Consider the following 144,179-nt stretch of genomic DNA (forward strand, 5'->3'; position numbering starts at 1 on the left):
ATTTTCCAAGTGTTCCCCGCTGCTTGGACAATCACAGCGCCCGGGACGCCGCGGCGGGAGAGCGGCCGGGGCTGCGGCAAGGGGCGCGCACGGAGACCCCCCGGCCCCGCTCGCCCGTCACTACGCTGCGGCCGCGGGGACACCGACTACAGCTCCGGCTCCCAGCGGCAGAGCGCGGCCTCCCCTTCCCGGGAGCCGCAAGCGCCCCCCGCCCGTGCCGGCGGGAGCGGGGCTTTCCCACTCCCCATAAGCCCCTCCCGCCGCCCGCGCCTGCCTCGGCCCCAGCCCCCCCGGCAGCGCACGCCGCTTCCCGCTGCCGCCCGCGCCTGCTCCGGGAGGAAGAGGGGCGGCGGCAGCAGCGGGCGGCCGAGAGGGACCCGCCTTTCACCCTCCCCGGCCCGGCCCCCCGGGCCCGCCGCCCACCGCGGGCGCGGCGCAGCGCAGCGCGGCCGCCGCCGCCCCGCCATGAGCCGGAGGTAGCGGCGGCGGCGCCTTCCGCAGCCGCCGCCGCCCGCCCGCCCCGCCGCGGCGGCGGCCGGGCCCGCGATGCCGAACCAGAAGGGCGGCAAGGGCAAGAAGAACAAGCGCGCCAACAGCAGCGGCGACGAGCAGGAGAACGGGGCGGCGGCGGGCGGCGGAACCGCGGCGGCGGCGGGCGGCGGTGCCGCGGGTGGCGGCGGAGCCGGAGCGGCGGCCGCGGGCGGCGGCGGCGGGGCGGGCGGCGGAGCGGGCGGCGCGGCGGCCGCGGGCGGCTCGGCGCCCGGAGACGTCAAGAGCGGTGAGCGGCGGGCCGGGCCCGCGGCCTCCCGCGGTGGCGCAGGCGGCAGCCGGGACCGGAGGGGCGGCGCGGAGGCACCCGCGGGGTGTGGGCGCGCCCGGAGAGCGGGGGTGTGTGTGGGGGTCAGCTGGGCCCTGCTGCCGGCGGCGGGATCTCCCCGAAAAACAGCCGGCGGGGCGGGGGCTGCGCGCAGCGGTGTCCCCGCCCGGTGACCCGGCGGAGGGCAGGCGCCGGCCGGCGGCGGTGCTGAGGGCGGCGGGAGCCCGCGGCAGGAGCCCGGGTGCGGTGGCTGCGGGCGGGCCGGGAGCGCGGTCCGGGGGCTGAGCGCATCCCCGGCGGGCGGGAAGCGCAGCGCTCGCCGGCAGCGGCCGCGGCGCGGCTGACTGGGAGCTCCGTTGAAAAATGCCCGCTTTATTCCGTCACTATTGAAAATGGAGTCCTGCTTTTCGGTCAGTTGTGTTTGCCGCTGTACAGCAGTTGGGTTTGTCGGGGCAACGTGCTCATTTCGCATCAACCATTTTATGCTGCCTTTGCTCGGTGGGTTGGATTTTGGTTCGCAGTGGGTTTGGTGAGGTGGTGCCTTGCATGAACTTGAATTGCTCTTCATGTTTGTTTCGCTGCAGAAGGATGTGTCAGGCTAAAACTAAAGGCAGGCAAAGATTTTATTTCACTTTTGCTAAGCCAAAAACCCCCACCTCTTAGTTCTGCTGCTAGGTTTGCAAACTGCTGTGCAGAGTCCCTATTCCTCACTTTTTTCGTCTCCCAAGTTCGATTTCAGCTTTTTACTCTCCGTGCTTTTCAAAAAGTGGGAGGGTGGCTACAACTGGTATTATGCTTTGTGACAGTAGTTTTGCCTATGGCTGTTAGAAAGGCACTTCCAAGTGTCTTAGTTTGGTTTTCAAGATGTCTGATTCCCATGTATTATTTAATGGAAACTTTTCCTTGGAAGTATTATCAATTAATTACAATTCACTTTAGCAAACAATGTCTTTGCAAGACTGTTTTTGTGAGAGTATTACTCCAGAGAATCATGGAGAATGACTAGAATTTCCTTTTTGGGTTTGTTTCAGGTTTTTTCTTTACTATTTGCTTTAAGTGAATGAACAAGGGGGAAAAAAAAGGGAGGTTAACAGAAGTCAGAATATTGCCAGAGTATTATTATCTTGACTTCAGTATGGGAATGTAATATGTCCAACATCCAGGTAGTGTCTTATGTGTTGGCTTTTCTCTGGATGGGGAGAAGCAATATTTTGAATTTTTGTTTTGCTCAAGCACAGGTGGCAGCAGTGGTGCACTTCTGGTGTGGCTGTATTGCCTGTGGATGATGAGGTGGTGTTCCATCTGCAGGTGCCACAGGAGGTGATGCCAGGGAACGCTGGTGGTGGCACAGCTCGCTAGCCAGACTGGTTATGAGTCTTCTGCTCTGAGGCTGTGTGTCCCACATGCTTGCCATAGCCCTCTCCTGTGCTGGCCAGCTTCCTCAGAAGCTGAGGCTGCCTTTCTCACATCTAACCTGAGGTGCTCCTTTATTCTCTCTCCCTGCTTCCATATCACTTCAGTCAGAAGCATCCCTTGACTCTTTCACCAAATGCCTCACTTCCCTTTTTTTTTACCCTCTTGCTACAGAGGTGCAGTCTTGGCTTCAACATTTGCTGTATGCTGTCTGGTCAGCACACCTGATCTTTGCCTTGACAGGATCATTGCATCTCATCATACCTTTATTTTCAGATAATCATAAAGGCTGGAGGGGTAGATGTGGTTGCTAGCTTTATTTTACACCTGCTCCTGCCCATCAGATAATGCTGAGCTGTAAGTTTCGTAAATTGTATTCTCTCTGGTAAGTGCAAAGCTTTCAACAGTTTTGGTTCAGGTTGTGCTGCAGAATTGGGAATCTGGCTCACATGCAGGGAAAACATTAGGCAATGATAGCAGATTCCTTCAAGTCTTCAAACCCAATGAATCTGAAATGAAGCCCTGTACTGTAGGCACAGCCCTGGAGGCAAGTAGCCCATTGCTAGACTGCAGACATTTGTAGGAGGCTGTGCACCCGAGGGTTGCTTGGTCACTAAGCAGTTTATGGAGGATGTGGCCTGCTGCAGTGCATGGTGTGGTTAATGGAGTTCTGCTGTCAAGTCTTGACTGTTTGTGGGAGACTATCTGGGTTGTGGATTAAGTCTGCAGGGTTGCAGGGAAGCTCCTAGCAGTACTGCTTTTGGGCTGTGCAGCTGCATGCTGTGACTTGTGCTGCCCAGGTCCTGTGAGACCTTGGATTTGCTCTTCTCTTCTCTCTTCTCTCTTCTCTCTTCTCTCTTCTCTCTTCTCTCTTCTCTCTTCTCTCTTCTCTCTTCTCTCTTCTCTCTTCTCTTCTCTCCATTGTCACCACGTGCTGCTCTAGCGTGATTTGTGTGTGTCTGGTGTCACTGCTCTCCTGCTCCACCCGTGCCCTGGGAATGCAGTGCATGATCATAATGACATAACCTGCTTGCTTTCATTAATGTGGCAAGGCAGAAGTAAGCAGAGATGAAAGCAGCAGATTGAGCAGTTGAAAATGTCTGTGCAGACCTTGGCTTTGCATTGTGATGTCAGTATAATGGTCTGATTACACAGTCACATCAGGACCCTACTTTGCTCACGGAGGACAGTGATTCAGATGTGTTTGGTTTTTTTTAAGTCTTCACAGTTCGTTGTGTTGTCCATGTATTGTTTATGCCCCTCATCCATGTGGCATAATGAAATAGAATTTTTAATTTCCTCTGGGCTTCTCTGTGCAGCCCTGACTAGCTGTGCCATGTGATTGGGAACTGCCACTACAGCATCCCTTTATCATGGAAAGTTCTTGTTCACTTCTACATTTTGATAAATTTTGTCTCAATCCCTGCACAATTTTTTCCTTGAAACTATCAGCCAGTTTTTGGCATGATGACTGAGAAATGTCAGCAGACTTTCCTGCTGCCCCAACAGGGCATTTGTTTATGTTTTTTTTGGTGGTTCAATTTTTGTGTGTTCAGGGCTCAGACTGGTCTTGAAGGGTTCCAGACTCCCACAGGGGAAGGCAGGGAGCACAACCACTGACCAGATGTGATGGCTTTTCTTACCTTGCACTCTCAGTTTCTTAGCAGGTATTGGGATGATGCCTACAAGGGGGATTCACATTCTCTGGCTATGTCCTCTGTTTTTATCTCTTCCATCAGACCATATGGTAGATTAATCTTTCTTGACCAAAGTGCATCAGTTTTCTGCACTAAGTGATGTACAGGACACGGAGAGGGAGTTATAGGGTGTGGGTGGACTGATTTAACAGGATCACAGTGCACAGGGAAAGTGAGATGTGATGTCACAGAAAGTCTCATTTCTTAGGTTACCTGTCTTCAGAGTGATTGAATGATGTTTCTAAACAAGATTTTAATTTTCTGATTTTCTAGCTAGTTTTCTGGGTTACTTTGCATAAAATCTGATCTGTGATCATGTAAAATTATCTCAGCAACTGCATGGCATAATTGCCCTTACCCCATTGATGGCAGTGTTCCTCATGGCAGCAGTTGGTTACCTTCATCTGCAGACATAAATGAGTGTGACATTTTGTGGATACTTTGCCCCATCATCAGAAGAGGAAAATCCACAGGGTTCACTTTTAGATCTGAGGCTCTGAGGAACAAATTCTTATTCTGTCTCTGCCTTGCTGAGGCTGGACACTTAAAGCTCTGCTCCAGCTGTTTTACCCCTTTATCCTCTAATTGTCTTGCTCTAGTTTTGACATAGAGTTGTTTCTGACCCTAATATTCCTTGTTCTATCAATTTTCTTTACCTTGTTTCCATTCTTCATCTCATTGTCCAGTAGAGCCAAGTCCTCTTCTTAGGCTTGGTGATCCCTGTCTTAACATCTTGCTGCTTCATCCCTTTGTCATTGTCACTCTGTTCTCTCCAGTGCTGTTGTTGTGGGAAGCCTAGAGAAAAGATAAAGCCGTGTCTCCTTAGCTGTGCTTTTTTCCTTTAACATATAATTCAGTAAAGCCAGCCAAATTAAGCTAAAAATACCCCCACAGCATAACAGTCTCTAAGTCACTGTCCTACTGGCCACCTGTTTTGAGATCTCTTTTTTTTCTCCCCCTGCCATAGGTGAGCCCTTGAGCTGCACAAGTGGCAGGGCTGGTGAGTTGCTTGGTTGGCAGGTGGAGCTGCTGGCTGTCAGATTTGTGTGCTTTTGAACACTTTGCCTGGGTTTCACAAATTTGTAAGACTGATTTACTTTCAAATAAAAATGCTAATGTAGGAAAAGTGTATGGAGAGGGAAATCAGTAAGCACAACAGTGACTAATGTGTTGAACACTGTGACTGGCCAACAATTATGATTTATTAAAAAAAAAATTATATCCTGGATGTAGGATAGTTAAAGACGGACATAAAATTCATCAATGCAATGTTTAATTTAAAAATGTGTTTTCAGAGAATGAATTGTTGTAGTATTTAAGCCTGGATTAATATTTGCTGTCAAATGTTCCCTGCTGCATATAACATCCAGTTCCAGTTTGGCACTCTAGTGATGTTCAGTATTGGCACCTTCTGATTATTTAGCCTGAGGGACTCCCATTGGTATCAGTGAGACCACCTGGAAAATTAAGTTTCTATTCTGTTGCAGTGACTACAGAATTTAATACCTATTAATTTACTAAGGGGAAATAATTTTGCCTTGTAATACCATTGTGTTCTTCTAACTGCAGAAATCAATTGAATGCAAATTTCACTGTCTCTATCAATGCAAATCAGGTTAAAAAGGACTTTCATGTTGGTTTTAGGATTTGAAAACTATGCAATTACATGCTTTGGTAGCAAATGCAGTTCATGTTTTACAAATCTTTGCAAATGGAATCATGTTCATGGTGTTACTGAGTAAAATAAATATTATCCTTTCATGCCAGCAAGTACACACCCATTTAAGTTTGGGTTTTTTAAATTATTTGCTATCAAAATGGTTATCAGTGCCCTGACAGTATTCTGTGTTCATGTGATTAGGTATTGTTCAAGTGTAGTGCTTTCATGAGTAAGGCTTGATGTTTGCTCTGTTTCATACCAGGAAATACAGTTTTTGAACTCATAGCTTTGCTTTGTCTGTACTCATTCCATATCTTACTCACAGTGACCTAACATGTAGTGACAAAATGATTTCTAGCCCTTGGAGACATTTGTAAGTTTCCTTTAGCCTTGCTTACAGCCTTGCATATTGAGACATCCTTTGATATTAAAGTACTGTCATGGCTGGCAGAAGTCCATCCTTCTCTCCTTTTCTTCCTGCAGCATGTGTAAGAAAAAAAAAAAAAAGGAAAACCTTGCATTCAGCTCAGAGTAAAATACTACAGCTAATCTTCAGGGTGTCTAAATTATAACAGGATTAATAGAGCATGGGCTTTCTTTAAACTCTTTTGATAGAAATTCAAATAATTTCAAAGAGGCCTCTTGAAACAGTAATCTAGTTACTGGAGTGGATAATTCCATTTTGAAAGCTTGTGGGATTTTGAGTGGAGCACTGGCATTTCCTGGTAGACTTCAGTGACATTTATCTTGAGAGCATTCCCTTCAACCTTTATGCCTTTCTGTCTGTCTCTGAGCGTCTATCAGTCCTCCTTCCTGGGCTTGAGAGGGATATTGCTGTTGTTCCTGTCTCCCGGGATGCCTGCTGGGAGAGGAGGCGGCTTCTGCTGGAGCCTGGCTGGTGGGTGTGCCTGGTACTCCCCATCTCCCCTTGTGTGCTGCCAATGCCCATTGTGGGAGCAGTGTCCAGCTGAGGTCTCTGTGTGCCACACAGATGCCAGGGATGGTGCATGACAGGGCTGGGAGCCTGCCTGCCATCGTGAGGGAGTTGTCTGGGAACCAACAGCTTCACATCAGGAGCTGCTGCCTTGAAGAGATGCTGGGTACTGCTTCTCCTGTTTCCCAGCTTATTTAGCATGGAAACTAAAATACAGTCTGTGGCACTGAAACTTGGGGAGAATGGACCAATGACACAAATATCCCTAGATCTGAAAATATAAGAGGTGTTGGTACCCCTTTATTCAACCTGCTTTCCTTTCTCTCTTGCCTTCTCGTGCTGTTGGACTGGGTGTGGTGGCTTGCTGGCTCTCGGTCTGAGCGAGTGCAGCCTGCAGTGTTGGCATCTGTGCTTGCCATTAGGGCATCTACTACATGCCACAGTTATCTCTGTTTCCAGCATGAGTTGGAGTTTGCCACTGAAAACTTGCTAAGGCAGGTACAGTAGAATCTGCTTTAGTTATTATTAGAATGACTGTTTCTTGAAGCACCAAGGTTAGTTCTCTGTAGCAGTTCAAGTTATTGAAAGCTCTTGGAAGGCTAAAGTGAGAGGATTTAATGGTTGCAGTGCTTTTCTGTGGGGACAATTCATGTGCAGACTAAGCAACAGCCAGTGTTCAAAACACATTAAGGCCCACCAGTCTTGGGATAGTCATGAATCTCTGCATTCACCATGATACAAGTCATCAGAAAAATCCACATGATGCTGAGGAGCCTTCCTAGCTGGGGCACAATTGCTTATGGCACAGAGAGCCAATTGTCTTCTGACCTGATTAAACCAAATCAGAATTCACATGGGAGTATTGGGGGTGCATAGTTGTCCTGGTACTGGTACAGGTAGAGGCTTAGGTCTGTTCTCTGGGGATATTTCTGCTTGGATTCAGGTGTTACAGCACAAGCTAGGGCAAGATTTCTTCTATACAGAGGGGGTCTATACAGCCCAAGCAAAAGCCAAAGCTTTTGTTTGTGATTGTTTTCTGTATTCAGACAACACATATTAAATGGAAAGAAACTGGCTAAGTTGGCTGATGATAATTGTACAGATGATGGTGATTTCTACAAGACCATATGAATTCTCATGTTGGGTTTCAGCAGCGTAGGCAGTAGGTTCAGCTTGGAGCACAGATGGCTGTGTAAACAAGCTACAAAATTATTGTGCACATGTAAGTGCCTGTCTTCCTTAGTTTGTACAGTTTCAGTTTTGATTTTCTGCCTTACTTTGGTGAGGTGATGGTTGAGCTGGGAGTGGGTGGTTGAATGAGAGCTGCAGATAACTGTATCACATGCTGGCTGCTGATTTCATAAACAGGCATTAGCTCAGACTGTGCTGTTAGTTAGAAGGTGTTAATGTGGCAGGTATGAGTTAAGCCTTCATGATTTCCATGGTATTTTCCTGCTGCTGTGAAGTTGCTAGGTATGTTTTTTTTAAATTTTTTTTGTTTATTGTCAAGAGATTGCCTTGGAGGTCAGATGTGAAGTTAGCACAAGTGAAGTGCATGGAGATGCTTCTAGTAGCTGCTGAGCCCTCTGGGAGTCTCATCACCTAAATTCTCAGCCAGGGTTTAGCAGCTCCAAATTACTGAAAATCTTTTCTAGGCGAAGGTGATCACTTCATGTTACTACTCACTTAATAGAATTAATGACATCTTGCACATGGGGTAAAGCGTGAGGGCTGGGGCTGCTTATGGCTTTGTTCTCTTTAAATCCCCTCTGAGTAGGTGTTGCCTGCAGCTGCGTGGTCCTTGGGGGCAGGACTGAGCTCTGCATTGGCACCTTGTGGCAATGTCAGTATGTAGGTGCATGCATGACAGATGTGAAACTGTCAGCCAGACTGACTGCAGACAGCTCCTCCTTGCAGGGGCACTGCCTCTGGCTGTTGCTTGCTGCAAGTGGACTGCTGGCCTTAGCTTTTCTTTCCGAGAGCATGAACAAGTCTTATGGCACAGAAAAAAGCCTGTGATAAGAGTGGCTTACCAGGTGCTGCTGTCCTGTTTTTTTCCCTTCTCTCATGGAAGCTTTCGTCTTGATCATTCGGCAAAGATTGCTTAAGAAGTTTTGAAGAGATATCAGTCATCATCAGTGAGCGTTACCAGTGTAAGCCCCGAGCTGAGCTGTTTTGAAAGACTTCTCTTTCTGTTTGTCAGCTGTTATTTGTTGTTGCTGCTGCAGTGAAGATCCAAGCCTGCCTTTTGGATCAACTTTTGAAAAGTTTTTTCTTATTGCATTCTTCTGCTGCACTTAGGCTCTTAGGAAAGTGGCCAGGCATTTCTGTATTGCCATATAATTTGTACTATTTAACCAGTTATGAGTATGACAATACCATTTTGTCACATCTTGGTAATCTTTGGAATATTAGATTGTATTACAAAGTTCAACAAAGCAAATACATCAGACGCTTAATTCAAATTTTCTCTTTCTGTCTGTTTTGTTGTGGTGGTTTATTTTCTACAGCTGCATTACAGTATTACTGCAGTAATATTATATGACTTCAATTAAAATAAAGCTATGCTGATGGCAGAGGAAATTCAGAAGATTCGTGCAGATGGTTGGTAGGGAGTGGCCTTCCCCAGGAATGACTCAGCTCTGGTTCAGGCTGGCAGAGTGAACAATTCCTGGCTGTGTAAGGTTGTGAAGAGAACAGTGTTCATGGGAAAGCAGGGTAGAGGTTAAAGTGCTTGGTTTGCAAGGTATGTGTCCCACAGGAGCCCTTCTGGCCTAGGTAATGTGCTGGCAACCAGTGTGTCCTTGGCATAGATGAAGAGACGCTAGAGTAACAGCAGACCAAGAGCAAGCCACTGTAAGTGTTTTGCAATCAATCTGGTGCCAAGACCTTTCTCTTTTTTTGGGGATAATTTCTTTTTGCAGATCCCTAACAACCTGCTGTTGCCTGACAGTTGTTTTAAGATGACAGGAGGGCTGTCTGGTCCAGCCGCCACCGCGCCTCCCTCTCCCTCTGCCCCCAGCCTCACATGTTTAACACCTCCCTGGAGTTCTACCAGAGATGGCAAATCTGTGCAGTGAGCTGAAACCTGTGCCGACGAGTAGGGGAAATAATTATCTGTTTCTGTCCGCTGACTGAAAACTCTGGTGCATAACACAATGGATAATGTGGGAGCGTAGCAGGGGAAGAGTGAATTTTGCTTTAGGCACCTGCATTGAGGGCTTGGAACAAATGAGAGCAGTCACGAAACTGAAGCCATGGAATCATTGCATTTGGCTTGCTGGGTACATCTTTGGTTTTATGATGGGTGTGTAAACAGAAGTAAACAACATTCTCCTTAATATACTTCACCAGAGGGGAGTTCCTCAGGCAGCTGTTGTTCTGCTGCTTTCATTTGGGTCATAAAATGGGAAGGATGGTCTTCATATACTGCCTTTCTGTTTTATTAAGAGGTAGAACCAGTTTGTGTGGGAGGATTTTTTGTTGTTGTTGAAAGAGGTATTTCTCAGATGTTTTATTTCTATTCCTATTCCTGGCTTTTATGGATGTTTATAAACCTGAACAGAAAAAATGAGAAAAAGCCAGAAAAACCAATCCAGGTTCCTTGCAGTCTTCTGTCATATTCTCATTTTTGAAAGAAAAGTTAATTTTATGGTGACTCTGTCAAGCATAAAACACAGCCTTGTTTAAACAGTGAGCTATCTTTGCACAAACGTACGTGTGTTTGGAATGTCGTATGTTATTTCTGTTTTAGAAGACATTTATGTACTGCTCCTTCCAACTATTTTCAAAATCACTGTTCCAAATCACTGCAGAGGAATATGAGAAAACATTTATTTTTTTATGTGGAAACATAATGTATTGAAAGCAGCAGCACGCGCTTGTAGTTGCAACTTGACAGCCTACGTTGAAGCTGTTCTGCTCCACAAAACTGCACGCTGTCTTGTTTTGTTCTCTTAGGCTGTGAAACCCATCTTGAAACTGAGAGTTAAACAGAAATTCTTTTATCATTATTTTGGCATTCTTTTGAAAGGAGCTGCTGGGAGATTGGATGTTGCTCTGATACCGTGTAATCTTTCATTTTCCCTGAAGTTCAGTTTTCATAGCTTTGGAAACCAGAATCTTGTTGAGCTGTTAGCGACTTGGAAGCAAATATATGTAGGTGACAAACCAGCTTGGGGCTGTAGGTGTGGATGGGCAGTTGGGCCATGTAATTTCTGTTTATTTCCCATCATAATCTCTCTTGACAGTAATCATTAACACTGTCATCATAAAACATTAGGCCAATGATTCTAGCTCGGACCTTTTGAAGAATATCTTAAAATTTATTTCTAATTAGGGGAAGTACAAGGGCTTGATAACAAGATTTTTTTAAAGTCTTGTAATACCAAAAAAAGTGTTCTGTCTCATGTATGAAATGGTGATTAAACCCAGACTACTTTTAAGGGTATGAATTGGTGGGACGAGCTCTTCACATTACCTAAAAGGAGGCTCCCATACTGATCTGAATGCTGTCTCTTTTGCTTCTAAGGCATATCTGTTGCCATGAACTGGGAAAATTGCACAAAAATTGCTGTTTTCTGTTTCTCATTTATTCTTTATGGAGGAACATGTGGCATGGTTATGTTTGGCAGGAGACATGGGTACAGAGAAGTCTTCAAGGGATATTTGGTCCTGCACAGTCTGTTTTGTACAGATAATTTGAAATGTGTGGCAAAACCAAATGTTGGCTTGAGGTTTTTTTATGCTTTTCAGGTAGTGGAATTTTCTGCTTTCTTAAATACAGGAAAACTACAGAAAACAACAGAATTTTCTGCTGAGACAACTTAAATTAGCCATGCTGGGCTTCTCAGTTTCTGTTGTGGAAGTCCTGCAGCAGTTTAATCAAGGCCTTCTCCAAACCAGCAGACTTGATAAAAGGCAGTCTGCATCAGTGAAAGCAGGTGCTTTGACTAGCATGGCGTAACCTGTGCTGTGGAGCATGGCAACAGGGCAGAGAGACCTGTTAGCTTTCTGGAGTGTTTCCTATGCAGCTACAGTGGCAGTAGTGAAATGTCAGATGAGTCCCCAGAGGAGGTGAGTAGACACCAGCTTCTCCTCTTAGCAATGATGTTTTCCAAAGCAATCTCATTGCCACCATTTAACAGTTTATTGGGGTCTTTTGCATGATGGAAGGTTTTTGTTAATGCTGTTGCTGTCTTTCAGCTGCTCTAGGCCTGCTTTTGCTGTGGTGATTATGTGACAAGCCAATTCACACTGTGTAGACAGCAGATCAGATGAGGGAATGTGTGAAAACTTTGCAATCATCTAGTTAATTTAAATGTTGAAGAAGACATAGCTGTCCAGAGCTCGAAGCTTTGCCTTTTCTTGCCCATAGTTCTGCTGTGTGGGTAGTTCCTCAGGTAATCTGGTGTCTGTAAATTCTTAAGGAGAAACTGGAGAAGATCTTATTCCACAGTATTTCCATTGACTGACTAGGTAAAGGGGGAAAAAGTCTGTTGAAAGTCGCCTTTATTTTAGCCTCTAGACACCCAGGACATGATCATTATTAAGTAATTGCTGACATAGTCTGTGGTGATGGTTTTTGTATTTCAGTCACTTATTTTATTAATTTCATTTTTTGTCCACATAGTGAGGAAGAGTCTGTAAACTTCTCAGGGGACTAGAGATCATACGTTTTTGCATACAAACTCAGAAACGTTTTCAAAGGGGGATCAAGGATACTTTCCTTTTTTAGTCAGGTAACTCTGCCGGTATGGGTGAACAAGTATAGTGTCTGTATTCAATTCTAGACCTGTCTGTGTAGTACTTTCTCTGCTGTCAGCTATAATTATACCTGCAACTGTTAGAACATTTACTCTCTGAAACACTGTGAGAGCATAAGTGGATTTTTGGCATGTTCTTTTTCTTTTGCTACCTTCTTGTAATGGTGGGAAGGAATATCTACCAAAATAGATGAGTAAAGGAAATGTGTGAGAATTGTTCATACTGGTGCCTCTGGTACCTTGCCTCACATGACTTCTGACAATTTGCCTTTCATGGGTTCAGTTTCACTGGCTTGAGGTCAGTTGCATAAGGATGCTATAATTGTGAACTCTAGTTTCAAACCTTAAATATCATGAAGGAAGGACTGACAATGAAGAAAAGCAGAGATGCTTGCTGGGGTAGTGTGATTTGAATCAAAGTCTGGGGGAATGGGTGGAAAAACTCTCTGATCTGGTAAACTGACGGATTTTGTTTCAGAGCAGGTAAGTTATCACTCACTTCTGCTCTTGGCTAACAATATTATAGTAAATAATAACAACATTATACTTAATAACACTCAGTAAAAGAGTGGAGAAAAATTAGTCACTGGTAGCCAATAAAATTGTTGATTCTCAATGACCTCTCCAAACTTGCACATTCTTAGCAGGCTTTTCAGACACGTGAGACAACCAATAACAAAATATTTGTCACAGTATAGAAGGAACTTCCAAAGAGTCTCTAGGGAAAGCCTCTCTTGTCTCTCTTCTCTACAATTTAGTTATTTGTTTTTAATGACTAAAAAGTCCATATTTTGAAATGAATTTTTTTTTTCCTTATTCTTCTTTGAAGGAAAGCTTTTGGGAATTTGTTTTGCTTGCAATTTATAGGGCACTCTCTGAAGGAAAGGTATTGCAGAAGAGCTCTTCCTGCAAGTATGCCACTTTTAGCGTTAGAAACAGAGATAGAAATTAAGTGAAGGATGTGGCATCTTCCAGGGAATGGCTCAGCAAAGTTTTTCTGTGCAATTTGTACCTCTTCCTTTCATGTAATTAAGTTTTAAGAACTTCAGTAATCTTGACTTTACTGAAGGTTGCTTTGACCATTTTGTTTGTTTATATCCTTTTCCAAAAACTTGCTGGGAAAGGGACCACTAGCACAGCAAAGATCTGTTGTTGCAGAGTATCTCATTTGTGTATTACTGCTGTAGGACAGGTGATGATGGATAGTGTGCCTCATACTGAGAGTTGGAGTCAAAGTACATCTAGGAGCATTCTACTGCAAATTATGTAGTGTTATTTGTGCAAGCAGTAATAAAAATGGGATTAAAAACAATGCAACAGAATGGTGGTTTTTTAACCTGCTCATCAGATAGAAATTTAAAGTCCTAAGGTGAAAAAATTTCAGTCATGGCAGTCTCTCTCCTCAAGGCTCTGTCATAAGTCCTGGGGCTCTGGCTGAGACTTGAGTGGAACTTCAGGAAGCTGATTGCTGTGTTTTAGATAGGGTGAGGCAGCACTTGACCACGGAAGACCTGGAATAAGCCTGCTGATATTTGAAAGCAGGAATACAGAGGTTAAAAGGCAGCCTGACTGCCCTGTTGGAGCAGTACTTTCTGAAGAAGCCAAAGAATAAGGAAGACAGAAATACAGAGAAGAAGTATTTGTCATGCTTGAGTAAGCATCTGTGGTGGGGGTCAACCTGCTACAGCATCTAAAAAGTTCTTACAAGAACTCTAGTAAAAAATTTCCAATCCCTTTTGAGCCTCCCAGCTACAACAGAGCAGCCAGCAATGGGAATCTTGTGTAGTCTCTGGTACTTTGGTGAAGAACTGGAAAACGTTGTTGGTTCATAAATGCAGAAAATTTTTTTGTAGAACATTTTTTTGTGTAGAAGCTGATATTGTTGCTGTGAAATAAGTGAAGTAAACTGCTCTTTGCTCAAGGATATAGCAAAGCTGCTACTTTGCTGATAAAATATCATGTTGTGTTTGGATTTTTTCACCTGTCTGTGCTGCAGAACTGTTTGGTTTGTGAAATTTAGCTATCTAGAAGGTCAGTGGTGGTGATGTAGTCTGTATTTTCCTAAGCCATGTAATGAAGGCCCTCTTTTCTGTACTAGGAACGTAAGCTCTTTGTCGTGCTTTTCAAAGTTCTCTGCTCACTCCTTCTCTCTCTCCCTATCTGTTGTCTCTTGCTCAGTCCCCAAAAAATAAATTTCTTTTCCCTCAGAAAAGATCAATTCCTGCCATTCCATAATTGCAAAGCTGGGTGTACTTGCTTATTTACTTGTATTGCTTACTTGCTTTTCAAACAGGCGTCTCTGTGTGTTCTCCCCATGTTGCCTCTCAGGCTTCAAAGCAGCTCTCCAGAAACATTCACAATGCATCTTAATGCCTTGCAACAGTATCCACAAATGCTTGAGGAGGGCTAATGCTTCTGAGGTGCTTTGGTTTTGAATATTACACAGACTGCAGTGTCATTTTGTTTCTTTATTTGTGCATTTCCTTATCTCCTTTCACATGCTTATCTCTTTTTGGTAAATACTGCTTTTTTGCACTGACCCAGAGCTGGTGCTTTTGGCTCTTTAGTAATACAGGTTGTTAGTAAGAGCTTGGGTGTGTTTGTCACAGTGTTTAAAGAAAGTACTGCAATAAATGGGCCATTAAGTTATTAATGTATCTCTTTTGCCTTCCACAGAAGCCCCTTGTGCTACTCCACTGATCTGTAGCTTTGGGAGGCCCGTGGACCTGGAGAAGGATGACTACCAGAAGGTTATATGCAACAACGAGCACTGTCCCTACAGCACTTGGATGCACCTTCAGTGCTTCTATGAGTGGGAAAGCAGCATCCTCGTCCAGTTCAACTGCATTGGCAGAGCCAGGAGCTGGAACGAAAAGCAGTGTCGCCAAAACATGTGGACCAAGAAGGGATACGACCTGGCTTTTCGGTTTTGCTCCTGTCGCTGTGGGCAGGGTCACTTGAAGAAGGACACGGACTGGTACCAGGTGAAGCGAATGCAGGATGACAAGAAGAAGAAATCCGTGTTGGAGAAGAGTACAGGAAGGTCCGTGACGGAGTCAGCAGAGGAGGCCAAAAAGGGCAGGCTGGCCAACAAGCCGCAGAAGGGCTTGAGTAACGACCTCCAGCGAAGGCACTCCATGGACAGGCAGAACTCCCAGGAGAAGGGGGTCATGGGGGGCAGCTACGCCGTTCGCTCGCCCTGTGTCTCCCCTGGCCAGTCCCCTCCCACCGGCTACTCCATCCTCGCGCCCACGCACTTCAGCGGCCCTCGTTCCTCGCGGTACCTGGGGGAGTTCCTGAAGAATGCCATTCACCTGGAGCCCCACAAGAAGAGCATGGCTGGGGGGGGCATGTACAGGAATGCACATTTTGATTACGGGGCGGCTGGCTTGCAAGCACATAGATCAGGACACTTCGATACCCCAGTGCAGTTCCTGAGAAGGCTCGATCTGTCTGAGCTGCTCACTCACATCCCCAGGCACAAATTGAATACCTTCCATGTGCGGATGGAAGACGACGCCCAGGTGGGCCAAGGGGAGGACCTGCGGAAGTTCATCCTTGCTGCTCTCAGTGCCAGCCACAGGAACGTTGTAAACTGTGCTCTGTGCCACAGGGCGCTGCCAGTGTTTGAACAGTTTCCGCTGGTGGACGGGACCCTGTTCCTTAGCCCATCGCGACACGATGAGATTGAATATGATGTTCCCTGTCACCTTCAAGGTACAGGTTGTCTGTCAGTCATGCTAGGTTTCATTAAATGATGGAACTGCCTTCTGTGCCCTGTCCCTGCCATTACAGATTTTCATCCCGGTTCCACATTTTTAAGCAGTTCTGTAAAGCTTGAAGTAATGTCCAAAATACTCATGTGGATCAGATTGAAACACTTAGAGGGAATTAAAAGAAATGCTGTATAGAAAGATCCATGCCTTGTGTTTGGGCTTACAACTAAACAAGTTCTGATCCGATTTCTAGGTAGACCATGGGAAGGTTTTCCAGCCAATCTGTTCTGGAGCTTATGCATGCTTGTTTATCTCTTGGGATCATTACTCCAGGATGCACGCCACCTTTTCAATTTAAGCATGCTGTGCTGCAGCCTGGCTGAAAGTTGTATTTGTACCACTGATGGGGGTGAGGTACCTCTCATCTGCTTTCAGACTACAGAGTATCAGTTTTGTTTTATAGCAAAGTATTATTTCTTAAATACAGAAAAGTCTGGCCTCTGTTAACACAGGCCTGGAGAAGTTGGATGTAGTAAGAGTAAGCTTTTAATATGGTATGTTAAAGCAGCAGTGTAGCAGTGAAGGTTTTATACTTATTTCCAAACTTGCACATGCTATTGATTATGTCCTAGCTCTCAGATGAGTTGAGACCATAGCACTTGTTTCTTTTTTCCCTCTTAGAGAAACAAATTAATGTAGCCAGCATGAGCTTCAGCTCTTCCTGAAAGCTGGTGCCCAAATGTGAGAGATCAGGGTGGTACATGGCTGGATGTGCCTGTCCTGCAGCGTGCTAGCAGGCAGCGTGGCTGAAGTAAGTCAGAGAAGGTATTCCTCAGCTGGTGGCCAAAAGCACAGAGTTATGTGTTGAAATGTGCATTGCTAAGGGATTAACCAGAGGTATTTTAACATTAAAGTTTCTCACCTTTCAATAAAATACCTTGTATCCCATGTGTGGCCATAATATATGTTATGCAACATACCTTTGCTCAGTAAACTTTGTATTTTATTTTTTTCTTTTCTTAAATCACTATGCACTAAGTCACTAAACTGTATTCACGCTAACATTATTGTTTCTGTCTTGCCTAGTGTACCATAAGGAGAAAAAGCAATAGGCAAATATACAAGCCAGAAAAGTCCTAGGATAAACAGAATATACCTGTGTGAGATAACTATGCTTATTTGCTTTGATGGGGAGTCACACAATGTGCTTGTGATTTTATCAGTACAAAAAGCTGGTTTAGTAAAATAGCGAAACTCACTGTTTGTTAACATTTGCCTCTAAGAATGAAACTGTGAAATTATTTTTTTTTACCTTAATTATTTCTTAACTGTTGGACGATATATCTGAAAGACAAGTTGCTGTGAATAATTAATTGTTAAAATTTTTGCTTCCTTGTCCTGGGTAAGATGGTTTCTTACCAGAAGTATTCTCTGAAATGAAATTAAGCTGTAAGGTGCTATTCCAGGCTGTTATTTTCTTTTCAGTACAGAAAATAATTTCTCATACTTCAGGCATGTTTAAGATACCAGGTGCCATATTTCCAATACAAAAAGTATCCTGAAAATTAAATGGTGGGGGAATGTAGTATTTTAAAGTGCAGCAACGGTGCAGAACTTCAGATGGGGAAAGATATTTATCTTCCTGCTCAACTGCTGTGCATGGAGTTGTTTGAACATCACCAATCTTGAGTGTTCACTTCAGGAACAGAGTTAATTATATATGTTATATGTGTAGTATATACATTTTAGTTTCATCCCATCATGTTTTCTAGAGCTGAACATGACAGTGTAGAATAACTCAATTTTTACCAGCTCACACTAGTAAGTCTGTTTTGTATGTATATTTTAAGAAGAGTCTGTTTTTTCTGGTTTTTCTAAAATAGTTGGCTTAAAAACCAAAACAAGTGAAAACACAGACTATTAATTTTGTAAGTGTCTGGTACAGACTAATCATAAACTATTAATATCTTGGTCCCATTTTTGTAGAAGAGTTACACGATGTGTGTCTGTTGAATTACAGTTGGTGATGTGTTCAGTGCTTTGATGCTAAAGAGCACAAATTGCCATCCAAGGTGAACACATGTTGAACACAGTCCTGTTTTGTGGCTGATCTGTAATGTCACTACTGCTGAGCTCTGTCTTACATAGCTGTGCAAAATCTGGTATGTTACAGGATTAGTACTTGGTGTCAGGCCTCTTCTAATTGCCAACTATTAAATTGCAAATCAATTTAGTCACTAAAAGTCAGGCATAATCTAGGTGCTAGATCTTTATAATTCATGTAGGAATTTTTTTTTGTGAAAGTCGGTCTCAGATTTTGCATTGGTTAGTTCAATCACGTGTGTAGTGAAAATATTTGATTTCTGAGCCACTTGCTTTTTATGGACATAAATGTAACTCAGGTTTTGAAAGTCATCGTGCATACAGAGCCTAAGGTGCTGATAGAGCTCATTATATTCTTAGTTGTGAATGGCATTTTGAAGTCTTTGTATGTGCAATATATAATGTAAATATACTTGTTAATGAACAGTCAGAAGAAAGTACATGAAAAATTTCCTCTTCTGACTGTTGCTTTTTCTCCATGGGGACTATTAGGTTGTTGGTTCCCTCTTTGCTGGAAGATACCAGCAAGTTGTTAAATGAATCTGTACCAAGTTTGCTAATAAACTTCAGCACTTCTCCACTTCTTATGTCAGGTGGGGATGAAGCTAGGGCAGTATTCTGGTTTTGGAAACACAGCAGCTGCTCTTACAGCTTAACCTGACATCTCTTCTTGGAGGTTTAGCAACTCCTTTTGTAAAGTATTCTGCTAAAATCTACCAGCAGATGATGTAAGAGAGAGTAGGCAGGGTGATGACTAATTCCTGAGTTCTGTATAGCTTTACTCAAGCCTGTGTATTTCCTGTAGAGAAGTACTTTTTGCTTTATCATTCACCCTTTATAAAGAAAAAGTGATTTGTATCGCTAAAGGTCAGATACCACATTGCAGAAAATGTCTGCTTTAATCTTCTCTTTTTGGCTCCTTAAGGTGTGTCTTTTCTGTCCACAGGAAGGCTTATGCACCTCTATGCTGTTTGTGTAGACTGCTTAGAAGGGGTTCACAAAATTATCTGCATAAAGTGCAAGTCCCGATGGGATGGAAGCTGGCATCAGCTGGGAACTATGTACACCTATGATATTCTGGCAGCATCTCCCTGTTGTCAGGTCAGTACCATACATAAGTAACGCTCATAAGGTGAAATTCCAACTGATTAGATAAAGTCAAGGTTGTGTGTCTTTTCTTCCTTTCCTCCTTCCATCCTTCTTTTCCAGCCTGTGCCTGTGAGTGCAATACAAGAGGGCTGATGGGTCTGTGTCCCTTTGTTTTCAGAGATACAATGGCCTCTAGCCAGACTAAAGTCATTGCAAGGCTCACTGGTTAATACACTTATGTTTTTAAATAAAGCCTCCTGTAAATGCATTGGGAATTAAATCTGATGCTTCGTCACTAGCATCACGAGAGCCAGGTATAGTTCCACCTTTTGAGCAGACGTTTCATGTTTCCAGGATTTTTTAGTTCATAAATTGTGTTTTATCTTAACTGCAGCAAAAAAGTGCCAAGAGAACAGAAAGGTCCAAAGTGTCTTTGTGCTTGGAGATTACTCAGCTCAACAATCTTTGTTGTGGCTGACCCTGGTGATGACACTCACCCACCTGAAGCAGCCTGAAGTAACTTGGAGTTCATTAAACACTCACCTCATCTGTGCCTTGAGAGAGAGGAAGATCCAAGGCTTGGGGCTACTCCAGAGTGTGTCTGAGACAGCAGGATTGTTTGCATTGCAGAGAATTAATTGTCCATGTGATAGACAGAGCACTTCTGCCGTGCAGGTAGGGGTAGGCAGCTGTGAAAAAAACATCTGTCTGGCAATGAGTCAGTGCTCTGCTGCAGATGCTCAGTCAGACACACAGATCGTGGTAGTAGGTCAGGACAGAAGCCTTGCACAGATACACCCATTCAGACTGGGATCACTTCATGGTAATGTGCATACTTCAAAGCCATCTGAAATACCGGTTTGTCAATATGCAAAATGACAGTTTATTTTAAATTTAATGTATTTAACAAAATGTGTTGCTCAAAAGACAAGTGGTATTGTTGATGCTGGTTAAGGTGACATTGGTAGCAGTTATAACTACAGACTGACACATTACCTCCAAATTTAGTGTGTCTTGAGGCTGTAACTTTTTTTTAAAAATAGGAACTTTTAAAGGTAAGGAAAGCACTGATACAAACTTGCTACCTTTGTAAAAGTCAGCAGCTTCAAATCTGAATTGTTTCTGTTGAAAGAAAAGATTTAAGATCTCATTATACAAGAGCCTTAATTACATGATTAATGGAGAGTGTGACAGTACATGGTCTAAGAACTCACTATAAAAGCATTAGCTGCAGTGACTGTGATTGCCAGATAATAAGCATTATTGTTTCACCATGATTGTTACAGATGATTCTGTGCATACAGAAGAATGAATTTAAATATGGTATATAATAGAATTCCAAATTGCCTTTCTGGATTTATTATGAATAATTTCGTGCCTTACTTCAAAATATTTAATTCTGCATCACAAATTTGCATGTAGAATAACAAACTGCAACCATTGTCAGATTACTGACTCTTAGCTGATGTGCTGGACCTGTAGTAAAGGAGAAAACCCTTTGGTTAAGAGTTCCATAAAAATTCATAACCTAGTAGACTGTATTTCTTAAAATTTCTGCTTTTCCAGCAAAGCAGTGAAGCTGTTGATTTGTTTCTTTTTGAGTCTGGTCTCAACAGGGATAGTACTTTAATAATTTCCTCCTCTCCTCATCCAGGAAAATCCCTTAAATCAAGGTGGCCTAGACAATACTTTTTGTTCTTTTCAGTGGAGAGCTGAAGCTTTCATTAATGTACTGGGCTGTGAGGTTAAACTATGGTGCAGCTCAGACCCTTGCTGCTCATTTGCCATTTTTACTCTTTAACTTCTTTACAGTCTCAAGTCCTTCTGCTTCTCTTGATTATTCCAAAGGGCTTGCTGAGCTTTCATGCTGCCTGTTGCTTTCTTTGTATCAGATGGGCTGTGTTTCTCAGCTAGATTTCTTCTGAAGTCTCACTTCTTTGCAACAGCTGAATATTAATAGCTCTGTCCGTCCTCACCTATGACCTTGAATTATTTCTCATATCCACCCAGTTAATGTTGCTTCTTTCTCAGTTGGATTTTGCAGAATAGTTTGTGTGTTGAAGTGATGTTTAGTTTGTATAACATGATATGTACTATAAATGTTTAAATAGACACTTAAAGTGACACAATACCATGTTGTGCTGATAAAGTAGATCAAGTTATACATTTGTTAAGCCAAAAGATTAAAATGCTGATGTATTTCATAGACAGATGATGTTCAAATGTTAACCTAAATAGTTGAATTACTGTGGCACAAATATGAAATTTCTCTCTTAGCTTTGATGCTTCATTAATGATTTATTGAGACACCACGTCTTGTGCTGGGAAATGAGGAATTGATTCAGAGATTTAGCAGCACAAAATAAACATTGATATTCTCTACCTTCCATCAGTCAGAGTGGGAGGTGACCCACTCCCCAGAATTTGGGGGTGGTCTTTAATGTGAAAGGCATGGTGTGTGCGTGTGGGTTCCCAGTCCAGGTGAGGAATGTCCCTACCAGCACGTCCCACTACTGCCAGTTTCCTGACTGACCCCTTCTCCTGCTGGGGGCACAGGGGGCTGCCTCTGGCACCTTGTTTCCCAGAGGTGAGAAGCTGAGGAGAGTGTGGTTATTTCAATACTTTTTTTTGTTTGTTTCTTTGTTTGTTGCAGGCTCGGCTGAACTGTAAGCACTGTGGGAAGCCAGTAATAGATGTGCGGATTGGCATGCAGTATTTCTCTGAATACAGCAACGTCCAGCAATGTCCTCACTGTGGAAACCTAGACTACCACTTTGTGAAGCCATTTTCTTCATTTAAAGTTTTGGAGGCTTATTGACGAAAGCTTTGCTTTAGTAATAGCTATTTTATGGGTATTTCAACTTTATTACATATCTTTTTATAGGAGTCATTCTGTGATGAAATCTAATTTCTTTTCTAACTGAAAGAGCAGCTTCTTTGTCAGTGTACATATTAATATGTATATATACATGTTGTTAAAAACCAGAATCCTCCTGACAAGATCTCTGTGAAGGTTGGAGGCAAGCCAATTTAATGGCCTTTCAATATATCCCATGTGTGGGGTAAAGTTCAGCTAAAAATGACTTGGGTTTATTTTTTGTACACTTGTAATACAGTTTATAGGAAGGGTGTGGGAAGACATAAAGGACAGAGAAATATGTCCATTTGGAAAATGGGTAATTGCATAGGGTGGTTCCTCCAGCTTGGTGGAAATGGGAAATCCTTGGAAAGAAATGTTTCTGTTCCTGTTGAATTCATTCAGCCTTCTGCATTGGTTCCCGGGGGTGCAGGAGCTGGCCCTCTGCTGCCAGTCCCCTCAGCAGGCTTTCTTTCAGATTTCCCATGGCCAGGGTAAACTGAGGTGTCATGACAAGTGAATGTAAATGTGTGCCAGCAAATGCAATCTTGAATGAATTCTTTTGGCATTGTGTCTTCCTGCTATGTGTGTTTGATGTGCATTGCCCTCACTGAGTTATAGTGCAGGCAGTAGTGCTGCTTCCAACAGGGCTGTCATGTGCCCAGCTGGGTCATCTGCTCGTACCAAAACAAGCTGGAGATCTTAAAATGCTTTATTTAAAGGTGTTTCTTCACAGACATTTTAGGGAAGGAGCTGGCTGAGCTGAGTGGGGATGTGGTTGTATGTGCCTGCTGGGACTGAGGCTTTGCTGTGTGCTGCAGGCTTGTGTGGCTGGTGGGGAAGGAGAACCATGAGTTGGAGTCTGGGCCCTCAGACCTCTGTGGGCTGAGGGGTACTGAGTACAAAACATGTCATCACTTTTTAAAGGAATTAATTGCTGCACCTTTGTCTTTCAAAGTTGTGTTCAGTCTAGGATCTAAAAACAAGGAGATGTTTTAAGAAAGCAAACTTAGTATATTTACTTTCTACATGCCTCTGTGCTGTACATAATAGACTGCATTAAGCAGTGAATTTGTATCAGAGAGCTTGGCCCTGTAGACTCTGCAGTTGTTGTTTCTTGACTCCCATTTTTCCCTTCCTTAAATAAATTTTTCAAAATAGGTCATTAATCTTTTGCTTGGTTTCTCAAATCAGTTGAGATTTAAGGGACATTTGGTTTTTTTGCTTTTCTCGATAGTGTATTTATGAAGTGTTTGTCCACTGGAGAAGTGTGGGGTTTGTTTCTATTTACATGGTGGGATTATTTTTGTTTCTTCTGAAATCTTTTGTTTTTCCAAATTAGAATCTTTTTAGAGTGTATCTGTTGAAATCACAGTCTTGAAAATGGCCCTCATAGTCTGCCACCCTGGGAAAGAAAACAAAAAAGTCAGAAGCCAAAATAGTGTTTTTTCCTATGTTGGACTGAGAGTCACACTTCCTGCTGAATTAAGAAATTATCATGCACATAAAAGTCAAGCTGAATATCCATGTTTCTTTGTGTGTAAAAATGACAAGTTCAGAGTTTTATTTCCTGGCTGTCTCCACTGCAGAATTAGCTCCTTTTAGCATTAGCTACCCTTCAGGTTGTACCCAGGCTGCGCAGAGTGTTGGCACAGTTGGAGTGGCAATGTCCTTGGGGTCCCCCCAGCTCATGTGGTGCAGCTGTGTTAGCAGGCTGTGGTAGCTTCACCACTGGTGCTCCTCTCCTTCTGTGCAAGTTCCTGGGCTTGGGTTTGGGTCTGGGCACATTCCTGGGGTTTTGTGCCATTGTCCTCTTTGCATCAGTTCTGGGAAAACCTGTTTCTTCTTCTGGGAGAATTGTGGGAAAGTCTTTGAGAGCCTTCTAACACTGTCCTTTCATGGCTACCACAAAGTTACACCCAGGCCAGCTGCAGTGGGACCAGCACTGCACCCATTGTCCATAGGAGCAAGACCTGGCCTTGGGCATTCCTGGGCAGGAAGGTTTCTAGAGATAAAACCTAATTAGCTGTGCAATGTAGACTTCCCTTGTGAAGAACAATGGAATTATAATTTGGATTAACTCCTTCAGAAGGATGAGCCTTTCAGCTTTGATGGTGTGTTGAGCAATCTGCTGGAGCTAGGGTGGCTGACAAGGTTGGAGTTGTGTTGCCTGGCAGGACCATGAGAACCAGACCAGACAGAAAGCAGCGGCCTGAAATCACACAGCAAAGACAAAGCTCCTGTAATGAAGCAATTAAAGAGAGCAATTAAAGCATACATCTCCTACTGTAGGTTCAGTCTTCAGTGCCAGTCACACATCATGAGTCTGGGGTGTCAGTTCCCATATAGGATACATGGCATTGTGTGCTGTTTTTTGTGCAGTGTTGGGAGGGTGTCACTGTGCAATGCACATGGTAGGGGAGAAGTGGGATCTGGAGTTGTCCTAGATACTTGTTCACTTGCTTCCCTTAGAGTAGCTTAATTTGTAATTCTGCCCTTTAAGTTCTTGGATGCCTCTCTAGAACTGTATGTGTGATAATCAAAAATGAGTAGACATGGAATAAAAGAAATATGATCAGCTTTAAAATAAGTATTTGAGAGATTGTGTAATATATCCAAGTCAAAACCAGGAATGGAGCAGACTGAGAAAATGGGAAGGGAAAAGCACATTTATAGTCTTAACACTGACAGGGAATTACGTGCAAATCTATCTAAGAAAGCAGTTTAGTTCTTTGCCAGCTTTTCCTTTTAATTCTGCTGTTGAGTCTTACCTACTGCTTGAGGAATGCCTATTTTCTTGTAAAACACATTGCTCAACTGGAGGCTAGCAGCATACATAGCACTGTAAAAATGATCCTCAGTAGAAACCAGCTGAGCTACAGAAAGGTTCTTCTGAACTTTCACTCCAAAGTAAATTATCCCTAATTTGTAAAGGCTTTCCCTGCTTCTTGTTGGTACTGAAAGCTGCTTTTGGGTCACTGGAAAATGCACGATTTTCTCTAACCTGCAGATTCCAGTCAAGCAGTCAGCCCTCACCTTTGGCCAGGAGAGTTTCCTGGGCTTTGCCAAAGTAGAAGTGCAAATGCAACTTCTTTGGGACCTAATGGCTACTTTGGAGCTTAAACTAGACCACAGTTGCTCTGCTTCCTGTCTTGACAAGCGCTGGAAGTAGTCATGAGCTTACAAATGCATCATAAGGGAAATTACCTCCCAAGGTAGGGAGCTGCTTGCTTTGTTTAGTTTATTCTTGGCTAGTTTATTCTTCATTACCTTTCCTTTCTCTGGTGCTGTGTGTTCTTTTTAAGCTGGCCCATGGTCAGATTAAATTTGCCTGCAATATGTTTTGTAAATGAGAATGCGGTCCTCTGGATTTGGAGGTTCATTCTACTCTTAAGTGCACGATACTCCTTGTGATAGTAATAGGAGTTGCATGTGCAAATGCTTTTCTTTCCAGTAGTTAAATCTCCTTTCCATAGGAGAGGCTTGCATTTAGGTAGGCTTCATATTTTGGATGTGTAAAACTGAATTCATCCATCAAGATGTCTACAAATAAACTTTGATAACCATAACTAACAAAATTGACATCTTTTACACACTGATGTGTAATTTGACACCTACCAACATGAACAGCCTGAAATTGTTGTTCCAATGCTGCAGAGTCATTAAAACTACAGTGTTCTATAGCCAGACCATAGACTATCCTATAGTCTATTTACATTAACATCTCCAGAAATGAGCAGTGTATTCATAATGAGTTTAATTGGAAAAATAAGGAATATTCCTACAAGGGAGGCATCTACCCCAATATTTTTCTTTTTTCCTTTTTTTTCCCCCTCCCATGTGTTCCTCATTTTGCTGTACCAAGTAACCAAGGACAAACACATTGTAAGGCCACTGGTGAGAAAACCCCTCAAAAATATACTTGTCCATAAAGGTTTCATGTTGAGACATTCTCGGATTGCACTTTTGCAGATGGAAGAATATGTACATAGCAAATGAATGTTGATGAAATTAAAATAATTGGTTATGATATCATTTATGTGTGTTGTTAGAGAATATTTTGTTGTGAGTTCTCTGTATTAAAAAGTAATAAATACCAGACAGCTAATGGTGTGGGTTCTTCTTTCCCTGTTTCCTGGAGCAGTTTCTTACACCTGCTCTATATAGAATTACTCCAGTTGCCTTAAGTTTAAAGGGCAGGTAAAGCCAGGTTTTTGGTCCCAGTTACAATGGAGCTTCATTGTTGTTGTTTTGAAGAATGTTGTACTACAGGGGTCACGGTGGGGTGTGTGTGATGTGTCACCTTGCCAAACCAAGCTCCTGTTGACTTTGTTGGTGTCAGAAATGCTCCTGCTGTAGCGCAGTCAGTCCTGCAGGAGCAGTTTCAGGATTGCCGGTGTGCTGTGCCAGCTGCTGCCTGTGGGGCTGAATGCAGGACACAGTGCTGATGAATCCTTCACTCCAGGTGCGGGAGTCTGTTAATGGAAAGTACCCTCTGATGCCTGTGAAATATCAGAAGAGCTTCTGGAGGGGAGAACACAACAGGATGGCACCTAGGCAAAAGGATTTCCCACGTTATGATAGGACACTTCATCTCTGAAACCCGGCTGCAAATGTTTGCTTCCTGTCTAAGGTTTCTTAGCAGTCTGTCTAATCATGAAATCATCCATTTTAGCAAACCTTGCACCATGTGCTTTTAGCATGATTTTTCAACCTTTATATATTACCACTGCGAAGTTCAGGAAGGATGCAAATGATCAAGGCTATCTGAACATACAAAAGGTAAAGCAAATATTTCTGGGAGGGAAGGAGTGCCATAGTTTAGGAGGCATGAGGTGGGATTTGGAGATTTGGAAACACTCTCTAAAGACCCCGCTGTAGCTGTGCAGGTTTAATTTTGGAAGCAGATACTGCAGCTGGTTTGAATAACCTTGAAACTGACAACCTGTATGTTAATTGTGAAAAGCCTTCTGGAGAACTGCTGCTTAAAATACGAGTATCTGCTCATGGGATGGGAATGTAAATAAGCTGCCATCAGCTAATTGCAAGTGACTGCAGTGATTCCATATTGATATTTTGCTGAAGAGTCTTAGGTCATGGTTTAAACCTTAAGCCAGTGTGGGAAAACTAAATGAGAGCTAATGTTTTGTAGAGACTGTTTCCCTAGCATAATTACTGCAGTCTTTGGTACTGAGCACTAAACTGCAGAATTTCAGGTTTGATCTGCTGTGTTACTGCGTTGCTAAAAGAAACTGAGTAGCACTGTGAGAATGTAGAGGAAGGAGAAAGTCACGGTAATAAAAAGACTTTCAAGCCAGTACATGATACTGTATGTAGTTAAAATAGGGGTGGTGCAGGCAGATTGGGTTAGGAGCATGCCTGGGCTCATTTTCCTCTTGAAGGCATCCCTGTGTCAGAGGAGGGGAATGAACTATTCAGGCTGCATATGTGTGTGGGTGTGTGCACCTAAAAATACATGCCCAGGTTTCACACAGATACATTTGTATTTGATTTCTATTCTGACAGTATTCTGTGAAGCAATTTCTGTTTGTTCTGAACCTGACCATTTAAAACAAAACAGCTGCTGCTGCAGTATTTCAGGTACATGAATATTTTTTGGCCTTAAATACATCTGTTAATCACTGGGCTTCCTGCATGTTTGCTTTTCTTTCAGTGATGTCCAACCAAGATCAGTGGGATGTGGAGAAAAGCTAAAGCAGCTGGTGTAGCTCCTTAATCCACAGGCCACCTGATCTGAAACTCACATGGCTAGTTTGCAGAGCCAAAGCAGCTGTGGTGGCATCCAGAGGGACTCTCCAGTCATGATTCAAGAAGATATTTTCTCCTTCCTTGCATGAAGAAAATACTTTCCTTCTTGTACCTTTCCTAATGCACCTCCCTGAGGTGCTGTATATTCAGGAGTTTGCATTCAGCTCCATTATAGAATGTAACCCTGGAGCTACTTCCTTTTGTTAAACATGCACTGTACTTGTTTTCTTGTGAGAAAAATGTGTGTGCAGATCACATCCATCTTACAGTTTCTGTGTCCTATTTTCCTGGCTACATTCTCATTTAACAGGCAGCAGAAAAATGTAAAAGGCTATGGCTGAATATTGTCAAAACAAATTCTCCCTGGTTATCCAGATAGAGTTACAGAATAACAAATGAATGCTGCCTTTGTGTGATGCCTGCATGACTTACTAATACAAGAGTCATAACTGTGGAATGGAGTCTGTGGAGATAGAAGATAATCCAGCCATAATATCAAGGGACCTTAATGTATATTGCCAATTGCCAAATACTTCAGCCTTTTCCCTCTAATTTTCTTTCTTTTTTTTTTTTTTTTTTTCAGTGCCTGAGCTTTTAAAGGAGTCTGGCTCCAACTGAAGTAATACTTTGTGTTTGCAATGTGATTAATGTAGGCTCTGTTTAATTGCCTGAGACTTTTTCTGAGAAACATCCCTGCTAGCTGGTTACTTTTATAATGTTTGCAAACCTCCCAATCCCCACATGACAACCTGATCCTTTTGTATTTGTATATTTAGGAGGCATCATTCTGTTGGCACAAGACACAAGTACTAGCTGAGGATACTTGGTGTCTCTGAGCCAAGCTCTTCCTTTTCCATGTATTTTATAAGACCTGGAGGCAGACAGGACCTCTGAGGTCAAAAATGAGGAAGATTGAGAAACTGGATCAGAATCTAAAATCAATATTTTAATAACGAGTGAATATTTTCTTTAAAACTTTGTTTAAGTGACTGCTATGTTTACAAGCCCTTTAACAAGGATATTCCAGTTATACAAATGATTGAATTTAGCCTGCTTTTAAATCTGTTTTCTGCCAAAGAATATATTGAACTGTGTGGAAGTCTTTTCTTGCCATTTGTCAGCCTCTCCATTTGGTGCAGTCATGGCTAGTTTGGCTGCCAGGTTGATGGCAAAAGGGGGTCAGGCTGCACACCTCAGCATACAGCCAGGTGGAGCAGGGAAACTGAATGGTTGGGAGCACAATAACACACGAAGTGTAATCCACTGCTTGAGGCAGTGCAGCAGCCAGGTTGGTTGGAGTAAAAAGTGCAGAGTAAGGGCTATTTCCACACATAAGTTTCATGGCAATTCTTCCTGTTGATTTTGTATTCAGCTCCTCACTTAAAAATTGGCAATGCTTGTGCCTTGTTGAATTTAACTTCCTCTGCCTCGGGCTGGAAGAGCCCCTGTTCCTTACCTCTGCTGGCATTGAAGGGATGCTCACAGCTGGAGCGATCATGGACCTGGCTCCCTGCAGGCCCACTGACCTGGCTCTGTGCACCTTAGTGCTTGCAGGTACAAGATGCAGTGCAGAGAGCTGGGAACCTTGGAGAGGGCCAGCATGGACATGGCTGAGCTGAATTGTTTTGCTTCTGCATTCTGCCTCCGACATCTCTGATGTGCCTGTGATCTTCTGAGAAGTATTTATCTAAGAGTCTGTCATGGAAAAGCAAGGCAAAAAGCAGCAGCACTTAGCCATTCCTGTTGCTACACATCATTGATGTGAGACCTGTTATGCAGGGAACCTAAAGCATCATGAGCCTGCTCAAGTTCCCTGCACCATGTAGGTGGAGGGGGTCTGGAGAGGGTCCTTGCTTGTTAGTTGTGCACTGGAAGATTGGTGGGAGCACATGGCTGTCCCTGCCATGGTGTGTGTGACTGCTTAGTGCTCATGGACAGGGGGCAGCCCAGCTCCGCAGCAGGTGGAGCAGGATTGCCCACCCACCTTTCTGCTCTGTGGGAAGATCCTAATAGAAGGTTTCAGCAGCTGCCTGTTTGTGGCTGGAAAAAGTGAGAAATGAGTAGCTTGCAGCAGATCTAGGAAGCCAAGACAGGATTTTGGCATGTAGTTTTCCTCTGTCTCGTGGAGTCCGTGAAAATGGGGTGGTGCCTGTTTATGCCAGATTTGTACTAGTGCTTTGGATAATTGATGGACGCCAGAACTTCAGAGTGCAGGTATTGCTGAGAACAAGCACTGTACAAATTAGCCTAGTCATGTGTTTGGCAGATCTTTCATTAGCAAGAAATTCTTAATAAGAATTATAGTATTAATGAGGGCTTATCTGCTAAATCCCTTTCACAGGAAGAAACAAATCAGAAATCTGACTCAAACGGTAAGGTGAGGACATCTGGCTGAAGGCATGAAAGAGGTGATGGGAGAATTAACACTGCAGTTCCTCTCTGGATTGTGTACAGCAGAGCAGGGCTGGAGGGAGAGACATTCTGACTCAACAAACTGGGGGAGAGGTGGAATTCACACTTTGGTGAAGAATAAGAGAGCTTCACTCAAGCTGTTTGATGACTCATTTAGTTTATTTGTAATATAAAGTTTAGCTGGTGAGAAACCTCATTCAAATACAAAGGGTCTATCTTGTCATTAAGGTCACTAGAGCTGGGGGCAGTCACCAGCCATAGCAGTGGTCACAGCCTAATGCAAAGACACCGTGGGATGGGGGTTTGTGGGTTGCAGTCAGCTTTTGCTGATGAGGATGGTGTCTGCACACTGGCTCTTGCCTCTGCAGTGTTTGCCTTACTGGAGTTCTGTTATTTGTGTAGATTTTGATGTGCTTCATGTCTGGCCTCTGATGAGAATGTGCTGGCAGGAGAGGAGTGCTGGAGGGCCCAGCCCTGCTCTGCTCCTGGCTTGAGAGCAAGGCTGCCCTGATGTCCCATGACCACTCAGCTGCCACCTCGGCACAAACACACACCTACACGTAAAGCAGCTGGACTTTCTAGTTCAGATTACTGCTGAATCCTCTCTTCCCTCTGTGCTCAGCTGCTGAGTAGTGGAAATGTAATTTTATGAGGTAAGCCAGAGAGAGTACGCCAAATTTTAAACTACATGTGTATAATCTTCAGAAAAAATACTGTGTAACTGTGAACTTTCATTTTCTTCTGATTATTTTGATGGCTGCCAAGGCACAATGAATGGGCATGTGGGAACTTACACTGGCTTGACTGTGCCAATTTGAAAATGTACAGGACCCAGAAATGTCAGTATCATACCTTTGGAAACCTGTAGTGTGGCAGTGAGGTCCCCAAAATAAGTCTGACTTTCCTCAGCAGTACTGTTGCTCCCTCTGACTGCTGCAGGTGCACACTGCAGCAGCACAGGGGATGGTATTTCAGACAGGCTTCTTTCAGTCCTGGAGTCAGTAGTGCTAGGACACAGGCCATGAAAGAGCTTCATCATAGTGACTTAACCTTGCCCCTGTCTTTTGGGACCAAGCTGATGCCTCACAAGTCCTTGCAGTTACGCAGTTCACCAGCCATGACTGTTAGCTAAGTTGTTTCAGCAGTTTTCAAAACAAAAGTAGACATCCAACAGGCTTCAAAAGGGTTATCACACATACATTGTTCAGACTTTGGTGCTTGGAGAACCTCTGGGAGTTGCCCTGTAGGGTATGTTTCTGTTTAATACACTTAAAATGATCTGGATGCAGCAGTTGATGTCCTGTTGGCAGGTTTGCTGATAGCACTCAACTGGGAGGTGCTGATGACTCTGAGGGAGGAGAGGCCTTGCAGAGGGATCTAGATAGATTGGAGTACTGGGCAATGATTCATGGGATGAAATTCAATAAATCCAAATGCCAGATTCTGCACCTGGGACAGAGTAACATCAGGTACCAGTATACATTGGGAGAGGAGAGTCTGGAGAACAGCTGTGCCAAGAGGGATCTGGGGGTGTTGGTGGGCAGCAGCTCAGTGTGGGTGAGCAGTGTGTGCCCAGATAGCCAGGAGGGAAAGCTGTATCCTGGGGTGCATCGGACACGGCATCACCAGCCTCATCCTGAGCACTGTGAGCAGTTCTGGGGCCCACAATTTAAGGAGGATGTGAAGGTCCTTGAGTGCATTCAGAAGAGGGCAACAAAGCCGGTGCAAGGGCTGGAAGGCATGTCCTGTGAGGAGTGGAGGAGGACTTTGGGCTTGTCTAGTTGGGAGAAAAAGAGGCTGAATTTTGATCTTGTTGCTCTCTGTAGCTGCCTGAGGAGGCATGGAGAGGGAGGTGCTGATCTCTTCTCACTGAAATCCAGTGACAGGATGCATAGGAATGGTTCAAAAATGTAACAGGGACTGGGTATTGGAAAGGTTTGGTTTGTTTTTTTTAGCAAGAGGGTGGTCAAACTCTGGAACAAGCTTCCTAGATGAGTGCTTGGTGGCACAAGACTGTCAGTATCTAAGAGGCATTTGGACAGTGCTGTTAACAAAGTGCTTCAATTTTTGGTCATCCCTGAAGTGGTCAGGCAGTTAGGCTAGATGATCATTGTAGGTCCCTTCCAACTGAACTGTTCTATTCTGTGCTACTCCACTCTAGTCTAAAGTGGCTCCTCAGTAATAGGCTGGTGTGACAAGACAAAATATCTTTACAAAATTGACTTAAGCTTCTTAACCTTTAAGGATTAGGAGAGACTTTTGCTTGTTTTACTTTCTCTGTTTGAACATAGCACGTGTGGGTGTGCTTTAACTAAGTTCTTGTGCTGCTGCATTTTTCTTCTTCTTGATCCTTGTAACATTTTCCTTGGCAAGCAGGAACAGTACGTGTGGAAAGTTCATACACCTGTGTAAATGTTATTGTTAAAAATTACTGCTCTGCTGAGGACTCAGAAAGTTTTGACAAAACCTCAGGAGAAAAACTCTATCAAGCACAGGAGCCTGAGCCTGTGGGAATTAGTGCTCAAGAGCTGTTGCTGTGCCACTCATCCTGTGGGAGCTGCAGCCACAGAGGAATGAGGATTTTGCATTCCCAATGGATCTGGATGAACCCACCTGTTGGCCAACAGTTTTTTCTCTGCTCATCCGGCACAGCTGCCTACAAAGTCATCCCCTGAGCAAAGCCAACTCAAAATGATTTGGTTTGCTTGAGCATTTTCATAACAATCTAAAGCTGCCTGAGGCATTTTCAGCAGGTTTGGTTAGAAAATGATCACGTGAGCTGCCATGCTGGAAAAATAGGTGAGGGTTTCCACTGTGGTGGTGAGGTACTGGGAAGACTGGTGGATGAATGGGAAGTGGCGGCTGCTTTACTTGGATAGCAGCAGTGTGAACAGGCAGGGAACACACTGCTGCAGTTAAACATGCATGTGGGTTCTCCTGCTATGAAATGAGAATGTCCCATGTCATCTCAAAGGCTGGTTTTGTCCAGCTTGGAGAAGGCTCAGAGGGAATCTTAAACTAATGATGAGAGGCTATAGAGAAGACAGTGATGCATAATGGCAAGGAGAGAGGCCAAGGACATGGGCTGCACCAAGGAAAATTAGATAGAAAGAAAAAAAAATTCACTGTGAAGAAAAATCAAACATGGGAACAAGTATCCAGAGACATGCAGTCTGTATCCTTGGAAATACTCAGAACTGAGGACCTGAGCAACCTGATGTAGTTTCAATATTGATCCTGCTTCTCTTAGGAAGGGGAGGTGATCTCTAAAGTTCCCTACCAATATAAGATACAACACGATTATAATTTTTAATGGCATCTTAAATTAGATGAAAGCAATTAGTCTTACTGAGGAGTAAATGTTACTTGTACTCAAAATAATTCACAACCACATTCACTACCCATATTTTACAAGCAGCAATATGAGGCAGAAAGGTCATTAATTTGTGTGAGACACAGGGTCTCAAGAGCAGAGATCATAGTGCAAAATTTGCAGGAGTTCCAGGTATACCACCACCACCTGATGTCTGCGTTCTTTGCCTCCCCCTGCTATCCAGTGGTACCTGTGGGTTTCTCCAGGGTACAGCAGGAAACCCAGGTCCTCTCTGGAGCAGAGGGGCACCAAGCAGAGCAGCAGTGTCCCTGCAGCTGTGGTGTTGCAAGGCTTACACCACTGAAATGTCTTACTACAGCTCTGCAGGTCTGTAACAAAACACCTGCACCATTCGATATGTTACATTAATACATGATTAGGATGTCAGTATGGTATCTGTCAATTCACCAGTAACTGTGGCTTAAGTTGGGCTTCATTAAGATTCTTTATTGTTATGTGTGTAACAGAGACATAGAAATAGATAACAGCAAACATAATAAACTAAAGATGGGGTGGGTGGGTTGTCAGCTGCTGTTCTGCAGGCACAAGGTCACTGTGATCTTTTACAGAAGTTCAATCTTCTTTTGTCCTAGCTTTGTCTGGAATAGGGTTAATTTTCTCCCTAGTAGCTGGTACAGTGCTGAGTTTTGGATTCAGTATGAAAATAATGTTGATAATACAACGATGCTTTAGTTTTTGCTCTCTAGTTCTTATTCTAAGTCAAGGAATTCTCAGTTTTCCATGCTCTGTCAGCGAGCAGGTGCACAAGAAGCCAGGAGGGAACATGGCCAGGACAGCTGACAAGAACTGACCAAAGGGTTATTTCACACCACAGAGTGCAGTATATGAACTGTGGGGAGCTGGCCAGGAGCTGCTGATTGCTGCTCAGGGACAGGCTGGGCATCAGTCAGTGGATGGTGAGCAACTGAATTGGGCATCACTTATCTTTCTTCAGTTTTCTTCCTCTCTCTCTCATTCTTTGTTATCTCCTGTTTAATCACTTTTATAATTATTATTTTTATTATTATTGTTATTATTGTTGTTGTATTTTGATCTATCTCAGTTGTTAAACTGTTCTTATCTCAGCCCATGGGTTTTACCTTTTCTGATGTTCCTCTCCATCCCACTGTGGGGATGAGGGTAGTGAAGGGGGGGTTACATGGTATTTAATTGCCAGCTGGGGCTAAACCATGACACCTTTCTGAGGAGCCAGCTGAACGTGCCATGCTGTTGTGAACCATGCTGGTAAACTGCAGTTATTTTCATCTAAAGTGTTATGGGTGTATTTAATGATGCAGGAAATGCCAGGTGAGATAAATGGGTTGACCAAGGCAGGTGAGAGACCTGCTGCTAAGACATCTCTCATGGTGGCAGGTCCATCTCTTTCTGACTGTGTCAAGCCGCTATTTCTGTCATCAAGACTTTTCTGAACAGACTCTCTAGCTGAGCAGAACAGCACCAGTTAAAGGTGTGGGTTTGTGCAATGGTCTGGCAGTCTAGCAATGGTCTAGAAGCACAAACTTAAAATCAAAACTGTCTTCAGTTGATGTAATTCAAATATGACCTTGGATTTCAGGAGGTAACACTGCATTACCAACCCACAAATAGAGGCTGCTTCTACCAAAAATGACATGGACTTCTTCACTGTTTCTCTTCTTTCTGTGAAAAAAGCCTATTTTTTTGACATTACATTCAGCCTTCAGTGTAACAGAAGCAGAGTCTTGTGTTCTGGGATGCTGTGGTCTATAAACTTTGATTTAATAACATTTTGTAAGAAAATAAGAAGAAAAGAGAGGAGAGGAGAGGAGAGGAGAGAAGAGAAGAGAAGAGAAGACAGAAGAGAGAAGGAGAAACTCAGTGCATGCGTATTGTTGAGTCATTTTGCCAATCAGCCTCTACCACAGCAACTGGGACCCGAGACATGATCCCTGAAGTTTGAATGATCACCCTGCTGCTGGCACTTGACCTGTTCTCTTGTTTGAGAAGCCAGGGTGTCTGTATGGGAGTGTGAGAGCTTTCTTTGTGTGCAGAAGATGTAACACACAGTTCCAAAGGCTGCAGCTGGTTGTTACCAATGTGTGTTGGATATTGTTCTTCCCTGTCTTTTGTGTGGGGGTCAGACTGAGATTTAAAATGCAACTTCCCAAATTCTGTATTTGCTCCAGGAGATGTCTGCTAAAATAGTCAATGGAAAGGCTGCCATTAACTCTGAGAACAACATGATCCTCCAGAGTTAACATCCAAAAGTGTGGATTCCTTTATGAGCAAAGGATGGGTGGAGTTCAATTAGCAATTATGGTGACCATAATTGAGGACATGTTTCCCTAGATACCATCAGAACAAAAACCCAGTGGGATCACTGCAATGATCTGAGTTAAAATTAGCTCTTCTTGGTGATTGTGGTGGTGTATTTTTAACCTGAATTGTTTGAGTGACCCAATTCAAATGCAGCCATGCACGCTGGTGAGGGCAGCGGGTGCAGCATCCGAGTGGGAGTGATGCCTTGAATGGGGGCACAGGGGACAAGATGTAACTCACATTTCTGCCAGAGATGGCATTTTATTTTTATTTCTCTGGAAACTGGTGTGAAACACATGGGAAGAGATAGCATAATGACTAGCAGCACTCGACACTTGGGACTTAAGGTTCTTTTCTGTGTGGGATTGGCTGTGACACTGGAGGTGTGTTCAGCTTGCAACTTTGTTTTTCAGAACCTGAACTAGCTGGCAATGTGAGGGCTGAAACTTTCCAGTGTCAGCCATAGGGCACCTGCACCACCTAACCTGAGAAAACAGAAATTCCAGAAACCAAATGAATGTCAGCAGATGCTGATTTAAAAAAAAAAAGCTATTGCTTCTTAGTAAGGAAGAAATAGCTGCCATCACCACCTCTCCTCTCCCCCAAATCTGTGCTTGGAGATAAGGGAATAACTGTGTGAAATAAAAGCAAGACTGAAGGAGGCAACCACAGAACACACCAGGACTGCCAGATTAGAATAATGATGATGACAATGGACACTGGGGAGGCAGGTCTCACTGCCACTTGCTGCCTCCAAATGAGTGTGAAACCCACAGAAGTGTGGGTTTCTGTGCCTTGAGTGCAGAGGCACCTGAGGAAGAGCAGCAGAGCTGTTGGGCAGACTGCCACCCCAAAGGCTTTTCACCAGGATACTGTGCATAGTCAGTTTTATATGGGGTACCAGTGGAAGAAAAGAGCAAGGGAGACCAGGAATTAATTTTGAAGAAGAATGAGAGAATCTAGGTTAGAACACAGAAATCTGTGATGGTGATTTAATCTTCTGGTCTGATGCAGTGGATGATAAAGAGGTGCTTGTTTAAATTTTACAGATTTTCCACTTCTACTGAGGGTACTCCAGCTTTCCACAGCTCTACAGGCCATGAGATTACATAAACCATCTCCATAGTTTGACTAAATACTCTATGGAGCCTGGGATCAGCCAGAATTTTCCCTGCAATTCTCATCTCTTGTAAACACATGAAGCCAAATCCTGAAACTAAAAGATATGGAGGTCACTCTTCTGTGCTTTCAGTATTGTATGTGTGCATACATACTGAAAATGAGGAGGAAACTGCTGGGATAAAATACAGTTGGTACATGACAAAAGAAGAGAAGCAACAGGTATGTGAGAGAAACTCATAGTAATAGGAGCTGCAAGTATTTGAGTGTTAGAATTTTGCAGTGTTAGAATTTCAAGGGCAAAAATGAGGAAGGTGGAAGAGAGTGGGAGTAATTTTCCCAGAAGGCTGTGTATTTATTCATGAGGAATGATGCTGTAAGAATAAATCATAACTATGTAGGAAGTTTTTATCTGCAGGATCCTTGTCTCCCTGCTTGCTGAAGCTGGAAGGTATGAGACATGAATTACATAATTAAAGATGTGACCATAATGATTATGTAAAATGGAACCAACCTAAAGTTGTAAGGCCATTATTATTGCATTAAATATTTGAATGTATAAGAAAACATCAACAACTGAAGGCTATTTGAAGAAAAATAAGGGCATATGTAAAGAAAAAGGAGTTTGTTTCATGCAGGTGGTTACTAAAATGGCAACAGAATCAAACAAGATCAAGAATTAAAACCCCCAACACATTAACAAGTATATAAATTGCATTAATTTTAAAAGTCACCCTGATAACAAACAAAACTTGTAACAGAAACTATATTTCTACCAACTTAAGTCAATGGAAACTAAAAATAAGTGTATCAGGTGAGTATAACTGTTTATCTTAGGATACAGATTTGTTATAGAATAATGTTTTCACAGGCACATAACTGGCTTGGTTTTCAGAGATGGCCATTCACTTAGGGCTTTGAATCTGAATATTTGATGGAATTTATGTTGCCTAATTTAGATACCTAACAATAGACGTATTAAGTTTAAATTAGTTGTCTTAGGCTGGCTCTAGCATCTGAAGAGAAAGATCATCTTCAGAGAGAAAGTAATTCCTTCTGACTTGGATGCCAGTCTTATCATGGGATAACTTGTCCTCAAAAGATGCTTTTCCTTCTCCACTGTTTATAAAAGGAGCTTAAGATAACTAAGACTCAAATTATCTACTTTCACATGATTAAAGACATGAGATAAATCCTGTAGGTCTTGTTATCTAACATAAGGCATTCACAATTGAAAACTGTAGTCATGATAGCTACAGGCCATATCCAAACACACTTATGCAGTTTATGCTCTTGTATACTCCCAGGGTCAGCTCTGTAACCAAGCAGTTCACAGACATATTTAACCAGGGTATGGGCCATGTTGGCAGTAAGCAGAAATTCAAACCCCATTTTTGGAGGGTGGCATGCTGGAAGGACCCTGTGGCCACTATTTCCCAGAGTGTGTCAAAGGTGACATCATTCCTCTTGGTTCACCTGTATTTCAACTTTGGCTTGAACAAGTCGCTTTGTCTTTGGGGTCTTCTCGGGATTTGTCTATAAACATGGGTTTCTTTGATTGTAAGATTTCTCTTTCCAACCTCTAAACATCTTGCTTAATTGCCCTTTCAAATTCTTAAGCTGTCCAGCTAAGACTCTGAAAGGCCTGGGTGGAATTCAGAGGAAAGAGATGAGAAACAAAGAATGTCCCCCAGGATTATTTTAACATCTTTAAGCCTACTTAGGCTTAAAGAAGGTTAAAATAATCCTGGGGGACATTCCTGGGAGACATTTCAACCTTCTAAAAAGCCTACTCAGTCTCCTTGCTTGAGACTGTAGAGCTGTCTGGGTCGGTATCCTCCCTTGGCTCCTTCCTTCATGGCTGTTCTTGGCACCAGAACAAACCAGTTTCGGACAAGGTGGCTGCATTGTTAAGCAATGGCTGTTGGCAGGCAGGTGGGAAGAGCCGGTTAGACAAGAAAGGGGATGGGGATGTAGCCAGCCCCTGGAGGTGTCTGTGAGAGGGATTCCTGCTTTCCTGGTTCCTCTTTGCTTCTGGCTTATTGACTTGTGCTCTGCTTCCAGAATGGGGTGACAGGTGAGTCCTCATCCTTCTCCTGGGAGCATTGGCCCATGCAGCAGTGCCAGGAGGAAGCTGTGGTTCATGTGGCTGTAACTGGGAGCGACAGCACCATCCAGAAGCATGATCTCAGGATTATTCATCTGTATTCTTCTGGAATACATCCTGGTACCAGCTTCTCATCTTCTCACCTCGTTTGTGTGCTGGAAACAGGCATGATCCCCACTGCTGGCCTTGTGATTCCAAGCAGTATGATAATGTAGCAGTTTTCTGTTGGATGTAGAAAGAGAATTGTGACCCCCTACCTTGGGAATCGCCATCAATTTGGAAATTGCTGTTTTCAGTCATTTTATGTGAATCTAGAAAAGATCTTTTCTCTTTCCCTGTAGTTCTGTTGAAAGCAAAACCTATTCTAGAACACTGAGCAGAAAAGACCAATGGAAGGTGAGGCTGAAAGCTTGTGGGGGTTTAGGTTACAGTGCTGAGTGGTCATTTCCTTGCCCAAAAATTCACCTCTGGCTGTTGCACCGCTTCTTGGATATGGCTGACCACATTTATGGTTTCACTATTTTACTTTGTAATTACAGATTCCTTTCACCTCATTTATTAAAATCATAGTGTGTCCAAGTAGGCCACCTTTTATGCAATATCAAAATAAATAGATAGAATTAATTATGAGTCTTTAAATATATGCATGAGAATTGCATTGTTTTTTGAAACATGGAAGTGCAACACTAAAATTATTTTCCTGAATGAGATGACTCATCATGCCTGGGAAAAAGAGATCCTGTGATTTCATTGTATTTCCATGTCATTAAGAAAGTATTATACTTCAAGCAGATGAAGGACTCAAAATTTGCAGACCCATTATTACTGGATAGTGGTAGCAAAGAGAAGTGCATTACATTTGCATACAAATACATGAGTGTATTTTAGGAAACAATTTTTGTTTCTTAAAAAAAAAAAAAAGGTATCAATTTAGAGGATGAAGCAGAGCTCTGGTTTGCAGAAGACAAACCTGGGCACATGGTGTCTTCAATCCACTGCTTCCATGTCTGTGTCCCCTGTTTGCTTCGCAGACTGCCCCTGGACAGATCTATCTGCTGGGCCATCCACACATTCTGCAGCCTTTGGTGGGCCCTGAATGGGTACTGGCATATTCCCAGGGGAGATGGGTGTGCTTTGTGTGGGGGTTGGCATGTTTTCAGGGGTTGCTGGCATGCTTTCAGTGGGCATTGGCATGTTCCCAGTGGGGACAAGCACACTCTCAGGAGGCACTGGCACACTTTCTGTGGGTGTTGGCACCCTGTCTGGAAGTGAGGGCGTGCTTTTGGTGGGCTTTGACCCGTTCTCAGTGGGCACTGTCATACTTTCAGTGGGTGCTGCTGTGTGTTCAGTGGGTGCTGGTGTGCTCGTGCTGGGCTGCTCACAGGTTTTCCCAGACTCTGAATGTGGAGTGAGAGGAGCAGGAGGTTCTGGCACCAGGATGGCATTACATGTTTGAGTGTCACAGGGCTCTGGATTGCTGCTGTTGCTTGAGAGGGACTCCTCTGCCCTGTGGGACACCCTGAAAGCTTCAGCCAGCTGCTTCAGCATCCTCTTGTCACTCTCATGCAGCTCAATGCTCTCCTGCTCAGAGGGGGAAGGCGTTGTTTTAGTATCATCTTCTTCATCATCTTCTTCTTCTTCTTCTTCTAAGATGCCATTTCCATTCACCTCTTCTGGGAACTGTGCTTGCTTTATTTTTTTGTACAATTCATTTCTCTCTTCCTGCAGAGCACGGCAGAGGTTCTCTAGTCTCTGGATTTTCAGCACAAAGCACTCATATTCCTTGGACCTCATGGCTTTCTGTAGTCAAAGACATCAGGCAAAGGTACAGGCTCAGTTTGGGTGCATACAATTCATTAGTGGAACTGGCAATTAGGAAATTATTTGAGCAGCCTTCAGAGGATGCTGCCAGGTGGCTGGCTTTCACCAGCTGCTCTTCAATAACTATGGTGTTTTGGACCGAAGATTCAAGAGGAAATTCATCCCTGTAACTACAATGTATTAAAATTCTGGATACATATTCAGATCAATTTCACTCAAATGTATTTGCAGGAGTACCTGCTGATGCTCTGGAGAAATGGAAAAGCATAGTGGATGTCCATGCAGACAAGCAACCCAAAGCCTGCTTAGACTTTTGGTTGGTGTGGGTGTGAATTTGGAAGCAAATGAGCTGCATTTTTTTTTTGTTTGTTTATCTTGCTTCTGGGCTCTGTAAGAGCAACCTGAATTGGAACATTTTCTACACCCAGTGAGGAAACAAGAGATACAGAAATCCATAAAAATAGAAATAGCAATAGCACAGAGCTACAAAGCTAACCAGAAAGATCTGGTCCCGGTTCAGCTTATGTTTGGGGTGAAACTTCAGGCAGCCTCTTATCTTCTTTGAATGAGTTATGAGTTCCAATGTGCTTATGAACTTCCTTTGCAATGCCCCTGGGACAGCACATTTAAAAGTATGGAGAGACACAGTACTTGCTTTTGACTCTTAGAGTCTGACTACACAGGAAGTTAATGAAAGGCATGATTTTAAAGTTCATTAGCTAGAACACATTAATTCCCTGGGTGGATGCTCTTATGCAGAAAGTAGCATGAAGTGAACTAATGCCAATTTGCTTGTATGGGAGAGCATTGAGAATCACCCATTTTTAGAGCACTTAAAATTCAGAGTTACATAATTCAGTTTCTCATGGATGTAGTGGATGCCTGCACAATCTAAAAGCACTACTAGCTGGGATTGTCTTTTTTCTCTAAAGACATCCAATTATCAAGGTAGCTTGAAAGAAAGACCCTTAGATTCAAGAAGAATTTTTTCACTGATTTCTGGGATTATCTCATCTCCTAATTAAAGTTTTACGTGGGGAAAAGGATGCATCTTGAGATGGGAAAGACTGCTCACCTCTTCAATCATGTCCAGTAATGCTCTGTTACAGTTCTCAAACCTGGATTTCCATGTAGCAGTATCCTTTTCTAACTTCTTCATTTTCTTTGTCATCTGTAGAATCAGGAAGAAAAGCTACATCACAACAGAAATTCCATGCTAAAGATGAAATTAGGGCAGCCCCTTTATTCAAGTCTTTGGCCCTGCTCAGAGCTCTGCTACCAGCAGCTGTAATGTCTGTGCTAAGTAATAATTTATGTTGAGGGATGGATTTCATTTGAAGTAGCTGCTATATCACTTTCAGCCTCTAGTCTGTAGTCCCAACAATAGGACCAGTTGATTAAAGCCAACTTCCAGCATACAAACTACCATGAAAACAAAAGGCAAAGAATTTGGTGGATTCTGTTTGTCTCTTTACCAGACTACAGTGCTAGACTGCTGGGAAGTTAAAGAGGGGCTCTTCTGAGTCCTCAAGGCCAGGGAAATTCCCCCTGGACGACTCACCCCTCTATACTACCTCCAGAACACACCACTAGCTAAATAGCACCACTTTTCCTGATGATTTTCTGCAGGCAGGACTCTCTGTGAAGAGTTATTAGGTGCTGCCTGGATCAGGGTGTGAGGATTTTGAGCCTTGGTGGCAGAGCAGAACATTGTTTATTACAAGTATGTACAAAACGTAGATGTGTTTGGTTTTTAACTCCCATTCATTACAGGAAATAAGAACCCCAGCTGCAAGGAGACAGTCTCTTGGATGGTTTCCACATGGTGTAAAGGGGTTGGTGGGCTTCAGCTCTGCCTACACACTCTAGTAAAAGATGTGTAGCCTATGTCAAACTCTCTGTGCCAGTGTCAGTCACCTAGAAGGTTCTGGGCACTCCCGGGAACATGGTCTGATAAATGTGGCTCCAGACTCCCCCTCTGGGATGTTTCAAGGATCTGTATCTAACCACCACATTATATTTTAAGTAAAATATTTGTTCTTCCAGGCACTTTCAGTTTTAGCTGAAATGGAGAACTTTCTACTCTCCTTTCTGCTGTTCAGCTTGCAAAGCTGAAATCCAACCTGCTGTCAGTCGTGGCTGAGTGTGTCCTAAATCTTATTTGAATGTTGATGAAATTATTCTTCAAAATGTGCAGAGATGGTCCCATCTCAGGTAGAATTATTAGAGTGAGAAATATCAAAATCTAAAAGGAAAGTATCAATTACAGAGTTCAGGCATGAGCTCCTACTCACTTTTTCCATCTCCTGTTTGAATGTGGCAAACACTTCATTGCTTTTGGCCAACGTTTTCTGAAATTCTTCAAATCTTTCAGAGTACAGAGTGATCTGTATTAACAGAGAGAAAAAAAGAACCTCACTAATTTCAGAACATCCAGGATGATGAACTTCTACTTTGGTAGAAGATAATAAAATAAATATTATGTTTGGGCATGGAAATTAGTTTCTGTTTGGAGACCATGAAAGCACAGAAACTCTTTGCAACTTTTTATCGTTGCAAACTATTATGATTCCTCCATTGCAGAAAGATGAGTAAGAATAGAAAGAGTCCGGCAAGTGATTTTAAAAAGACTTTGGAGTTATGGATGCCCTCCTCTCCTGAATGTTGCAGCTGTGGTATCCCTATACAGGGTGTCCAGAAGAAAAGTAATTCTGTAGATATAAGACTTGTGAAAACATTCCCCTTGCTTTGATCCCTGGCCCATCTCCATGGGCAAGGACTAACCTGAGCTGGTCCAAGCACTGATGCTGTGCAGGACCATTCAGTGTGATTAACTCAAGGTGAGAGCCAGCGTGAGCAGGGCTGTGCCTGAGCTCCAAGCCTTGCTTCACCATGCAGATGTCACCAAACCCCAGCTCTAACCTGGGGGTTTCAGCCCTGGCAGAGGAGGTCAATACTGCATGGCTGCCTGGCTGTTCACCGGCCCTGGGGATTTCTCTGAGCACTCTTCCAGCCGGGCTGGGACCCGGGTGCTGCCCTGGCTAGGATGCTTTGGATGTCCAAGTGAGCTGGGGGAGAGGCATCCCCACACCACGCTGCAGTCGTGGTTTCCCTTCTTCCATCTTTCCGCCTGGTGTCTCAGGCTTGGCCAGGAGCTGCACAGGCAGTGCTTGATGTGCTTCACTGCACTCCCCTGTTGGAGAGGAGTGTCACTGCTCACTTTCTGTGTTACCTGGCATGTAAACAAAGCCCACCCTTCACTTTCACACTGCTGTGAATCTGCACTGGATTCCTTCAGGATGCATCCCTGCACCACAGCTTGAGCAAGCTAAGAGGGAACCTTGTCAGCTCTGTTTTGGACTGCAGCTGTAGGCAAGGCCAGCAAAGACAGAGCAAGCCATGCCCAGCCAGCCTCTTCTGCCAGTTTCACTTCACTCTGAGGAGCAGAGCAGAATAAAATTCTCTTGCAATGTGCCAGCATTTCAGACTACCAGGATTCCATATTTTGCTGTCAGTTTATATCTGGCAGCCATGTGAAAGTTTATCTGTGGCTGTATTTTTTCATTATTACAATTTTTTGTATCTAAAATAAGCAGATGGTGTTGGAGGAACAAATGTTCTAAAGATCTGAGGTTAGTGTTTCTGTAAGATTTTCTCATTTTCGGCTTTTCCTGCACTGTTTGGTTTTTGTTGTTGTAGGTTTTTTTTGTTGGTTTTTGTTTGTTTGTTTGTTTGTTTGTCTGTTTGTTTGTTTCCTGGGGTTTTTTTTTTCCCTTTGGAAAAGAAAACCAGCTCCAGCTTGTTCCATTCCTTCTGGTGCCAGAACATCCCTAGAAATATTTAGGTCGTCAGACATTTCATCTGTCCACCCTGGCAGCTCTTAGGAAAAGTGTCACATGGTGTCACATGTGGTGGCTGAGACAGGGTGGCTGCAGAGCACTGGGAGGGTGAAGAGCAGCCTGCAGTATTCCAATGTGTGGGTGGAAGCTGGTTGCCTCTTTCTCCACACCAGCAGGGAGCTGGAAAAAGGATTATCTAGGAAATTTTCTTTAGTGTTGGCTAAATTTTCTTTAGCCAACTCACCCCTGATACTTCTGTGAAGTCACTGAGGGAAAGAAGTTTTAGAAAACGTTGCTAATATTGGGGTGGGTTTCATTCTGATTTTGACATCAAGTACAGTTATGTTATGTATCATGCTTGTTCAAGCTGGTTGTTATGTTATGGTGCCCCTTGCCACAGCCACAAATGCAGGTTTCCAGGCAGGTATAACCTGGGCTGGAAGGGCCTGGGAGGGTGAGAGGAGGGCACAGGCTGCAGCCGTTCCCCACGGAGCTGGGTGAAGATGCGAGATGTTAACCCATACAGAGCACTCCATGGCACCAGTGTCAGAGCTAGCTGACATGAAGCTTGCATGTTTGTGTTTATACAAGGCTGTAGCCAGAGCTGTGACCTAGGCACAAACAAAAACTCAGAGGGATTTGTTTTAGCAGCCCAAGTTCCACAGCCTAGGTGGGACACTGCTACCTGGTGTAGTAGTGGAATGTTGACATTTGGAAAAGATGTCACAGCTCTAAGGAGAAATGCCTGAGCTTCCCAAAGCCAGGTGATGGAGCAGAGGTGGGAGTCAGAGAACTGAGGCTCCTAGCCCAGATCTGTTTTAAGAAAGCTCACCTCAAGTCTGTCTCTGCTTTCCCTTCCAATTTTTGTGTATTGTTTAATTAGGTCAAAAACATTTCACATTTGAACAGGGCAAGCTCTGACCTCAGCTGGGTCCCTGAGGAGCACCACAGCACTAAGAATAGCTTCTGCAATTTAAACTGAATAATAAATGAATGTTTTCACAGTGGCTGGGAACAGGCTGTGAGAGATGTCACTCACTGGGAGCATGCACTTGTGCTCCAAGATCAGGGAGACGAGGATTGCCTTGTTGTATCCAGCCGGACTGTGGGAAGGGAGGGCAGAGGCAGCACTGCTCTGAGTGCAAGGCTTTAGGAAGTGGAGGCTCCTCAGCACTGCCATGGCAAGAGGGTGCTACCATGGGGGCACCCCTTTGGCCTTGTTGTGTTCTTCTTGGTTGCCATGGTTTAGTGGTTGCCCTATGCTGGCTACCAAATATTAAAGGTCTTGGCCAGCCTCTATCTTTTTATTTGGTTTCAATGCATGAAGCCAAAATAATCTGCCTAAGCATCATGCCTGGGGAGAGCATGGAGCATCCTGGGAAGCGCCACCACAGTTTGTGTGTGCCTCCTCAGCTGGTGCCAGACCCCTGTCACCATTTGGAGTGCCGGATTTGGCTGTCTCTGGCACATTGGCCATCCAGAGATCGGCTGGCATGAATATGGTGTCCCCAGCTCCTTCCAACTCAAGGAAGAAGTGGGTGTTCATCACCTCCTCTGAAGCAGAGTGATATCTCACTGTGAAGGTTATATTATGGCTTCTCCCTGTCTCACTGACCCAACATCTTCTCACAAATTTCCATGCAGGTGTTCCTCTGTTAATCTCAGAATCATAGAAAGACTTGTGTTAGAAGGGACCCCAAAGACTGGCAGGGACACCTTCCACTAGACCAGGTTGCTCAAAGTCCCATCCAACCTCTCCTAGAACACTTCCTGGGATAGGGTATAATATCTATTTATTGCTTTGTGTTGTTTGTGTCAAAGAGCTCTTTATGCTCTTTCTGTTCTGCACTTGCACAACACCTTGCATTACAGCATCTGGCCCATGAAGGAGGTCCTTTGGTGCTACCATACTGGAAATAATAAAAATTTTAAAAAATAATATTAATAATGTTATTATTATTCCTGTTAATTCAAAATGAAGGCTGGTAGGTAAGTGACAGAGCTCTCACACCTGAGCAACACACTTAACTGCATATTTCATTTCAGGAAGCAAATCAAATTTTTGTCTGCACAAGCCTGGGAGGAGCACATGTATTCTCAATGCTTTTACAGACTTGACTGGTGTTTTCTAAAAACACCTTTTCTCTTTCAAATGTTCTATTTTTTATCAATAACTCCAGCTTAATAGCTGCCTGCATAATTTTTTTCTTCTGATTGATCATAAAAGTTTAATTAAAACCACTCTGAGAAAATTGGGAGCAGGTTTGCAGACAGGACAGACTCAGTTGGAGGTCTTGGAGGTTTCATTGCAGAACCTGTCAAACTATTGTCAGCAGCAGTTTATATGATGTTCTTTGGTGTGCCACTGGCTTATCTCAGCCTCTGAAAAAACACACTAAAAACTAAACCCCTCTTAGCAGGTGTCCAGGTTATCAGTTTAACACTGAAATTTCTTGATGGCTCAAGAGGCAGCAATTAGACCATCTGCAAGGAAAAAGCTGGGACAACTTGCCTGTATGATTAACTGTGAGCAAGGGCTGGGAGGCACTTCCTGATGGAAGAGGAGATTGGCAGCTGCAAGAGGGGCTTACAGACTGACACCACCCCCCTCAAGGTTCTGCCTGGGGGGAATCTTTCTCACAGACAGGTCAAAGAATCTACATAATTGTTTCTTAAATGTAGAAAAATTTACTGACACTCTCTCTTTTTGATGTCATCTAGTGCTCTCACTCATTGATTCAAGGTCTCACTCAAAAACTCAAGGTGATTATTGCATTGCTCCCAAAGTGTAGTATATTCTGCTTATGGCTTGGTTTTACTGCCTTTTACTCCAGCTTGACTCCTGGTAATGAAGTTAAGCACTGAAATCCTAGAGACCCCTCTTTATAAGCCCTTAGCAAACAGAATTCCTGTTAAAGTTAATGAAAATGCTGCCTTTGCACCCCAGTTCAGAAAAGCATATGGGCACAGCAGCTCCAGTTTGGTAAACTTGTTTCCTGATATGTATGTACTCCAGTGCTTTGCTGTATAAGAAACCTGCCTGAAGGCTAGTTATGGTAAATAATTAAGGCACACACATAGTTCTGTGGTTGAGCACTGTAAATACTCATAAATCAGCACTTTAGAATTATTAGAGTCAGAAGGAACCTTTGAAGATCAGGTAGTCCAATCCTTCTGCCTTAGGCAGGGACACTTCCCACTGACCAGGTTACTTCAAACCCCATCCAGCCAGTCTTGAACACTTCCAGGCACAGGGCACCCACAACTTCTCTGGGCAACCTTTTCCAGTGTCCCACCAGCCCACAGCAAAGCATTTATTCCTCATATGTAAAAGAAGTCTCTCCTCTTTCACTTTAAAACTTTTACTTTTTGTCCTATCACATGCCCTGGCAAAAAAATCTCTTTCCATCTTTGTAAGCCTCTTTTATACCAAAAATTTGCAAAAAGGGCTTCTTCTCTTCTTTAGACTAAACAACCCACATGTCAGAGTGTGATTTGCAGTATGGGCATTACCTTACAGTTGGCTCGAAAATAACCTGCTTCCTTTGCAATAGTCTATGAGATGTAGAATGAGGCTAGAAGGAATACACAGAAAGTAGTTTGGATACTTTACCTGGGCTGTGCCTCATGGGTTAAAAACTGGCAAACAAAGGCACACCATGCAATCACCTCTCCTACGTCACCTGTGCCTGCAGGACAGTCTCTTGCTCCTTTAACATTTTGGCCTGGAGCTTCCATTCTGCAGCTTGGTTCAGGAGCTGTGTTTTGGGCAACAGAGAAAAAATTGTTAGGTCCCTAGATTATCAGTTGGAAAACCTCATGCTCCAGCTCCTCATGTTACTGTGATAAGGAGTGGCCTAACTTTGAGGTGAATATAGTTAGAGCAGTTAGGTAAGGCAGACTATTTAGTGTTATCCTGAGACGTGGGACAGGCTATTTGCATTCCATGGGCATATTTGAATAGGAGTTCAAAACCTACTTGGAATTAAGTGTGCAGTACAGTGGGCTATAAAAACTGTGGTATTTAACCACATCTTCACCAGACTTCTAGAGAATGGTTATGGTACTTTCTGGCGCATTCATTTCAGCACAGCTCCAGCCAAATTCCTGCTCTCCAGTGAATGGCAAACTTCCATTCGCATTAACAACCCTGAGTTAGTATGTGGGGATGGTCACAGTCAGACCTGCAGCAAAAAATCTGGGAGTTTTCAGCAGTCCAGTGCATAGCAAATGTCATACATTTACTGCTGTCTGTTATCTTTGGGCTCTGTTTGCCCTGGCAAGTGGAGAATTCCAGCTCAGGGTGATAAATGTCTCAGGTTAAGTAGGCAGCCCAGGAGGAGCTTGACTGCAATTTCTTCCCTGGCTTCTCCTGGGAAGGTGTGCTTTCCTGCTCCAAGGTGCTTGGCAAAATCACATTCTGATCTGCAGGCTGCAGATAAAACAGGTGGAGGATTGGTCAAGGCTGAACGAACCATAGGAATGAGGTTTGCAGAGACCTTTCCTGGCTACAGTTCTGAGTCAGCACTTCCAGAGTACACAGTAATATTTTAGCAATTGGTTTAATCTAAAAGCAGGAAACATTTACCAGGGTGTTAAAGAAATGTCCCTGTCGTCTACCAAACATTTATAAAGTGTTTTATTAGTCAGGCCAAATATATTTTAGAAAATGAATGCTAATGATAGCTTGAGAAATGAGACATAAAGAAGTTATTTTACCACAGGATTTTGCTCTGTTGGACTAAATTGAACTTAAATTGTACTGTAAATTGTATTTAAAACAGCACAGCTGGGCTCTAAAAATATATTGATAATTAAAAGGACTGTGTATGTCAGGGGATCTTATATTGGAAGTGGAAGGCAAGTAGAAGCACATGCCAAAAATGTATTTGATCCTCAGTAAAAACTTTTATTCTAGCCATTTTATTGGAAATAACACATGTAAACTATGCAAATAGCACCTGGTAAAAGAGCTGAGGATGAACCCTAAAATGCTGATGGTCTCCAGTTGTTTGTGGCACAGAGACTATCTGAATTAGATTTGCTGCATATATAAACATTTGTATATTGGCTCTAGAAAAATATTTCATCAATTCAGCCCTTTAATTTGGACCCACTGAATTTTTAACATCTAAAGTTTCCTAGATAAGAATGTTTTACAGCTCAATTATGAAGAAATTATGTGTTGTACTTATTTTATATCTGCCTCAATATTTATTTTGAGAATTTAATTTGATTCCATGGAGATAAATCAAGTCCTTTAATTCAGGTCTTGTTGATTAAAATTTCAAATAGGATATGCCATGGCCAGTAAAAAGAGTTCGCATGGGTTAAATGAGCATCAGTTTGTGCATTTATTTTCTCAGAAGAGAGTATGCTTTTCATGTACACAAAATTTAATAAATTTTTTTAAAGTCTGGATGAAATTTGGATTTTTAAATTTCACCTTTCTTTGATATCTAATTTTTTAGAATGTCTTTTAAAATTTATAGGGTTTGAATGATTTAATGAAATGTGCTTCAAAACTTTCAGAGCTACCCAGTCCCTAGGCCAGTCATTACTTTCAAGGACTGGACTTTTATTTGAATTGCTTCAATCTCAGCTGGGGTTACCTCCATACCCAATGTGACTGGAATAATGAAAAGGTCCCACCTCCTACACCAGGTCTTTGGCCACAGCACCACAGATGGACAGAGAAGGCAAAGAAAAGTTGCTTCTTTTGCCTCTTAATGAAATCCCTCTTTCTTATTGACCCACATAACTTCTGCAGTCAACAAAAATCCAAGAGTTAATAAACTCTTCTGTAATGGAAGCAAGCCACAGAGAGGCTTGCTCAAATTAGCACATGTTCTTATGCAGCCTGAGGTCATCTGCAAACACCAAGCTGGGAGAAAATGAATCAGAACTGATACATTTATTAATAGACTGTGAAGTGGTAACAAGGAGGCTGAAGTATTAAGAAACGAATAAATATTGCATGTGGTGTTTACAGAGCAGCACTTTAGTGAAGGGTGGTGATGCTACACTCTATTATTAGAGCTATGGTAGCTGCTGGAGGCCCAGACAGTCACAGGGGCTGGTTTAGTGAAAATTAAACTTCTCTTTTTGCTGTCAGACTCTGTAAATTCCAATTATGTCGTGCTGACCAGTTGTGGGATGGTGATAAAATAGCATCCTTAGGTCAAGCTGTCCCTTTGTGGAAACCACACATTAGGAACCACTGCTGCTTCAACAGGGAATTGCATTCTTTGGTGAATGCATAGAGTGAACTGTGCAAGCAGTGAGATGACCTCCTTCTGAGGTGCACACGCTTTGCAAGAGGGAACACCTCTCATTGTCTGAGGTAAAGAGGTTTTGCACAGGGGCAAAGATTCCCACATGGAAGAAGTGCATGGGAAGGCATCAAAGTGAGCCTTCAAAGAGTAATCAAATAGATAAAAGCATACAATAATTTTCATTTAAGAACACTTGCAAAATCGTGCAGCAAAGGTCATACACAGGGATGAGAAAATTCTATGGAGAGAAAGATTCTGAAAGCTGTTCTAACTTTGCACATTACTGAGCTGGAGAGAGTTACAGCTAAGTGAGAGAACTCCATCAAAAGCACCTTGATTTCACACATATATGTATATACATTACTCCCACAGACGCTAGCACAATGGCTGGGTGGGAGGGACTAAGAGCACATCAATAGGATGGAGGTGGGAGCCAAGTGTAAGCCAGCTCTCTGGTGCTGGGCTGCCCGTGATGCATCGTGACATGCCTAATTATGCCTTGACTCATTGCATGGCTTTTGGCCTTCATTTCTGCAGCTAAATCTACCTTGCTTGGAGGTGATGTTAGCCCCACACCACCAGCCTACCTCAGGGACAGGATTTTTAAGAATTCATTTGGACAATGGGAAAAATATTCTTTGTACACTGTGCATGCCATTATACACCCACTGCGTAAAGGTTTTGTAGCTTGTTTTCAAACCTGTTATTTCTTACACACAGCAAAGCCCAAAAGAAAATCTTCCACTCCCAATTGTAGACAGTGATGACTTTCAGTGCTTTAAAAGAAATGAAAATACCAAATCTGTGCATACCAGTTCTGGATAATACATGCAAAGAAGGTTTGGCTAAAACAGGGACAGTCACAGATGACAAGCAGCCCCAAAATTCATGTTCTGAGAGGTGCAGTATGAAAAGTCATTGACACAAGGCTGTATATGCCAGTTTTCCACAGAGCCAATGCTTGGTCTTTTATATCTCTTGTTCTGAGGTTTTTTTCCCCCCTCAGTATTTGAAATCTGGTACTCATTAGCAGAACTCCCAGTGACTTCAGTAAAGTAAGCCCATATTTGCTTTGCCATTATAAGTGATTTCTTGGACATCTGGAGATTTTTGGAGTTTAAATCTGCCAAGAATCGATGGTCATGAATGAAATTGTGGGGTTTGGCTTTATGTAGGTTTCAGAGGGAAGGAGAATAAGTCAGCTGGACTACAGATTGTAATGCAGTGATATGCAGATTTGCACCGAGAAGCCCCAGCTCATTTTCACCCTCACTCTTTAGCAGGGAGTAAAGCTGAACAGGAGTGGGTGTTCCAGCTGAGAGATAAGTTCAGAGAAAGAGGATAAATGCTCTTATGGGCTGTTTTTGGTAAGAGGTGTATGCTGTGTTTCCTTTGTGCCCTAACAACAAGTCTTAGAGCTCCATATTTTCATCTATTTTGAGTATTTTAAGATACCCATTAAAGCCATGCTTGTGCTAATATATCTGTTTCCAGATACGGGGAAGGGATAAATGTCCTCTCTATAGAAATCTCTCATGCTGCTCCTGAGTTAGCTGGAGGACTGGTGAAAACTAAGCCTTTCTTGCAGCTGATGAGAGCCTGTCACTCCCCCTGAGAGCTGCTGCCTCCACTGAGAAGAGGGACCACGTGCCTGCGTTGAACTCCGATCCTTTGTGGATGTGAGGATTGCTGTGAAAATACCAGGCAGTCTGAGAAAATTAATTTTAGTCTGATTGAGTCACAAAATGTGTCAGACTACAGATGGAGGAGTGTCCTCCTTCCATCCCAGCTGTGCCTGCAGAGGACATGTCTCTTACTTTTCCCTATCCCCCTGCTAGAGATGTCCTTGCCTCCAGAAAGGAAGGAAGAGCAGACAAAGCTGCTAGACGGATCCAGACCCTGCCTGCCTGACAGAGGCAAACCAGTATAAGGAGGGAAGCAGTGAAAGGGAGGCTTTGTAAGAGCAAGTGGCTCCTGTGGATTCCTCCAGGGCAAAAGTGGATCCATGGCAGCATGCCTGGAACCTGGAGGAATAGCAGCCTTCAGCCATTTCACTTCAATCGCATGTTCTTGGTCTCCTCTCTGATGGTTTAGCTCTAAAACTGTAAATGACAAAGAAAGCAGCCTTTCAGAGGCTGTTCCTTTGCATTGAGCACTGATGGTAGCTATAAAAACTTCTCTGCTACTGTACCCCAGATTGGACCTGAATATATTCATGAAATAGCATGCAGGGCTTGTTTTGGCCTAAAGCTAGATGAAAGACAGACAAATTAGAAGGATAGGCACATACATATTCCTTCTCTTTCTGGTGTCGCTCCTCGGCTTCCTTCATCATTTCCTGAGACTGTTCCAACTTGGCATCCACCAGTTTTTGTTGAAGTTCTCTGTGCTTAAATATTTTGTCAAGGTGCTGTAAAAAAAAAAAAAAATCTGCTGAATGTGCAGGTTTAATTATCTACACAGACCTTCATGCTTGTACATGTACAGCTATTTACTGGAACACTTAAAAGACAAAATCATTGCAAAACAAGAAGACACTCCTATTGCAATTACTGAAGCGTTACAGCTGTGATAAGAATAAACTGTGTCAGAATTAACATGGGAAGGGAAGCTGGTGTACATTATCAATTTTGATTTATTATATGAAAAAAAAGAAAGCCTTAGCATCTTTGCCAGTTCTATGATCTACATATGCAGTGATCAGTCCAATCTAGTATGATTGAAGATCAAATAATTGCTCACCAATAATAACAGTGCTGAGGACACACTTTTTTTAGCTGTTAAATGGCCACAGTGTGGATGATGGTGTAGACACCTTGCACCTGCAGTACTGGGAGCACATGCACAGCCCATGACAGCCTCTGAGTAAATACAAGCCCAGCACATCCCCTTTGGTCTGGACACACCTGCGCAATGGAGGGCCTGGGTGACAGGACATGAGTGGGGATCTGAGACCAAACAAACCAGAGGCCTCCTCCAGCCTGTAAATTGTCTGCCTCCATGGTGACTTTCAGGAGATAAATGTTGCTGATAGCCTTCTTCACTCTTCATTCACTTAGATAAAATTCATAGGAGCAATTATTCTGTGTGTGTCCCTCTGGTTTACATTTTCTTCTCATAGACACCACAAGAGAGGAGTGTACATTTCCTTCATTCAGTATAGAAATTCATACATGATTCAACAGATTTGGAAAAGCAGGTATTGTATCAGTCATTCCAGATTGTAAAGATAGATAACTTATGTTTTATTCAGTATGATAATGTTGTCTGATTGCACTGAGGCTCACAGTAAATGTATTTAGAAACTATAAAAAGACCCATTGTGATATTTGTTGATGTTTGTCATAAAATAAAAAAAAAAGATAGTTTGGGATTTTACTGGAGGATTTTTTTCTGATGTCAAAATTAAAAAAAAAAAAACAATCTATTTAAATTCAAAGGGTCTCCTTTATCTGTCATCCTAATTTTCTGCTTTTGGGAAAGGGTCAAATAGTTTACATCAGAGCCCTTCTCAGCAACCTGCTTCTGGAGGGAACAAAATATATTTGTTGTCCCCTGAAGAACAGGCTGCTAAAGGAAAGGGAGCTGGGGTGTACCCAGAGAGAGCTTAGTGGGAAGGAGGAAAGGGATGCTGGGGGAGGTCCCCGGGGGTCTGGGGGAGCTGTGACGGGGCTGGGCAGCTCAGCAGACACCTGGCACCCCTGGCTGCTCGGGTGCCTCAGCCCTCTCCCTCACAGCAAGGCAGCCGCGGCTCCACGGGCGGGCGCTGTCCCACGCAGCCCCACACCGCAGAGGCCTTGCTGCAGGCCCGGCGCTGCTCGGAGGGCAAAGCACGGTGGGGCCACCCCGTGAGACAGCCGAACGACGGCCAGGCTGCGGGCAGTGCTTCCTGGTCCCCCGGGACAGCCGGATAGCGTGCTGCCATCCCCGGCAGCGGCCGGGGCACCGCTCACCTCTTCCCGCAGCTCGTACTGGTCTATGATGCTCTTCAGCTTCTCGGCCAGCTCCGTGTTCTCCTGGCAGAGCTTCATGTTCCTCTCACTCTGCTGCTCGATCTGAGCCTGGATTTCACTCAGGGTGCCCTGGAAGTGATTAGTTATTTCTTTCCTCTTCTCATCTTCCTCCCGTGCCCGCTGGATTGTTTCCTCCTGTTGTTAAATGGGAGGGAACACAGTAAGTGAGAGGCATAATAAGCAGTTCCCAAAAAATACTGTTTCAGAGTAGCATAAGGCTTCCCTTTGAAGGATTATACGTGTTTGCATTCCTCTTTGGAGATTTTCTTGCTTTCATCTGCTCCAGCATTAGGCAAGATTCTAAATTTACAGAGCCAATTACACAGCGGCCTTGAAAAAATTAGGGAAGTAAGAATTTGCATTTATAAAGATGGATGTAGAGCAGAGCTTCAGGTCAAAGCAAGCCTGAAGGAGAGGACATACATGCATGTCTTGATTCATGATACTGCATCACACCTTCTTCTTTGGAAAAAGATATTTAGTGGAAACAGTCAAAAGCTTTTTTATCAAAATTGTCTTTGACTGAATTAAAAAATCACCTTTTACAATGCCTCAATTTAACAAGGAATCTTCATATCAAAGTCATGGCCTTTGGGATTTAAATTTTTAAGAGAAATCCATCACTTGCTGAGGAATCCCTTCCAGTCCCCTTCCAATTTTCCTTCCCTAATTTTTTAACTGACATAAATATTTGCACTAATTTACTAGCTAGTGAATTCAAGGAAAGCTTTTAAGTTGTTTCCTACGGAATTAAAGCAGACATTCAGATTTAATTTGTTTCCCTATTATTGAACTTCTGTTTTAGATTTGTTTATATAAAAGGCAATGCAGAAAGGATCTGGATTCATTGCTTTGCATCCAGTAATACCGACTATTTTTATTCCTTCCTCATTTTCTTCCAGGGCAGTCTGCCCTTCTGGGGAAGGTAATCCTGATATAGAATTGCTAGACCATATCTGCTGTAGTTACAAATCAGGCCAGGACCACGCTAAAAACTCACTCCACAGAATGCAAATGCCATACTCTAATAAGGTTTCAACTATCATAGTAATTTGCATAAAAATCTCTGGTAACACTGCATATGGATATTTTCTATAAAAATATTTGAATAAAGCCTTGGCTGACTCTAATAAGGTATAATTTGTATCATGAATGTGACATAGCAGGCGTTGATTTGGGCCCTGCTCATAAAGTAAGGTGAATACCAAATGACCCAATTTCTGCTTAGCATGCACAGCACGAGCCTGATCTAGGACAGCTGCTGTTCAAGGTAGGGCATGTTTGTCCTTTTGCTGTCCAGGGAGCAATAGGGATGCCAACACCTTGGATGATGGGAGGAAAGCAATGGAGCCATTAATGATACCCTAGTGCACGGAGCCCTGCTGTGCTCTGCAGTTCACACAAGAACCTGTGTGTGTATTCATAAATAGTAATACAAAGTGTGGACCCAGAAGGACTCTCTCTGCTAATAGGAAGGAAAAATTTCAAGTGGAACTGGGCAAATGACCTGGGGGTTGGATCTTGGTTCAGTACCTGGCTTGGAAATGAAACATACAGTAAATTTGCATCAAGATGAAAGAGAAGCTCTCCAATTTTTTTTCTCTCAGTTGGTGAGAATTATTTTGAAACATTTTGCTTAACCAGCAATAGAGCTGTTTGTGGGTATTTTTTGTTTAAATCCTTTTAGCAGAAGAATGACCTTCCAAAGCAGAGTTAAAAATGCCGCTCAAAAGATGTTTTAGATCTATTGATTTAGCATTCCCAAAAGGAAACATCTAATTTTCTTTTGAAAGGGCATGTTTACAAACAATGTCAACCTTTTTATTTTTATTTGAAACTTTTTCCAAATTTGACTTGAATTCCTAGGTAGTTTTAATTAAGTTAGAATTCCATTTTATCTCCAATAAACTGTTTAAAAAACTCCTCATGCCTCTTAGTTCTCCATTACATAGGTGCAGCCCTGAGTAGGCAGAAGAGTGCAGGTGCTTCACTTCCAGAAGTCAGAGTGAGAAATTGAACTTGCATGTCTGAAGTTGTCTCTCTGTGGCTTCAAAACATCCTTCCTCAAAAACATTTTATTGTTCTAATGCAGGTAGCCTTATAACATGTCACTGCTGTGATTTAAAGCTCTCCAGAGTAATAAGTCCATATGAATATAAACCAAAAAAGGTGGATTGTGCATATGTCACACCAAACAGTTCTGTTACGAGGTGAAACGAGACATCCTGAGACTACCAATCATGCAAATGTAAAAACCCCAACCCTCTGCATATGTGTTACTCAGAAGATCTTACTTCCTGCTCTTCTGAGGTAGAAAAATGATACAATACAAAGCACAGAGACAATACAAAGATTCATGGTTAAAGACACTGAGCCAGCAAGCATTTATTTGCAGGATGCAGGATTTCTCTGTATCTGTTCTGCTTTGGAGAAAAATATACTTGAGAAGGATATTTGCTTGGGGATGGGGGCTGGTGTGTGTCCTGGGGAGCTCCTCAGAGGCCCTCATTTGTTAAATCCTTGAGATCCCAGTCACAGATTAAAGGGAACTGGCTGAGCAGAAGGACAACAGCGTGGCTACAGCACTGAGCAGAGACCAGCCAGAAACTCTTGTTCTCTTTTCTCTGCCCTTTCTGAACCTTTGCACTCCCTGTTTACCCTTTCAAACATATGTTCTTGTCCTAGTGCCATACTGCTTTTGCTCTCATGTTTTGCTGCCAAGAATGTAAGAATGTAAAACCTTGTTAAAATTAAGGCAGGATATTTTGCAGTTTGGGATTTAGCACAGGAATGTGAGATCATTTGTGAACAGAAGAGTGTGATTGATACTGGAGTTGTTCTCGTGCCTCTCTGGGGCACTATTGGTCTGCTGAAGCCGTATCAGCCAAGATGATATGAGTGAGGAATCCTTTTTTCAATGAACCGTGCTCTTCATTCCCAGGCACCACGGTCTGAGCCAGTTTGGAGCTGAGCCCATAGCTAAAGCTGTTGACTTTTGTGACATTTGTATGAAAGTCATTGCTTAATGCCTGGTGGCAGGGAGGACGAGGGACCTGAGATGTTCATGTCACTACAAGATGCTAAGTAGCTACCAAACTGTCAGATAATTGGCAGAACATGAACTCCATGCAGAGAAATGAGTTGCTGTTGCTCTCAGCAGAGCTGCTCTTTATTGCAGTGGGAACACATTCTGCTATTTCACAAACCTTTATTCTGCTTTTCTTGGAGGGAGAATTAAACATCTGTGTAACTGCAAGGAAATAATCAGAGTAGCTGGACTATATGTAAGTGAGAATTTGAGGCTGGTATCCAATACTAAGCAGAAATTTTCCTTCTCTGATCTGCCCTGTGGATTTTCAATGCAGCTCTGCATTGAATACATATTCATCACCACTTGGCTGCACGGATGTGCAGTTAATGGGAATTCCACACACCAGATGAGTGAAGATGACATTTACATGACATGATGTGCATATAATGTACCACATGGTAAGTCAGAGGGGGTTTCTGATCAGGGCAGGTCAGCTTTCTCCTTTGCTATTGAAATGACACAGCCTCCTAGCTTCTATTTTTCACGTTTTGAAACATAATCAAATTGCTAATCCCAAGCACTAAAAAATTATGAATCTCTGTCCTGCCAAAACCAAAATAAAAATATTTAAGCATAAGATTTTAAAAATACAATTTGATAGATTTTCTGGTTTTGAGCCCTCTCATTACAGTCATGAGTGAAAGAAAATTGCACTCATTTAAATAAATAGAACATGAGTTTCTGGACATTCACAGATATCTAGGAGCTAAAGCATAATGGCAAATATTCCAAGAACTATGCTAAAATTCTTACAGAGACAAAACTGGATAAAGATAACAAATGTTTTTGTTTATTACTTTACTTCTTATGCATTCTACAAGTGTATTTTGTCTTACTGTCTTATTTAATTTGGGGTTTTTTTCTATGCTGATAGCATGGGAACCTGAGGAAAGATAGTATTCTGGGTTTCTTAAAAGGTCTCAAAATTCTTAGAAAGAAGTGATGAAAATACAAACACTTCTTCCTAATACCAGATCACCTCAGGCATATTCCCTGGCTCACCTGGCAAAGATACACCATAAAAATAAGAAATGAGCCTGAAATTGATAGCTTTATTTAGAGAACCTAGTCACAAAGTAAAGCAGTCCAACAGGTAAAAAAATGTTGAAAAGAGACTTTCCTAATTGTAAAGATGAAATGTGCAAAGAAGTATTTGTATACAAAGAAAATGGAAAAATCATGCTTTCTAGTAGGAAGATTAATAAGCATAAAGTAGCTGTGAAACTGTATGAGGAATTCAACAAAATTTGTTCCAAATATGTTTTCCAAATAGAATTAGTTTTTCTAGATGCCCCAGTCTTCACTGATTTGTTCCACTGATAACGATTTGCTTAGGAACATCAGTTAAGGCAATGCAAAACACTGTACACTGTATCCTTAGTTCACTTTAAAACTGGCTTGTATTTCTTTTGAAAGATTTTACCCACAGGTGGCCTGGTAAATCACTGTGGATCAATATTGAGGAATGGCTCAGGTCTAATACAAATGACAGGCACAAATTTAATTTTCACTAGCAGTTCTTTGCGACTATAACTGAGGACAGAGAGATTTGCTTCTAGCTTCCCTATGTGTTAAACTGCTTTTATCCTTCTACTAGGGCACACACTAGTTTGAGTGTATGAGTGACTATTCCCTCTCCCAGTTGTACTCTTACCAGCACACAATGAAAGTCAGAGCAAGACCCTGAAGGCCAACTCCTGAGCCAGTGGAAACGAATGAAAATGCATTACCAGTAACAGAGGTTGTATCAGGTGGAATTCTTGCTGCTGACAACTCCTATGTGTAATTCTATACATAACTGTATTCCCATAAAGAAAGAGCTTGAATAGATCAAAGCAGAGGCTTTTTGTGTACTAATACCAACACTATCACTAACATGCACTCAGAAAAAAAAGTTTAATCACAACAGAAATATTCTTCTTGAACATACTTTTTTTTTCAAGGAGCATAATCATATTATAAATTTCACATTTAAATGGCGTGATGCACCAAGCAATTGGCAGACATGGTGTATGGATCCCAGCATTTTGACATCCCTAAAAATTTTCTCTTTTAACTGATTCTGGTAATCCAAATAACTTCCACAAATAATGTTGGCATTCTTCCTGTCTTGATGTTTTGTGTCTTTAGACAAATGTCCTGAATGACTGATCCTCACAAATCACTTGAGAAAGTCCAAGTGCTTGAATTACATGAAAACACCCACCAGCCTCCTGTGAGTCCACTGGAGCAAAGCTGGTGTTCCTGTGGTTTTGTCCATGCAGGTGCATTTGCATTTGCACTCTGAGGGACATGGTCTGTTAGTCCCACTGCTCTTCTCTGCACTGTGCTCCCTAATAATGCAAGGAGGGCTTAGAGCTAGTGTGGGCAAACCCAGTGTCCAAAAGTGCTGGGATATTTCCAAATGAGAAACAAAGGGATCTTGGTGTAAATGGACCTCAAGATCAGAGTGTATATATAATTATTATATATTGCATGTGCAGATGCAAAAGTGCCTTTGATTTGGTACTAGAGGGAGATGGCAAGGTGTCACCATCATCTTTCCCTCCCTGCTGGGTACTGTGCTCAGGCTCCCGCTCACCTTGAGGTTCTTGTTGTGCCTCTGGAGCTCCCGGCACAGGCTCTCCAGCTTGCTGCGGGCGAGGATGGCTCGGCTGTGCTCACTCTGCAGCTGGTCCTTCTCCTTGGTGATCTGGGCCTGCCTCTTCTGTAGATACTTCAGCTTCTTCTGCTCAGCACGATGTTCTTCAAGCTGGGCAAAATGGGGATTAAAACAGGGAAACATTGATTAAAATGAAACAAGTGGGATGGAAAAGAAAATAGGCTCTTTTGTTCTGGGGAAAGTCTTCAAATTTTTTTGACCTCTTAGGAAATCTTTTGTATTTACCAGCACTAATATGATAGGAGAGAAGAACATGGAGATTCCCAAATCTGCCTGCAGCGACAGTCCCAAGTGCGCTGTACTGTGGTTGGGTGAACATAATTTTTACCCATTTTAGCTCTTCCTTCTTTGGTTTGAATTTCTTTGAAGGACATCTGTGATTTTTTTTTTTTTTGTTTCAACATTTGGAACTAGAGCAGTCAGTAGCGCTTTGTGTGGTGAGATTTCTCCAGATCATGAGGTGATACAGTGGTTGCTAATTCTATTTTATTTTTCAGTTTCCTGAAAAAGAAGCAGTTTCCTAAATATCCAGGAACCTGCTGGACAAAACAACACAAGAATGTTGTTCATGTGGGGGCTTTGTTGCTGATGGAGGAGAATTCTCTTCAGAGAAGAATTTCCCAAAATGACATGTGGCACCTCCTCTTGCCAGGCTCCTCTGGCTCACAGGACCATGTGAGAGTGTCTGTCAGTTGTGTTTCTGAAGGTCCTGCCATCACTGGGGGTGGGTCATGGCGCAAATCTCTTTTGGGCTCTTTGTCTCCGTATAATTCCTGGAGGAAACAGGGACAGTCCCTGCTGTTCCCTTGGGAGCCTGCTGTTCTGTGGGTGCGTGACTCCTGCCTTCCCTGGAAGGCTGGTAGGGAGCAGGGTGGATTTGGAGGGGGCAAAGAGGACTAGCAACATAACTGCTAATAGTAACCCCTGCACAGTCTGGTTATTTCTTTTGATGCATGTCCATCTCTGGATGTTTGGAAAAAAATTACTGTACTGTAAATTAACACCCTAACAGTGAGGTCAAAGAAGTCTTTCACCTCTGAAGCTTTTAATGATTTCATCTCCTGTTCCAACACACAATAACCCTCCTCACTGTATCACAGATGTGCATACATTGCAAGGTATTTCTGAAATCCAGATGTTTTCTGATTGAAAAACAGTAGCACATGAGCTTAAACATATGAACCTTAATAATAACAGTTGCTGTTAGGACTGCATTATCTAATAATATGGTATCACTTGTACTAAGTAACCCCAGTATGACTGGGAAAGTCTGTGAGCACTGGGGAATGATGTGCAGCTCAAACAAGACAGTCAACAGCATCATATTTTACAGTTTCATCTGTTTTCTGTAGATGTTCAGTAATTTATGCTTACAGTAGAGACCTCTATGTATTAATAATCAAATCACAGCTAATTGTACCACAAAACAATGCTCTCACCAGCTTGGAGTATATTTACAGTTTATGTCCAACTTTTAACTATTTTTGCTCCTGTAGATCACAATACAGGCTTTCTTTTGCATCTAGTCAAGCTGCACTAGCTGAAATAATTTTTCTAGTATTGTAGGAAAAGAAATTTATTTTCTGTAATTAAGGCTGAGATTTTTTCCTTCATAAGTTTGTTTTTGTCCCCTTCCCTTTGTGGAGGGATAGAATGTAAGAAAATAAAGATAGTGCAGAAGGTAGTCTCACACCTGAGCAGTGGCAGCTGCACTAATCACCAAAGATTAGGAGCAGGCCTGCCCTTAACAGGCCACAGCTGTGTCCAATAAGAAAAAGAGTGCTACAAAAGAGTGGGTTAGCTGGGTGAGAAGGGAGCTGCAGTTTGTTGGTTGTGCTGTGAAGAAGAAGGAGTCAGTGCTGTGAGGAGTTGACCATGAGCAATCACTGACAAGGTATGGAACTTTTGCAATAAGATGACAACATCCCCTTTCTGCTGAAAAACATAAAAAGCATTCTTTTTACTTCACATTTTGTATGCACAGTCTCTGCTCAGTGGATAGTGATTTATCCAAATTTCATGATTCACTCAAACTGTGCTTGAGGTAGGGGCCTCAGAATAAAGTTGGTATTAATCTTGATATGAGAAGTCTTCCGTGTATTTTTTTTTGCCTTTTTCCCCCCATTAATATTACTTGCACTAGAAGCTTATATCTCCAAGTTCTCAGGAATATCTAAGACATGATGTTACTTTTCCAATGAAAAAGGCAATTCACTGGTAAATAGGAATGCCAAAATGGTCCCCAAAGTTAAGTTTTTATGAATAATTAATGAAATAGAAGTTAAATTAACTGCAAATAGAAGTAATTTTTACTTTTGAAAGCTGTCCTAGAGAAACAGTCAATTTAGGAAAGAAAAGTTTTATCTTGATCCCACTGCAGACAATGTTGGAGCTTGTATTTATTTTTTAGCACATTGTTCTTGCACCCAGCACTTGTGAGACTCGCAGGACCTCTGAAAAGAATCCAGTTATAAACAATTCTGTGACAGCTGTTTGTAAGCTAAAGTTGTTGTAAACCACAGTCTGCTTTGCTGACCCAACACACAGGATTTAGTGAATGAAATGTTCTTTGTTGGCGAGTAGAGGCAGAGCTTGTGCCCAAATGCCTGTCCTGCTTCTCCATCCCCTCTGGCATGGCTTCTACCTTCTCCAGCCCGTGCTCCAGCCTGCAGTGTGCCCTCAGTTGTACAGACTGTGCCAGGGCATGGGCTGGTAGGGACATAACATTGCTGGGTGGCCTCTCCAGCTACAGCCAGTCTCAACACTACGTGGAGTGAGGGAAGCACTGCCAAGCACCCAGCTCCGTCTATCACATGGCTACACCTTCCCCTGAGCTGTGCTGCAACAAGTGCTTGTGTCACCACACGGCTCACCAGACCAGGGAGCTGATCTGGCTGGAAAACAGCTCAGCAAAAGCAAGACATGATCCCAAGTGTGTGATGGGGATGGACAAGAGGGAGCAGGGAGAGCCGTCACAGCTACAGCCAGCTGCTGACAAGCCATTAATCACCACATGCCCCTCAGCCACTTCAAGGGAGCAGGGTGAGCCTGTCTCCAACAAGGTTTTTGTTGTATTTAAGGAATGATTTATTTCAGTGACATTGCACAGTATGTCAGAAACAAGTGTTCAGTACTTTTGTTTTAGCACCTTTCTCCTGAATGGGCTACTGGCAATCCAGCCCCTGTTTTATACAGTGCTGCAATGCCATTTCAATGCAGTGGAGAGTACTTTGTAGAGGAAGAAGACCTATTTCAGTTAATCTGAGAGCATGCAGTCCCTTTAAGCATGAGATAGGCTATAAACAGCCTGAACCCAATTTATGAAATCAGGGGATTTTACATGAAAAATGGAAAGCTAAATTTCACTTCACGTTATTATGAGACATGGACACATCTGTGCATAAAACCAATTAAAAAGTCAATGTTCTACTTCACACATTTTTCAGCACTCCACAAAGTATAAAATGCTGCAGCCTTGTCATTTGTAAGATTTCCACAGCTTATGGTCATGCAGTCCTTTGACTACAAAGGAAAATATCCCTTCATCTGAAAATAACCCATCTTAAGCGTGGAAAGAACAGTCAGGTAGGTGGCATTGTTACAGGAGTGACATTATGGTGGCAGGGGCTTTGACTCTTCATTTCATTGTGCTGTGGCTTCTCTTACAATTAGTCTCAGTTGTCTATTATCTGCTTCCTAATACAGGAAGCTTTATTCTAAATCCTGTATTATTTTCATTTGGATGAAATCACCAATGCATAATTTAAAGCAATACCTGGGACAGAAACATGCAAAACTCCTTGCAGGAGGTGAAGGCAGGAGCCTAGACACCAGTCTCCAGTGTGGGTCAGTTTGGTAGATTTGCTTCTAAGTACAAATATTCTGCGTCATCAACTTTCTGTCCCAAATCTTGTTTTCCTCACTTTTTACTTTTCTTCTCTTTTTTTACCCATAATTATCTGACTATGACAGCTGTATTGGGACTCACTTATGAGTACAGACACTGCTGGTATGTGAGGTTTGACCATGCTGCATGTCATGTATTTTTTATACCTTCTTGTGTAGGCAGATTGTACAGAAAAGAGCCAACACTGTACTCACCAGCTCAGCGTACTTCTTAAACAACAGGTCCAGCTTCTCTTCTGGAGTACTCAGCTTATTCAAACTTTGCATCAGTAGGGTGGCTTCTTTTCCTTAGAAAAAGAGGAAGCAGAGATTTGATGCTATATAGTTTGTAGTTGATGTCCTGTTATGAAATTGGCTGTTTGAAATTGGTTGGGCCTGTAAGAACACAGGCTGAAATGAGGCATTTTGGAAGGAAAGGAACAATTTTTGCTGTAAATTTCTGAGTTTTTCTTTGCCCCATGAGAACAAACATGCTAGGAATTTCCTCCATTTCACACCTCAGTAATGGGCTTTTTTCTAACAAAAACATTGTCTGTGAGATGCTTTTGTCCTGTGTAATCCGATTTCCATTCAATGTCTTTGCAAGATGATTAGGTCAGACAAGTGGTACATTTGACTGGAATAGGACAGAAAGGGCCTGGACCCCAAAGGCTCAGGAACAGCTCTCTTTGTAAGTGAAAATGGATCAAGTCTGGTGTATTCAGCTCCTTTGCTGATAGACCCACACAAGACATCAAGAATATTAAGTCAGATATAGAGACTATGTTGTGGAAGTAAACAATCAGAGGGTGGTAGGTGCTGCCAGCCAGGTCTGGGCTATGTGATACTTGTGTAAATCACTTCACTGACTTGGTGGAGAAAGTTTGTATTCCAGAGGGAGTCTAATAACTCCCTGGGCGTGCAAAGCCAAATCACTGCACAGCCATTCAGGTATTGCTGCTCCTCTGACACTTCTTGGTTTTCATTTCAGCCCCAGGTATGAGCTGGGACTTGAACACTGCTGTCCATGAAATACAAAGTGTCTCTGACATCCCTGGAGATAAGCCTGTGGTCCCAGGGGCTTGGACATGCTTTTCCAAATGCTCTTCCTTCCTGAGACTGTTAGACAAAATCTGCTTTGGGCTGGACATTTTCTACATTTTCAGTTCTAGTGCAGGCTGGGAGTACAGGTCTCTGGAGAAAATCCTTTATTTCACACTAAATTCTCTCTACAGCATCAGCATAAATAAGCGGAGCTAAAATCAAATCCTGGTGTGAACTGTCACAAGGGCAGATGGAGCACTGTATGTTGGTAGGGTTTTCACTGAGCTTGATGAAGTACCAGTAACAGCACCAAAGCCAAGGCAGTAGAAAGAGGAATTTTCTTCTGGACATTCAAAGAATTTGAGGGAAAAAATCCATGCTGTGCTCTATGATTAGTCCCTTGTCTGTGAGAATGTCTATGGTGATTAATTTACAGGCTTAGTCTGCATTTGGGTTTGGGCTCTCATGCAAAGGAGAGGCTCGAAGATTGGCTGGAATTAAATGTAGGAAGGGAAATAATTTACATCTATATTAGATTAAAATGTAACTACATTGCTCTCTAGTGGCTGCCCAGCAGAAAGTACATGTATTCAAAAACTTGCTAAGACTTCTTTCTAGCTCAGCTGTCAGCTCTGCCAGGGCTGAGGTGTTAGAGAACAAATGTATTGGCTTATTTCATCTATATTATATGATTAGTCAAGGGGTTTCCTAAATGAAAAACAACCTGGGCATGACAGTAAATTTATTCTGCAGGTCCCCATGCCACACAGTAGTACCATTATTACTGTTGTGACCAGTGGGTAGTCATATCTGAGCAGACAAGAGAAGAAAACATTCACTGAGGTACAGATGAGAGGCTAGGTTTTCCTTCATCTAAGTGACTTTGTGCAATGTGTCATTGGACTGACAGCTCTGGCTAACCAATGTGGGTGGCCCAGTAGTACATCAGTGTTGTGTGGTACTTTTTTTTTTTAAGAACTAATGTCTGATATAGCCTACGTGTTGGGTAGTGCCAAACATTATTATCAGTTATAGAAAAGTTGTAATGGTCACTGTAATTTTCAGTGGTAACTGGAGGCCCCTATCATCCATACCAGAAACTTAACATGGTAAAGAGCAAGGACCAGGGAGTTCTCACTTGTGTTTGCAGAAGGGCTGTGTGAGTATGTAAATACTTACCTAGTCCCTTCAGGATTTTCTTCTCCAGCTTCTGCTCCTTGTTGCCGCTGGGCTCCTTTGCTTTGGAGGCATCTCCAGGAGCCAGCTTCTCTTTCTCACTCTCTTCATTTCCATCTTCATACTCTGCATCCTCCAAGCTGCCTGGCTCTCCCTTCTCAGGCCTGTCTGTTCCTGCAGCAGTGCTTTCCTTCTCCATCAGGCTGGTGGCAGATCCGTAGGTTTTGATGATGTCCTCCAGCTGCCGGCTCAGCTCCTCTGAGATGTCACACGTGGCTGCTTGGGGCCAGCTGCCTGGCTGCTCCATGGGGGCTGGAGCAGGGGATGGCAGGCCAGGGGCAGCTCTGTCCCCACTCTGCCCCTGGATGTCCTGCCCAGGTGAGGCGGAAGACTGGTCACTCTCCATGCTTAGTGCAGCACCTGACAGAAAAACAAATGGAGGGTTAATTTAAAGGCATAGAACCAGCCATACAAAGAATTAGCCATCAAGCTGTTCTCAAAGCTTGGCCAGCGTGTGAGTGATTTTGTGTGAAACTTGGGATGGCAGCTTATCCATTGGTTCTGGCTTGACAAATGTCACGCTTAGATAAATAACCAAGGTAATTTGCCTGCAAGGAAAAAGGCCAATCATATACTTTCCAAGAGAAAAGCCTACCCAAATCTAACACTTAAAAATGAAAACCTCTTATTCCCACTGCCAGCAATGACACATGAAATGACACCTCAGTCACTTATACCATTTTCCTCCTTGAATAAAATATTTGCCACATGTTTACTTTTCTTGATCTGTTTACTTGCAACACTGGTTCCGATATAGGCAGCTTCACTTCAGAGCTGCATTAGTTTCATTTCCTGTTTCTCTCCTGTTGACACATCTTGAGTCAATAATCACAAAAATATTTTAATATTTCTAATATTTTACTATTTATATTTTCAGTGCAACTGAAAATTGCATTGTGCCCTTGGAAAGCCCAGCATGGTGCTTGATCTACAAGAGACGTGGTTTGGTACTGTCACAATAACAGCAAAGAATAAGATTAGCAGCTACAAACCACCCTTCTCTTGTACTTGCTGCATGCTGCTGACAGCTTCTTTGACAAAGTACCAACTGCAGAATAAATCACAATGAAATAAACCCAACCACAAGTAACACAGTTGGATAGTCCATGGTCTTTTGTGGAGTGAATTTCAGCTAATTTGTTCCCAGTTTGCAAAGCGAAGCTTTTGTTTTCTCAGGTATTTGAGCAGCTGCACTCAGCCAGGCAAATACAGAGCCCCCAACATAGCTGTGCTCCTGCTCTGGCTTACCCAGGACCTGGTAATGAGGTTGTCAGCAAGAGCATCCTGGGCACCAGGAAAACTCGGAGTAGTGAAGGCCCCTTCCCTCTTAGAGGGAGAGGCTGCTGGCACCTCTGTGTTGCCCTCATGAAGTAATGCAGAGGTGTGGGGTGCACAGCTGGACCTTGACGTGCAACTAACCCCCATTACTTCTTGACTGCAGACTCGGGACACTTTCCAGCCATTAGTCCTTCTCTCTCTTTTCCAGACTGATTTTTGTTCCTCTCCTTAATAATATAATTTATAATGGTGCCAGTGGGGAAGAGGGGAAGAAGCTTACTTGGTTGGTTCTTTCCAGCATGTGAAGTGATTGCTTTCTTATTTTTAATAGATTTTGAAAACATGGAGCTAACTGGAAATCATTTTATTCCCTGCTCAAACAGGCTGCAACATATGTTTTCTATAGTGTCTAAATTTCTACAGCTTTCAAAACTGTAAATAACATGACCAAAGGCATTATATGATAAGAGATGTCATTTACTGTAATAAATGACTCAGGGTTCTTAAATTCTCCCCAGTCAAAGTGATGTTTGGAAGTGCAGTGATGGCCATCACTAAGGCAACGTTTTTGAAGATTTGATTTTCTAGCTATATGACCAGGCTTGCAGATAAGATAGTCAAATGAGTTATCATCTCTCAAGCAAATAATTGAAAGATTTGAGCGGGCTCAGGAGGTGTTTGAAAGCTGTTAGCTATAAATCCATGCCCCTGCAGTGCACCCATGGATACAACTTGCCAGCACAATTGTTTTAGGAATGCATCTGGACCTGGTCTCACAAATCTGTCACACAGTCATGTCCCATTCTTTCCTCACTCCTTGTGCCATAGTTGCTATATCAGTGCAAAATGATTGTAAAATTATAGTGATCTGATTTGATGTCATATCGAGTTTAATTGACATTGAAAAATTAGACCCTATATGCGCAGTTTAAGTAAATAAATCCAGATAGCACAAATGTTAGCCTCCTGTTTGTGATCTTTTTAAACTAGAGTTAATTGACTGCCAATTAATTCAAGGTCAGTAAGAGTATTGTAAAGGCTAAGCTAGGCACTCCACAAAATATGTGTTTATCTCTGACATGTTCAGGCTAGTGTTTACTGTTGCAATCATTAATTTGAGCTAATTGGCAGTTGGAAATCAATCAGCTAGAAAGCCAGGACTACCAGCTCTTGTTTAGGCAGAATAAAACTCAGAAAGTATATCCCAGTTCAAAACAGCTATTTTTGTTATATGTTCATCACAGAGGGTGAGCAGGACTGCAAAATGCTCCATTTCCAAATATTAATTTCTTTTCTATCCCTCCCTCTTTGTATGAAGGCTCAAGCCGATGTTCTCTCTGTACTCTGACTCTCCCCCTTGGCTGCCTCCCAACTTCATCACTCATGTGGTAGCACTCTCTGGCTAAAGGTTTCCTCTTATGTGAATCACAAAGCATGTCTCCAAAGACTGTAGGCTTTAAATACACTGTGGCAATTGATCTGTGCATGATGTGTCTCAGTAACAATAGAAAAACATGGGTGAATGAAAGAGAAACTGGATTATTAGAATCAAGGACCCAAGATGCTTACAAGCTGGCCTTGCAGGAAATCTTCCCTAACATACATTCCTGGCTAGAAAGGGATTAGCTATAATCAGTCTGAAACCATGGCAATTCACAACTGCCGAGTTTCCATCCACCAGCCCAGAATGGTGAGCAGGCAGGAACCTCAGAAATACACAGCAATGAACTTCTAACCCAAAGGTGCCCACCCACTGGGTCATACCAGCAGTTGTATTTACACACACAATAAATATCCTAATGTTGCATTTTGTTCTTCCTCAGACTAAACCAGAGGTCTGACAACTGCTTTCCAGCACAAACACAATGCTTATGAAGACTTCTGTACCTTGTTTTGCACAACAGCTTCCACAGTGCTGCAGTTTATGTTGAGGGAGTCACAGCATCTGGGAGTTGCCTGCTTACAGCCTTTGATGCTGGGAGTTTTTACTGCAGTTGGCCCCAGTTCTCCCTTGTACCCCAGCCTGCTTAACCTTGATGTACACAAGGAATTCTCCCTTATCAGGCCATAAAAGACTTGGTGCCAATTTCAGCAAGACCCAAAGTGTTTACATTATACTCTATCTCAAACACAGTAATGCCTAAAAATTAGGTGACAGAGTCCAGAAGAGGAATTCCTTGGTTTTTCAGACTTGCCCAATTTTAGACTGGCCACTTTTTCAGTTTTGCAACTCCTACTAGCATTACTGTTGCCTCCAGGCACTGGATTTCCAACACAGCCTTATCCTGTTTTATGGAAAGGGGGAGGACTGGCTACTCTGACTGAGTCTGAGCATTGCATCTTGTTTACTCTTTTTCTCCTGCATTCCCAAATCCTGGACTTATTCCAACAGCTGTGAGATCAGCACCTTTCTTGGCTCTGGTGTTTTGGATGGAAACTTGACACTTGTGGTTGCTGCCTACAAATAGTCACTGTGGTTCTCCTCTCCTTCAGTGGGGAACATCCCCAAGAGCCAGAGGGTGCTGCTGCCTCCCCACTGTGAGGAAGACTCTTCTCCATTCTCCTTCCCCTGTTAAGAACTTGGGAAGACTCAGACAGAAATGGAGCTTTCAGCATAGCTGAGTACAGCCTACCCACAACTGCATCCAGAGGCAACAGCAAGAGGTGCATGCCTCAGATCAGTCTGGTTACATGCTGAGTTTGTTTGTCTGTAATTATATCCCTCAATATTTCACATTTACAGCACAATTTGCCTTCACTGTGCTTTGAAAACAGCCAGTATTTCCAAAGTAAAAGGTCAGTAGGCAAGGGCCAATGACTGACTTAGCAGAGGTGCAATAGCCATCTCACACTGCTGGGAAAACTGCTCCTATGCTGGGGTGTGCCAGCCCACCTCTCACTGCTGGGAGCTGGCATTGCTGCCCAGGCATCCTCCCAGCATGACCAAAACACAAATTAAACATCTTCTTCTTAGCTTGTCTTGCAGGCTGCCTTGAAGACTGTCACAGAGTTTTGTTTATCTTTTATAAACAGTGTGCTTCCCCTTCCTTCTTATGGGATTTGCTTCCTGATTTCTTTCTTGCAGCTTTAACTTCTGGAGGGTTTACAGACTGGTCTATATTTAGCTTTTGCATCCCCCTATATTCAGCAGAAGGACACATGGCACCTGCTCTGCAGCCAGGAGCTATTTTAAGCTCTTCTAAAATGGGTGATGGTATTTAGCACTTTATGCTCAAAGTTCACATACGCATTTCTCTAAAACAAAGCTTTACATACATTTGCAGCAGCCAACACATGCTGATAAAATCTGGTTTTTTTAATCTTTATATAACACCATATTGGTCTGCAGTGATGCCTCAAAGCAGCAAACATTAAACTCTGGAATTGCCCCTGCTACTGTAGCTCTGATCACCCTCCAGAAAAATACAAGTACCTTTTTGCAGTCTAGATAGACAGTGCCCTATGTGTTACTTTAGAAAGCAGAGATAAAACCAGCTGTATCAGCTACCCACTGCATTTGAATAGCTTTATGGTTTATGTGCAATTTTGTAATACAAAACTGAACAAAAGTTTGGAGGTTTTGTGGCAGTTTTCCCTACAGGCTCAGAACCAGACTTGGAGGCTTTCTGAAGCCTCCTGCCTCACCTTTCATGTGGCACCTGAACCTTGACCACTGTTGTAGCAGACCACTCATGGCCCCCAATCTCAATTCAATACAGGCGCCACCAAAGTAATTTCTCTGATCACTCTTGAGACAAGAATTTTACTTATCTTTAACTAGAAGCCTTGGATACCTCCCTGTTTTCCTCAGATGTCACATGGTGCCCAGACTTTCCTAGGGCTGTTCTTAGAAAATGCAGGTTGATGCTCCCAAAGGGAAGTACTTGTATTAAAGCCCTTGTGCCATGTCACCAAGCAGTGACAGCAAGGAAGCTGTTCATCAGACTTACCGCAGCAAAGAGAAGATCTGAGTAGAGGAAAAAAAGCCAGGCAGAAACTCAGACAAGGGCACTCCAGCAACAGGTTCTGTACTCCTGGCACTGAGGAAAGAGAGGAAGACGGAGTGAGGCGGGAAGGACAGAGTGACACAGGAGGAGCAAACAGTGCAGGGACTGAGTGCGCACTGTGCAGGGACTGTCTCTGATAGGCGCAGGGGAAGCTGCCTGCTGGCTGGCAGCATGAGCCAGCTATGTTGGCTATTCCCTGCTCTGACAGAGATAGCACGAGAGATTAGAGACTTGGGCCCTCAGAAAGAGGGCCCAAAAAGAAAGGAAGGATACTTACACAGCTGCTACCCTTCAAATTTAAGTCTTAACCCCTCAATGACTTGAGGCGTTGTGCTGTGTGAAATTTGTATTGACAATGGATTGGTCGAACTTGGTTGAATTTTTCTGTGTCTACCACAAAGACTGGGATGGATTTCCATAATGTGGAACTCCCAGCTGTGACTGCCCTTTGCAGCCTGGGATTTGGGCAGTTTTTTTTAAAAAACAGACTGATTCTTAATCATAGACTCCCTGGCTGGAAGAAACCACAGGACGTCTTTAGTTTAAGCTCTTGCTTGAAGGAAGCTCAGCTGTGATCTCAGATGAGGTCTCTCAGGGCTTTAAATTGCTCTTTAAAACCTCCGTGGATGTAGACTGCATGACCTCCCCGGGAAGCCTGTTATCTGGCTTGACTGTCATGGCACTGAAAAAGTTTCTCTTTCTACCTAGCCTTAACTTCCCTTGTTTGGGGTTGTGCCTGTTACCTCTTGTCTTCCTGCTATACACTCCTATAAAGGTTGTCTCTATTTCTTGATAATCTCCTCCAAAGCTGTCCCTTTTCCAGGCTGAACATCCAACCTCTCCTGACAGGACAAGTGCTCCAGTGCCAGCCACCATGGTGCTCCTCTGTTGAATTGATCATCTTTTCCATTAAGGCAGCAATGCTACAAGAGGTTAGTGGTGTAGCTGCCCTCAGCCCCAGCAGCTCCCAAACAAATATTGTAGCCAAGATTACCTGCCTGACCCACTTTCTGCATGTGACTGTGCTGGATCACGTTGGCCCAAAGTTGTTGATACAAACAAGCAGAATGCTCCCCAGGAAATTCAGCTGCATGCTGCTTATGCAGCAACCAGCACTTCCCACTTCTGTGACCCACAAGCCACTCAAGCACCATCTTGAGATGCCATATCACCTAAGCACCATCTGCTACCCACTCCCTAGAAGGAGATGTAGGTCAGTTTAATGCACAGATATGCAAACAATGGAGAAATGATAGGCTGGTACTGAAGTGGCAGCCAGGGCTGTGAGAAGAGAAATGGGACTTGGTCTCCACTTAAAAACAAAGAGCCTCAGAACAAAGGGTGACAAAACTATAATGATTTGGAGTAAGCTTCAGACTGATCCATGGCAACAGAAGAACCAGAAATGCTTTGTGCCTGATTTACAGGGGATGTCAGAGAAAGCAGTACTGGGCAGCTCAGTATCAAGAACTATCAGCTCAGAAATAGTCCGTATGTTAGCAGCATCTCAGACTTTTACTGGAGAGGACTAAAGGTCTTGCTATATTTGTGGAGATGGTGGGGCAAAAAGTTCATGTTTGAGGTGGTTTCTTATTAGTCTTATTTCTCTACTTTGAAAAGGCAGCTCCTACAATCTGGGTATGCATGGGCGTTGTGGCTTCGGGGAAAATCAGTTCTTCCAATTTTCTGCAGACACTGGTGGTGGCTTGGTAGAATTCCTATGGAAGTCACTGATTTAGGGGCAAAGAAAAGGCATGATCTTGCAAGGTCAGGGGCTTCTATAGAAAATATTTTGGACAGGGTTGGAAACTGGCTGGATGTATTTCGAGAGAAGATAAAACTCTGGGGATGTTTGTGACCAGGCAGTGTGACAGATCAGAATACCAGTGAAAATAAGAATGTTTGTATGGACTCTTTGTGCTCCTCCTGATTTGACTGAAGAATTTTCCTGTTCCAGTCCCTGTTCATTTTTCTTTTGAAATAAAATCAGCTCTGAGATCAAAATGCACAACTGAGCTACCAAGGAGCTAAGTAACAGCTGAGTTGTAGAAACTCACTCTGGCATAGTCTCACTCCTTGGCAAACACAAGGCAAGACAGGTTCAGCTTTGCTCTCTTTCACTGGGGTTAAAATTATTACATGTCAGCTCGTTTTTGCAACAGCCTCACAGCATGTATGGGAACCCTTATCACAGCTCACATGAAATTATGGGATTCACTGGGCACCGAGAACTTGGTCATAACCCTGAGACATCAGAGTGCACTAATAACGGCAAATTAGTTGGGGCCATCATTATAAAAATCAGCTACAAGTAGTACAAAGCCACACATTCTGACTTGTTCCTAAATATGCAAGTAAATAAAGCAGTCTGTGGTAGAGTCAGGAAACAGAAAAGCACAGATAAAATCAGTATTACTTAGTTTGTGGGGAGTATGTGGGTGTAGCTTCAGAAGATTAAAAGGGATCTGCTGGATTTCGGGCTGTGAATTGAAATAACTGTCTTGGAAATGGAAAGGAAAACTCAGAGAGAAAAAATTAGAGGAGTGTGTTGAAACTGCCATGCAATTTACATGCTGAGGACAACCAACTGACTGGCACTTGGATTCTGCATGCTGGGATGGTTACATCTGACAAGTTCAAGAGAGAGTGGACTGAAAGTGCTTTCTGTGGAGCCTGCACAGTGTCTGAGGTTTTAGCTTGGACCTGTGAAGCACAGTGTCTGAGGTCTCAGCTTTTGCAATGTTTTAGGCATTTCATGTCCCTGTTTTGGGGAAGAGAAAGAAATCATTCCCTAATACATGAGAAAGAGGAGAAATGCACCTTCCTCACATTAAAGCTAGATGACTCCTTGAGAATTTGCAGGAACAAAACTGAGTTTATTTTACAGATGTGTTCAGCTATGAGCTGGATTGCATATCAATAAACCTAGGCTCTCTGTTGCACAGTGACATTTCCACGGGGGTCATAGGGAATCATAAACAAACTGTCTATTTCTGGATTAAACATAATCATCATCAGCATAAATCCATTGAAGGATAGACTTCCTAGGGGTGGAAAAAAACTTCTACCTGTATTGATCATTTGATCTATATGATAGAGAACGTGTTCAGCCTCACCAAATGGAAGGACAAGTTCATCATTAGGTCAATGCTATTGAAGCTTTTGGGTTTCCTTCCTATCTTCCTGACATACCTATTCCCTTCTTTGCCTAGACCATTTTCCACAGCTTCAACATTCAGCTCTCACCCACTTCCTCCTCTCCTCACTCCATCCAGCGCTAATATTGCTTTTGAGAGTTTTGTGTGTTCTTTCTGTGTTCCATGGGATAGTTTAGGTGAAAAGACTGATGGTTCATGTTTAGAGTGTCTCTCTCAAATACTCAAAGGCTTTAAAAAATGCCGACAATGAAGGCAGTACTGTGTTGGATAAAACTACTTGGAAAAGTTTTGAGGGTTTATTTTTCACCACAAGCAATGGCAAGCCTTAGTTGTTCTACCACCTAAACGAACACTTAGTTTCTGCAGAAGCCCTGATATCCCCTGGAAGCCATAGAGACTGATTTGTCCTGCAGGCCAGTCTTTTGGCAGAAGGCAAAGAGGCTGCAGAGGTTCTCCTGCCTTCTGCACTGGCACCCCTCTGCAACTTCTAGCTGCTCTCCTCCATGACCCTGCTAGCCAGCAGCAGAAGGAAATTTGGAGACTAGCATTTCCAGTCCTGTCACTCACAGGGATGCAGACGTCAGTGGACTGCCATGGTCTGTTACTTCAGTGCCAGTTCTGTATCAGTGAGAGTATCAATTTTTATTCTTGTGCAGGAATTTCTCTAAGAATTTGAATGAGTTTTTCATGGCTTTCCTCCTGAACAGTTTTTGGTTTATTTTTTGACAGATACAGGTTTTTCAAATTATAGTGTGCAGTGACAGAACCACTTGCTGTAATATCACTATTTCAGTCAGTTATTTTATAAACATCATTTGAAGGCCAAACACATCCTGGGCTGCATCAAAAGCAGCATGGCCAGCAGGTCAAGGAAGGTGATTCTTCTCTATTCTGCCCTTGTTAGACCTCACCTCCCCAGCTCAGCACAAAAAAGGTGTGGACCTGTTGGAGCAAGTCCACAAGAGCAGGGCCACAAAAAGTGGGAGGACCTCCCATATGAAAAAATATTAAGAGAATTGGGGTTGTTCAGCTTCAGGAGAAGGGAAGATCTGGGGAAACCTTATAGCAACCTTCCAGTACTTATAGGGAGCTTATAAATGAGAAAGAGCGACTTTTTACATGGACAGATAATGATAGGACAAGGGACAATTACTTCAAACTGAGAGATGGTAGATCTAGATAAGATACGAGGAAGAAATTCTTTACTGTGAGGTTGATGAGGCATTGGAACAGGTTGCCCAGAGAAGCTGTAAATGCCCCATTCCTGGAAGTGTTCAAGGCCAGTCTGGATGGGGTTTCCAGCAACCTAGTCTAATGGAAGGAGTCCCTGCCTGTGCCAGGGAGGTTGGAACTAGATGGTCCCTTCCGACCTGAACCATTCTATGATTCTATGATTCTGTGATTCTGTGATTCTATGAAATAACAATGATCTGTTATGTTTAAATATGACCATAATATACTTTTGTCATAACATAATAATTTAATATACTTATAACATGATAATATACAGTAACAAGCAGGTATGTAAAATGCATAATGAAAGTATAGTGTTGATGAAAAATTTAGAAATGCCTATAAACATAAAACATATAATTTGAATTTAGAAAGAGCCCTCATAATGGCTCTTGAGACACAGAAGCACAGTGACATGTGAAGAATGGTCTAAAAGTCAGAAGGCTGCTCAGTCTGGCAGTCTTTTCTGCCATTGGCACCTACAACTAAACCAGTATAGGGAGAGTTCTATGATTTTCCAATAAAATGTTTGCCAAGACCAATCTCCACTGGGTTTAATTTACTTGCATAGAAACGTTGTGAACACCAGGACCAATAGGGCATTTTCTATAGTGGTCTCATGGGAATCATTTCTCTCCTGTTTAGTCCTCTGTTAATACAAAAAAAAGGAGGGGAGGGGGAATAATATATTTGCATTCCACACTGTATCAATTTTCTACAGATTTCCTAGCTCCACATCAATCTCAAAAAGGTTGGAAGGTTGTGATTTGCCTTCTAATAAGATTTTATGGCCTGAAGAGTTTGTCATATACCTAATGTTTGCCATGTTTTTTCTTCTAGAGCTTAAAGATCCTGACTACCAATGGCACTTAATAATGCAGCCAAATTAGCTGACACAGAAAACCCCAACAGGCAACAGACTTAACTATTTTAAGCAAATAATTTAATTCTTAATCTACATCAGTAAGAATATAATTTCTGCAGTGTAGCAAGGAAACCACTCTAAGAATCTGGAGGGAATCCCCATGGTCTGCTACTGAACAGTTTTTGATTTATTCTTGGAAAGATTCAAGTCTTTTGAAACTTTAAGAGCTAGCAAAATCAATTATCAGGGTTTCAATTTTCTCTGGGCAATTTCCACCGCTTCAGCTTGCCCAGGAGACAGACTCTACATAAATACATTATGCTATGTGCTACTTGGAGAATTTGGCAGAGTCAAGAATAGCTCCACTTGAAAAATCACACAAAAGGTAAAGAAAACCCTCAGGTGAGGCATGCAGTCACACCTGAATGCATATTAGCAGTTTGAAAATAACTCTTCTCCATATATAAAGGAAATTCATTGGGAAAGGAAAGAGCAGTATTAGCTGTTTCTAGTGAAACAGCTAATACTGCTCTTATTCTGGTACTGCAGTGAAGTTACTACTGATTTACACCATTATAAGTGAGCACAAATCTAGCATGAAACTTCAAAAAAGGAACTGAATCCTGAAACAATCTATTTTTGTCATGTAAATTCATTTTTAGATTATACTCCTCCAGCTTAAAATCATCTTCTATCAACACACAATGGGAACAGAGTTGGGCCAAGTCAACCATCAACCCCAGACATTTTCTGAGCCTGCCAGGGGAAATCTCTGGGCACAATTCAGATGTGATCATGCTGTAAATCACATATCAAATGTAATTGGGAAGTCTTTTAAATGCCAGTGGTATGTTGGTCAAGGGTGAGTTATAGAGAAGAAATTATCTATTACAGCATGATAATGTAGACAATTATTTTGTAAAAGGTACTTGTCTTTGTATTTTCCTCCTTTTTCTAAATCCTTCCATTTGCTAGTAATGTTCACTTGCATCAGTTTCATTATCAATATGTATAGTTTATTTTAGATTGCCGCTAGAACTGGCTTATAAAAATTAGAAATGGGAAAGACTCATTAAAGGCTCAGTCCTGCAGCTGCTTCATGTGTGGAGCTCTCATTGATTTCCCAAACAGCACCTGCTTGTGAGCAGCAGAGAGAATAAAGCAAATTAGAAATTGAAGACTTGAATCTCTCAGCTGTATGAGCTGTATATGGGCAGGAAAGCATCTCATAATTGGAGCCAAGCATCTTTCTCTGGAAAAGTCCAAATGCTGCTGATAATCATAAGGAAACTGAGAGGGGCAGGGGGCTGAACAACACTGAGGTTATGACTAACCTGTCTAGGAATACTGGAGGAAAGATGAGGGCCTGACACAATGAAAATGACAGATTAAGATAAATGATACTTGGAAATCAGGGAACATTTGTAGTGAAAGATAAAGATCTGTAGAAAGAAGTGGGAAAATAAGAGACGCTGATGGTGAAATAAGTCCTAATAAGGATCTTATTTTATAGGATAATGACAGGGTGGACAATGAACTGCTAGTTCAGAAGAAATGATCCTGTGATCAGCAGAACTGGCAGCACAACCCTGTGATGGCTAAAACTGCTGCTGATGTAAACACCAATGACCTATTTTAGGGCATGCATGGAAGGAGAATCACTACATGGAGAATGCAAAAGGATACAAGAGGTATATTGGCACTGGCAGATCAGAACTGTGAAATGGTGTCAACTGGATTTTTTATAAGGGTTTTCTAGCTATGCAGAAGCACCTTATTAATCATAACATTTGTGGGACATTAATCATATAATTTGTGGGACCAAATTAATACAGAAGAAAAGAGAACCCAAGAGATGAAAGGATGAATAAAGAAAAGATCACTGAGAGTGAGCTTCATATTTTACTAAGCTGAAAGAGAAATACAGGAGGTGGCACCAATGTCCCCAACTTGTTAGAATATAGTAAATCTTCATTCTGTGTACATAAAAAGCTTATGCAAGTCATATTTATTGGGAAAGGCAATTTGGTCTCTAACTTAGATCCTGGACTTAAATAGGAGTATACAGAGAGATACATACATAATATTTAGCCTTAGGTATCTTCAGATGTGTCTCCAAAACTCCATTACTATGAATTTAAAGAGTTGTTTTTCCTCTAACAGCATGCTAAAGGAGAGGATGGGTCAGATCTCACTCCTTTTCAATAGCCTCAGAGCAGTTATGTAATTTGAGACTCTCAAACTATTTGGAGTATGGGGAATTGCTGAACTAAGGGAAGAAAATTAACTATTTAGCCCCCCACCTGGGATCGGAGAGAACAATTCTAGTTCGCTTGAAAACTCATCAGCAGGCAATCTGTAATATTTTCTGTGCTTCTATAGCATTGCAAGATATATCACTAATTACTGTTTGCTTCTGTGGTTTCCAGTGTTTTCCAGTTGTGCAGTAGCTTGCATGCAAGATTGTAATATAACCTATTAAGTAACTTCAAGATCAAGCAGCAGTGAACTGCAAAAAGCACACTGTACTCATTATTTGAAAGGGTAAACTGAGACACAAAGCGTTACATGTTAATGCACAATAAATAAGGACCTACCCAAGGTCATCCAGATGGGAAAAAGATGTGCTCAGATTCTTTTCTACTTTAATTGTGGTATGCTTGCTTAATACAGGAGGACCAGAGTTGCATACTTAGAGTGAAAGGGCAGTCCACCTCACAAAAATGTTCTGTCTTTGTGTGCTTTATGTGCCTTCACTTTCTGCAAAGGGTTTACATAGGTTGAAAAATTCATGTGAGCAGCCCAGCCAGCTTGAGCAATGATGGTCTAAAACCCACATTGCTTTTAACAAAGGAGGGCTGTTAGGTAAATATAGGACTGCAGGGCCTAAATGTTAACCAATCAAATCTATTCCCGCACAAATGAACAGTAGTCCACATGATCAGGGAAATGAGTAATTCTGATTTTCATTAAATTAAAAAAAAAATCTGTGAGATCTCAGAGAAATTTCAGAGGTTATGACTGCGACAACCCACAAAGGAGAATGCAAATAAAATCACAGGACTCTAATATCATTATTTTAATGACTAATAAATATTACCTTTTTTCGGTTTGTTTTCCTTCCCCGCCATCATTTGATCTTTCATCTGTCTTCCCTGTCTTGTAAGATAGACACTGAGTAAATCACCAGAGCCACCATTCTGTTATATGATTGTGCTTTCCTGGTGCAGCAGGCTCCTACTGTCTGGTTGCACCTCCAGGCTTCTCAGTGTTGGCTTCTGTGCCATAATCTTTTCTCTCTAGATCAGCTAGCAGAGCAGGCAAGAAGGACAGTCACAATTCATATGTCTGTGGACTGTTTTACCAACCACAAAACAGAAAATAAAAAATAAATCAGTCTTTAGTCCTATCCTTTCTCACTTATTTGCCAGTTACAAAGAGGAAAAGCTTTTGAAGGGCACACCAATCAGTAAGGCTCCCAGAAACCTGCTGTGTGCCAGCCAATAGCAAGCAAGGAGAAAATACAATTCTTGTGAGTCTCATTTTCTCTGTATTCTCTTTCCTTTTATGTCACCAACTAAGGTTTGACTAGCTGGGTCCTTGTGAGGCTCTATCAATTTCTAAGTTCTGTTCCATGACCCAGTTCCTTCATAGACCATCAGGTGTCAAGGATACCCAGAGATCATTAATCTTCTACATAACTTTCATCAACAAAGTGGAAGAAGAAAGTCATGCAGCATTTCAGCATGATCACCCGCCTCAGGCAACAAACACTGAGGAGTCATGAATCTGGTAACTCTTGGCACAAGCAGGCCTAAGCTGGCAACTTGCCTTTCTAAAGGAAAGTACAGAATCTCCCTGATAACAATGGATACTTTACTGGCAGTGGGAATCGGTTTGGATGTTAAATATTATATACACCTATGTCTTTACTTTTTTAGCAGAACAACCAAAAAACAGAAGTGTCTATACCCCTTAGCTGTGACATACACGAAAGTGATTCATGAATGTACTTAAGCTTCCTTAAAAAGCAACATGCAATTTCCTCACAATGAAAGAGGCTGACCAAAGCCACTGACAAGCACTTTGGAGCTGCTCATTTTTGTGAGGGAGGAAAAAAAATTTAGGAAAATATTAGTCAATCACATTTCCATCTACTTTCCTTTCCTTCTCAGTAGTTAAAGACCACCTGCTACCAGGGTGATACAAAACCCTCAAAACTAAGAAAGAAGACATTTTAAAGTTTTTTCACTTTAGGCTGAGGAAAAAGGTCATAAGTTAAAAATCTGCTGTCATAAGGTCATAGCAGTTCTTTGTCAGAATGATTTTAACAGTAATAAACCCCAGTAAGTTAATGTCAGAGCAAAATATGGATCAGAACATTCTCTAATCCATTCTTGACCCAAACACTTTAGGGTTATACTCAAATATGTGACACTATATTTGAATTAAGTTAATGAGAATATCAGATAGACTCTCAGTCATCATAGTGATTGTGAATTCTGATGTAATCCAATCTGAAATTACCACTGTTACACGAGGTGTTGGAGTTAGAGAGGATGGTTCCTGTCTGCATCTGCAGTGCTGTGCTCAATCCACGCTTTAATTGATCCAGCAGTGTCTCCAGCAACACCACTCCAGACTCTGAAGATGGACTGAAAAGATCCAAGACTAATTTGCACCACTATGGTATAACCTGACCAAGCGACATACAGTCCTCCTAAAATGAATAATGTGCTCTGAGCACTTTTAGGCCCACTGATTCTGGTGGGGTGACTTTGGGGGAGCTGAAGTAGCTGCATTAGACTAAGAATATGCTGTGTAGTTTTGGCATAAAGTACTGCCTGCTCTCCAAAAAGGATCCCAAGGCTGTGGCTATACTGGATAAGCCATTAGTCAGGCCTTGATTTTTGACTTGGACTTCACCGACCAAGCAGTTGCCTAGGTCAGAACTGGACCCAAAGATCACTGATCTAGATTTTGGTTATAAAGCATATCTGGAAAAAATCATAGGCGAATAATAAAGTTAAGTCATGTTAATCTTTACAATTCAAGACCACTGTCTTTTGAAAGCTAAGCATAAAAACCTAAAACCAAAATCAATTACAAACAAAAAACCCCACAAAAAACCAAAACAAACAAACAAAAAAACAACAACCCCCCCCTGCACAAAAACAAGAAAACCCCAAACAAACATACAAAAAAACCCTAAGAGAGAGAGAACAGAATGTAACTCCTGTAACTCCTGAACTTTGCCTTATCTACAATCACAGTTATAAGAATGCCATTCAGGGCAAAGCTGTTATGTACAGTAAGAGCTGAAGAGATCTGAAAGAGAGGCAAGGAAGAAAAGTAGTCTCTGTTCCTTCCTCAGGCCAAAATACTGAGAGCTCAGCTTTGGAATTTAGAAGTGCTCTGCTTCACTGATTCCTGTGGAGCCAATCTCACCCTTTAAACACACACCTTGGTAACAGAGCTTGGGGGAAAACAACACAGTCCTCTAATAAAGGACTTCATTGCTTGCAATATTTACGTATAAAACCATGTCAAAAAGACCCCTGGACTAAGAGGTTTGGGCTACAGGAATCAGTCTAGTAGAGTTGCTGTGTGTATTAATCTAATTTTTGTGAAGGCATTGTGGGATTGCCAAGAAGCAATTCTTGCACTAGGTAAAGGCTCTGCTCCATGAGAATCCATCACTACTCATTCTGACTACATTCATTCAGTTAAAATGTACACGATAAATCAAATTAAAAGACTGCTCTTTTAAATACTTTAATCAATAAGAAAGGCAGGGCTTCAGCTACACCTAGCTACAAGTTCCCAGTACTGCAGCATCTCCGCAGCACTGTGACAGCAAGGCTTTATCTGTCGTGGTAAATGACTACTGCTCTGCTTCAATACAGAAACTGTGAATTGAAACTAAGCACCTCCAAGTAAGTATCAACCATTTAAACAGCTCCTTGTAAAATCTGTCTGATTATCTGTGCATTGGCATCTTTCACATAAAATGCTTAATTAAAAATGTCAGGCAAGGTCTCAAAGGCGACAGCTCAGATGGAGACCAAGAAGTGACACGATGGGATGGCGGGCTGCCCTGCAGCAGGTCCCTCTCTGCAGAGCCAGGGGCGGGCAAGATCCCTGTCAGAGGCTGCTCTTTTCCTTATAGGGCAAAGTCACACGGTGACTTCTGACAGACCTGCTGTCCCCCCACCACCATCCCAGGGCACTGCTGCAATAACGCACTGCATGGCTGACCGTGCATCCCAAAGCAAACACGCTGCTGCCCCAAGTACTTCCAATGGTTACATCTGCCCTGATCAAACTGGAGTGAGGACATGAGGAAGCACAAGGCCTGTGGTGTTTCCTGGCCCCTGAAAGAGCCCCACCAGACAAAGCTGAGATAGTGTATTACAGGGGATTTAGGAAGAGAGGAGGTGGTTTTTAGAAGTAGCACTGAGCACAGGCTTCAAGCCCATCCTTTGGCTACAACAGTTTCCAGTTTGACAACTGATGGGAACAGGACTGCTCCCGGCTCACAGTCCAGCAGCAGGGACATGCATCCTGTGTCCACCCTCAAGAGCAGAGAAGCTGGTGCTCAAAACTGGAGGCTTCATTGACTCCATCCAGCAGCAGCTTTCCTCACTTATATTCACCTAAGAAAATTCAGGTTTTTCTTGTAAATAATGGTCTGTGAAGAAGGTTAACATGTCAATGCCTCATGTTTTCTCGAATTTTCCACTTTTCTGGCATACAGTGTTATGCCCCATCAGACATGATGAGCAAAACCAACCTGTCCTGACTACTCCACTGATAGGCACCAGTTCATAGCATGTGGTTAAGGCTTTACTGGCCTTCAGACCTTTTCCCTAAAACTTTCTGTGTTGTGGTCACTAATTTTTTTCAGCCTGCTACTTAGAAAGACTTTGGATTTGAACATTACCCTTCATCTCCTCGTTGGATCACACACTAGCCTTAGTGCAGCCTGCTGATAAGCAACCCAAAATATAGCTATATAACCCTTATAATCCTATAAGGAACCTAAATATAGCTATTTAGTTTCTGTTCAAAGCAGATGTGTGCAAAAGCTTGGTGTCTTTCCCCATCATTGGGAAATCCTAGGAATTCATTTCTGTCTTCAAATACATACTCTACTTCATGTAAAGTTGATGGAGGGCATATAAGTGTATGAGGTTTGTAGACAGAGATAATATCACTTATTAGACCAAATAATGTAACTTGAAGTAAGTAGAAAAGATTTTGAGTATCAAGCCTTTAAATACATATCCTGGCAGAGAGAGTGAGTGAAATGTGAAATACCCTGTGTTACTTGTGTTTGAATAGCAGCAGATAAGACATTTTATATACTCTCAGAAATGTCCCCATCTCCTGCACAGTGCACTATTGCTAGCAAAGCAGCCTGCAGCAGAAAACTCATGAGGCAATTCTTAGGAGGCTCTTGGTCAAAACTGCCCTTAACATCTTATGCTCATCTCACAATGAGCATCTGCTCAATAATTAGCTTTTGAGCTTAGGAAAGGCTGTGTAGTGGCACTAATAACTTCAGACACAGTTTTAGGAACTTCACAATTCTGAAAGTTTCTTTTATTTTACTTCACTGCTTATAGAACCGGCAATATGTTGCCAAATGAACACTCCAATAGAGACAGATAACAAAATGGTCCAGTGAAAGAAAAAGGTGTGAAAAGCGGTTAGCATTTCACGAAGACCAATAAGGCGGAAAATGTTTTGCTTGGTTTTTATATGGTAAATAAGTCTTTCAAAATCTGTTTCAGGCCTGTGATCAAATTGGCCCACTGTAATTTTTTAAGAGGGGGAAAGGCACAGCAGATGGAAAGGGACTGAACCAACTCCATTAAAAACCTGGTGTTGCAATTTTTTTCTAAAATGAGGCAAAGAGAGTAACGGGGAACCTACCATAACAGCAGCTCATCTGTTCTTGATGTATCTCTTTATTGTTGCAGTTACTGAGACTCAGCTTTATCTTGTGCGTGAGCACAATAGTGACACCATATTGAAATGTGTAAATATATTTTCATAAACTATGTAAAACACCTCCTCTTTACTGACAAAATGATGCACTTAGAATACATGAAATCCTGAGAAAATGCTGCTGCCTCGGGTTCCAAATTCCTCTGATTCCTCATCTAAGTTTTATTGCACATGCACTGTTATCTGACAAATATATCTGCCAGACTATTTAAAAAATACTTTGTCTTATCATTTAAACAGCTCCTGTCAATGTTACCTAGTCCTTGTTCACACTGCTATCCCTGTGAGTGATGATACAGAAATAGATCTGGCTAAGGTCGGTGTGTGTAGCCCAGATCCGTAACATTGGCCTTTCTTATTCCTGTCTGCAGTAAAGCCAAAGTATTTTTGAAGAAATGAAGGCTTCAAAAGGGACAGCAGTAGGGTCAGGGACAAGAACTGCTTTTTCTGACTTCATTTCCCTCTGCTCAGTGCTTGTGACCCACGATTTTGTTGGGGTTTCTGATACAAGGGTGTATTGTCCCCTTGGGTACCAGCTCACACATTAAGCCCTGGTGTCCCACACAGTCGGGAGGAAACAGAGGCAGAGGGCAGGAGGAAGAAGGCAGGAACAAGGTTGGAATAGGACGACTCCCATAGCCAGATGTTGATGCAGAAGTCACCTATGCCCTGATGAACTACTTCTGTGGGGCTCCACAGACACAAGCCTTTGGCTGAACACCAGCGATGCACAGGGCTTTGTATCCAACTGAGTGCGGAAAACATCTCCCTGGGGAAAAAGTGGAAAAAAAAAAAAAAAAAGAGTGACTAAAAAATGAAACAAATGAAAGGAACTCCGCAAATCCAGATGTTGGAATTTTCCAATCCCCCTAGCAAGACAAGATAAGCAGTGGATAATCCTTGTTTATATAACTTTTCTTTTTTTTTTTTAATTTTTTTTTTTTTTTTTTTTAATAAAACCTGAGACCAACAGGCATGTTTTCACCAGGTTTGTGTGCTTCTTTTCCAAATCCGCACCGAGAAGTTTCGCTAGGGCCCGCACCCCCCTCGGGCCGGGCGCTGGGGAGGGTCCCCGTCGGTGAGCACGGCTCTCCGGGGGTCCCTCGGGCAGGGCAGTAACGAGCACTGGGCCGGCTGCCCTGGCTGAGAGCCGGGCCCCTCCTGAGTCCCGGCAGGCCTCGTTGCGGGCCGCTGGCCCCGCACAGCCCCTGGCTCCGGCGGGGACGGTGGTTCCCGGCCCGGGGGCGGCTCTCGGCCCCCCGCCCGCCCTCAGCGGGCCGGCGCAGAGCGCGCTGCCGCCGCCGGGGGGCGCGCTGGCGCCGCGGCCGCCCCTCGCAGGTGGCTGAGGGGCCGGGCCGGGCCGGGGCTGCCGCGGCTCCCGCGGCCCTGGTGGGCAGCGCCCCAGCCCTTCGGTGAGGGGGCAGCCTTCCCTCCCGCGGCCTCCAGCCCAGCGCCCACCCGTGAATTCTTGACTCCGGGGAGCAAGGACGAGGACGGCGTCAGTCTGTGCCTAATTTCCCACCGAGCGCGCGTTGCGTGGCGGGCCGGCTTAGGGCTGATCTGCCGTCCAAATAAAGCAGCGCGTCTATTTCTGGCCGTGGCTTAAAGAGGAGCAGATCTCATGTACCACGTTGGAAGTTCTTGAAAAACAGCCAACGTACAGAGGTCAAGTTTCCTGTACTGACAGCAACTTAGCGGCATGTGAGACGGCAGTGTCCTTCGTGAGGAGCTGGAGAACTGGGTCACTGTGCATCCTTCACTAATCGCTGGGTTCCAATTATAAATTACTTTAGTCTCTTTGGAAGCAACGTGGAGAGGAGAGAGAGGATCTACTTGAAAGCCTGTAACTGCCTCAGCCATGGGAGCCAGTGGGAGCATTGCCAAGGGGTTCATGTTGGCAAGATGAGGGTCAGGCCCCCAATATTGCTCAGTTGATGATATAATGAATAAAAAAAATACACACTTGTGGTATCCACTGGGATCTGACTCTTCATTAAAAATTAAGGGACAAGGCAGACAATATGATTGATTGGCAAATTTCCCCAGGGTCTACTTTTAAGAAATCATAAAACCCCTTAGCGATGCCTTGCCCAAAGACAGTGCTTTCTGTATCTGCTGTTACTCAAGGGCAGCAGCCCTCAGTTTTACATAGAGTTGTACACAAATATACTCTACCAGTATGCCCATGGAACTGCCTACTCTTGGAAAATCTTGCATGGAAGGATTTAATGTTGACAGACTTAAGTAGTGATGTCTCAACTGTGAAGAATCTGTTGTTTAACCAACTTTATGAAGCAAAAGTGCCTATCATTAAAGTGAGAGTATTCCCTTTGGTTTTAGAAGATCATTGAGGCTTTAAACATCTATGCAATTTGGTATGCACATAATTTGATAGTCTGTTTTACAAGAAGTTGATTAGAATCAGAAGAATCATCCTAACTCCCGCAGAAGAGGACAATGAAATGTGCGCAGATCAAACAGCCTTAAAATGGAAAAAGGATTTATATAGTGGCAAATTGGGCAATGGCTCTTAAAACTACAGCTGTAGTCTTCTAAACACCCTTTTACGTTATTGGTGAGTTGGTAAGTTATGATTTACTGTCATTTGATGTAAAATTAACTGTCACAAAACATTAGCAATCACTGCCTGAAACCACAAGGCTGCTTTTTTAAAATTCTTGGTTTTGAGTTTTCTAGGAATGGACTGTCACTGCCTGTTTTTCCCAGAAGCATACACTTCCTTATTTTTACCTTTGCTAATACTTTAATATTTACCTTTTTTTCATTCATAAACATGTTAGCTGCTTTGTGTCTGTAAGGCAAAGAAGGACAAGTATCACTTTCTCACCAGCTGGGGCAATCTTAGAAATAGTAATCACTTTAATTTCCCAGCTTGATTCAAAACACTGCTATTTACACTCCCATTGTGTGGTGATATCCTTCTGTTTACGTGACCAGGTTTAAAATTTAACTACATCCACCATGGTGTTTTTCTTGCTAATTCAGAAGACAAGGATTAAAAAGTAAGCAGAAAGAAGGCTCAGTGGTACTGCTCCTCTGTGGAACTTGGGAAGCATGGCTAAACAGGATTACATGTATTATTAGGGTCCTGATCCCACAGCCCTCACCAAACTAATAACTTGTGCAGGAGCTTTGCCAAAGGCCGAGTGAGGGCAGAAGGCAGCAACAGTTGGCACTAAATGTCAGCTGCCTTAAAATAATGGGCATTTTTCTCCTAAATATTTTAAGTAGACCTGTATGTATTTGTGTCAGCGCTTCAGTTGGCAGCAGTTCCTGGGGGAGGGGGGTCAGAGATGTCCCACTGTGGAATACTTCAATCATATATTGTCCTTCTCCTGAGCCACTGGAAATGAAACTGGTTCCAGTGTCACGCAGATCTGGATTGATGCAGCAATATCCTGTGTTACCCTGTGAGGTAAGAGAGAGGCAGAGGGTGACACCCACCACCCTCCCTCCCCACGTTACAAACACTTTTTACATAGCTCTTCCAGGTGAGATAACAAATATACAAAAGAACAAAGTCTACTATATAAATGAAAGCAGATTTATAAAATTACAAGTTTAATAGATAAATATAATAAATACTTTATGCATCATAACTCTGGACAACTACATTTAAAGCAAGTATGTTGGCAAGTCACAAAAAAAGTTGCGCCCTCGGCAACTTTATTTTTCAGAAAACCACACTGACAGGCATATTACAATGTAACGCATGAGGCTTTATGCTGTAAGTATGTTCAAATCCCGCTCACCTACCGAGTTCACTGTGACATATATATGGGTGTAGTGTACTTTCTATCTTGGAATGTCTTTTTGCACACCAACACAGTTGTACAGATAAGATGTTATGTTCTACTTACCAGGGACAGTGGGGAAGAGTTTTGAAGAAAAATACTGGTAAATGACTTCTAGAAAAACTAAAGCATTTCTTAACTTTTTATTGACATTGGCAAATTAAAATAGAATAAATTAACAATATTTTCTCAAAAAAAAGTTTTGTACAAAAATACTGTCAAAATTTCCTGAAAAGCTTTCAACACAGTAGTATCTTTTCATGTACTGAATAAACTATATTAGCACAGTGTCAAAACGCTGAAGACAGAAACAAAATTAAAAAAAAAAAAAATCTGTGAAATGTTTGCCACTAGTCAACATTCCATCCACACCATATTATTGTCTGTACATATGGGGGAGGGGGACTGGGTAGCAGACTTTTTAAGTAACAGTATTACTTTTCCTGATCTGGAAAGGTTTGGCCCACATCTGTTAAGCTTCCAGTTTAGCGTATTCAGAAAAGAAAAAAAAAAAAAAATTAGTCTGCACTGCAATGCATAGTTAAAAATTAAGCAAGATGGCAGCTTTTGTGCAGTAGTATCTGCCCTTCAAAGTTCATGCAACCAACTAATGCAATTTTTTTTCCCTGTTCACTCAGAATTTGAATGCAGTTCAAGTCACTGGAAATCATAGTTTACAAAATCCACAAGATTAAGCAATTTGCCAAGATTAATATCTAACAGTCCGGCACTGTGGGAATTCTGGGCATGTTACTGTGAGGAAATTAAGAGTGGGAGGTCGGGAGGGGGGCAACCAACATAAAAAGGCAGAGTTCGCTAGATATTATTACTACAGGAGGGGACGTGAGTGACAAAGCTACAAAAAGAAAAAAAAAAGTGACAGCGATTTAAAAAAAAAAAAAAATTATACAAGCGCATAGTTGACTCTGCTTTCCAGATTCTCACCTTTTCAAGCCCTGAAAAGTGAGACACCGTGTCTAGGGGAATGTTTTCATTCGCACCGATAAAAGTCCTTTGTTTGTTTTAAATGAATCAGCAGCTCACCCTGCTGGGCTGCTGTTTGCAAACGAAGTCTGTCATGAAGTCAAACTCGTTCTGTCCCAACCACAGCTCGGGAAGCTCCTTGATGCGATCCAGCCCCATTTCGATGACTAAGGACATGAGGACCTCCTCGTCGATGAAGTCCGTGTCTATGACATTGGGCGGCAGCATTGCCGCGGGGACGTGGGGGACGGCGGGCGGCAAGCCGCTGCCGCCGCCGCCGCCGTGCTTGGGGTTGCAGTCCCTGAAATGCTGCTGGCTGCCGCCGTTCAGCTGGTGGCTACCGGCGTGCAAGTCCGGCATGTAGTGGCTGTGCGGGTACGGGTGGTGGCTGAAGTACTGGTTGTTCAGCTTCTGGAGCTGCATGCTGGCGCTCAGCTGCCCTCCCGGGCTGGCGACGGGGGGGGCCATGAACTGGGAGCCGCTGAAGCGGGCGGGGGGCGGCATGCTGCCGGCCGGGTGCCCTCCGCTCACGCTGCCCGGCCCCATGGCGTGCCTCACCCCGCTGCTCGCGTTCATACTCCCAGCTCCGTAATGTATATGGTCGCCCATCAGGGCGCTGAAGGCGTGCTGCTGCGGCGGCTGCTGCTGCTGGTGGTGGTGATGGGGGGTGGGAAACTGCCCCATGCCCATCCGATGCGCAGGGTGGTGGTGGAGCCCGCCGGATCCGTCGGGGAATCGCCCGTGGTTCATGGCCATCATGTGGTCTGCCATGGCTCACCTGGAAAGTTAGCGTGTGAATATATTAGGAAAATACACCCTCCTCGGACATCCAGCCGCCCTCTCCCGGACCAGCTGCATCTGCCTGGCCCTGGCAGAAATTACTTCGCTGGTCCTGCAGTCCTGTCTCTCCATCCCGGTGGAGGGAATAATAATAATAAAAAAATCTCCCAAAAATCTACAGTGGCTCCACCGTGGAGTACAAAAGGAAAAATAAAAGGAGAGCCCGCGGAAGGAGAATCCCGGTCCCCTCCGCTAATCCGGCGGGCAGCACGCATTCCCACTCCAAGTCGCGCGTACCTATCGGCGGGGAGCGTCGCATTCGGCCACCGCCGCCGCCTCCCCGCACGCTCCGGAGCCGCCCAAGCCCCCCGGCTTCTCCCTCGAAGGCAGCGGATTCCCACGGCACTCTCGCTAACTTGAGCGGAACAAGCAAAGAATTGGCAAGTCCCACCTAGCCGCTGTCAGCAACTTTTGGAATCAAGTCCCAATTATTTTGGTGAAAACACGGTAATGAGCAGATAAGGACATGAAGCCAAGCAGCTGAAAAGCACCTTTCCTCGCGTGTTTATACAGTCACGTTTTTCCTGTTGCACACAAAAGGGACACCCGGCACCAGCCACGAGAACCGCCGCACTCACCTCCCGGCTTCTTTCTTCCTCTCCTTCAAAGGTGGCGGTGGAATCAGTCAGCGAGAGTCACCCAGCATAGAGAGGGCAGCTCCGGCTCCCTCTCCCCGGCGCTGACGTGACCGGCGCCGCGATCGCTGCCGCAGCCCCGGAGCTGGTTCTCGCCCCTCCGCGAGGCGCATCGGCACTTGCCAACAATGAGCTGTGTTCCTTACACGGCTTTGGCCGCGGCTAATATAGGATTTCAGAAGGGAGGAGCAAAACCCTTACAGGCAACCAGAAGTAAAACCTGGAGCAAGCGGGGCGGGGGGGGGGGGGGGGAGGGAAAAGGGGGGGAAGAAAAGGGAAAAAAAAACCAACCCGAGCACCCAACACCCAGCGCGCGGGCGCAGGCCCCGGGGCACACGCGTGTTCGGCGACACGCGGGAAGGGGACACCGGCTCGGGAAGCACCGCGCACCCGCGCTCAGCGCCTCCCCCGCGAACAAAGCGGGGCTCCGCGGCGGGGCGGCAGGAGCGGCGCCCCGCGCACCCCCCGCACCCCGCCGCCGCTCTCCCGCCGCCCACGGCCCCGTCCGGCCCCGCGCCCCGGCATCGCCGCTGCCCCTTGCGCCCCGTCCGGTCGTGTCGCTGCAGCGCCGCGGCCGCCGACACGCGTGGGACTGAGCGCTCCGGGCAGGGCGAGTCCGGCGCCGCCGTGGTGCAGGTGCCCCGATCCGCCGGCGTGAGGCCCCAGAACCCGCGTGGGCGTCCACGGGGCCGGCCCCTCCCCCGGAGCCGAGATCCGAAATCCACCTTTTTCCACAAACACGGGAGCCGTATGCGGGAGGTGTATGTGGGGATACCGGCACGCTCCCCACTTCCCACGTCCCTCCATCTCCTGTTTTTTGCCCACTGCCACCCGGGCTGTGCAGGGCGAGTGCCCACCCACTCTTGCCTTTGGCCGGGGTTGTGGGGTTTATTACACTTATTTACGATTGTTTCCATTGGAATGGCAAAAAAACCCCAGAACATGCGGGTTTCGGGTGGGCACACGCTTTGCAATCGCCCGGGCTGGGCAGGTCCCCTGTCTTCCCCCTGCCCGGCAGAGCCATGCCTCGCTGCACAGCCCCGGCAAGGACCACGCGTACCCAAGCTTCCCCCCCACCCCGAGGCCGTCGCTGCTGCCTTTTGCTCCAGATGCAGCTCCTTTCTGAAGGGCAGCCATGCTGTCCTTCAAGTAGAGAGAAGAGCTGAGGGGCTGGGGGAGGCATGCCACAGGGAAGTGCTGGGTGGTGGCCCACTTTTCCACAGTGCCTTTGGCTGCCCTTCTGCTTCCGTGTTTGTTTTTCTTCTTGGAGCCGTCTACGGGCACACAGAGGACAGGCAGGACACACACAGGCAGGACACTCCCCCGGCACAAAGAATTGTGACTATGAGGTCAAGACGGCCATCGTGTAGGCTGAGATGGGGTTTCTGCTCCTCCATGTGCTTTGCAGGGATGCAGCACAGTGCAGGAGGGCCTCCCTGGGGAGGCACAGGTGAGACAAATGGGATGCTTCAAGAGGCTCTCCATGTGGCAGCATCTTGCCCTCTTTTGGGTGGGCCAGGCTCTTACTTGGCTGCTGTGACTTACAAAACCTAAAGGATGGTTAGCTCTGCCTCCATCTCAAGGAGAGACAAGGCAGAGCTGGGCTCCTGGCACTGAGGTGATGGATGAGTGTCTTTGTGTGGCTGGTGCAATCCTTTGGCAAAGCCACATGGGCAGATGGCAGTTGTTGGGCAGACATGGGATACCAGGAAAGTACCTGGCTGATGTCTCAGCTGTGAGGGACAAAAGGGGTGAAATCAAAGTGCTGAGAGTACAGAAAGCTTTAAAAGTGTGAGTTACTGCAAGGAAGTTACCTTATCCTGGAGCTCCCTTTCCTGCAGCAGTTAAGTAGGGTGCCCACCATGATTTCACCTTTTGGTCTTCAAATGCATGTCAGTAGATGAATGGAGTAATTGCCACTGAACAAGGATCTCCAACACAGCCAGAGATGGTCAGAAAAATGACAGTACCTTTCTGGAGTTTTTTCCTTCTCATTGGTGTGCAAGTTTAGCAGGACAAAACAATGAATAATATGGAGATCCTGTTCCATTTGGCAAGTAGTCAGCTGTGTATCATGACAAGTGGTTTGTTTAATGTCACATATCCATGGTGATACTGGTATGCCTTTTTGCTCTCCGCTGCTTTAAATTTGTGATCCTTTTTAAAGCCAAGCACACATCGTATCACTACCCTGCAAATGCCCTTTCCTATTTTCAGCTTTCAGGTGCTGGAAGCTGCCAGCTTGCCAAAGTGAGTTATGAACAATTGGTGCAAGACTGCCAGAAGCAATAGTAGGGAAGTCACAGCCTCCATGACACTTCACTCATAGAAAACATATCTTCAGGTATTTACAGCCCACATACAAAGAATTAGGTGGGATGGTGCTTTCTCCATCGGGGGCTGCAGTGGGATCCAGATAAAGCTCAGCAGAGCAGTGCCAGACAAGGCAAGTCTGTCATTGTTTATGGCCATAGCAAAGTGGGAACACAGTCAGTTGGTTGCTTTCCAGGAATTGGCTGGAAGAGTTGTGACTGGCAGCTAAGGGAATGCAGGACAAAGCATGAGCCCATCACCAGTGAGCTCTCATGAAATTCTGAATCTCATTTGTTTGCTACTCCTGATCTAAGCCATGGTTATTTAAAGAAATCTTCTCACTCATGCTCTTCAAAGTCTTTTGCATAACAGTTGGTTCCTCAGCCAGACAGCAAGAAAGCAGGGCACTGCATATCAGGAGAGAGCTGGAGATGGCCAGGGGTGGGAATGAAACCAGCAGGATTCAGAGTTGCTTCTCAAGTGAAGAATCGGAGTAGAGTTGAAAGCAGAATGTGACTGAAGGGCCCATCTAGGACAAATCACTGAGAAATATCAAACACGACAATGGAAAAGAAAGACAAAAATGGATCCTTGGTTGAATGTTAACATTTTGGATTGGAAGGCTGGCTTGCAGATGTGGCTGTGCTTAGTCCTTCCAGAGTGGAATGTCTGCTGTTCGTGGTGAAAGGAAGGAAAGGAAAATCACAAAGGAGAATCCCAGATGGTGTGTTTTTAGATATCTACTGGAAATGTTTAAGCTTGCTCAGTGTTGTAATATATCCCTGGAACAAGATACCCAGGACAACAAATTTCGGACAACAGGTTGCCCTTCTTTTGCAACTTTGAAAATGTAATCCCCAACTCTCAGTAACTTGTCTGTCCTAGATGATGCTGGAGGTGAGTTTCTATGTGTTCCCTCCCACGCTGACACAAGGCAGTCAGGAAAATCCAGATCAGGACAACTACTAGGGTTATCTGATAGGAAATTTTATATTAGAATTATATCCTGGAAGAAATGCCCTTTCTGTAGAAATGACACTCTGCTATTGAAAAGACAAGCCATGATTTTCTGGCTGCTCTCACATCTGACCTCTCAAAGCTACCTTCACCTAAGCTACCCACCCTTCTCAGAGGCACCTGGCGGCTGGGATGGAGGAGGGAACTGTGGTGCAGGATGTCCCCAGCTCTTTGCTGAATGGCTGTCCCTAGTTTCACTGCCCACCCCGAGGAAAAATGATGAGTTTGTTCCAGATGGACACCCAGGAAGCAGAGAATTCTGTTTTGGTCTCTCAGCATGCCTGTGTATTGCCCCCTGGAATTCCCTTTGAGAGAAGGGCAGTTATGGTTTTTCTGCTGTTAGAGTTTTGATTATCAGGGAACTCTGTTTTCTGGGTTTCTGAGAGAGCTGTTATTCATATGGGATTGAGAGGAAAGATTGGACACAAGATTAACCATGGGTCTAGTTATGAGAACCTCTGTGTATCCAGGTGGGAAGGAATTACCATGGCCAGTTTGGCCTTTGGAACAGCCCCAAGGTTCAGACCATGGCAGAACATACAAGATTAACTCAGTTTACTTAGTTCAGTATCAGACATGAGTTTCCTAAATCCATCACTGCTCCCCTCTGTTGGTCCAGACGCTAGCCAGGCATTCCCCAGAGCTGAGCATCTATCTTCCTGTTTCTGCAATCTGCTATCCCAGGGAAGGCCATTGTTCAGAGTGGTGCTGCACCTGACATACAGGTGGGCAGCTCAAGTATGGATGAGATGACCCACTGAGGATTGTTTTCAGTGGTGGCCTGTGTCAGCAGGAGTTACTGGAGTGGTGTCAAAGCACATCTGTATGGTATTCATAAGAGTGGCTAATAGGAGAAAGTCAGTGGAAATGCAGAAAGAGACATAGAATGTGCTATCTCAATTAGTCTGTATGGGATTAATTTTTTCTTTGACAGGTTTGACAGGATAAACCATCTCTGTGCTGGTTGCAAGTGGTTACAGTGCTGAGAATTGGGGTTACAGGTGTGCTTTATTAGCAGTAAATCATTCTGAAAGGAGTAACCCAGCGTAAGGAACTTACTTGAAGCATTAGGGGATATGTTAGAGGGTTTCATGTGTTTGCATCTCTTGTAGATATGCCAGGAACCAAAGATGTACACATAAAATTGGTGGTCAAAATTAAGGAACACAGGCTATGCAAAGTGTGTTACTCTCTTCCCAGACACATTTTTTGTTTTGTTAGATGGATTAAGATACTAATGTGCCAGTATATTTTACTTTGATAACAATGAATGTGGCTTTGCACCCTTTATCTCCATGATCTTATTCATGTGAGAATGTCTTGGCAAGCTCCATTTTTTACCCTTATATGCCCTTTTTGTGCAGTCTTTCAAACTTGTGTAATTACAACTGAGAGTATTCCTTAAGTGTAATTTCACTGCAAGGTGTCTTTTTTGAAAAAGTAACTGCAAAAAAGGGAAAATATATTAAAAACTTTATTTCCTGAAGAGGCACAAGAGGATGTAAATATACTAAAATAAACACACACATAAGCAAATAATGAATCAAGCATCATTCCATTTGTACTTTGTCACACAGAACCCCAACACAGACCTTTTCAGTACTCTTTATGTTTTGATATCAGTGGGAACCAGAAATAACAAAAGGAAACATTCAGGTGCTTTTGACAAAGCAGTGGCAGCTTCTGTAGTAAACTGAATAACACAAGCTTCAAATAGAGCACTGAGGTGGAAAGTGGTCACCAGGGCTAGGCTGTATGAACAAATATTTTTTTCATTTGGAGACCAAGCCCCACTAATGAGTACTAATACTACTCATTTGGGTAAAGAAAGATTTCAAATCTTTTTTTTTAGAATGAGAAGCTTTATTTAATTAAAAATTACTAGAAAGCAGTGTGCATACTTCTAAGTATGTATTAGGCCTGGATGAGTACACCTAAAGCATTTGTTGCATACATTCTGTAATTAATTGAACTGGTGGTTGACAAGTAATTTATTTGAAGTCCACTGAATAATTGAAATTTATTATTAGAATGAACTGCAATGCTAAAAAAAAAAGATTTATGATTACAAATATAGGGCTCAGTACAGATACATTTATACACATGATTAACAGTCATGTTTTTGGACAGGGCACTTCACACAGTACCCTGCTCTCTTGTATCTGCATACAAACATTCTATTTTAAGTAGGTGAGGCTATGCAGGAAGTAAGATTCTTCTTACTATGAATAAGGTTGACAAAATCTTAACTTGTCAGACCACCAACCTATCAAATTGACACATCTTATATCGAGCAACTGTCTGTACTTGGGACTGGATTTTCAGGTGATCACATCTTTATAGCACAACAGTCCACTTGAGACACTGATCTGTGTGAGTGTCTGGCCTCAAATTTAATAATACCTAATAAAAAATATAATTATATTATTCCATTGATTAAGTCCAGATTGTGTCTTTGCAATTTCAATATTTCTGACTTGAAGAAAATGTTAGTAAAGTTAGCATAATGGTTATTATAGAAGAGAAATGTTCTGCTGCAACGCTGAACACCAATTTAGATATGGATAAGCACACACTTTGGATGTGCTTATTGGACCTAATGGTATATGCTTATTGGACCTAATATGCAGCAGAATCTCTCTAAATCACGTGAGAAATACTGACTTTTGTGGGACTACAAGATTTCTGTGCACAGCAAACAAGTGTGTGCAAATATGGTGATGTAGTATGTAGGAAAGTAGTTGTTTCATGTAACCACTATGGTCATTTAGGCTTCTCCAGCAACTTTGCCACTTCAAATTTTTATTTAAAGAAATAGGGAAGTAGTTTAGTCCTCCTCTTGATGATAAAGGGTTACAAGCAGCTGTGGTGTTGGTGTCACGTGTCATACATTGTCAGCAGACATTTGCAGTTTCAGTTGCATTTTCTCCTTTGATTTGATTATGTTCTTCTCCTAAATTAAATAATTATAATGTGTGTACTGTGTGGTAATGGCAGCATATCTATTCCAGGCCTTTAGAAATATGCTGCGGGTTCAGGAGAATTTGTAAGCAATAAACCTTCTCATCTAGTTTGTCATTTTAGGCAACTTACTTTCCATACACCTTCTCCAGTGGTTTATTTTTTACAAGGATGAAGAATCTGGGAATCATTCCAGTCTGACCTGTCACATCAGTGGATTTTCACTGCCTTTCTTTAGTTGAGAACCTCTTTACTGCAAAGCTGTATTTTGAGGCTTTATATTCCAAATTTGGTCTCATCTCAGTCCAGCACTTCACATTGCTCTCTGTAACACCACTAGGTTATCTTTGTTTTCTGTGGCAAGGGTTAATCTTGCTCAGACAGGCCATTCTCAGTGTAGAAGATGCCTATCTGTGCTTCTCCCTTCCTGAGTGCTTGCTGCAGAGGAGCCTTGCTGCTATCCCTCTCAAGATTAGTTACACACTTTCTATGTGGATTACTTCCTGCTTTCCTTCAGCCTTTCATTTTGGTTGGCACCAGCAAATGTTGTTTCCATTTGTGTAAGTAGCTGTTTCGTGGGCTCTAGGATTTGGAAATGACAGACTCAATTCTAGTATGTTTTAAGTTTTGCTCTGAAATATGTACAGTAAGTCTGTCAAACCCATGAAAAATAATGAAATATAAACAAAGAAATGTAAATATTCAAAATAGTTTCTATTTCCTAAAACTACTCAAAACTCAAGTTTGGTAGCTCCTTATTTGGAAACACACACCCTGTTTTCTTATCAGACATATCTCTATGAGTGTTGCAAACTACAACATCAATTTTTTCCCAATTGATTATTTTTGGTTTCAGTTGCTTTTAGGAAAGCAGAGCAGATGCATGTAATTTTTCACACTTTGCCGTTCTAATGCGTCAGCCTGATGATATCATACTCAAGCACTAATAATGCTACTACTCGCCTTTTACATAAATTACCACTTCACAGCTTCAGAGCATAATACCAACATTACCTAATTACTCTAGAATTGAGCATGCACTCTTTTCCTCTTAGAGTAGAAGCTTAAATGGATTTAAATGGTCAAATGTAATCAGAAAGGAAAACAAGTCCTTTAATAGCTGTGCAGTGGTCTCATCAAAAGGCCAGGAGCCAGGGTATTTGTTCTCTCCTCTCTCCCAGCTCCAGCAGTGTAATTAAAATCAGACTTAAGCACCCGAATTCCTTTCTGCTTCTGAGAGTCCTACATAGACCTCACTTTATCTCTCTGTAAAGTGGAAAAAAATTGATACCTTTCTCCTAGAAAATGCCTAGCAGAGATCTTTTTGGGTTAATGCCTAAGAATCACTACTGTGGCCACAGATATTTGACATCAAAGCATTTTACAGCTATCCTAGTTTTCTGCATTTATTTCAGATAATGAGTGGGGCTCCAGCCACCCTAATGTCAGTAGAAATAGTCATTTACCATCACTGACTTCAGTGTAGGCAGGACCCACTCTGCATTTTTAATCTCATCCAAAAGGTAACCCTTCCAATAACCTTGTGTTCAGTCCCACCCAAGCAACAGGACAAATTTCTCCCCTCTCTTTTCTGCCTTCCCTGTGTCCTAAATATTCCACTCCCAGTGCCTCTTACCAATTACCTCTGCAAGACTCTTTGGAGGCTCTTGCTTCCTTTCTGCTCCAGGATGAATTTTCCCTGCAAACTTTCAATCCTCATAGCTCTTGTCCAGGAAGATCACTGCAATTTTCCTTCCAAATAGCCCATTTCCTGCAGCTACGTGCAACATCCCCCAACCAAATCTCTCACAGGGTGAATGGCAGCAGTCCAGCAACATTCTATCAATCAATCACAGTGAAGTTACATTCTTTGACAACTTCTTTGCGTAACCACATCCACTGCCTCCTTCTTCCCTGCAGACTCTTGACACCCCAATAACCAATTTCCATACATTTAGGAAATGTTAAATCCAACAACTTCCCTCACTATAATGCCCATACACAATAAACATGGTATGGAAGGTGTTCAGTGATAGCATGAATATGTGTTAGGGCTCTTGCATCCATCTGAAGTTGTCTTGAAGATCATAAGAAAAATATTTACTCCAAGGGTGAAGGCTGACCTACACTTGTACTTCAGTGAGGTTGTCTGCAGTTCTAATCCCCTTCCCCCCCCACCATTCCCATGCCAGGGTAGGAAGAGGATTATTACTACTAATGGACATGTACATATTGCTTTTACTCCTCCAAGAGTTTGAGGAATATCTACCACTCTGTATTTTAACTTACAGGTTTTCTAGGAGTCATCACATTTAAGGGCAAAACTCCTGACAGTTGGCAATGTTTTGAGCATTTCATTATTGTCTTTCATGTATAAAAATTTTCCAGGCTAGTTGACTGCTCAATATTATTAGTATTAGTATTATCTTGAATATTATATGGTCTTGAATATTATATTAGATCTTGCAGAACAAAACAAAATGTTCTGTGACTAATACTGACTTAAATTCAGTCTATAGCTCTGATTAATGCTATTTTAAACTGTCATATTGCTTCTCATGTATTACGGCTAGCAATCCCTTGCTCAATTTTTTTTCTTTTTTTTTTTTTGCACAGCACAAGGGAACTTGATTTCAGAGAGAACAAATAGCTAAAAGGACATCTGAAATTCAGTCGCTTGTATTTTGCCTGAAGACAGGTATTCATAGCACAGGAAAAGCTGCTGGTACACTAAGTTCTGCATCTGCCTAACTAGCAATGCCAACATTAATGTCTTCTAGAGAACTCGTGATGCATCTGGCATTCAACAATACTTGAGGAGGGATTTCCTCATGGCTACAACTGAGAGGACAAAACTTTAATATAAAGCAACTCACCAGCTATATCATCACTGGTGGAGACATAAATCTGAGGGATTTCTGTCTTAACCCTGCTGACTCTTGAACACTGGAAATTGAAGGCTCTTGTCATTTTTATTTTCTGTACAACTGATGAAATGGTACCTCTGTGGCTTGTATAATCAGTTCGACTGATTACAACAGTTAATGGACTGACTCTGTTTACATGAGCAGAGAGGCTGCATTTTCTTTCTTTTTTTATGTATGTTTAAGTCTCCTGGCTTTGGTGGTAAACAAAGCTATTTACCAGAGTAACAGTTTATGACCAGTTTTCTACAGATTAGTTACAGGCTGCATTGAAAGACTATGTCCTTTTACATGTTTCCTTATTATGAACTAGGTACATAAGCATGCCATGCGCCACATCCATTCCATTCTTCATTGAACAAACATTCATGTACTCTTTCTTTAAAAGTCATCAATCTGCTCACTTGGAGTGCTGAGATTCTAGGATGCACTGCAGTCAGTAACTCAGGATATAAGCAGCACTTGGCATGATTGACCTCTACAAGTTCATTTGGTTTATTTTCTAGGCAGCTTTCTCTTCTGCATCCCTCTGAGGTTGGTTAACTGAAATTTTCTATGAATATTTTTATATAATCATGTTACAGTATCTTCTGTCATCCATTTTTTTTATTACAGCTTATTTTCTGAGTTTGACCACTGCAGCACACTGAGCAGACATCTTCATTAAGCTGTCCATGCTGATGCCTCAATCTTTTTGTTGAACGGTTACAATTAATTCAGAACCCATCTGTGTATATGAGTAGTTTAAATCATACCTTCCAAGGTTCATTACTATGCACTCATCTACACTGCATTCCCTTTGCTAATGCATTACTCAGTTACTTAGTGTTGTCAAGGCTTACCAAGGTGCCTCACCAGCCTTGTCTTGCCCACTGCTCTTAGAGATCCAGCTTTTCTAGTAGGACCTCAATAAGTACATTAAACAATGCCACTGTTTGTATTGATGCTAGAGGCACCCCACTACTTAAATGCTGTGAAGAGAACCAAGCAATTATTCCTGCTCTGCCCCTATGTGCTATCCCCTAACTGGATTTGCATCCATGACTGGCAGGGTGTTACCCACTTTTCTCTTCCTGACAACTGGCTTTCCTTAGTAGCCTTTTGTGAACACTCTTTATTCAAAGCCTTTGCACTGTTTAAGTAACATCCCCTGGTTCTCCATTACCACTTCACAAAATTGCTCAAAATCCAAAGAACTGACATCAAAGCCTTCTTTCTTTTCACAAACTTTTGTTTGTTGACCCAGAAGATTTTGTTGCTATGAGTGTCGTTTTTTCAGTGTTCTGTACAGGTGACTTTCAGGTCTGTACTACTGCAGTGCTGCTGTGATGGGGAGCTACTTTATAAACTAAATCTATTTCAGCAGGCTGTTGTGTTTTGTACAAGTAGCAATCTCTACAGAAGCAGTTCTCTCAGCCACTCAGGAGCTGAAGAAAAAGAGGCAGAGAAATGAAGTTTCCTCAGTAATGATGCATCCATATACACACACCCCAGTTTGGGGCTTGCTGAGGGTTCACTTTTAACCCTATAATCCCATGCTCATGGGGCTAAATTTGGTACTGACTGATCAGCAGCTGCCACCTTGTCCCTCAGGAAAATTCCTTCCTCAGGTTTTTTTGCCGGAAGGAGAGGCTTCTCTCAGACACCAGGTCTATCAGGTGCACGAGCCTGGGCTTCCCTCCCCCTCCAGGGCTCCTCTCTGCCTGCCACCCCACACCTGCCTCACCCCAGCCTTGTTCATCCCTGGTGCCTCTTCTCAGGCCTCACACAACAGCTCCACAACTCCTTGTCCTCCTCTTCCTCTGGCCACCACCTTGGCTAGCAGCACCTGCCCAAGTGCCCCTTTTGCTGTGTCTGTTGGGGCAGGTGGCTGAGCACATTTTGGGATTTGGAGCAGGTTTGTCTTGGTGTCCCCATGAGCTGGGAACCATGAACCTGGAGGAGAGTTGTGGTCCTGCATGGTGAGTCGCTTGGCTGGGCCCAGGAAATGAGCCAAAACTGTGCACAGGGATCACCTAGCTTTAGGTGAAGCACCTTTATAAAACTCTTCTTCATAGGTGTGAGGAATGGAAAATTACTTAGAGAAAAGAAAGGATTTGAGATCACCTGGTGCCAGAAATTAGCAGCACCAAGTACTAGAGACTTGTGACAGTATGTGGGAAGTGGTGCAGCATGCGAGAGCAGAAATTGAGGCCTTTCACAGGAAGGGACACACTTTCTTCCTTAAGGGGATTTAATGTGGGTGTTTGTTTCTTTTTTTTTCTTTTAGTTTTTTTTTTTTTTTAATTCACTGGCTATGAAGCACTGGTAATGGGTGGGACACAGCTCTTGTTTAACCTTTGGCCATGTGGATGGAGTTGAAACAGTCACTGTCTAGGGAGTTCCATCTGCAGCTGTGCACTGAGCACCTCTGATACTGATGGGGTTAGACCAGCCTTGTCAGTCCTCAGACACTCCAGAAGAAAACACTGGTGCAGACAAGGCCACTGCATCCCAAACAGCAGACACTGCAATTTTTGAAGATTGCTTTGCTTACTACTTGTTGGCCTTTGCTAGTGAAAAATAACAGGCATAAGTGTGTCAGGATGAGCTGTGATTCTGGTCAACATATGACCATCATGCCAGCATGGGGCAGGAGGCAAAGATGTGAGTTTGGTAGTGTGGGGCAAAGGTTGGACCACCTGTTTTGCCAGCTTCTACAACACAGAGTAACTGCGTGGCAGAAGTGTGTATTCCTTCAAGAAACATGTGGTTGGATACCTTTTTTACTATTCCATGTGGCACAAGGAGAAGCAGGAACTCTTACCCTGAGCAACTTACATCCCAAATAATTTACCTCAATGGAATATACTTTAGGGCACTGTACTTACCTTATGGCTGGTGCTGTTGATACCACCTTGGTTTCCTGAAGTTTTCATTTCATGGTATTCTAGTTTGGCAAATAAAAAGCTTAAAATATTTTTACCATCACTTTCACATTAACCTCAGAGTAGACCTTCCAAATCTGACACGCTGAAAATAAGTGACACTCATTTTGGATTAATTTTAAGGCACTCTTAAAAAGTATTATCTTCCCCCCTTCTGATAAAAGAATTTTGCAGTTAGTTTCAATGATCCATTTAAAATCTCATTCTGCTTTTGAGGTCTTTTTGTAATCTAGTTTAAATTTCTACTGCTTGGAAGACCTGCTAAGAATTCTTAATTGGTATATGGAATAGTAAATATAAAAACAAATGGCAAGGAATAGTGGAAGAGAACAAAACAGTTGGAATGCAATAGAAACAAAGAGTGACTTTGTTCCCACAATTCTAGCAATGTAGAGTTTTATCAGCATGCTGAATGTCAATTCTCTTCCATAACTTTCTATCCTCTTCTTCTACAGGATTTTTCCTTTCTGAATTATTTTTGGAATCATGGCTCTGCAAAATTCCATTTCCTCTCTTCACCCCTCTATTCCTCTACCAACTTCCTTGAAACCAAGAAATTAATTTCTTTCTCTAATAATTGCAGTGTGGAATGGAGATTATATCATAGAAATTAGAGATGCAAACGGGCAAGTTAGGTCATTCAGCAGTGCATCTGCACTGTGTATGCATGATGACTCCCTATACTGTAACATGTTCTCTAGTGTTTTGTCCAATCCAATTTTGTAAATTGGGTTGACTTCTATTTAAATTGTGAGGCTGTTCTATAATACAGAGAGATTACCAAGAGGAATGTCCTACATATGACCCAATTTAGAGATTTTATTTTCTTTTTAATCAAGCTTTTGCCATATAACTTTTTAAAACTTCTTGCTAAAACCATATGGGAAAATACACAGAAATCATCTAAGATCACTGGAACAGTGATGCAGCTTGCAATCCCTTTGAAGGAAAACAGAGGATTAATCTTGTCAATAAGTGCATTACGGGGACTGCTTCCACAGCATTTCTTCCCACACAAGCACCCATTGCCCCAAATAGGAGCTGCTCAAGTGCAAGAGCTGCAAAATCAATCCCCCTTTGTGTAACATCCCTTGAATAACAAACTAGAAGTGCAGTGTATTATTAGTTTATCTACAGTCTGAAAGTCTCTCAGTTGTTTTTGCATTTGAAGTGCAAAATTATTATATAACTGCATGAGCAAAGATCCATTAATCTAACCCCAGAAATCTAAAGATTATTTGCCCTAGTTTATTTGGTGGAGAAGGAGACAGGAGGTACAATGTTATTTAGGCACCTCACTGTGCTTGAGTGATTTCAATGTGAGCTGGCCATCTACACAGCTGCTTAGTGCCTTAGACCTTTGTAGCTTTTGGCCTGAATATTTGGCTTGCCATTCCCTGTTCTAAATACATCTTAGAAGTTCTAATTCAGTAATTTATCATATGAGGCATTAGAAAGAATAGATGAGGCTTCAATATCTCCACTGCGTGGGACTTAAAAAAAAAAATTAATTGTAAATTGTTATGTATCAATGTTATGTTTTTGTTTTGTAAAGTAAACACTAAGTGTGTTCTCTTGGCACTTGGCTGCTTTGGAAATCAAGATTCTTTTTTCAGGTGCCTGAGGCTGTGCATGGCATTCCAGGTTGGAATACAGCAATGCAGTTTTATAGTTATTTCCCCAATTGTCTCCACTTACAGAGCTCTGGTTTAGTTTACAAAGTGTTTTTGGTATGAGCTAACTAAATTTTGCTTCTTTTTAGAGAAACTAAACCAGAAGCTTCGCTCTGCTTGTACACCAAAACCACTTTGACAGCTGGTGATGGTCCAAGCCTGTAATGCAGCCCTTGAACAACTTGGAAATGCCTGGGGCAACACATGCTCACTTCAGGGGATTGGACTAAATTTAGTCGGAATTTTCCCCAAACTGCTCGAATTAGAAATAAAGGGGCCTCAATACCAATAGTTTCGATTTACTTATCTGTGCTTATAGCAGCAAATTAGTGGCTAATGATCAACTTAGCCTATATTTTAGGAATATAGTGTTAGGCCCCTGTCTGGCAGTTTGGACCCATGAGTGCATTAGTGACTCCCTACATGCCTTTTCCAATTCCACTGGAAAAATAAATCATCTTTCTCTCTGGCTTAATCACTTGGAAACTACATCATCTTGAATTAAAATTGCTTTTTCCTATTTACAAAACCAGGAATGGTTTCTAAGAGCTCTGCCCCTCCCACATCACTTTCTTTGCCTCTTTTCCAGCTGGGTCCAGCATGATTCCAGTGCTGAGATAACAAAGCACCATGGGCAGGGTGGTGTGGGTGGAGGCACATTGAGAGGGTGTAACTGCCCACCACACATTTAGATATCTTTTCACTGAATCAGGTGAAAAAGATAGTACTTAATGCCTTTAAGAAAAGGCTGCCTGCGTGACAAGTACAAATTATACTTCATGTTCCTGTAATTTGACCAGTCAACACCTGGTCTAAAACAAGTGATATGCTGTTAAAAGAGAATTCCAAAGCCACATCTAACAACAGACATATCATTTTCCAGATGAAATAAACAGGCAGTTAAACCCCCATCTGCACTCACCCCTCCCTAGAAACCAGAAAAGCTAAACACTCAAAACTTAGCAAGTAAGATTTAAAAAAATGAAGAAAATATAGGTAATATCACACTGGTTTGTATTTGCAGATTTGTTATTATGATTATTAAAGGCTGTAAAATGAAATGTTTTGTATCATTATAAAACCAGAAATATTTTGAAATAAAACCGGGAAAATAAAGTTTCAGCAGATATGATCTCTATCAAAATATATTTTATCTTGATTAGAAAATAGATGTACTTCTTTAGTTTTGTGTCTATAAATAAGAAAACTGAAGTGCTTAGGTGACCTTAGTTTAATAACTTCTGCTGGGAATTACTCTTTAAATTCTGTTAAATGACGGAACTGAGTGTAGGTGCTCAGCAGAAACAAAACCAGTAAATAATTGTTCAAGAAAGTACTTTTGAATTATGGCACTTGGAGTAATAATGGTTTGGCTCTCTATAATACTATATAATTGACCCAACTTGGAGGGGAAACCAAACCAAACCAAAACTTGCTGAGAAAGAAGGATGTCTCTGTGCATCAGAAATATGTGGATGGAAAATAATTCAAGCAAGAATGAGAGCTTAAAACCACAGCAAAGAAAGAAGGAGTCTGCAAGATCCAGTGGCTACCAAGGAATAAAGGACTTTGGGGGTTGGTATTGAGGGAAGTGCAGTCTCATCTGCTTGGCCAAAGCTGAAAGCTGAAGCCCCTTTCTTTGCTGTTGGCCAAAATCAGCAAAGCTTGAACAAGTTTGGGACTATCTCCCATAGATCCTCCAGTTCTGTGAGGGCAGGGATATCTGTCAGAATGGTGAATATTTAGTTGAGAGCATCCACCTACATCACTGGCTTTTAAAAAAGTACGTGGGACTGTGCTTTACATCCTGTTAGGTGCATATCTGAGGGTGTCTTGTGGCTGGAGCCATTGACTGATGAATGTCTTACACTGTGCTGCTTAAGAAGTGTCTGTCCCAAGAGGGACACGGGCCATTCCTCCTGATCTTGTTAGATCCTACTGTGAATGAGGGCTTGTTTACACTTAGAGCTATTTCTGAGCAGTGCTGCATGTGGATGCAGTGGCCACACATGACATCATCAAGAACAATTCATCAGGAGCAACTCCATGTGTAGACAAGCCCAAATTTAAGGTGAGGGTGGTCACAAGATGATATTCTTCACCAAAGTGACCTCAGAGCAGATGTCATTTCCATGTGAATTATCATGCTCTTGGCAGGGAGAGAACAGGCTTTTGAGAATGATTTAATTTTTTATGACCAGGTACACCCTCATACACCACAGTTAACAATCCCCAGTCCCATGAACAGTGGAGTATGGATCATGAAGGCAAGCACCTCTTGCTATTGCTGCCAGGTATGTGCAGCATGAGGCTTTCCATGTGTTTGGAGACACTTGTGAATTGGCACTGGGCTGTGTTGGCCAAAGGTGTAAGTGCAGGGAAAAGAAGAGGTTAAGTGCAGGGAACCTAAGCCTTTGTCACTAAATGGTTTGTGTTACTCAGGCCAAGCTTGGGTTAAATTTTCTTGTTTACAACCAAATTATTGCTAGGGGAAGGCTGCTGACAAGTTCTTCTTGTGTGGGCAGCTTTTAAAGATGGAGATGGTTCAGTGTGCCACAAAGATAAGCTCTTGTTGCAATCACTGGAGTTTCCTGAGCTGGGGCTGCTAGGAAGTAAGATTATTCTGGAGGTGGGTTGGTGTGCTCAGGGAATATTTACCCATAGCTAAGGTGGCTCCCAAACTGGCTGTTACACTGTTTGTATGCAAGGTCTTTTCTGTACCATTTTATGAAGAACTTATTGCCCATGTTTAGCTTGCTCAAGATGCTTCTTTGTCCTTTTCTTCTCCCCTGCTTTTTGGTGCTCAGACCAAGAAGTCGCTTCTCTGGTTCAGTAAATGGTTTGGTTTGACCCCAGTTCCACAATACTGGGATGATGTACTCTTTCTCCTTGGAATATTTAGTAGAGTTCACTCTGTATATAATTTCCCATGAAGCAATATGAAATCCCTTGAAAACCAGTGTGTCACATGTTAGGATAGAGAAATTCTATTTTATTTTATTTTATTTTATTTTATTTTATTTTATTTTGTTTCATTTAATTTAATTTAATTTAATTTCAATTCATTTTATTTTATTTTATTTTGGAGAATGCAAAATACCAGGCAAGTATTCAGATCATGTTTGTATTTGATCTGATTTGGAGTCATGTATGAGCATACATTTTCAATATCTGAGGCCACAGCACATTTTTGAGCAAGTCCCTCCAATTGAAGTTATTCTTCTTTAGTGGAAATTAGAGCCTGTGAAACTAACCTGATAGTTAAGGTGGTCATATGGGGGACTCAGATTCATGTGTGTGTTCCAGGAAACGTACAAAGTGAAGCAGCTGCAGTGGGACAGATTGAGACTAATTTTTTTCAAAACACTGAATGGCTTTGACATTTGACCAATTCCTGGAGAAAGAGGAGAATAGGTTCAAGTTCTTTCAATGAATCAGGCAGAGAGGAGACTTCAGAATGTATTTCCCAATGCACCTAATCCTGACAGATGTGTGCCCTGACCCTGCTGCACCCTCCTAACCTCCCCCACCAAATGCTGAATGTGACATTTGCAGCAGGGTGGGCATGAGGTGGGGCTGTGAGCAGCTTCACAGCCTAGTGTGTGCCTACCTGTTATCTCCTGCTCTGTCCTCAAATATAAGCAAGACCTGTGGGCTGCAGTACTGTTGAAATGTTAACCTGAGGCACCTAAACTTGGAGTTAGGCACTCAAATAATTTGTAGATTTAGTTCATAAAATCTGGAGGGTTGAATAGCTTAATATTTGGTTTCTATAATATGAATTTTGTTTTGGCATTAAAAATGTATATTTCGTGCTTGTATATATTTGGCATTTTTAATTACTCATTTTTCTAATACTCTTGTGGGGAAGGTCTTTTCCAAACTAAATGATTCTCTGATTCTGTGTTATAATTTATATTGTAATGTCACGTAACTCAAATGCAATTCTAGGAATAGCATATTTGGTATGAATAGTTCTTTTTCTTGTTACATTTTGACTATGCTTAAATAAATAAACTATATCAGAAAGGGATATGGCCTTTAAAAATGTCAGATATTAAAAGTTACTGCAATTTTGTTCACTTAAATTCATGGAAGTGGCATTCGGATGACAGATACCCAAGGTTTTGCTGACCTTGGGAACATTACTGAGTAATCAGTCATTAAGTAATCATGAAGTGTTCATGAACACTTCAGTGTTCAGCACTTTACATACTTTCCCTTGAAAGCAGGAATCTTCTTGCTCCATCTTCTATACTGGCACCCAAATTTGTCCTAATTTTAATGGAACACTGTTCTTCATTCCTTGTTTGCTTTTTCCTGTCACATCTCTTCTTAATGGGAGCAATAGCCCTCTGTTCAACTTTTGACTTTGTGTGTTTGTCTCTTAAAGACTATAATAAAACTTGAGGTTTATGTCTTGACTGTAGAAGGGCTGAGTTCTGCCTTCAGAATTCCCCTTGAAATAAATGGAACTCAAAGATATTTTTTGCAAAATTCTACGAGGAAGGTGAGCAAAGCATTATGATACCAACCTTTGCAGATAATCTGAGACAAAGAGAATTAATGAATTGTTGGGATCCATTCAAAAATCATTGCTTAAAGCTGCTGCTGGCACTCAGGAGTTTCTGGGCTCCCAGTCCTATGTACAATCCATGCGGCTGTAATTCTGAAACCAAGGCACCCCTAGGTGATGGGTAAATTACTCCTCCAAGAGGTTCCGTGGCAGGTTTTTCAGATTCTCCAGCTTCGTGTGCAGACAACCAAACTGGCACATGTACCCACACACTGCTTTGCAGTTTATGGAAGCAAACCAACAGTGAAGCAAAGGCCCTGGATGCCATGGCTGAAGGATGAGCTGTGATGTCTGGTGTACAGGGTAGTACTGTTGATGCTCAACACACAGGAGGCAGAGCAGGAAGAGCAGAGGGGACATGGAACAGGGAACACCATGATGAGAGAGAATAGGTTGGGAGGGGACAGAAAAGAAAATGTGAGGAGTATGAGGGAAAAAGCAGAATGTGAAGGAAAGGGATTATAGAGCTCAATTAGAGAAAAGCGTATTAATTGATGCAATTTCTTATCATTTGAAGAATCACTATTACATATGTCTATATACCTACATCATGACAGTGCTATTGTGGAAGGTATTCCAGGAATTATTGATTGCTTCTTCTGCAACACAAAGAAATAATTGTTTGCTTATTTGATTTTCTGAGTTTAACAAAGTTAGTGTTGTAGTTTGTGATGGATTGGAATCAGATTTGCCAAAGCACAATGAATTAAACTGGTTCCTGAAAAAATAACAGTTTGCACTTGCTCTCCCTGATATTAATATCAGATTTCAAAATTACTTATAATAAAGTAGAATTGTGCTTTTACATGAAAGCCCTGATTTCTTGAGCATTAAATTTTCTATTAGATGCAATGGGCATCCATTTAATGGTTAAGAATGGAAAATATATGCCCATATTTTGTCACTAAAACTCTACTGTAAAATCTACCTACAGCCATCTGCCTTTTTATTCTGAACGACTATAAGGGACCCTCCTAAAAATTTCTTGGTTAGAAATAACATGTTCTGTTCAAATTCACTTTTCTAATATAATCTGTATTATTAAAAATATTCTGAAATGTTTTAATTCACTGGTAAGATGCAGGAGATCATTGAGGAAGGGAGAAATGAGAGTTGGAACATGGAAAACATGCTTATATGAGCTTACTTAGGATGGGCACATAATCAAATGTCAGAGATAAAGATATATATTTCTTTGTTGCTTCTTTCAGTTTCAGTAGCCTTAAGTGTTATTTTCACTGTTGTGGATACCACATTTGATAGGCGTAACAAAAATGTGGTTTTCAAGCTGACCCTTTTAAGGCAGAATAGCCTGAAGGAAATGCACCCATTCTGCTTCAAAGAAGATCTGTCTGTAGGAAGGAGGAATAATATGCATGCATAAGTAATTAATAATGATCTGAAGCTTTGATATTTTGTAAGGCCCAGAAAATTACATTTTTGCAGGATGTAATATATTGTTGGGTTAAAAACACATGGCTTAATTCTATATCCTGTGACAAAATTTCTGTTGAGATAAATAGGAACCAAGCTTGAATAAGGACAGAAGTATCAAAAGCACTGGTTTGAGTGCTGTGTGTGTCCTTTTATTACACCAGTGAATACAGTTGTGGTATCACTGCAATCCTTAATAGGATAATATGGATGAGAAAGATCTTCAATACACAGTATAATGAGGTGCTCAAATAGCCTGACTTTTCACTTAATTTAAAGAATTCATTCCCCTGAAAAGCTCAATTTCTACATACCTAATAGTACAACATGAAATTCAGAGGCCAAATCTCATTGACTAGATTGTTTGAATATGTTTTAAAACAGCTGCTTTGACTTCATTAGATGTCTTTAATGTATCCATTTGTAAAGTCCTTTTCTTGTATAATAGATTAACTTGCAGAGAGGAACCGGCTGATACAGCGATGCCTTCTGACAGTCCTATTTTTAGAATCAGAGGGAGGTACAGTCAAATAAAACATGCTGCAATTAATAAGCCAGCTATCAAGCATGGATCATTTTGAGGAAACTCCCTCTGTATTTTAACAGCCTTTGGGCCTTCCTGCCCATCTTATAACCACAGAGAATCCCACAGGCTATTTTTACCCAGTGAGAAAGTACCTGTGCACTTACCCATCTCTAACAGGTAGATACATATATTTAGTTTTTACTTTTTTTTTGTTCAGTGACAAAAGATGAGAACCTGATGATCAACTTCCACCATTCATTTATCTCTCCTCTCACACGTTGTTTCAGCAGGACATAAGGACACTGAACTAACAGTTAACCACCCTATGATATGCCACACTATGGCAATGGCACTTGGGTACATTACACAGATCAAGGTTTGAAAACCTGGGGGAATATGTTGTTATGATGTTTTCTGGGGGGGTTAAACTACTCAGCACCCAAACTGGTCAGGTAAATAGAAACAGGGAAAGATTCTGGAGATTTAATAGTAACCCTCAGAAGTTAAAGAGAAATAACAATTCTGAGATCAAAGGAAATGGACTGAGCATGGTTTGGCTTTTGGTGAACTATTACCACAGGGAAAAGATCTTCCTGATGGCAGTCTGATAGCAGGCTAGTTCAATTCTGTGCCTGAGATGTAAGTGGCAGAGTTTAGGTGTTGCCTTAATTGAAACATTACACATTTTGAAATTTGAGCAGCAAGGTGATAGTGTTTGCAATTGAAAACATCTCTGTATCTTTTGTATGGATAAAGTTTCTTTTATATATAAATTGGGCACTGGTTGATTTGATATTGCCAGATTATGGTTATTGCCCTAGAAAAGCTTTTCACTGAACATCTCTGCCTTATAAAGCTATTAGGAAAGTAAACATTCAAACCTAGGCTTCCCTGACTGGAAGCTTGGATTGGCAAGATGAGGTTAGTTGACCTAATTTAGGAATCCATTCCCTTTGGTGCATTGACAAGTTGTCTGGTGAGAAAGGCTGGGGAAAGGCTGAATCTATAATGCAACTTCCCTGCAGGTCATCTGCACTCAGTGTCTCTGTTCTCCCAGTGCAGTGTACAATCCCCTTACCTTTTGCACAGATGCTTGGGCAAAATGCCTGTGCTTTCTCACTGAGCACTGGACAAGAACGTGCAAAGCAGCTAATGGTGAAGGGGATGAGCTCCCACAAGTCCTTCTGATGCATTTATTGATGGCATTACCTCTGTCAATGCAGATGCTTCAATGCTATGTCACGTTCACTAAGTAAATGAGGCATTCCTGTAATTTACAGTTACCACATATTTTTAGCCACATTCATTTCAAGGTTATTAATTAGCAACAGAGAGCTACACAGGCATTCCCAAGGAGCCAAACTTGTTACTTCTGTCTTCTTCAGTCCACTATCAGCACATTGACTTTTTGTTTACTGCTATTGGAACTGTTTGTTATCTAATTCTGTATACTTACACCCTATAAACAAGCTATCTATTCTAATGCTCTGTCTAGACAAAGACTTAGAGGTGTGATGTTAGCATGTGCAACCAACTTTAACCCATGCTAACCTGTTAGAACCTAGGCTCCCCATGATTCTTTAAGACAGTCTATTCAGCATGTTTCAAAGGTAATGTGTCCTGTCTAAAGCTTAAGAAAACTACAGTTTGACAAAAGCTCTAAGAAGACAGCAATGTGCATCACTAGTCTCTTTGTGTAGCTGCTAGGTTCCATCCACCTCCCCCCCCTTCAAGTTGGCATAGTATTTTTTTGTAAAACAATGTGTCTTTGTTTTATTTATAAACCTGCCTATCACTTTTGTGGAAGACTCCACAGTTTTATCTAGGCTCTCTTCACAATGAATTTTTAACTGATGCATTTGCAGTCGCATGTAATCTTTACTGGGGACTTCCAGTTCTGCACTGAGCCAGGCAGTTAACCCTCAGAGTAAACTCCACCACTGTGCCACCTTTTTCACTAAGGTAGCACATCTGCTTTAGGTAAGAGTTTGCAAGAGTTGTCCTATATAAAACAAGTTGTCCTGAATTATATGATCAGAGTCAAGCGTCTTATGAAATATATGTTGAATTCAATTTTTCTCAGGGCAGCCGTCAGAGTAAAGGAGATTTTCTGAATGTAGAAATTACTTGTCTATAATTTGTCTGATCTCACATTTATTAGAACAGTTGATTGATGTGCAGAGTACTTCATTGTGAATCAAATAAAACATGTGCATAACTTTTCTCTCTAGGACTATCTTGAATTTTCATATTTAAAATCTGACAGCTGAAACATGAGGGACTTTTATCAGTGTGTAACCACTGCACAACCATGGTAATGCAAAAAAAAAAAAAAAAGAGAGAGAGAAAAAGATTTTACTGTCTATTGATAACAGCCAAAGATTCATCTCCCTGTACTGCCTTGAGTTTGTTTTTTTTTTTTTTTTGCAGGTAAGGCAAAAATAGGAGTCATTCTTTGATAAACACCTTATGTGATAGCATGTGTTTCTTATTTGTGCTAACTTATTCACATGATCACTAAATATTTTCAGGTATCAACCCTTTAAGACCAATAGTACTCCAAGCTCTTACTGATTTACATGCATTTTTGTCTTTTTTTTTGACCATTATGATCGCAGATGCTGTACTACCATTCTTTTTCTCTCTTATTCTCCAGTACACTGAAACTATATTTTAGGACATATTCATTATCTACTTATTTTAATGCTGGCCTTTGTAAAAATCTATTTCAGATCCTCAGGCATTCTTATGTCCTCTGTCAAGGTCTCTGCTAGTTCAGTTTTCAGTATTCCTACATCATATTATTTTGCACTGCCATGCCCTTTACACATTTTTTTCTCGGTGATTCTTCTTATACATGCCCTACATAACTCACTAAAATCAGTCTCCATTTAATTCTCTCACCTCATTTTCAGTACTCTCCCACTTTTTATAGTGATTTTTTTTATAATATAATTTTAACCTCTCTAATAAGCTGATTTGTGTTCCTTTTTGTGTTCTTAACAACCAGGACAAACCTGTTCTGCGTGATACATAGAACCAAATTCAGTACGTCCCCTCATAACTTATTTTTTCTACAACTGAAATACTGCACTGCATTTCCAGTTAAGTGTTTTGAGTACGTAGAGTAAGACCTTTGTTTTTAGTTCACATCTGAAGAGCTCTGTCTGGTCTGTCCAGCAGCCAGAGAGCCACATTGTATGAGCAGTGCTGGTGCTGCCAGCAGGTCCTCAAACTTCAGCATCCACAGCAGCTCGGCAGGATCAGTTAAGTAGCCCCAGGCCACCTGCTGACCTGCAAGGTAGTTCTTTTCTCACAACTGAGTCAACTGGAAACACTGTCTTTTTGTAATCCATACTCTGATAAATAGTATTCTTAATTAGCATTGGATTTATTCATGTAGTTGATTTCATTAGGCAGGAGGACGATGAACAATCATTCTGCTTCATAAATGTAAGTTGCACTAGCCTAGTGCCACAATCTGGTGTGAGTTACATGTTCAGTGTTCTTGAAAATGTTCTTGGGGGAGGAAGCTGCATTTCAAACACAGACAAAAGAAATTTGACACCATTTTGACTTGATGAGAGAAGCATACAAGTGTCCTGTCATGGACTGGATGCTCTACTTTATCTTTTAGCAAAGAGATACCATTTCATCCATAATGCACACAAGCTGTTTCAAATGATAAGGCAGAACAAGAGGCTTGTTAATGGATGGTTTGCTTTTGCCAAGGTGGGCATGAAGCTCTTGCCTCTGTACGGCCTGTCATCTCCCTGCCAATGTAACAGCAACGAGGTAGGAAAAACATTCCAGAACTTCATGTTGTAAGATGCAGAGTTTCAAGTGGTAATTCCTTGGACATTCACTTCCTTTTGTGGCTGAGGTTTTCTCTTAAGTGGGAAGTGAGTGTGAGCCCATGTACTGGTTTTGTAGGTCTTTGTCCCTTGCCCACAGGATCCTAGTATTCTTATAGAACAGTAGGAGTACAGAATGATCTGTGGAACAGAGCTTTATTTTCCCTCATGCTGCAGCCCTGAGTAATATAACATCAAGGAATAATTTTCTTTTAGGAAAATAGATCCATTTAAAAATATTCTTCTTTCTGCACAAAATGTGATGGTGTGATCAGTCCAAGGTTATAGGTGCTGATACCATCTAATTACTCTTGCTGTCTGTAAAGTTCCAAGAACAGCTTTACATTCTTTCATTATTTTGAGACAGGTGGAAACACTGTTCATTAAAAATTTAGCAGTCTTCTCATTTATTCAGAATAGATTAACATAGTGGTGCCCTATGATATGTTGCTGCATATGAAACTGGCGGGGCTGTTACCCTTGAGCCAGACATGTGGCTCTTTCTTAAAAGGATGCTGTAAATGCACACAGTTCTCTATCAATCACAGTAAAGGCACAGGATTTTTCAGAAGTGTCTATTAGTTTCAGGTGTGTCACTTCTGTGGTGCTTATCTTCATACAGCTTAAGAGGAGTCTGATTTTCAAAGAGCAGGTGTCCATCATTTTGTAAGAATCCAGTTATATTAAAGTGTCAGACAACTGGAGGTATCCAGATGCACTAAGCCATTTTTTGAAGTCTTGTTCAAACCAATGTCTTCTGCAAGACTTTGTAGTCTAATTCACCAAATACAATGTATAGAATGAAAACAAGATGAGGCTTGAGAAGAGAGAGACATCAAAGGGAACAGAATGAAAACACAGAATTTGTCATATCGGAGCAGACCGTTGATCTGAGGAGAGCTGTTTTCTGCTTCCAGCTGTGGCCAGTACCCTGTGATTATAAAAGAAGGGCCAAAAAATATGATTCATAGCTTGCCATACAAAAAACTCCCCCAAGGTTTTTGCTCGTTCACTGCAAATACATTGGTTAAATAAGAATGAGGTGGAACAAGAAGCCACGTGTGCCACTTGATAGTTGATGTGAAGGAAGTGTATCTGTGTCTAACATACAGGCAAAATGCTACAAGACTAGTTCCTTAGGAAGGTGTTAGTCCTGTAATGCTGCCACATTTAGTGCCTATGTGGGTTATGTCTGCCTTGAACAGAAACTGCCAACTTTGCAAGGGGGTTATTTCTTTGGAATTATTTATCTTAATTTTTTTCTGATTACTCAGAAAACTTTGTGATGTGTCGTTCATTTCTCCTTTGTGCAGGAACAGTTGCGTAAGTTGGAAACCAGCTCATCAGCTAAGGCATTGCTTCCTCAAAATGCGGATGTAAAGTTGGGCACTAAGGGTCATCCTGTGTGTCATATCCTTCTTATTTTTGTATCACTTCAAACTTGCATCTTCCCAGTTATCATATTATAAGAAAGTCTTTGCAGAGTTATGGAATGGGCTAGGGGATCTTTGGAAGTTATCTGGTCAACCCTCCCCTGCTCAAAGCAGTGCTAACATTTGGTAAAATTGCTTAGGATCGTGTCCAGGAAAACTTTGAATATTACCAAGGATGGAAGTCTCATGACCTCTTTGTGAGCCTGTTCCTTTTTCTGCCTATTATTTTTATGTTTTGGGGTTTTTTTCCCTTTTTGCATGTCATTGCAGTCTCCCATGATGTAAGTTTTGAGGATTGCGTCCTGGCCTTTTGCTGTGCACTGCTGAGAAGAAGCTGTCTCTGACTTCTCTCTGTCTCTTTTACCCTGTTTAGGAAACTGAAAATAGAAACTAGACTCTCCTTATGCCTTTTATCTAGGTTGAACAAATCCAGTTTCCTCAGCTTCTTGTCCTATGTCATGTGCTTCACCAGAGAGATGGAACTTTTCTGTTTGTAAGTATTCATTTTGTCCTAGGGAACCCCAAACAACACACAGTGCTCCAGATGGGGTCCCTCAAGCACTAAATTGTCAGGAATAATTGCTTATTTATAAAATGGGTCATGATTGCTTCCCCTCTCATCCCTCTACATTAATACAAAGGTAAAGACAAAGAAGAAAAGCAAGATTTTGGGACTAATAGAAGGGAGAAAAGAGATGCTGTGATGCTGTGCTTAATTTCTCCTTCTGGTTCTTTCAGTTTTGCTTTTATTTTTTCTGCATAGTAACACAACTTCAAAAGAAGGGGCAGATGGTGCTGCTACTGATCCCAGCTATCAAAGAAACACCCTCCTGGGAGGGAGGCAAGAGATAGGGGTTTCAGATAGTTCCAGCTTGGTCCAATCACTTGTTTGGGAGGAATATGCTATCCAGTCAGAGGTGCTTTAGTATCAACTTGAATATTCCCACAGAGATCTTTTTGCATGCAAAAATGTTGTTGTTTTGAATTTTGAGGATTTTCTGCATTTGCAGACATTCTTCTTGCCCCTACAACAAGTAGAATGTGTGTGAAACACCTTGGGCTGGATTTTTGTACCTTTAGATGTACTGCATGTATTACTTTGTTTGAGAAATGCAATGCTTTGGTGATTTAGACATAGGAATTGCCTTTCTAGTTTCATTTCTAAGTTTCATTGCTGCTTAGACCAGGGGAAAGCTCCATGCTTGAGAAGCAAGGTACTTTCAGAACAAAATGAAAGCTTACTCTGGCTACTGTCAGGTGGGTTGTCCAGGCATATAAAGTCACACTTAATTGTCAAAGTCCTTTTGTCTAACCTCAAGAGTAAGTTTTTAGCAGTATTTAGGCAACTAAATGAACAGATAAGAACATAATGTTGTTTAAGGAATTTTCAGCCCTGCCATCTCTCAGTTTCCTGTTTTTGACATGGGCATATTCTCGTCTTGCAAGAGTGTTGTGGAAATGAAATTACATATTCAAGTCTACAGAGTTCTCAGACGCTATACTGTGTGCAGGACATAAAGCTATTACACCAGGTACTATGATAGAGGGATTTAATGCTCCTCCTATCTCAGTCCAGTCAATCCTCTGCTTTCCTTCTGCTTGTTTGCCTTTTCCCTCCTGCTTTATTGTGATATACTTCTGTTCCTTGAGAAGCATATGTTGACGAATACTGATGGGTGAGTGAGTGTTGTGGAAGAGGTACATACTCGTTGATTTCTTTTTATTCCATGACAGTTCTACAGAAAAAAAATAACTGCAAAGCCATTCATGAAAAAAACCCCAGGCATTCGGTATCACTGTGCAGAGTATAAATCACCAAAGAGGCAGCCTTATGTTTGACTTTATAATATGCAACAGAAGTGCCTTCACATCATCAGATGTTGATGCTATGGCTGCCATTCCTAAGTTGTTCCCCCCACACCCCAAGCTGCTGCTAATAAATTACAAACACATTTGCTCTCATTAATCATTCTTTGGAATGGCAGAATAGTCTTTGCTGATTGAAAATAATTATTAGCTTCTCAAAAGGATTAAACAGCCTGTTTGGATTTTAATTTATATCACCATTTTGATGGAGTGATGTGGGGGTATGTACACAGCCTTTGTCTTAAAAGTAGTAATAATAATAATTAATGCTGTGTAACAAAGAGTTTCAGAAGGACTTCAGACAAAGAGAGAAAGAAAAGGCAGGCAAGGTGAGCTGTGGAATAAATGTAGGACACAGAACTGAACATAAGCTTGTGTTGGGCAAGAAGCCTCCTACTGTAGCAGAGCAGTGATAAACACAAAGGAAACTGCAGCATTCTCTACATAGCAGTGGAGAGACTTGAAATTTCTGGCTAACATTACAATCTGAGCAGTGTAATTAATCTGGAATTGAAAGAATACCACAGATGTTTAAAATTATTTTTTTCTACTGAGTCAGTATCCTGCACATTTACAAATTGTAGGTTGTGGATTAATAGCCTCTGAGGTTCATTACCCGATGGGCTGTGCTCCAAGCTTTGAATTTACACTCAGCAAAGTGTATTTGGATTGAGACAATTTCCTGAAGTCAGGTCCCAAGGCTTTAAAATAAAGTGTGTTTGGTCTTAAAGTGTTCCGTGGGCAGTCGGATGGGAGTGCTTGTTGGAGTGTCAGGGATATTAAAATTTTTTTTTAAAAGTACACCAGGTGAGATTTAGCACATGTATACTTCAGAATGGGATGCAATGTGGAGATTGCCAAATTGTATAACCCTATTAATGTCTTATGCTCACACAGTAACGCTGCTAATATGATATTTTATTTGTCTGCTGAAGGGCAGGACTTATTAACTAGATCCATGTTCTACATTAATTTGATTGCACTGTCTTGGGACCTGAGTTGACACATCCGTGCAGTGCAATACACTTCTCTGGAGGTACTAACTACTGAGGGTTCTTCATGTGATACAGGCAGACTTTCTAAGAATCTGAGGGGTACAGAAACACTATGGGTCATTTTTGGATAGGGTGAATTCCATCAAAGTCCCTCTGCTTGATATTTCCTGCTGGTTCTCTGTAGGCTTCTCTCTGCCTTGACCTGCATTTTAGTTCTTTTAGTCATTCCTTAGAGTCTGTCATGGAACTTGGATGTAAATGGAGCTGTTTAAATAAATCCCTCTGTGACTGTCACGTTTCATTCATCCTCAGTGTCATGCTTGCAGTGAGAGCCCAAACACTGGGAGGCCAATAATGGATTTTCTTCACCTGCGGGGATGGGACATGTGGCATTCCAGTTTCTACTCAGAAATATTTACACAGATTCCACAAAATGAAAAAATCCCATCAGGAGGGGTGGAGATGTGATCTCCTTGTTTGGAAATAATGATGGTCATGTAACAGCTGAATTAAACCTGTGAAGCAGAAAGGACTGACACAGCTATTAAGGAGAGGAGAACCCAGAATGGTTCTTTCATGTGCTGCTGCTTGCCGATGTGGACTCCTGAGAGAGAGATGTAAGTACAGTGCCTTTTTCAATTCTTTTATGACCAAGTAATGAATGGTTGGTAACTATTTAGATGGTTGTACATCTACTCCACAGCATCTCGCTAACTTTAGCAGTGGAAGAAGGGGTTATTTTAAGCACTGAATGTTCAAATGCTGCTTTGAATGTTTGGCTAAAGAGTCAAGCAGGTATTTTGTGACTCCAACTCTGGTCAGCCTCAGAATTAATTTCCTGATGGTAATCTTTGAATATGACTTTGAACTAAAAGAGAAACTGTACACAGATGCACTGAGGTAGTGTATCTTCTGTTCCCTGTCACAATTTGTACTAAGAATCACAATACAAAGGCTTATCTGGATTTATGGTTGGATAAATGATTTTGTGACATGGGTCAAGGAATCCTTGACCTAATTATTTAACTAGCCTCTGGAGCATTATTTCTCTGACTGTACAATCGGAATCTGGATTTCTCTAGGACCTTGCTATGCTCAATTAGTGTACAAGGTCTTCTGGCAGGTGTAATATCTTAAAATGTATGTAAGCATTTTAAAGACCTGTGCACTGAGATCTCCAGCATTTCCACTGAGTGCTGCATTTGAAACAGGTAACGAGAGGGGCCATGTGACAGGGTGCAAAGCACAGGGTGCTCTCATCCATAAAGTCAAAGACAGTGTGTACTCTAGACAGCTTGCAACCTAAATACTGGTGATTTATTTTAGCAGCTGTTTACATAATTCTTATATCAGTGTGAAAAATGTCTGTGAAAATATTTAAAAGTAAATGCAATTTATTCTTCTAAAGTTCAGTATCCAGTTCCTAAACGTGGAGCTCCATATGGAGGTTTATTTACTAGAAGTGTGTCTGCAACATTATGTGTGGCAGTATATTCTATCCTTCCCTTTTTACAGGGTAATATTCCTATGTGAAAGTTCAGTTTTGCACCTACTCCATACCAAACATTTTCTTTTTCAGTGACCTAGGAAGACACTTCTGAAAGCTGTTTATACTGGAAAAGGTTAACAACTTTCTTGTTTTTCTCACAGATCACCTTAATAAATATTGTAATGATTCTTTACTATATTAGTTGCTACTCTTGTGTCCTTAATTCGGATCTTTCCATGTGCAGCTATTGTTTAAATGCACAGAGATCAAGAGGGATAGAATAGGTAAGACCTGTCTGTATTTTGCTTGCATAGATCATTTGATTTTATGAGGTGAAGGAACTCATCTAACCTTATAACTAACACTTACTGGTTGATTTGCATAATGAGTTGATGGCAAAGTTTTCCTTGTCAACAATTAAAAGCAACATTGGATTCAAATTTACAAAGTTGCAGAGAATGATAAATGAAAATATACTGGACCTGGGAATTCAGGCAACAAAATATCTGTCTTCCACATGTTAGCCTAATTTCTACATTCTCTGGATTCAGATCTCCTTTGTAAGTGACTTCATGCAACCAGATGGGAAAGCATTTTCCTCACCTCCCATGTGTGCAGGGAAGATCCTCCCTCCAGTGAAAACCATGATCCCTCGATGGCACAGCCATCTGATGAGTAGGTGGGAGGACACTTGACTGTGTCTCTTCTGACACAATCAGCATCATGTAGAATGGGAAGGAAGGTGTAGGAGATACAGACTTACTGCTACATACTTCCACTATGGGTCAAGAACTGTCTGAACTTTAAACTACAAAACTATTTTTGTAAGTTGAATTTGGTTGCATGTTGGCCCCTCTCGGTGTGCTCCTGTAGGTCAGCACCCAGTTACATATTTCTGCACACAGGTCTGAAAATTAGATAGGGCATGTTATATTTTTTAATGACTGAGATTGTTGGTTATGAGCAATTCTTCTATTACAAAGCAGAAACACACACAAAATAAGGGAATGAAAAGCATTAACCGAGAAGAGCAATTTTTTGTACAAACCTTGGCATCTATTAAAATATGAGGTCTTATAGAACAAAATACATTTACATCTCCTAGAGACATTAAAAAAGTGGGAACAGTCAAGGTAGCATTAAACATTCTTTCTTTTTGAATGTACTTTATTAACTTGGGTTATCATGTTTTATTATCAGCTGTTTTTTGCTGTTATACAGTTTGGGCTTGATCCAGTATCTTCTTACCAGTAAGGAGTATTTTTGCATAGGGAAAATAGGATTTTATTCATTTGTTTGTTGATTTTGACTGCTCATTAGAGTTCTGGAGTTCTCAAACTTCTGTTTGAGCTCTTAACAATATGTCACTATCTTGAGAGTCTCTTTGGATTATTGCTTGATAATTGGGAGATTGTGTAATATAAATAATTATTTTCAAAAGGGTATAGGACATAACAGAAGGCTGCTCTATAATTTCTTGTAATCATTAGTTTGACTCACTTGTCTGTCCTAAACAAATTTTACTGTGTTATTGCAATTACTGTATGTCAAAGAATAGTAAAAGAAAAAAAATCCCATTGGCTTTTATTTCAAGAGAATTATTAACAGGAGAACCTGAACTTAACTGCAGCATTAAGATACTGGTTCTGCCTTTTTAAATCCAACAAAAGTCAAATAAATTGCGTGGATGAAACTGCAGTGTATTTAAATTGTTTTGTTTAGCTTGGTGCTAGGATAGAATGTGAAACTGAATATGTTCATCCAAAGATAACTGAAGTTCCTGCTCCTGTTTAGATTTCATCGTCTGTTAGAAATCTCCTAGGTGATTAAACTAATGCACTGGAAAAGAATGAATCAGTCCTGCAGAGCTGCTCTCTGTACTGAGAATAACTTGCTCGCTTAAGTACTGTTGGGGTTTTACTAAATTAAAATCCCGGGAATTTTTGTACATAATATATTTTATCTGCAAAAGCTGAGTAAAATTTTATATCTGACTCTCAAACTAAATTCCTATGGTAATTAATAAAGAAGATTTGAATACATTTCTGGTAGACTCATCTTTGACCAATTTAATAACTTGATTTTCTTAACAGAGGAAAATCCTTATCTCTCAAGGCTTGTGGCAGCATTGGGATACACCATGAAATTGTTAAGAGAATCAGAGAGTCTTTTCTTTGTTGTAAGAAGATGAATTCAGATTGGAAAGTTATCATTTACTGGCTCAGGTGGAATACATTCTTAGTAATTATTTAATATTTATACTTCAGTTCCTCTGTAGATACCAGTAGATTCCTGAAACTCTTATCAGGAGCATCACGTAGGCTGCTTGCAAAGCTGACTCATTTTAACTACTCACTTGTTTACAGATAAATACGAATATTGTTTCTTCACATGTCAGCACAGATAGGTAAAAAATTAGTCAGATGTATATTCTTGAAGCATATACACACACACACACACACATACACACACACATTTGCCTTTTTTAGCAGATTTATTAAATGTTACTTATCCCCACCCCCTCTTGGCCTATTTTTTGTGACTCGTATGGCAAGGAGGAATGACAAGAGCTAAAAAAGAGATAAGGAAATGATCTTATCAGTCAGCTCAGAGATGGCATTTCCTGAGTGGCATTTTGCAATTGTTGCATGCAATAAAAGTGCAGATATAGAATAAATTTATGCTTTTCAGTGGGTTTGTCTTTTAACACCTAATCTCCAGCTGAAACTTACTCTTGTCCACTTCAATCATTGTAGTTGTGGATAAAGACTACAAGAAATTTATTTAAATGAAACAAATGCTTCTTTTTGTTATATGACATAGAATTTATATATGTATTCACTATCTAATTCAAAACCAGTTTGATTTTTGACTGAAGTCAACAGAAATAATTATCTCAGCCTTTTTAAAAAATATGGTATGTCCTTTTCCAGTTTTTAAAGTTTTTTTTTTAAATTACATGTAAAGATCTTACTGTGCTGTACCCAGCAAGTACCTACATGTGTGCACTTTCCTGTAGATTGCTAAATCAATGATAAATCTGACTGAAGTTGGCTGAATTGTGAAAAAACCCCAAACCCACAACCAAATATATGCAAAAATTTGAATTCCATAGGAAATTTTAATTCAATCATGTTTGCTGCCCTTTTATGCTTTCTGTTTGTGAACACTTAAGAGTTTGATTATTGATGCTGAGAACATTTAAGACTGAAGATTTTATGAAATAAGTGTGTATTATGGTAGTAACAGGGTGAGATTCCCTTGGTCCTTTTGTAATAAAGCTTGTGATGGCATTGTGGAATAATGCTTGTCTTTATAAAGAGCTGGCTGATGAAGGACTTAATCTGGAAGAGGGCCTTCCATGGTAAAATTCAGTAGTCTTACAGCAGCAAGGGAAGACTCCCATACTTAGAAAGTAAGCTGGTAGATTTTCATAGGAATGTTACAAAGTCAATTTGATTCACTTGAAATGACCAGTACTTTCAGAAGAGTTTCTTGTGCAATAGCACTTGGCAGAAGGCACAAGAGGATTGCACAGTCTGGAGAAAGGAGTTGATAGCAGCTCAGCATACAGTGCTTTCCCTAATTATCCCAGAACGGTACGTTTAGCTGGCTTTTGACCTGGTGTCCTCCTAAATCAACATTAAAGGTTAGACAGATAAATAAGAGAAATTTGATGCACTGGTAATTAAGAAGGTACTCCGATGCAGGGCAGTAACTTAGAGGAAATGAATGCAACCAGGCAGATGCAAACAGAGGGGAGAGCCTTTCCAAAGCTACTCCAACAACCTTTGAGCTCTGCTTCTGCAGAGTACAGTACTTTGCCCACTGTGGAGGGAAGGCTGGTTTAGTTCTCTCTCCTGTTTTGTTTTCAGTGTAGACTCACTGCAGTAATCTCTGTTCAAAAGATGTTAGGGACATGACAGAACTTGCTGCAAGTGAGGATTCCCCACTCTACTATTTTTATGTGTGAGTTCCATTTCCATGTATGTATTTTCTTTCCATAACAAACATTGATCCAAACTGGACAGCACTGGTAGCTGATAGATTAAGACAGGGCAGATAATGAAGAAAAGAGTTCTTTTCAAGAGATGGGGTTTTGACAATTCTCAAGTCCAGGAATTTCATCTTCAATGTAATGGAGACTTGGAAGTTCTTCTTACCCAGCTGGGAAGGTGAAAGTCTGCTGAAAAGTCCAAAGCCAGCAAAACAATGGGTTAAGGACAGCATCAAGCTGGATGGAGCATAAATAGACATGCCAATGAATTTAGGAGTAAAATAGCTGCCAAGTGAAGTACACATTCTCTTACTTAAGTCAGCAATTACATTGGAAGATAGCAAATATTGTATTTATAAAAAGCCTGCATAATAACCTGGAGAATTTCAGAGCAGTAAGACTTCAGTTCCTGGCAACTTAGCTGATAGGATGATTAAAAATACAGAAGCTATAAAAAAATCTCAGAAACAGAGTTTGATGATACGGTAGGGGAAAAATGACACAAATTTTGTAAAGGATTATTGCACCTCACTAGTTCCTTAAATGTATAAATGATACAGTAGATGAATAAAAACCAGTTGATAAAGTATTTTTCTGTACATAATCACTGATACTTCTTGAAGTGACAGCTAAGGAAACAAAAGGAGGGAATTTCCCTAGAAAGGTGGTGAGAGGAGATAGAAGTCTGAGATTCAAGTATTCCTTGTGATTCAGTGCAGAAGATAGATTTGATTCTCTCTATTCAAAATAACTGCTAAAATCAGTGGATTTCTGAGATCCCAAGGAGTGAATTTTTTGTTCCCTTTGTTCTGATAGGATTTACAGTGCCTGGCAGAATGCCTGCTTCAGCTGAATTGATGCCTAAACCCCACCCATTTCCTCTGTTTCACTGCTTAGCGGTGTCACATTCAGCCAGCTTTGGGAATCTCTTTCGCTGCATATTAATTGCATGCAAGTATGCCATTAGGCATCAGGGCATGTCTGAGTTAGGCAGGCATAGTAACACTTTAGTATCTTTGATATTCTGAGCAGAGTAATACTCTGAGAAAGCAGCATCCTCTGTGGATAAATGAGTACAAAGCAGAAGGAAAGAAAAAAAGGAGTTTATTTTCCTCAGGGGAAAAAATAACCTTTAGAGTATGTCAGAATCCAGTCTATGGGTGGAAGTTGGACTATTTATTAATATTTTGGAAAATGAATGACCAATGATGTATTAAATTATAAATATGTTCCAAATTAATTTAATTAAGGTTGAAGAAATGTTGACAAACTTCAGGCGGAACTAGCAAAACTGGCAGAAAAATTGCCACAATGGCAGGATAAAATCAACATTGGTTGAAAAGTGGTGATCCCTAAATCATTGTATGCCAAAGGACTGTTGTCACACCTTCAGTTTTGTCATAGATGGCTTTTAAAAATGTGAGTCCAATGAAGACAGCATCTCAAATGAGTAATGAGGTACAGATGAAAGAATCAGAAATATTCAGATGAAATTCAAGAATTAAATAAATATTAGTAAAGGCATGTACTTTTTTATCATCAGATTTTTAATGGAGGAATTTTAGTACTGTTTGATATACTTCTATGGACAGTCTACAACCTAGTTTTCATAGCTTACCATGAACTCCATGGAAACCACAAGAATTTGATTTGGGATCTCTTGGCCTAAGAAAGCACTAAATACTGAAAGGTACAATTGTAAGTATTTTTACAACTTAATGGTTTCAAAACCCAGTACATTGGGAAATTTCTTGTAGAGGTCAAGGCTTTTGTGTAATAAGTGCAAGTGTTCTGATATGAGGCCTGCTTTTTAAAGTATTTTTTTAATGACCTCTTACAGATCTCAGCAGTTACCCATGCATATCCAGGAATACACACATGATAGGAACAAAAACAAAAGCCCACCAGTTCAATAAGGGTTTCTAAAGGATCCTTTAGTTGAAAACACTGATAATTAGGATTAGAGCAATTGCACCTAAGCTTGTGATAAAGCGTCTTTTGCATTTCTTGCCATAGTTATTTTTAGCATCACTACTTAATGTTTTTCAGTTTGAACACAAGCCCTTTGTTTTCACTGAAGTTGGAAAGGAAGACATTCTGGAGTAATTAGAACACTACTGCTCTTTTCAGCTTTGGTGTTCCCCTTATCCTTACAGTTAAAAAAAAATTCAAACTAGTGGACTTCAGAGCCTTGGTGGATGCTTGGGCTGGGGGAAGCAGCAGGAAAGCAATATACTTAATGTGGCAAAAGGTGAGATAGCAAACTTTTATGTACCCTGGGTACCGTGTATTAATCTCCTGATAACTGCTTTCACATTTGAACCTTCTGTCTCTTATGTGAGATCCAGCAATCTTTGCTTTTTTCTGTTCTGGGAGCAATTTTCTGAATCATTAATTTTCAGTGGCCAGGCTTCAATTAGCTTAATCAGGCATTGATTAGATTTCTCAAGTCCCTGGCATTTATTTTCCACCTTGCCTATATGGTTCCTTGACTCCATTACCTGATTGTTCACTTATTGCATATAAGGTTGATTCCTCTCCATTAACATTCCCTGATGAGAGGTCTCCTTAGCCATCCAGCTAGCCACTTTCATTAGTGATGGTGGCAATTCATGGTGAAGGCCAGTTTCTACTGCCCTTGCAAAACAGGATATTTTCTTCTAAGTTGCATCACTATATCAGCAATTTACTCTTAGATGAAGGTGCTGCTTATGAACAGTTATGACCCAAAGGAAAAATAATTTATTCCACATTTATTTGGAATATATTTCATATTTTGTTTAGAAAGTTGTGAAATTGTAGAAAATGAGGAAAGTAAACCAGTATTTTTTTCAAAGCATACTAAGCTTACAAATCTAGGGAGTTTTTTATTCCTGCTTTTCTTAGTGTCTAGCCTGGCATATTAAAACACATTTCCATAGCCAGTGCTCCCAGTTTGTGAGGGAGCTTGACAAAGTTTTATAATCAAGGCTGGTGTGAGTCACATGTAGGCTCCAAGTCCCCATAGATAGACTCCATGCCCTGCTCCTCACTCCAGTTGCTCAGCAGGAACAGCTTGTGTGCAGACTCATTCCTCAGGATACATATTTAGGGGAAGTGCGAGCATGCAGCAAGAGAGGTGAAGAATGGGGCTGGAGGTGAGGGACCGGACAGAGCTGGAAAATGGGACCTCAGACTCAGGTGAATTTTTCTAGGTTGAAAAACACTTTTCTCTAAATTCTACTGAGGTTTTCACATCGTCTGTGGTCAGCTCCGTTCATTACATTTTGTTTTTGCAAACTTTTTCTTCTAAGGCACAGACCTCTTTTTGAAATTCTCTTTTTAGGTCATGTATCTACATTATATTGAACTAGACAGACCTGAACGTAAATGAGCTTGTGCCAAAATCAATAGCAGGAAAGTTTTAACAGTACAGTTTTTAGAATTTCATGTAATATATGCTAATTAAAAACTCTAATAAAAAGTTTTATAACAATGAAACAAAACATGGGATCAGATCTTCAAGCTTTTTTTTTTTTTTTTTGCTATAGGTTCTTTGAGTTGGGAGAGTTGCCAAAATTTCCTTTTCTTTGTAACCAAATTGAAATTGTTTAACTTCAGTTTTGATAAGTCAACATTTCTTTAAAAAAATGACATTTTTCCAGGTAGCTTCTAACCCACTCTATTCTTCATTCATTATATAATTAAATATATGATTTGTCTTATCACAGTCCTAGAACATATAGGTGCTTTCTAATTTAAATGGTAAAGCATAAAAAAGGATCCTTTCAAAGTTTAACATTTAATTTTCTAGATATTCTTCTCAGAAATATTTTGAGCATCAGCTTCAGCTTTTGGTCAAAAATGTTAGAAGAAAAAATTGGAAAAAGCAATTAATGATCCCTTTCTTATTAACAACTAGTTGCAACAGTGTGAGACTGTTCTGAAGTTAATTTCCTCTTTTTGTACTCTGTTTTAAAGATTCATTATGATTTGCTGGATTCACAAGGAGAGCGATCTCTTGTTTTTCTTATTCAATTTGCTGTTTATGCTCCATGTCCTTATTATGGCCCCAAAACTGTAGCCATTTATTTAAGAAATATAAAGTGGGGGGTTTAATAAGTTTGAAATTATTCTAAAATTATATTTTAGGAGATTAAAATCTCATATATATGAGCAATATTCTTTGCCTTTCTTAAAACATCCCCCCTCCCCATTTTGAATCTTGCCTTCCCTTTTGAATCAGAGGTCCCCTTCAGCAAAAAAATTTTCATGTGTCTAAGGCTGTCTTTCTATAGAAACTATGGTCTTCTGTGGTGAAAAAGCCCTTTGAAAATACCTGACAGTTCATCTCTGCAATTAGTAATTTTCAATTACTGCATTCAGAATGGCAAGGGGAATTACCATATAACTATCTCAGAAATCACATCCAGTATCATCACTCTTTCAGTTTTGGTCATTTGCTGTCTCTGAGGTTTCTGGGCTTATTGGGACCATTTTGACCATTCGGTGGGGGCATCATCAGTTTGGACCTTTATATTTTCTAACTGGTGAAAGCCTCTGCTGATTCACTGCATTACTTGGGCAGTTAATAACGCTCCATGAAGGATTGCTAGGAGGAGGTCTTTTGTCAATGGCAGAGGTAATGGTGTGGGGCTCAGGTTGCTCCAGAATCGATGGCACACCTCTGACAATCCTGCCAGTTGTCCAAGCATGTCCCATTTTCAGTCTGGAGGTTATTGATGGAGTATGGGTAAACGGCATGTTCAACAGAGATTCTTTCAGGCATAGCTTTACGTGCTTCACCCAGCTGAACCACCCTAGCACAAAGCAAATGTCAAAATGGTTGCCCTGAGGTGCTTTTTCTTCCTTCTTGGATGGTCTTGGGGGACACTGTTGGGTGCTGTATTTCAGTGCACTTTCTACAGGACCATTTTGAGCATCAGTTTAGAAATCTCTCAACTCCAACATGTGCATAAATTTATGTGTTTGGTGAAGCGAGAAGTGATGATCCTTGGTGGACAGTGCTTGTTACACTCCTTGCCTGGTTCTGGCTGGTCAGAAAACTGCTGTAGCATGTCCCTTCATTTGTGATTTTGCTGCTGCTATTTATTTCAGACCTTCACCTTGCAACACCTTTTTACCTTCTGAGTGGTGCACAGAAATGTTCCTCCAGCAAGCAATACCTTGAGTTCTCAAAACAGAGCTTATCATGGCTGCTTATTTATTGAAGTGGGTTCTTAAGGAAGTCCTATGACATCCTGTCACTGAAAGCACAGAGGTTCTCACTGAAGATGAAGTTATTTGTTTTAATTAGAGCTGATGCAGATGAAAGGACCAAAATCATAGTAACATTCTCATAAAAGTTAATTTCCATTTTTCATCAAAGGTTTCTTGCCAATGAAATTTTCCTAGAGGCAGAGATTAGATCTATGTAAATTTAGGTGCTTAACTAAGTTGCCCAAGACTGAAGCTTAGTTTTTTTGGATTCTCTCTGCAGTCAAGGCAGAGAGATGGGCAAATCTAGAAGGACTTCAAGTCTGGTTTATGTGGGCTGAGCTGCACATTGAAGCAATTTTTCTTTCTCCATTGACTATAGACAACAGATACAAGAGCTGAGTGATTTGGGAACTTGTGAAAATAAACTTAGATGAAGTGCAGAAATGCAGAGGGAAGAATTTGGACCTAAGCATCCTTACTGCAATGTGAAGGGGTTGGCTAGACCTCCAGTTGTCCCATATGGTCTGCCTCAGGGAATGGACATGACCTAGGTTGGGAAGTAGGGATGGAACAAGCAAAGTCATATGTTGCAGAAATGACTCAGGAAATATCTATAACTATTAAGCAAATCTGCTCCTGTTAGAGAGACAGCTGTAGCTGAAAGGCTTCATCTGTCTCCAAGGATTAGGTGTTGAGAATTTTATTCCTTAATACTTTTTTCTTTCAAGACAAAAACAACAAAAGCCAATAGCTGGTCAAAATCCTAATACCTCCTTATCCCTAAGCATTTTGAAGTAGTTTCAACACAAAATTTATTGCTGAAATTCAGTGCTGCATAAAACAAGAGGTTTATAATGTAAGTGCTTCATCTACATTAATTCTTATTTTCTCTTTAAAACAATAACATACCAATAATGTATTGTGTTAAAAATACATGTGAGTATTGTAACTATGGGCATTAATGCTCTGAAATAGAAATTAATGCATATCTTATTAACTGCTTAAGCCTACGTTATGATTAGAAAAAGAAGCCATATATTCTTGCTAGAAATTAAAAGAAATGTGGTACACCTTGTGCTGTATCTAAATGGAAAAATTAGACAGTAAAGAGTACAGTTGTATATTTGTTGTATATGTACGTAAAGAGAATATTTTATATCATGATAGGTGGTTTTTTTCAGTGTGAATTTAGGACAGCCACATTCTTAATGATTAAAATATAGTGAGTCATCTCTTGCTGCTATGAACAGTGCCCTATACCTTTCACTTTGTACATGAAATATGATGCATGTATTGTGCCAACCGAAAAAATATTTTCAAAGCAGTTATATTAAAAAAATTGGAAAAAAATTTTTACTCTTTGCTTGTAAACTCTGGTACTTTCCACCTGTATATCTATCCAAAGCCTTTGAGGCAGCCATAAAAAATAACTTTAAAATATTGCGAGTTTGAAATTTGATATTTCAAGAAGTTTTAAGAGCAAAATGCAGTCACAAGGATCTCTTGGGAAAGAAAGGGTTTCTCCTTTCAGTTACCTTTACTACTTTACAAGGCTGGAAAAATTTCAGGCTCCAGGTTATGATTTTTATTAATATACAATTTCTCTGGTATATATATGTATATATATATATATGTAAGTATGTATGTATATATAGTCTACCTTTGTCCTTAGAAGTAATTTGTGGATGTGGAAAAATCAAAGATTTTTGGAACTTGTTTTTACCCTAAAATATTAAGTCCCAGAGAGCAGGATTAATGTTTAGAGGTCAAAGATCCTTGATAAAAGTATTTTTTTTACACAGTTAATTTCTCATGTGGCTTTTACTGAATGTGCTATTTTGCCATGTCACTCTACAAAGACAGCTGGGTAAATTTATTGGATGGTGAGTGTAGGAATTTCTGCAGACGGAGAAACATTTCTCCTGCCCGATTGATTTAAAAAGAAAATGGTTTGTCAGTGTGCAAATGCATCTGGAGGAAGAAGGGTAAAGGAATGAATTAGAGGTCAGTCAGGATAATCATAAATGAATCACACAAATGTGTATGTATACTCAGGCTGCATAGAGCGGGCTGAATATTTGTTGTTCTCATGAATATTGTGCTGGACTGGGATTTTCCTGAAGAATATTTGGAAAATGTTGATTCAGTGAAACCAAATCTTTTTGTAGACACACGCATAGTATCACCTGGATTTGGCTGGGAATATTTTTAGGTATTCAGAGGGAATTAGGGTGGCAGGGGTGCACCAGTGTTTTCACTGGAATACTGCACTGGCTGAGGCACCTGGCACAGACATGGGCAAGAGGGTGCAGAGTTACCCCCCGGGCCACCTGGCTGGAGGAGGTGGACCTCTCACCTCTCCCTGGGGTAATAACTTTCCCCACCCTGCTGGCTTTATAAATGAGACCATTTAACGTATTCATATGCTGGGTTTTTTTTTTTTAATTTGTTTTGTTCCCCCTTTTTTTTTTCTGTAATCAACAAAGATATTCTTGACTGAAATTTCAAAGACAGAAAATTCAATTTATTTTTGCAACCTATCCTTGAGTGCCCATATTTGCTTTTAGTCCCACTGCATATTTAAGCTCCTTCACTTAAGAGAGTACTATTTGATAAGTAAATTTCTACCTATATTCCTCTCAGTGTGCTGCTGTTTCCTGTTGATTCCTCCTTTTGTGCTCTCATACTTCTGTATTCTGCTGTAGATCCTCTGGACCTGAGGTAGCCTCCTTTTCCAATTCCCCTGTTTTCCCTAAAACTCCTGATCCAAACACTCCTTAACTGTCTTTCCTTCTTTTTTCTTTACCTCAGTTGCAGTTATTCCCTCACACGACTCTTCTGTGTTGAACAGATGAGTTCCAGTTTTGTAGCTGGGTTTTTCCTTTCAGAGGTGTTCTTTTCAGATATCCATAAAGTTTTAAAGGTTTAAAGGCCAAACTTGAGAGGAAGATCTGGTAAGGGTGCGGGGACTTTTCTTTCTTTTACCCCAATTTTTTCTGCTTAAAATATTTTTTCCATTTGCAGCTCTGCTCCATGAATAGAAGTCAGAAGCCCCTGGGGCCTGTTTATCCAGTCACCCCCATTCTTACACATTTGGGGTGCAATAAAACGGGCTCCAGATACCATCACCTCCTGCTGTTGGGTAGAAGTCTGACTAATGTTATTTTGATAAAAACCAAAGACTTCCCAAACCCCTTCCCCGCAAGGGGTTCTGCATTTATTTTATGCTTTTAAATTGAACAGAAAAGAGCCATCATTTCATTTAGCATCTCCTCCTTCTAGGTGGTGTTTGGAAGGCTGGGAAAGCTGGGGTGTAGTGTTGGGACACCCCTTTTTTTGCATTAACAATTCCCTGTGCCTCTGCTCCTCCCCAGGCACAGAGAGGCACACAGGCAAAAAACAGCCTATCTGCAACCCGGTTACCACTGCGAGCAACTACAGCTTTTTGTTTAACTGTATAATTGCTCTCTCGGTGGGTTGTGGGTTTTCTTCTCCACATCTCCATTTGTTTTCTTAATAACTAAGACCAGTACATTTAAATAGCCCTTTTCCTTTTTTTTTTCTTTTTTTTTTTTTTCTTTTTGACAAGCATACCGGATGTAACAAGATATGCAGCTAAAAACATTAATCATATTAAAACTAATTAAAAACTGAAAAGTTTCTGTGCATTCCTAGCACTGGGGGTGGGAGGGGGCAGGGAGGCCTTTGGTCTGAGCACTGGCGTTTCCTGAGGCAAGCAAATGCCTGACACATGGACTTCTCCGAATTCCAAAATGTAGCAAAACAGTGCCTGCATATTTGGCAGGAATCACCACCAGTTCAGGTCAGTGTCTGTTTCAGCAAAAGACGAAGCCCTGCATGTTAACAGAGGAAAATAATTCAGAGGAAAAGGGGAGGAACAACATGTGACATTTTGTAAGAGCAGCACTTGTGTTACCCAAGGCGCACCACTCTCTGTAAACACTTCCTCCAGTGCCAGTGCCTTAGGACGCATTTTTTCGGATTGGGGTGGGGGGAAGGCAGCGGGAGGGGTGAGGGGGAGGTCAGGGCCTTCAAGCTGCTGGGATATGAATGAGCTAGGGTTTCCCCCCCTCCCCTTTTTTTTTAAACTTCTTCTTTTCACATACTGAGTGCCATAAATGTTTTAAGGAGACATCGGTGAATCTGTGGCTAATAAGATGGGCAAGAAGTGCTACAGGACACCAAACCCCAAACCAGTGGGAACGTGGGGGAGAGAAGGGGCAAGGCTGCAGGGAAGGAGGTGCAAATGATAGGGCTGTGCAGTGCAATCTCACAACACCAGGTGCAGGGGAGGCTGGCTGGCAAGGGTGGGTGACTCTCTGAAGCCCCAGCATCTCACCTTGCTTCCACCTTGGTGCTCCATGAGCCTGTGCCATGGTTCTCGGTCACTGGTTCCCCAATGTTGGGATGGGACAACCGTTGTCTGCTTAGGGACATAGTCTGACTCCCCCAGTCTGACTCCCCCAATTAATTTAGAAGCAAACCCATTTTTAAGCCCTCTCCTAGTAAAAGCAAGAGTAGGTAATTAAGATTTAAAATACTGTTTTGGTCATTGTCTTCTTACTTCTTTCTTGAATTTCGGCACCTTAAGCTGCCTTTGTTGTTGAGGAACTTGCTATTTCTTGAGAGATAGGGCTGGATCACTTGTTATTGTAACACTTCTTGGTGATAAAGTTCAGTCTAAAAATTAAGCAGCTGCAATGTTGCAGCACAAATTAGTTTAATGTAAGCAGTCAGGAGCAGCTGTTTGGCTCGGGACTCCGCTCCGGCGGTGGGGGAAGGGCGCTGTGATGCTGACAGTGTTTTTTTCTCTACATAAACATTTTCGGCTGTTGCAGCTTTTGTGCCGATCATGTGACAGTGTCCCTAGGCAGATAATTTATTTCTGTAGCTTTCATGAGCAATCATTAACCTTCAGACACTGAGCTTGCTTTCTGCTTTGTGGCATTTGTTGTTTTTTTTTTGTATCCTAACTAGTTTAATTCACAGAGTGTCAAGAGAAAATTACAACCAATTTATAATAGACTGTAATGCATAATACTTATGTTTCTATTAAAACAGACCTTGCTTACAAGACCATTCTTACGGCTTAGCTTGTGTTCATGGATCAGAATAATTATTTTCAGTGATGTAAGTGCAGCTGTCATCATGATACTCCCACAGTGTCTTATTCTGAATGCAAAGCCCTTCAGAGTCCTGATTTGGGACCACCCTTTTGAATTCCCCCTTTGCTGGAGACACTGCGAAGTTTATTGAGATGCAACAGGCTTGGGAGAAAGGGCAGAGCATTTATTCTGGTGATTGCTATTCTCCCACCATGACCGGCTGCTGAACAGGTATTGACCACCACAGAAAGTGTGTCTAGGGGAGAGGCAGTACTGATAACAATTACAGCTCCAGCCTCAGCTAACTTAGTCTGGGCTTTCAGAGCAGGCTCAGACGACAGGGCTGGATCACAAAGCAGCCGTGACTGTCAGAAAAAGACTTCATTTTCATTCCTGTCCATTTTGTTACAGTAAGGGAAACAATAAATTAGGTGACTTTGTCAAGGTCACTGAAGAAATAAATGTCAGGATAGGAATTTCCCTTTCCCCAATCCTTTTCCCCAAGTCCTGTGCTTTTGTCTAGGGAAGGTGACAAAGAGAGTGAAAAATACAGAGTCTTGGGGAAAAATAACTAAAAATTAAGCAGTTGAAAAAGCGGGAAGTGAGTGGGGGCAGGGGAGAGAAATCATAAAAAGAGCTGAAAGCCAGGGTGACTGACTTACTGTGAATATAATTTTCCTTCAGATCTGAATGTGATTTTTGCTTTTGTTCACTGCCTCTCTGCCTTATAATTCTTTTTTCTAACTGGTCATTCACTAGCACTGGCAAGTTCATCTTTTTTGTGCCAGAGAGCAAGATATTATGTTTGTATATGCCTCTGAATAGGTGTAATCTAGACATGTGTATTCCTTAGTTTATTTTTTACAGCTTGTGCCATAGTGGAATCAAACATTTGTGATAGAAATGCTCTCAACATAATGTTGCAGATACAATGGACAAGACACACGGTGGAAGGGGACAGAGATGGAGAAATAAAAAGATATTTCCAGTGTCCCAAGGATGAAAAGGGACTTTGCCATAATCTGTCAATGAAAGAGCAGTACCATCCAGATAGTTCAACAATTGTTTTATTTCCTTAAGACTCAAATGAAATTTTGTGCATCCTATGATTGCCCATTAACTTATGAAAATGTGTGGAACTGGAAGAAGACCAAAATACATGCTCAGTCTGAGATGTGGCAGTAGTATGTGCTGTATCATCTTGTAGAGCATACAAATGGTGGATGGATTTTTGCTGTCAATGTCAGGAAAAATATTGCTTCCTCATTAGTTAAAAATGCCTGAAATTGGTGTTTTACTGATGCTAGGTTTCTGTGTAGAAAGATGAATGAATGAGTAGCTCACTGTTTGAAATCTCCATCTTTCAAAATGTTTAATGAAAATGAAGGCACAACATATGGTAAATGTGGACTCAAATCAGGGATGAAAAAGCAGAAGCCTTGGATGCCCACTGAAGGGCAAACAGGACTATGGAGGTGCTTGATGTTGTGTTACATATAGAATTGAGTAACATTTCTGGATGTATTAGAGTGATTTAGGAGTTATCATCCCATTGACTTTTGACTAGAGTCAGGATGTAACTGCCTAAGTCAATTCTGAAAATGGGAATTAGATTTCTAAGTCATTTTAAGGTGCTTTTGAAATTTTTAACTGTAATCCCAGGTTGATTAATTTGTAACAAGGTGATTCATTCGTATCTTTCTTGTCTTCAGAAGCCTGAATGACACATTTGAGATGCACTCTAAAAGCACAGGTAATAGTCAGAGTGCTACCTCAGCGACTTTAAAAGACAATTGATTAATTTGAATTCATGCTTTTATTCACACTTTTAGAGGATTCTGAAATTAGTAATAGCACTTTGAAGCTGCTTGGTTTGAACTGTCACTTCCATGCCCTTGCCTTCATAAAGGTTTTCCTATTTTTTTCTTTCTTTTTTACTTTTTTCCTGAAAATTGTCCCTATCCCTCCCCACTGCTAAAAGCAGTGCAGCCCCTCTGGTCACAGCAAAAGCAGGAGTTTTAGACAGAAGCTGCTTTGCTGCATGGAATGGCTGAGTAGCTTTAGACAAAACAGGGTCCAGGAACCTGCTGTGAACTTGTCTCTACTAGTTTGCACAGGGAACTGCAGGTACTTTTGCTGAAGCTGGCCCACAGTGAGTGATGCTGGGAGAAAGCCTGGTTAGATAATTAGGAAGACAAGATTTTCTTATAGTGAATTCAAGCCACCTAACCTGCTACTTTGTCCAAAACTAAAAAAAAGTTCTCTTTGGCATTTCACCAGATTTTGTTAAAATCTTGCTAAGAACATACTGTAGTGTTTTATGAACTTAATTATTTTTGTCATTCATGTCTTAATCTACAGTTGAAAAGCTGAGACTATACTCGTACTGTATAGACTTGGTCAAGACATTATATAAATCTATATATACTGCTGCCTTACATCAGCAACATTATTGCAAAGGCCAGTTTGCATTGCTCCTATGAGCCTCTGTACTTCAGGGTGCAACTGATGACACAGAATCCTTTCTGGAGTGAAAGGAAGACTGCCAAGCCTATCTGTGGGACTTCTCGAAAACATTAGTGCTTACCAGAAGCAAATCTAAATATTTGACTTGACTGTACTTTCAGATTCGAAGGATCTGATGATCACAACAACTTCACTTTCATCCCCTGGTAGAACTGCAACCAAACAGACATCTCAAATTAATTTAGAAGTCAATGGCTGGTATTTACTGTTTGGAGTAAGGTAACCTGGGTTTGCTTACATGTCTTCAAGGAGAAAAGTAGAGTGGAGGGACTGAATGCAATACAAGTTTGATTTATGGACTAGTATCACCTACTTTTGACTGTGGAAATTATTTTGTGGAATGATTTGTTTCATGCAGTTTCAAAGTAATCTCCCTGAGATCTAGGAAAGTCACCTAAGTTTTCTGTGCTGCAGGCTGGAGATAATCAAGGTCCCAAGGAGCCCTCCCACATTTTCCAGTGTCATCAGTCTCAACCACTACACATCTTTTGATGTAAGGATTCCTAAAAGGTCCAAAGGAATATTGGGGACATCTGAATACCAGGGAAAACATGCCTGTAAGAACATATTATAAAGCTCCCTACTCTCCCTACTTCACACATGAGAAGGAGAAAGGTGAAACTTCATTACAGTCTGAGCTGGAGCATCTGGGCTTTTATTTTTTTTCCTGAGTCCCTTGTCTGGAAAAAGTGCTGCACATCATCTGGTCCTTGAGGAATGAAATGCTTTACATTGAGAGCAGCCCTTGCAGGCACTTCTGCCTCCCATTGTCATTTAGGACATCAAGGACTAAGTTAATGAGTGACAGAGCTTTCCTTCTCTGTGGCCCAGAACTGTAGAAGGTGGATCTAGAAGATCTAAAGACTACCGTGAATTTTACCTCCAAAAATTCCCTGAACTTGCTTTTTAAAAAATAAACGGACAAAATATGAATGTGTATATAATACTTAAACATACTCTAAAACAGATTCCAGTCTGTGCACCATGCTCTCAGAGGAGAATGATAAAGCAGATTGATTTGTGCAGTAATAGACAGAGCTAGGAAATGGTGACAAACACAGGGTGAGAATGTGTATGTGAATGTGTATGTGTATGCTCTTTGAGGGCTGTAACCGGTAAATTTCTTTCCCTTGCCTTTTTCATTGCTTAAAGAGGGAAAAAACAACAAACACCCTCAAAAGGCAAAACCACAAGACAAAACCCTGACCCAAAACCCTGCAGAGGAAATGAAACCACAAGAACATTTTTCACACCAGCTAATTTCAAGGGTCTGCCATGTACACAGCAAGCCTAGGAAATTCACAGGTGCACTGTATCATTCTCCAAAAAGCATTGAGCTTTTTCTATCTCGATATACACACGTGTGCTTTAATGTAGTTTTACCATTTCTTTATTGTCACTTTGATTTTTTACCACCTGTAATCCACACACTCTTTTCACTGCCATGCAGCTGACTAGACCCAGAGGCTTCACAGTGGAGTAATCTGTCATCTCAGAATGTGTATAATGTAGGGAAAGTTGAACAGAATGAATTCATTTTCAGAAGAACAAGGGACAGTCCTCATTTTCACAAGGACTTGTAGTTTACAAATTGTCAGGATTTCATTTTATATGAATTGCAAAACATAAAAGAAGGGAGGAGTTAGCCAGAAACAGAAAGCAAAGATCTAGAAATGTATTTTGACAGTTTTCCCCCACTGAAAGTTAGTAACACAGAAAAAACCAATGGCTTACTAACCAGAAGCATTGCAGAACTCTCTGGGGAGCCCTCACTGTGGCATTCCAGTACCTAAAGGTGTAACATACCTAAAGGCCTGTAACATAGAGAATGGCTTTTTACACAGGCAGATAGTGATAGGAAAAGGGGAAGAGTTTTAAACTAAAAGAGGAGAGATTTAGATGAGATCTTAAAAAGAAATTCTTCACTCAAAGGATAGTGAGGCACTGGCACAGATTGCCCAGAGAAGCTGTGGATGCCCCATCCCTGCAAGTGTTCAAGGCCAGGTTGGATGGGGCTGTGAACAGCCTGATCTAGTGGAAGGTGTCCGTGCCCATGGCAGGGAATTGAAACTTGATGGTCCTTTAAGGTTCCTTCCTACCCAAACTATGGGTGCCTGGTCTTAGGAGTGGCTACAGGGATGAATATGATGTCCTATTTTTTATTTTTCCCTCTTGAGAATAGTTGTTGGCTTGAAAGAAGGTGTCATGGCGAGACTGATATCCTTTTATGGAGAATGTGTTTCAAAGAAAAGGATAAATCTCTCAGAGAAATGGCAGGAAACATCTTTATAATTTCATTAGCTCAATTTAAAGTTAATATTAAGCTTCTGAAATGTGTTTATTCATTTGTTTGCTGTCAGTCTGTTTGCACATTCTCCCTGCTTAACACTGGCTTGAAAACTTGTATTTTTATTCATGTATTCTCCTCACTGTTTCCTGAGGTAAAAGAAAAACAATTTTCAATAAAGCTTTAATTTTCTTTATGGGTGACTGAATGTTGAAGGTGTGAGAATGGTGAAAATGGGTGAAAATGGTGAGAATGGGTGAAAATAAAGAGGGGCAACATGCATATTATTAGCTAAAATATTATTTAAGTGCCTACACAGTTTTCTTTCTACACTGTCTACTTCACATTATCATCAATAATATTTAATTGACTCTTCTACAAATGCCTTCTCCCAGAGACAGTGAAATATCCAAAATATATCTAAATGGAGAAAAATTCCCTGAATCTCCCAATTAGGGAAAATTTCAGAGGGAGGTATAAATAGAGCATAATTGAGAGTTAAGTGGTACATATCCTGTTGTGACCTTTTGCAGAGAACACATTCACCCTAAGCTAACTATTTGAGCAAAGATATGCCTGGTATTGGTCCTGTAGTAAATAAAAGACATTCCTTCCCCTTAAATGCGAACTACTATGTGATTTGCAGCTCCAGCATGTCAGTTCAGTTTTCTTGGAGGAGAAGAATCTGGTGTCTGTAAGCTGCTTTTTAAGTGCTTAAGTGGATTTGAGAAGCAGGCAGCCATATACTTGGGGGAAAAAAAAGATTCCCTGAAGAAAAAAATTGATTTTCAGATTTCCCATTCAGAATTTAAAGGCAATTCTCTTTGTGTGCTCAATATATAGTAAAAATAGGACCTATTACAGCCAATTGCTACTCTGAGTTTACATCCAGTTTCTTCACTAGAGCTCAGATTTAGCCCAGTATCTGCCTTGGGAAAGAAATATATATGTGAAAAGAAATGATGGAATTTGATGTAATACAGAAATAGTCCAACCAAGTATAACTAGAAATAAGGGGATGAAAGTGAACAAAGAAAGATCCATGCTGATAATGAGGAAAAATTTCATAGCAGTGAGGTCTGTTAGTCTGCTGAATGATCTCCCAAGGGAATGAGTTGAACCCTTGTTGCTTTAGTTATTTTTAAAATGAACAAAACAGTCAAAATCCTTGCAAGGAGAAACTCTTAATTAACAAGAAGACAGGAGAAATGACCGAATGGATCTTTTTTTTCCATCTCCACTGTTCGTGACTATTATTGTAGGCAAAATCAGGTTTGGCAATAAAATTATGGATTTCCAATTTTCACTGCAATTTTGCAGTACTCTTATTCCATAACAATAGCAGTACTTGTCCAGTTTTCTTTTCCCTCTATAAACCTTTGTGCCTCACTTTTCCTTCAAAGAGGGCTATTTTGTAGCCCTCTGACTCAAAATGGCTGTCAGGTAGCCTAATTTACTTTAAATAATACTGCTTGTAAATACAGGATAAATATTTGGACCTTGTGCCTCCTAATTTTCCTCAAGACCTCTTCAGTCAGACCTCAAGTCCAGGGCACCAGTACTGGGCAAAATGTCACTGCCTGTATGTATCTGTGGGTCAACCTGTGAAATAAGAGGCTGCCTGTATACACCAAGTTGTACAGAGAGCTTCTGTTGATTTCCACAAACCTAAATTATGAAGGCATGACAAGCAGCGCATCTTTGTGATCAGTATTTAGGGCTCCTGTTATGATTTCAAGACTTTTCATCTTTCTATTGAAGCCAGTCTTTGACCTGGAGTGTTTTCAGACTAGCAAGAGGCTCAGGCAAAGGTGATTCCTGCTCCTCTGTCCAGGCATCTCCAGTACCCATCAACGCCCTGCATCCCTTCCCTTGTTCTCAGAAACCCCACACAGACTTGTAGGGTGAACTGGCTCAAACAAATGGTAACTCAGCAAAAATAGCAGGTAAGAAATAGTGCAAGGAGAGCAGCAATTGCACATGGTCCTTTAAGGGCTTGCTTCTCAGCAGCTGTTTTTTTTGTCAGATGATAGTGACATGAATTTTAATGGTTAATACTGATGTCAAAACTGAAGTAATGCTGCAATGAGTCAGGCCCTGCTTCTTCGAAATGCTGTGCAAATATTTGCCAGTTACTCTTCCCAGCAGGCAGCAATCTATGCAACCTTGTTGCTGCTTTATCAGAAGACAGATTGATGGAGGTGAAATCCAGGAAGATCCGATTGTTATGTTACAGTCATACAGCAAGGATGGGCAAAGGGCATCGAAGCCCATACTTCATCATCAGCCCCAGATGAACCTGGAGTAGCATGACCAAAATGACTAGAGTATAAAATAGAGAGAGACATGGTGCTATTGTGTATTTATTAGTGATTTACTGAGATGAACGTTCATCCCAAGAGTTAATCCAGGAATATCCAAACCACTGTAATTATCCCTGCACAAAGGCTCTCTATTATTTGCCTGTTAAGTAACAAAGACTTTTCATTACCTGGCACTGACATAACTTTAGCTGCAGTGGTAGGTAGGCAGTGAACTAGCTTCCCCTGTTTGTGGGGGATGGGATGTGATGGGATGATGCCCTCCCCCCCCCGTCCCTGCGAGCTCCAGCAGAATACAAACGGGATGGCCAAACTTTTCTTTGAATGAAAATGACTGCCATTGCTAATATGCCAAATGCTGTGTACCACAAGCAGTTGAAATCTTACGAACTGTACAAAAAGAACAAAGGAGCAAATTCCTGTCACACACAAAAATAAAAACGTAGAAGCACTGGCCACAGGAAGGTAACTGTATTAAAATTGGGAAAGGATCCAAAATCTGTAGTTGCTCTCTAATCTGCAACACAAGAGCAAGGATTTTCATTATGTTTTGCATTCCACATGCGCCTTTGCTTTGGAGCTCTTATGCAATTGTTGATGCAGTAAAACCATTGTATTCATAGTGATTTCAAAGATGTGGATGCTTCCAGGGTTTGACCTATTTTACCACTCATACATTATACACCGGGTAAAGCTACTCTCATAAGGCAGAGTCATTAGTACTTAAAATGCATCTGTCTACTGCTGTCCCTTTTCTCTGCAAGGCTGCTGATTTTTTACAATTCTAAATCAATTATTCTTTATTAAATAATTTATGTTTACATGCATCAGTGGAAACTGCCCATGCACATTTAAGGCAGAGCTCAGTGTATATAGATAAATTAAGGCAGAGATCAGTGGAACTGCTGTTAC

The 144,179-nt window shown here is 41.8% G+C and overlaps 3 protein-coding genes across 3 annotated transcripts; 1 reads left to right on the forward strand and 2 right to left on the reverse strand.

Annotated features, from left to right (window-relative positions):
- The first annotated feature begins 518 nt into the window (after positions 1-518).
- HECA (hdc homolog, cell cycle regulator) lies at positions 519-26,159 on the forward strand. The gene is made up of 4 exons (XM_054279857.1): positions 519-778; positions 14,963-16,003; positions 19,052-19,206; positions 21,848-26,159. The coding sequence occupies exons 1-4, from the start codon at positions 547-549 to the stop codon at positions 22,010-22,012; spliced, it is 1,593 nt and encodes a 530-aa protein (XP_054135832.1). The 5' UTR covers positions 519-546; the 3' UTR covers positions 22,013-26,159.
- A 13,864-nt stretch (positions 26,160-40,023) lies between these two features.
- TXLNB (taxilin beta) lies at positions 40,024-67,341 on the reverse strand. The gene is made up of 9 exons (XM_054279948.1): positions 66,939-67,341; positions 64,932-65,023; positions 60,750-60,920; positions 55,018-55,212; positions 53,355-53,474; positions 48,473-48,547; positions 43,245-43,337; positions 42,026-42,121; positions 40,024-40,929 (listed from the first exon to the last, which is right to left on the reverse strand). The coding sequence occupies exons 1-9, from the start codon at positions 67,339-67,341 to the stop codon at positions 40,117-40,119; spliced, it is 2,058 nt and encodes a 685-aa protein (XP_054135923.1). The 3' UTR covers positions 40,024-40,116.
- Positions 67,342-89,492: 22,151 nt separating this feature from the next.
- On the reverse strand, positions 89,493-91,981 carry CITED2 (Cbp/p300 interacting transactivator with Glu/Asp rich carboxy-terminal domain 2). The gene is made up of 2 exons (XM_054279899.1): positions 91,767-91,981; positions 89,493-91,126 (listed from the first exon to the last, which is right to left on the reverse strand). Exon 2 carries the CDS (start codon positions 91,117-91,119, stop codon positions 90,397-90,399), a length of 723 nt encoding a protein of 240 aa, XP_054135874.1. The 5' UTR covers positions 91,120-91,126; positions 91,767-91,981; the 3' UTR covers positions 89,493-90,396.
- Positions 91,982-144,179: the final 52,198 nt, after the last annotated feature.

The sequence above is a fragment of the Melozone crissalis genome, unplaced genomic scaffold, assembly GCF_028551555.1.
Source record: "Melozone crissalis strain CALT ecotype California unplaced genomic scaffold, PUWL_Pcris_2 ptg000027l_1, whole genome shotgun sequence".
NCBI classification, from domain to species: domain Eukaryota; kingdom Metazoa; phylum Chordata; class Aves; order Passeriformes; family Passerellidae; genus Melozone; species Melozone crissalis.

Excerpts from the sequence above, each read along its gene's own strand:
- HECA (XM_054279857.1), top strand. The coding sequence starts at position 547 with ATGCCGAACCAGAAGGGCGGCAAGGGCAAGAAGAACAAGCGCGCCAAC. Across the intron at positions 16,004-19,051 it reads TGTTCCCTGTCACCTTCAAG|GAAGGCTTATGCACCTCTAT; the intron begins GTACAGGTTGTC and ends TTCTGTCCACAG. Across the intron at positions 19,207-21,847 it reads CAGCATCTCCCTGTTGTCAG|GCTCGGCTGAACTGTAAGCA; the intron begins GTCAGTACCATA and ends TGTTTGTTGCAG.
- TXLNB (XM_054279948.1), bottom strand. The coding sequence starts at position 67,341 with ATGGAGAGTGACCAGTCTTCCGCCTCACCTGGGCAGGACATCCAGGGG. Across the intron at positions 65,024-66,938 it reads GAAAATCCTGAAGGGACTAG|GAAAAGAAGCCACCCTACTG; the intron begins GTAAGTATTTAC and ends TCTTTTTCTAAG. Across the intron at positions 43,338-48,472 it reads AGACTGTCCTGCAGGCACAG|ATCACTCTGTACTCTGAAAG; the intron begins GTGACGTAGGAG and ends CTGTTAATACAG.
- CITED2 (XM_054279899.1), bottom strand. The coding sequence starts at position 91,119 with ATGGCAGACCACATGATGGCCATGAACCACGGGCGATTCCCCGACGGA.